At 36.5% G+C, this 144179-nt stretch overlaps 11 protein-coding genes and 1 long non-coding RNA gene across 16 annotated transcripts in view; 8 read left to right on the top strand and 4 right to left on the bottom strand.

The window, feature by feature from the left end:
* The window catches only part of LOC105052843 (protein CPR-5), a 3556-nt gene extending 2682 nt beyond the window's left edge, over window positions 1-874 (top strand). Inside the window, 1 exon segment of the mRNA XM_073244741.1 lies at window positions 67-874. Within this exon segment, the coding sequence (XP_073100842.1) occupies window positions 67-603 (537 nt within the window). The 3' untranslated portion in view covers window positions 604-874.
* A 6859-nt stretch (window positions 875-7733) lies between these two features.
* LOC105052841 (AT-hook motif nuclear-localized protein 10) lies at window positions 7734-17214 on the top strand. Of its 2 annotated transcripts, XM_073244558.1 has the most exons (7): window positions 7734-7852; window positions 7956-8052; window positions 8380-8893; window positions 9797-9849; window positions 15370-15501; window positions 15897-16058; window positions 16625-17214. In XM_073244558.1, exons 3-7 carry the CDS (start codon window positions 8464-8466, stop codon window positions 16841-16843), a joined length of 996 nt encoding a protein of 331 aa, XP_073100659.1. In that variant the 5' UTR covers window positions 7734-7852; window positions 7956-8052; window positions 8380-8463; the 3' UTR covers window positions 16844-17214. The 2 variants fall into 2 exon arrangements, with proteins under 2 accessions (XP_073100659.1, XP_010932097.2); XM_010933795.4 differs by lacking the exons at window positions 7734-7852; window positions 7956-8052 and adding an exon at window positions 8176-8266.
* A 6314-nt stretch (window positions 17215-23528) lies between these two features.
* LOC105052840 (pentatricopeptide repeat-containing protein At1g62350) lies at window positions 23529-28698 on the top strand. Of its 2 annotated transcripts, XM_010933791.4 has the most exons (3): window positions 23533-23920; window positions 26968-27377; window positions 27700-28698. In XM_010933791.4, coding segments are annotated over exons 1-3 (768 nt in total). In that variant the 5' UTR covers window positions 23533-23563; the 3' UTR covers window positions 27701-28698. The 2 variants fall into 2 exon arrangements, with proteins under 2 accessions (XP_073100480.1, XP_010932093.1); XM_073244379.1 differs by having other exon boundaries at window positions 23529-23920; window positions 26968-28698.
* A 1109-nt stretch (window positions 28699-29807) lies between these two features.
* On the bottom strand, window positions 29808-31755 carry LOC105052839 (heavy metal-associated isoprenylated plant protein 28). Its single transcript, XM_010933790.4, has 3 exons — window positions 31398-31755; window positions 30603-30675; window positions 29808-30474 (listed from the first exon to the last, which is right to left on the bottom strand). Exons 1-3 carry the CDS (start codon window positions 31401-31403, stop codon window positions 30287-30289), a joined length of 267 nt encoding a protein of 88 aa, XP_010932092.1. The 5' UTR covers window positions 31404-31755; the 3' UTR covers window positions 29808-30286.
* Window positions 31756-33094: 1339 nt separating this feature from the next.
* LOC105053279 (uncharacterized) lies at window positions 33095-39087 on the bottom strand. Its single transcript, XM_010934387.4, has 2 exons — window positions 38596-39087; window positions 33095-33580 (listed from the first exon to the last, which is right to left on the bottom strand). Exons 1-2 carry the CDS (start codon window positions 38934-38936, stop codon window positions 33295-33297), a joined length of 627 nt encoding a protein of 208 aa, XP_010932689.1. The 5' UTR covers window positions 38937-39087; the 3' UTR covers window positions 33095-33294.
* A 2133-nt stretch (window positions 39088-41220) lies between these two features.
* Window positions 41221-47805, top strand: LOC105052838 (uncharacterized). Its single transcript, XM_010933789.4, has 4 exons — window positions 41221-42165; window positions 44451-44588; window positions 45538-45777; window positions 47402-47805. Exons 1-4 carry the CDS (start codon window positions 41257-41259, stop codon window positions 47513-47515), a joined length of 1401 nt encoding a protein of 466 aa, XP_010932091.2. The 5' UTR covers window positions 41221-41256; the 3' UTR covers window positions 47516-47805.
* A 2585-nt stretch (window positions 47806-50390) lies between these two features.
* Window positions 50391-54013, top strand: LOC105052837 (uncharacterized). The gene is made up of 2 exons (XM_010933788.4): window positions 50391-50804; window positions 53619-54013. Exons 1-2 carry the CDS (start codon window positions 50625-50627, stop codon window positions 53790-53792), a joined length of 354 nt encoding a protein of 117 aa, XP_010932090.1. The 5' UTR covers window positions 50391-50624; the 3' UTR covers window positions 53793-54013.
* On the top strand, window positions 51579-53204 carry LOC140852104 (uncharacterized). Its single transcript, XR_012135024.1, has 2 exons — window positions 51579-52187; window positions 52277-53204. It is a non-coding gene; the product is annotated as an uncharacterized lncRNA (long non-coding RNA).
* A 6831-nt stretch (window positions 54014-60844) lies between the features above and the next one.
* Window positions 60845-67441, top strand: LOC105052836 (PRA1 family protein H). 3 transcript variants are annotated; one of them, XM_073244320.1, is made up of 4 exons: window positions 60845-61393; window positions 61489-61628; window positions 66827-66898; window positions 66974-67441. In XM_073244320.1, the coding sequence occupies exons 1-4, from the start codon at window positions 60945-60947 to the stop codon at window positions 67069-67071; spliced, it is 759 nt and encodes a 252-aa protein (XP_073100421.1). In that variant the 5' UTR covers window positions 60845-60944; the 3' UTR covers window positions 67072-67441. The 3 variants fall into 3 exon arrangements, with proteins under 3 accessions (XP_073100421.1, XP_073100423.1, XP_073100422.1); XM_073244322.1 differs by lacking the exon at window positions 66974-67441 and having other exon boundaries at window positions 66777-66898; XM_073244321.1 differs by lacking the exons at window positions 66827-66898; window positions 66974-67441 and adding an exon at window positions 64206-66770.
* Window positions 67442-70362: 2921 nt separating this feature from the next.
* On the bottom strand, window positions 70363-89069 carry LOC105052835 (serine/threonine protein phosphatase 2A 59 kDa regulatory subunit B' gamma isoform). The gene is given in 3 exon segments (XM_073244270.1): window positions 70363-71169; window positions 87421-87440; window positions 87443-89069. Coding segments are annotated over 3 exon segments (1602 nt in total). The 5' UTR covers window positions 88638-89069; the 3' UTR covers window positions 70363-70782.
* A 2437-nt stretch (window positions 89070-91506) lies between these two features.
* On the top strand, window positions 91507-98720 carry LOC105052834 (subtilisin-like protease SBT2.4). Its single transcript, XM_010933783.2, is given in 11 exon segments — window positions 91507-91631; window positions 91733-91877; window positions 91975-92197; window positions 92200-92374; window positions 92471-92566; window positions 92705-92721; window positions 92724-92773; window positions 93293-93575; window positions 94287-94633; window positions 95911-96451; window positions 97978-98720. Coding segments are annotated over 11 exon segments (2415 nt in total). The 3' UTR covers window positions 98391-98720.
* Window positions 98721-99097: 377 nt separating this feature from the next.
* On the bottom strand, window positions 99098-110904 carry LOC105053278 (homeobox protein knotted-1-like LET6). Its single transcript, XM_073244271.1, has 4 exons — window positions 110531-110904; window positions 110181-110460; window positions 99713-99957; window positions 99098-99544 (listed from the first exon to the last, which is right to left on the bottom strand). The coding sequence occupies exons 1-4, from the start codon at window positions 110810-110812 to the stop codon at window positions 99341-99343; spliced, it is 1011 nt and encodes a 336-aa protein (XP_073100372.1). The 5' UTR covers window positions 110813-110904; the 3' UTR covers window positions 99098-99340.
* Between the last annotated feature and the right edge of the window lie 33275 nt (window positions 110905-144179).

Consider the following 144179-nt stretch of genomic DNA (forward strand, 5'->3'; position numbering starts at 1 on the left):
TGCTGTCATTTCTGGAGATAAAGAGTTTTTGATATTTCTTTTCCCTTTTTTTTTTTTTCCTGTCAGGAGTCCAGATCTTGGTGGATCCCAAAACCAGTGGCATCTTTCAGTTCAGGCTGGCTTATGCTGAGATGTCACTTGGTAGCCCTAACCCGTATGTTGTTTGGCATATTGATGATTCTGTCAGTTGCATACCTGGTTTTTCAACGCTCTGCAATGGCTGGGTCAACTATGCCTGTGACATTTATTCTCCTGCTGTTAGGAGTTGTTTGTGGTTTTGCTGGAAAGTTTTGCGTCGACACATTGGGAGGGAATGGTTATTGCTGGCTTTTGTATTGGGAGGGTCTTTGTTTGCTTCATTTCTTTGCAAATGTGTTTCCATCTGCTCTTTACCGTATTCTTTATGGCCCTGTTTCTGTGTCTCGAGGAGCTAAGGTGGTCAGGCTTCCATACTGGATTAGGCGATACACATTCTACGGTAATCTGTTACTGGTTCTTCCCACATTATGCGGTTTGTTGCCTTTTGCTTCTATTCACGAGTGGAAGGATCACTTCTCTGAGAAGATCACCCTTTGGAGTCTAGGAAACAAGTACCAAGTCTGAACTATAGTAGAGATGGATTTATGGGCCTGAGAGAAGTAATTTTTCTGTCTAATTATTAACTGTCAGTTTACCAGGGTTTTGCAAGCTTTCAGCTAGATGGTGTTTGTTGGTGGTGAAAGCCGTTGGTGGAGATGGTCATTGCTCGGTTCCAATTTTATTTATGAGAATTATGTTGCTGGTGGTAAACTAAACCATACTTATGTTGTAATCTTAACGGATAATTGATGCTGGTATTTTTTTTTTATCTTGAGAAATTTAGCAGTTTTGTTCAGTATGGTATCTATTGATTGGCTCATTGTGGCTTGGGAGTTCTTTGACTGCAGATATTATGCAAGCATGTTGGACTTTGTTCTGGTTGTTGCCAGGAATAGGATTTACTTTAGTGAGGAGAATAAAGCCAGCATGTGGTAGGTGGTATATGTCTAGCTTCCATTTTATGTTCATCATGGGAAGTTTGATTATAGAAATGTCTCTTGATAGTTTTGAGCAAAATCGAGCATTATGGATGTAGTTATGCAATATGCTAAATTAGAGTATGATCATTATTCCTTTGAATTAGGACTATAGCAAGGATGTGGGCAAATATAAAATAAAACCTTGCTTTACTGTTTTTTCTAACGTATGTTAAATTGCTTCTTCATGTATGTAAGAATAAGAGCTATAAAAGAGTGACTCGTTTTGCTGGCGTTATTTTGGCAGAAACTTAAAGATCCAAGATGTTGGAAGGTATAGCAAATCAAGTTATGATTCTGCAATTGTATGTAACATGAATACCGAGGTAACATCAATGCACCAATCCTCTAGACTCTGCTAACATATTGGTCCACCGAAACCATCTCTGTTCATCAGGGATTCAGAAATCTCTGCTTCCACTTTTGCTATTACCATTCTGTACAGAGATCGACCTCTGATGGTGATGGCATCATGACATGTAAGAGGTGGCTCAAGGAGGATTTTTATTTTCTTAATAGGTTCTTAATAGGTCCCATATAGGTGGAATTTGTTTAATGCTTATTTTGGAGTCTTAGAAATAAATCTGCAAACATTAAGCTGTTGTCTTGGAGTTTATCCCTCTCTCTTTCTTGCACCCATTATCCCCGTCCCCAACCTCGGCTCCGTGGTTCATCTGCCATGGCCACCGTCCCATGATCCAGGGACTATGCAAAGGTAGAGGTTCTGTGCATGAGCGTTCCTCCAATTACTCATCATATTCATGGGACCGTGGTTTAACCTTAGAGAAAAGTGACTAGATGGGCGCTTGGATTACACGCATGTGATTGATTTTAGAGATTGGAAACAATCATACAATGTGCTCAAATCATATATCTAAGAAATTAGAGATGACAACATTTAGACTTTATTGCGTAGCTGACCTTTGGTCTTGATTTTTTTTTTTTTTTTCTAAAGTAAAATGGATAAATTAAACCAAATGAGTATATATATATATATCCATAAGAATCAACAAATAAAACAATTAACACGGAACAGAAGATATCTCCTAGAATTCTTTAACATTGATATTGTCAATTAGTTATATAAGGCGCCATCCAATCAACTTCACTGTTGGCTTCCTATTATATAAAAGAAATTTCAAATGAGAACAGTGCGTGAAACATTCGCTAGCAATCTAGAAGAAGATGAATTCTAGTTTCATCAAATAACGGATGAAGGAGCCATCTAATAACTATCTGAAAATCTCTTTCAAAATAAATATTGATTGCCCGTAATATTTAGCATAAAACGGTCCTCCCCATACTGCATACAATTCCACCATTGGAACGATTGTCATAAATCCTAACACCACCTGCAGCCACAAAAGCACCACTACACTTTTGATAATGAAGCCTACTCCATCAAAAGCATCTCTCCTATCAAAGTTGATCTTGAGCAAGGAGGTGGTGGCTTTGAAGCAAGAGACTTGCTAGAATGCAAAAATTATAGGAGAAGAGCCACAAATGCCCCTAATATCAAAGTACCCTTTGAAGAAGTATTATAAAGGAATTCATAAGCTTGTGCAGAAGCCTTCAGCAAAATCAATCGAGCACTCTATTTCAAGCCTTGAAATATATATTTGTTTCATGGTAGCCATATGTGATAAGTAATATCATAAATCAAAACTACGTTAGCATATCTCACATTACAAGATCTTTCTCTAATAAACTTAAAAAACTCATCCAAAGATAAAGAAAAAATGTTGATGAATGCTGAATTGGGGCCATTCTCCATACATGTGCTACCATATGACATTGGAGTATAACATGCTGAATAGACTCCTCTACATCAGAGCATAAATCACAATCATCTAGTATGTAAATTCCACATTGAAGCAAAATTTCTTAATATGGGAGATGATGCTAGGCAATTTTCCATATAAATAACACTACCTTGTGATGAACATGTAACTTCCAAACCTAGGCAGGCACTATGATTTGATTGAGGTGTAGATAAAAACAGTTTATAGAAGTTAGATATCTTGACAATCAAACGAGAAGACAGACCTCATCCCAATCTATCACCACAATTACCAATTGGAACTAGAATACATAATACTTTAGCTACTAATTCTTTTGAAAATAATTGTATAGTAAGTGGTTGATTCTATCTCTCTTCTTTAGAAATCATAACATCTTTAACTATAAGGCCTTGTAATACAGCAATAATAGGAGCATGCCATCTAGCTAAGGAAACAAATGATATCTATTGATGATGCAAAATATCAATAGATATATCATTATCAACACACCATCTAATATTAGAATAGACAATCGGAGCAAAAGAGCATATTTTTTTCCAAATTGGTGAAGTAGTCAGAGAGTGAATTGGATATGACATAAAAAACTAAGAACATATTTTGCCCTTATGAAAGAACTTCACCATCCATTACGCATTTGAAAGAAACCTTGTGACATGCTTAGCCATAAGTACCTCACTCCTAGCTATCAAAGGAGTATCGAAAACCACCACTCGAAAAGACTGACGCACATAGTTCCAAGAAATCAAATGCACCTTTCAAGAACTATTCGTTGAGCCCATAAGAAAATTTCAGTAGAACCCTTTTGGGAATAAGAGATGAGACATTAAATATGTGGAAGAGAAAATAGAATAGACTTGATAAGAATAACTCCATCCATCGTGGAAAGAGCCTCCATAGAAAGAATCTTCCACTTCCAACTCTCCAATCCAACCAAAAACCATTGAATCCAGTCTTTGCAATATGCAGAAATTGGTTTTTTACTGGAAATAGAGATTCCTAAATATATCCATGTGCCATCTAATTCTTTAATATCTAGGTGATATTAATACTTTATCATATAAGATTATTAACCTTTGGACTAAACTTTACCATTGATTTCTCAAAATTTATCCCCTGGTTCAAAACTTTATGGTAGTCATTAATAATGAAAACTAATACCATTGCATTAGACATAATAGCATAAATAAATAATATGCCATCATCGAAAAGGAGAAGGTGAGAAATAGTTATCCCCGTACTATCGGCTGTATACTAATAAAGAATTAATCTCTACTGTAGCCTTTAATATTCTCAACAAAGCATCTGCATATATAATAAATAAATATGGTGATAATGAAGAACCTTTTCTCACATCAATTGTAGATCGAAAAGAACCAGATGAAAATCCATGAATTAGAATAAGAAGAGACACTAGGGCTGAGCACAGATCAGATTCATTGGATTGAGAAAAAAATTTTATAGATCGAATCCAATTGGATTGAAAAAAATTCAATCCACTGCCGATCGTTTATCATATATAAACCGTTTGAAATTGAAGTGAATGGTTGCAGCGAATTCGGATGGTTTGTATCGTTTGAGCTTCATTGTTAACCCAATATTGATTTTAAGTCCAATATTGATCCACTTAAGTTTATTTTTTTTTGATCAATTTAATACAAAAAAACTAAACCTTATAAGTTATAAAATTTGAATTTATTTTTAAATCTGTACAAAATAAAATAGAAAAAAAGATTTATTATCTGAAAGCCACTACATCTGAAAGCTTTCACTTTAGAATTATTTCAAACTGAGGTGCTTCCATGAATAATTCAACATTAATATTTTTTTGAATCTAAATAGATGACGAAATATTTTTTAGGATGAAGTATTGAAATCTAAACAATACCGTCACAAAATAAAAATGAGTTTGTAAAATACTACATCAGTTTGGTTCGATTTTATATGGGTTAAAAGTGTAGAAATCGAATCTGACTGTAAATAATCGATTTTTTATAAATTTCAATCCGATTCCATCCAATTTATATCTTTCAATCAATCGAAATCATGTTTATTGAATTGGATTAGGTGGGTTTTTCAGTTTCATTATTTGCTTAACCCTAGGAGACAATACAACCCTAAATCCAATCAATTCATACATATGAGAAACTAAACTAAAAGGAACTCCCATTGAACTCTATTATATGCTCTTTCCACTATATCCAATTTAATTGGCATATAAGTACGTGTGATTGAAACTCTATACAAGTCATACACAATTTGTTGGGCCATATTATATTATCCAAGATACTTCGGCTTTTTATGAAAGCACTCTACTCCAAACTTATCATATGGTGTATGACATGCTTCAATCTCTCTATTAAACTGAGTCTTTCCTTTCCATTTCAAAACTGGAAAAGCCACTTGATCCAAAAGTGTAATATGCTACTATAAAGCATAAATTTTGATGGACCCTAACAGGTAACGAGGGTTTTTAAAACCTCTATCTATATTTTATTTACGTCAAAGCAGTCTATTGCACAAAGAAGTCCAAACCAAGTAGTTATTAGTTGGCATTTGGTGCTAAGGATGGAACAAGAGAAAATGCATTAGCATCAAGCAATTTGTCAACTAATTATGGAAACAATGCTCATCCTTCACCGTTGCTATCCATCGATCCATAGAAGTCAAATTTGAGTTGGCCCAATTGTATAGGTTTTAGGAGACTAGTATGGGTGTTTGTCAAAGAAACCTTTAGGTTGCAATTAGCTACAATTTTTTTTATGAAGATTTCCACCTCTCGAGGTGGGATTAATTCAGGAGATCATAATATATAAGTTCATTACTATGAAAGCATTCTTTTATAGAAAATCATCAATAGAAATAGCCACACAAGCTGCATAAATATATATGGATTGGTCTCTTTGTCCTCCACATGAATATGAGAAGGTAGAGAAGATAATTGTATTTTGTTATCAATTGCCCTTGTTTTCAATAAAAGATTCCTTTAAGACATGTTTGGATCTCTTGACTAACTCTCCTTTAATTATACCATACATGGGAGAGACTTATAAAACGTGAGCAGTTGAGACAACACAGAGAGAGGACTTTTATCCATTAAGAAAATTTCAAGTCATAGAGTCCACAGAAAATGGGATATTGGAAATCGATTCTTAAAGATAGTTCAATATCTTCAATTTTTGGAAGTTTATGATCAGCAAGGCTTTTTTTTTTTTTTTTTTTCTGTTAATTTCTCTCTCATGATTACCTTTCTCGCATAAATACAGTTTCATGGAGACTTATTATTGGATAGTGCATTTAGGGCTTTTTAGATCATAATGATAAGATCCCAGATATTTCTGAAAAAATGGAGAGAAAAAATATATGATGAACGATATGATTTAGAGAGATTTTTATCATCATTTAGATGTACTCTAAAATGACAATTACAATAGCAAAGATTATTATGCAAATAGTTTACTAAAACAAACTCTTCTTTCTTACTTGGCAAATTTTAAAACCATAGATATTGTTGGAAATATTCAAATTGATTCATTATATCCTTACATTAATATTTTGTACGAAAGTTGAAAAGTATTTTCAACATCCTTTAATTATTTAATATTGAAGGAAAGATTTTGGTGCAGTCTTAAATTTGAATAGGTATTTTGTGGATCAATTAGTGTTTTTCTTAATTGTCTTCCATTGTAATTTAGAAATCTAGTAATAAAACAAATGAAATAGAAAATAAAGGAATCAATAAATAAATATATAATAGCTTACCCCAAAAAATAAAAAAAATCATAATAGCATTATAATAGCTTACCCAAAAAAATAAAAAAAATCATAATAGCATTAAATGTTGTTTCACTGTATCTTAATTATTCACTATTTTTGATAAAAAAAATCTTGATGTGCTTGATTTCTACTTTTTTTTTTAATTTTTTTATTAGAACATTAAATCTTGAAAATATTTTAAAATATTAGAAAACAAAACATATGACGCCATTGCTTTATTTCATGATTTTTGGTATCCTTTGATGATAAATTTAATAAAATTTTCAATTATATTATACACACCTAAGGTTTATACCTTAAATAGTTTATCTCGAAGTTAAAAATATAAGCAATTAAATCACAAACATGATATATTTGAATACGAGGCTAAAAGTTAATTTCCGTCAGTAAATACTAGAAGAAGACTAAAAAATTATTCTGACTTATCATTCGAAAAAATCACCATCAAGTTGTGATTATTGTAGTATTAAATATTAATTTTTTATAAAAAAATATTATTGATCACTCATCGTTTTATATGGATAATTTTTTTTACTATGTGGAAAAATATATCCCTACAATCTGCGAATCATAATGATATATTCATCTTAGAGGAGCCAAATCAATAATTATGGTTCCATAGATTTTTCATGTGACTATAATCGGTGCCTTTAAATATTTTTTTTCTAAAAATAAAAAATTAATTCACATTTAAGTATGGTATATGAGATGTTATGAGAATCATGGTAATTAATTTTTGATATATCTCCTTTGCGGTGAACAATGTTAAGTCGTTTCAAAACTTAAATCCATGTTTATTCTTGATCATTCACAACCATCATTCCACGATCGGATGGCTCTAATTAAATACCCATTTCTTGATTATATAATAGAAAAGCAAAAATGTGCAAAAACAAAAATCATGAATTCTAAAAATAAAATTAAAGAATTGGGAGAAAGGTAAAAAAAAAAAAAAAGTTACTGTTACTCAGTCTAAATTTCAGTTTTTAGTGTAAATGAAAACGCATCTATATACATATACATGTATTTACGCACTTTTCTTTAACTTTTATATTATTGTACGTGAAGCAATTTTGGCCTGCTTTACCTGCCACTTTTATTTAAAATAATAATTCCAATGGCTCCCTCAGCAGGAGAGTTCGAGGGAATTAAAAGGGAGGAATCGTATGATCTTCCCCAATTTTCTAATCATTATCGAGGCTTTTCAGGCTCTCCGATTGGGTAAGGGTTTTCTTCCCGTCGCCGCTGCCTTTGACTTCGTTTGCCCAGATTCTTCTCATCCCTTTTTTCTCTGAAATATTCGCGGATTTACCGTGAAATTTCAGTGAAATTTCTTTAAAAAAGGAGGAATTTTCGGAAGGATCCGGCAACAGGAATTCATAATTTCTCTGAATTTTCCGCTGAATTTTAAGCAGGGCCAGGTATTTTTCCACTGTTTCTCCCCTTTTTTTCTCCTCCTAATTTCCGCTCGTTTTTCCATTGTTATTATGTCTGAAATTATATTTTACTGTGAAAACGAGGCACAAGGAACTAACTTTCGAGCCTAGGGTTTAGGGTTTTTCGAAATCATGCTGCTTCTTAGGGTTTTCGAGCTCCCTCCCTCCATTAGATTCTCGGAGTATAAAATTCGCTCCTGTGGGACATTTTCTCTCCCTTTGTTCTTTGTATGTTGGGAAATCTGCAGACTCTCAAGTCTTTGGTTGCATAAATTTCTAAATTTTGCTTTTCTTTTCTCGTTTCTCTTCCAGATAAGAGCAGAGGGTAATAATTCCCCAAATAATACTGTAAAATTTAATTTTTGGGCATATGGAGGGAGGTCTGAGCCAGGAGCCATGGCAGCTGGGGAATCATCCGATGCCAAAACCATCCAGAGAAACCCAGTCCAACCGCAGCCGCCGGTGTATAGCATGCGATTGGTGACCTCTTCTGATGGAACACCGATGTATAAATCAATAAGCGGTAACTCTCCTCCTTCATACGCTGGAGGAGGGGGCGGTGGCGGCGATGGGAACTCGGTAGCCAGTGGATCGCATGGCCTCGGTGGCAGCACTGGAGAGCCATTCAAACGAAAGCGTGGACGGCCGAGGAAGTATGGGTCCAATGGTACCGTCGTCGTTCCTCTCACCACCGTGTCCCCGACCACAAGTGCCTCGGCTGTTCCACTTTCTTCCTCTGCTGCTGCAACTGCTGCAGCAGGAGCCATGAAGAAAGCAAGGGGACGGCCGCCGGGTTCCAGCAAGAAGCGGCAAATGGTAGCTCTGGGTAATCTCAATCTCCTCTTTCTCTTGCTACTTCCTATCCGGTTTGTTACGTCTTATGTTTTTGTCAGCTTCCCACGTTTTGGAACTTATGATGTTGCTGGTTCTAAGCTATTGAAACAAGGGATTATATTTCTGTTCGGCTTTTGCTTGTTGTTGTCTGACAGAAAGATGGGGTTTGATGGGTAGTGAGGGTTTAGGAGGGAGTTAATCTGCCTTGGTGTCTTACAGAAAGATGGGAGCTTTATGGGTAGTGAGTGTGTTGGAGGGAGTTTAATCTGCCAAAATAGAAAAGAAAGACTGTTTTGTTCTGGTAGAAACTGAGTTTATTTGGTAGTTCTGACATGCTGGAAGTGAGATGTGCAGAAATTACTATTGTGTCCTAGATATTGTTCCTGTGCCCGTTGAAGTTTTGGAAATTTAGAAATGATTGATCCAACAAAGGCTTCATGGATGTGTTCCTTAGCACTTAAAGTCTGTACTTCTAATAATGCATGATTTGGAAAGTCATGTTTGTTGGTCACTATTTCTTAATGCCCAATATTTGAGATGGCTTGACTTTGGCTTTTATATTAATGCAGTCTTCTGCTATCAAAGTACTGTTGATTTTCGTTGAAATTGTTGAATTTATTTAGATACTGTATCTAATTCTTGAAAAATCAAAACTTGGACTTTTATTTAATTTGTTATTGCAAATACAAGTTACATTATGTCCATATTGGGTAGAGGTATTGACTATCAGTTTTTGAAGGTTGTTTCTTGTTTTCATGTTTGATTGTGCATACCTTATTTGTAGATTTTTGTTTTTGAATTTAATTATTGGTATTGTTGATGACTCATCTATAGTTTCCATTAAATTTGCTTTTTCATGTACAGTATTAATTATTGTGAAAAAAATATTTTGCAGGATCAGCTGGGATTGGTTTTACACCTCATATTATTGCAATCAAGACCGGAGAGGTACTGATTTTTTTTCTCATGCATAATGACTCTCTTTTAAATGTCTGTAATGCATTTCACTGCTGAAGTTCGTCACAATTGAATTGAGTTCCTTATATAAAACCAAAAAAATTCTGTCCTGAATCAAAATCGGGGATTGGCTTTATGAATATTTACACCTTTTCTTTTTTACTTCTGAACCTATGCCATCACAAATTTTTGTTCTCAAGGTTTAAACTTATCTGTCATCATAATATTAACTACAGGGGCCTTATCAACTTTGAAACAGGGTGTTGTTTATCTGGTTAGTAGTTGTGTAAAGTCATGCTAAATATAACTAGGAAGCTCCTGTGAATGTTTGAAATTTTAATATATTTTATGTATCCCGACCCTTTATCAAGTGTTTGTCTAGAAATAGTTCTAGGCTAACTTTTTATTTGGGATAAGAAAAGAGTGGAACAAGAATAGTTATTCCTATTTTTATTGGACTCAGATTTTTCAGATTACTTTAGGCTGAGAGTGTCTTTGTCCATTAAAGGAAAAAGGTAGGTATGCATAAATAAAGGCTTTGTGGTAGGAATAGCTAATGACGGCTTTTCTCTTGAATGGATATGCCTGGTATAAGCATGATGAACTGGAACAACTGTTCCCTCTTTACATTTGTTTCTTAGAAGCTGTTTTTATTCCAAGCCTTGTGCTTGCTTTATTGCTGATTTTTAAGGCTGCCTTAGTGTATTCATTACTTAATATAATCAAATTTTTCAAAAAATTTTTCCTTGGTGTACTTGATGCACCTTTGTAATGAGTTAGCATTCAACATGAACATTTTTGTAAATCTTAATTATCTTACCATATTGCAATGATACTTTAACATGGTTTTGTGGCAAGATACTTTAGAATGGGTGAGAGCACATTTTTTCAGTCACTTTTATTCCTCTTCTAAGTATAATATCTTGCATAGATGCTCCTCTATTTGACTTTTCAGCCCCTAAACTAATTTTCTTATTATTAGGTAGCAGAAATAGTATCATAGTTTCATCATGCTTTCGATGTTCAATGTGATTGTTATGATGTATAGACGGGTCTCATTTATTTGCAATTTGTGTCACTTACGGATTGGCCCAATCTAGCCTTTTCTTCTTATGATCTTCCTTGATCAAGTCATCTCCCTTGACCATCTCTCTAACAACAGTGGGCCTCACCCAAAAAGGCTATCTGAAAAGTGTTATTTGAGTTTTTTGGCCTATATAAGTACCCAAGATTTATCTAGTATATTGCCGATGTAGGACTAAACATGCCCACACAGGCCCTCACACAATCTCCCTATTTAAGCTCTAGCATCCTCGCTAGATATTCAAATCCATTTAAATTAAATTACAAAGACCAATAATCTAATCACAAACACCATATTCAGCCGATGATCAACCTAAACGGGCCATGTTGTAGTCTCCCTTGGTCCACATAGACCATGGGCTATGTCTACTCTAATACCATTTATAACAACAAACCACCCGAAAGTGTTAGTCAAAAAGTTTTTATTTTGGTTCCTTGGCCCCGTATGAGTACCTAAGATCTATCTAGTACCTAGCCAGTGTGGGACTAAACAGACACTTGCATGGGTTCTCACAATCTTTTCCTCTTCCACCAAATTCTCCATTGAACCCAACGTCCAAAACCCTTTAACTCCTTTTGCACACCCCCCACCTGAAAAGAAACTCCCTTTGTTCAGTCGGTCTTATGTAGGGAGCCTATCTCATTAATAGCTTTAGCTGTTTTTCTGGGACAGGTTGCAATTTCTTTATTAATAGTGGTCGGGTACCAATAGGACTCAAGCTATATCAACTTATGCTGATGATAAAAGCCAACTTATGTTAATACCTCACAATATGTAATATACAGTGGCTAATGTGCATGCCCCTTGTGCCACTAGCCTGGCATAGTCCAGCATAGACGAGCACTTAAACCTTTGTTTCCCTCTCACCAACTTGCCTTCTAGGTCTCATGGCAAGCACCTACTTTATCTAAGTTGCCTATGATGGGAAGCTAGTGCTTGATTTTAGAGGGCCGATGTCAAATTGATAGTCTATTGTAAATATTTTCTTAATCCTTTAGTGGAGTCTTCCCAACTTAGAGATATGCTGATTTTCAGTCATCGACCCATTTTGATGGGAAGAGATCTTGGTGGTGATGGTGAGTATACTTTTGTTATTTTTTTCTCAATTTTTTTTTCTATTTCTTAGGATCATTGGGTGATGTCTTGCTAACAAGATGTAATAATTGGTTTTCCCTATGCACTTTTGACAAGTAAATAATTTTCATTCAACTAATGTGAAGCATTTTTGGTGAACTGGTTTATGTGTGAAAATTAAATTTTATTTTTGATTTGATGTGAGAAATAGCAGCAGAAAGTAAGAGGATAAAGTTTTGATGCAGTCAAAGAACGAGAGGAAGAAAATTGTGGATGTTACCATGTTTAAACACTCCAAAAAAAGAGGAAATGTGAGAATTATGTTACTCGATGGCCCTTTAAAGGCCACTTGGCTGACCAGTTGAATCCCATTGCTTTCTACTTTCAATAAGGATTTTCTTCTTAGTTGCAAAATGAGATGCTATTAATTGTTATAATGTGAGGTTTATTACTTTATGTAAATAAAAAGAGAAGAAAAAAGTAAACTTTAAAATATTTTCCCAAACGAGCAGACCATTAAGCTTATTATTTTAAGCCCTCAGTGAATTAACCCTAAAATGAAATGAACAAAAGAAGCAATATGTGCAGTACTTCTTCAAAAATTTAGCACATTACTCTTATGAGACCCATATGGGTGAAAATAGATAAACATAAAGAAAAATAAACCCTTTGTACCCAAAAAAAAAAAAAAACCCTAAAGGGCTCTTGATAAAAATTCTTAAAACTTTTGCCTTATGTGAAGTTATAGTTAGATCAATAAACCTCCTCTGTGTGTCAACTCATGGCAAGATCCATTAATCCAAGTAATGATTGAAGAGCTGATCACTGTATCAGTAGGGTGCAATCATATAGTTGAACATTCACTTGTATTATTTTCATGATTAAATTTCTTTTAAAATCAAACTCTCAGGTTCTTGAGTTTCTCCAATTAGATCATCATCCACCAGAAATTGTTGCTTCTAAATTTGTAAGATGTTCCTTTTGTGGACCTCTAGAATTTCCAGTTCCTTTTCTCTGGTGAATCCTGAGGCATCTGTACTTTCAGATCACTAGAGGTCTCTCTATAGGATTAAAATCATCTATCATCTCTTCAATCTTTTAAGATCAGCAAGTGAAGGCACATTAGAACACTTTCTGCCACCCAATGATCTAAATAGGTGCTCTGGTGGAAGGTTTCCACACACATGCTCTCTCTCTTTTCAATGTAAATTCTTGTTCTGGTGCCAATGCCATCTCAAACTTGCATAATCTTTCATGCTGATGCCACTGTAATTCAGATCTGGTAATCCAATTTTCCTGAAGATCTAAACTGATGGTAGATCTGCTTTGAGAAAACATTAGAAAAAAGGAAAGCATAGGGTGTTAACTGAGCTCACAATCAAGAAGCTGAAGATAGTCACAGGAGATCCACATGTTTTAGGGTCGAAAAATTCTTACTCCTTTCTTCTTATCTGAATATTATAACAATAATTTTCTTTTATGAGCAATGCGACCAACCAATCCGTTCCAGAAATAATTAGTTGGTGAGTGTCGGCATGTTTATGCCTTGTGGACTGGTACACTATTGATGTACAGGAGAAAAAATGTGCCATCTCAAGCTGGACCATTGTTGATTCAATGTGGAACAAATTATTGGCAAGTTCAAGTAATTCTAGTCAGTTTGTATCAGGGGCCTTTTCTATCTGCATGCTTTTTGTATGGTTTCAAAAAAGGAGGGATAAAAAGAAACAATGGTGAAGAGGAAAATAAAATAAATTGGAGAATAGAGGAACAAAGGCAGCTGAACCCGAGGTCTGTATTTGATGTGCCTATATTTCATGTTTACTGGAAAAACAAAATATTGTGGCATTTTTTCCCAGAGAATGTTACATGGGGGGCGATCAAGGAATAGATAGGAACTGTTGGTTAACAATTTTGAACATGCATGAATCAAGTAGTGTCTGATTCATCCATCCCATTTTTAATTTTAGAATCTATTTTTCTGTTTTGCATCAAAACCACGCTTTCAAACTTGTACATATAAAAGTGTAAAGAAAAAGAATTGTGAAGGTTTTTAAATATATTACTTGTTCTAACAAACTTGTACCTAACCATGACATTTATATGCGCACGTGCCACTCCAATAGCTTACCAGCATGCAGCATGGGTATGTCCTGATGCTCGGCATCCTGTGGCTTGCATGTGTGCTTGCAAGTGCCAAGCACTGGCATGGCATATGGCATCACATACCAGTTTTCTAAATGCAATGCATATGATAGCTAAGAGGAGACATACTTGGTGGATGCATGTGATCCTGTCGACCACTGAAACGCTTGAGAGGAGGAAGAGAGGATCAGAAGGTGTTCATCTCCTTGATAAACTGTTATGTAATGGGGGTGGTGAATCACATTGGATAAATTTGCTGAGGAAAAGTTCCTTTTTTTTTCCCCAACTCATATAATGGTGAGTGAAATCCAAATGGCCAGTGAATAGGAGCCCAATCAATGGCCAAGATTCTTTCCTTCTAAGTGGACTGGAGGAGAATGCATCAGGTTGCTTAGGCACGGAGACACACCACAAGGATTTGCATTATATATGGTAGTTTTTTAATTATTAATATAAAAGAAATGTCTATTTTGACTATCATATGATGCCATAAAAATGGTCATAACATGTATATAGAATTTGTTATTTTATAGGACATTAATGTAATAAAGGTTCTCCAAAACTGTTAAGAAGGCCTCTATTTTTGAAACCATGGGTCTATCCTTTGGTTTGCCCAAAGAGATGTGATTAGTCAAATGACTGAATAAAACTGAGAGATCCATTCCCACAATCCCTTGGCACCACACCCTATAATCATTGGACCATCTCACAAAATATTCTCACCAACATATGTGCCACGTCTTCTTCCATTGAAGTCTATCATGGCGGGCATATTGAGTGTTGTGAGACATTGCCACCGAACTATGCATTTCCAGTTTATGCATCTCTCTCTCCCCCCAGGCCCGCCCCCCCCTCCGTGTATGTGCTTTTGTGCCAGCACCATAGATATAGTTTTTATCCCTCCCCTTTCAGTCTAAGAATCCTAAACAGACCCAATAAACTCACCTCTGAATGCTAGCGCACCATGTTGGGAGCCTGTGGTATATAGAGGTGGTTCTTTTGGGGAAGTTTATCTTTTCTTATAGGTTGTCTGTTCATTTAAGTTTTCCATACTTCTGTTCATTATACTTTGATCCATGAGTCAATAGCAAATAGATGGTATAAGGGTTACAGGTCTTGCAGGTTAAGTTCAATGTTGATTTTGAATTTTCACAGCTAAATCTGCAAAAAATAAATTGATATCAACTAATACATTTTTAATGTTTCAGGATATTGCATCAAAAATTATGGCATTTTCGCAGCAAGGACCACATGCTGTTTGCATTCTTTCAGCTAATGGTGCTGTTTCAAATGTGACTCTTCGTCAGGCAGCAACATCTGGGGGAACGGTAACTTATGAGGTTTGTAATTTTAGAAACTTGCAACTGATGATACATATTAATCTGCATGGTACAAGAGAGTTGTGTTTTTCAGAATTCAAGCTGTTTGTGTTTCCTTGACAAAAGTCTAATTATCTTTGTTTAGTTGATGTATTCCCACATATATTGAGCATACCAATTAAAAGCTGTGCATGTAACTGGATTATGAGTCCAGTAACTATCCTTCATTCGGGTGGAAATGCAGCAATTTGGTCTTTGTGCTGCTGGTGAATGATCTTTTTTTAGTAATTGTAGAATTGTGCGCTTCACTAATGAAGTATCATGGATACGAAATTTATGCTTTTGACCAGTTAACTTTTATTAGTTGTTGGTCACAATTCACTTCCAATCATTGATGCCTTGTGGTCAATATACAGGGTCGATTTGAAATCTTGTCACTCTCTGGCTCATTCATGCTGTCAGAGAATGGTGGGCAGCGTAGCCGAACAGGGGGACTGAGTGTGTCTCTGGCTGGTCCTGATGGTCGTGTCTTGGGCGGTGGAGTGGCTGGGCTTCTAACAGCGGCATCTCCTGTCCAGGTCATTCTCAGTTCATATTAGGGTTTCCAACATCTATCTTGGTTGGGGTTAATAAATTTACTCCACATAAGTTCAGAACTTATGTGTAATATGTTGGCTTGATCCAGTTAATGTTACAGAATGAGAAAATGTTCCTCAGAAAAATCTTTTATAGCACATTCTTCATATCTTTTCACAAGTTTAACCTTCATGTATTTCTAATTAGTTTTGTTTATTTCCAGAGCAAAAAATTGATCTCTTCTCTGGATTTAAATGAATTTCCTATCTCACCTAAATGATCAAAACAGTTTTAAAATCCCTGTCCATGTTCTCCCGCAGATCATTATTGCTAGTGCATGTAGCAAAATCTAATGTATATTTAGCATGTGCTTTAAATGTTAAATATAGTATAAAGCTGTATGAAAGGATTGCGTTTTAATGATTTACACAAGATGATGCTAAACAAAAAATGCTGTTTTATGTAAGGTGTTCTGACATGTTGATCAGATTTTGCATTCTGACAAACTTTATAAATAATGCCTTATACGCTCTTCCTTCAGCAAATTTCTTTTCTCAATGGTATGCAGGTGGTAGTGTGCAGTTTTATTGCCGATGGGCAGAAAGAGACAACTGAAGTGAACCCCTCAGAACCTGTATCTGCCCCTGGAAAGCTTGCTGGTCCTTTTGGGTTTTCACAGGGCATACTGGACGAGTCCTATGACGATCCTGGGAGCTCACTCAACCAGAACATTGGTGCTTGCGATAACAGCAACCAGCAGGGCTTGTCAAACATGCCATGGAAGTAACTGCAGTTTGCACCCTCTGTAACTTTGATGCTTAAGATTTGTCGAAACGACTTTTTCCTGTTGTCTTCTTTTCAATGTAACCTAATTTATACCCTTTGTAACCATAAATCAGAAATCCGAAGTCCTTTATCTCATCTTCTATAATGTATACTTACATATTGCTCAGCCGGGAACAGTTGCTGGTGACCTCCCTCACCCCCCTCAAATATAGATGCTACCAACTTTATTGCGCATCATGTAAAAGGATGGAGTACAGAGAAAATTGTAGCTCTTGTTTGGTCTATGTTCCGCACCCCACCTGAGATGTATCACTGGGGTGTTGTTTAGTTATATGTGACTGAAGATGTATATTATCTGACAGTTATTCATCATGCTTGGCAATGTTCTGCTTTATCTCATTGAGATCTGTTCGATAAGAGGTCTCTCTCTCACACAATATTAATTTTGGAAGTATAGGTGTTCAGCTTGCCCACAGTCCGGTAATTTTTTTCACTATCTGAATGGAATTGGTGGTCGTACCTCAGCATTGCCTTGCGAGAAAAGAACTTTTGAGAGAGAGAGACCTGCTATAATTATCCAAGTTCAAATCTCTAGAGATACACCATTCAAGAACTGAACCTGGAATCTCTGGTATCTAAACGAATGAGTGATCAAAGAAATTATAATGCCATGGTGAAAGAATTTGGATTATTTTGCTCACTAAGCGTTTATTAAAGATTCCTTTTGAAATATAAAGAAATTATAATGGTATGGTGAAAATATTGGGATTATTGTGATCACAAAGCATTTATTAAAGAATCCTTTGAGATATAACCAGTGAAAATAGGAGCGTAAGATCTTGGATGTCCGTGAATTTTGTGAAATTTTTTTATTAAGTTTGAACTACTGCCAGCACTTCGAGTAGTTCAAAACTTAAAATTAGAGTCTTTTTCAAGTGACACCTTAAAAATAATATCATCAACATGCCGACCTTGACTTGGTGTTGTAGGTTGACTGATCCCCATTGATTCGATTAGATGGAATATTATTTTTCTTCTTATTTATACTGTCAAGCCTTTATCTGAATTCAGAAATTATATGTTAGGATCGTGAACAAATACCTTTCTATGGTAATCACCATACTATACTTCAGTGACGATAAATTGGTATTAGTTGGTAACTACCTCATAGTTTTTTTTTTTTTTTTGGTAAACAGTGGTGCCAGTGGCTATATATTAATAAAATAGAAAGAGTACAAGTATGAGTGGCTAATTACATAAGAAGGTACGTAAAGGGTCAGAACGTCCTGCAATCAAAATATAAGCAGGAGCAATATAAAGAAGGAACAAAGAGGAAAGGACAGAAGCCCAATAAACAAAAGGAGCATCTGTATAGTTACAGAGATACAAGTTATGAAACAGCAAATACAGGAGTGATGTTAGTACTAGTTGTAACTGTTGATAACAGCAGTGAAGTATGTATGAAGTCAGTATTGCAATGCAGAACTTGTAGTCTTCTATGCTGAGTATAGGTATGAAGTAAGGCAAGCATCTGCTGTAGAGTATCAAATATTGAAGTCGTCCATGGAGAATATCAATAGAATAATTTCCTGGCTTCCATGGCTTAGACTGCATATATAAACTAAGAAAAATTCCTTTGATAAAGTTCAAATATGAGGTTGCAGTGTCCAAACCTCTGATTTCAGATAATATATTCCGCAAATAACAAGTATAGGCAGAAAGAGCTCTCGGATGAGCAACAGCAAGATAACCCTGTAGAATGCAGTGAACATAGGATACAAAAGCGGCCAAAAAGAGAGAGGAATTAAATGGACATGCAGACTTAATGGGTAATGAGATTATCATGAGGATGAAAAACTGCCTGTCATATTGTATGTCTTTGTAGTATATATAATAAGCTGAGTGAACTGTGAAGAAGGACCGAGAGATTAAAACTTTCAGGTTTATAATGAGAAGGAACCCATAACACTGTGAACAATATGCAGGAGCCATTAGACCATGAAGTAATAAATAAACTCCAATAGTAGTTTATAAGTATTATAACAGTAACCTTTTTGGAACAAGCTTGCACCACAACCTGTGTAAGAAGATTAGTACCAAATAAACAATGGAAGCCATGGTTAGAGGAATCTGAAACGCTTCTGGGTAAGAATCGAAACCATCTGCACAATTCATTTGGGTGCATTTCTCATGTTGGTGTATATTCCATTGCTTATTTTCAAAGCAACAGGATGGTGGCATCTCATTGGAATAACTAATGGGCTTATATTGGGTGCACTTCTCATGTTGGTATATATTCCATGGCTTGTTTTCAAAGCAACAGGATGGTGGCAACGTATTAAAATAACACATGGACTTGATGCTGGATGACCTTCTAATTCTATTACTCCGATAGCTAGCTGGATGAACCATGAGCTAGATTTGACTGTTAATAGCCAGTGGAGGAGGATTTTATATGTTCTTTGTTGATCTCTTACTATAAAATTTGAGAGTGAGGCCTTTCTGAATGGTAACTGCTGTGAGCTTGAGGAACTGACCATTAAGTTCCTTATATTATTTCCCTCATGTTGGCCATGAGTATGTTTGGTTCAGTCTGCATGACTGATTTCAACTAAATATATGAATCTGTGTATACACCTGGACAAAAGTTTTCCTTGACTAGATCTAAAGTGACAGAGCAGCATTAATCTTATAGTTAGATATATAAACACCAGAGAAAGGGAAATTTGATAGAGTGTTTGATTGGAAAGTCTTTTCTCCTGAAAATGTTGAGGGTCTTGCATCTAAGAAGAAGTGCTGATATTTCAATTTACATTATAGATATAAGATTTTTACACTAGGTAATTCATTTCTTAAACTACTATATTGTTGGTTATTCTGGTCACTGATCTATTGGCATTTGTTATTGTATCATTCACAAATATATGCATGTATGCACGACTGCACGCACACATGCATGTATTTATGTATGTGCATTTATTTGGTCTATGTTTACCAAAATCCATAACATCAGTTAATGACGTTAATTCTTTTGGCAGTTAATACATGATTCCGAGGGAAAAAAAAAATTAGCATGTTGATCATGACAGCCATATCGGGGGTTACAAACTTTAAAAATTGCAATTACCTCGTTCTTTTTTCACTCTTGAATTCCTTTTTCTTACGGGGTTCGGGGAAACAATATTGGTTTAACACAGGGGGCGGCTTAACACATAAAGAGGTCTAAAGCTAAATAATAAAATAATTTTTTTTATTAAAATTTATATAAATTTTTTATTAAAATTTTATTTTTTTAATTTTTAGATGTAAAATTTTTAATTAAATTTTTATAATCAAGTTCTTCTAATATTTTTTTTTTTCAATTGATAATATAACCAATCTATTCAATCTTTTTTGAGATATTGTTGATTTTAAGTAAGATTTCAAATTTAAAAAAAAAATCTACAAATGAGAAGCAAATGTTAGAACAATAAAAAATCTGATTGTTGAATGCAAATGTTAGAAAAATAAAAAAATCTGATTGTTGAATGCAAAGGTTAGAACAATAAATTTTAAATTAAATAAAAAAATTTGTAAAGGTTAAAACAATACTATCTGATTATTGAATGCTGATTGCAAATGAGATGAATAATCAACTGAAACTGATTACCTTATGTAGAAGTACAGAAATCAGAAAATATAAGTTGGAATCTTAGAATTTTTCTACTAAGGAGAAGAGCAAAGAAAATAGGAAATGAAGAATTGAGAAATGAATATTATAAATTAAAATAAAAAATTAATTTTATAAAAAAAATATAATCGTTAAAGCATTGATTAATTGAAAATTGATACACAACTAGAAAAGTGAGAGAATTAAGGAAGACAGGTGGCAGTATCTCGGTCTCTCGGAAAGCCCCCAAAAAAACCACGAGCCTCTTTATTTCTTTCAACGCCTACTGCTCAAAAAAAAAAAAGGAGCCCGCATGGAGACTCAGCCCTTCGCCCCTTCCTTGCCACTGGGTTAGAAGCCTGGAACCTCACCGGATGGTCGGAGATGCCCCGTCGCCCCTGAAGGCCTCTGTTGCCGCCGTCGTCCCTCAAGGCCTCCGCTGCCACCGTCACACATTGCCCTATCGCCCTTCAAGGCCTTCGTTGCCATTAGATGGATCAGCATCCTCTCCATCGATGGCACTGCCGTCTGCGCCTCCGACGGCCTCCTGGTCTCTTTTCGTCGTCTCACCTTCTTCGCAAGATCTTTCGACGATCAGGCGGCGGCAGCTACCAGATATTCCTCTAGCGGATCTTCAGTGGCCTTCGATGGACATTCCTCCAGCAGGAGCCTGAAGCAAAGGCTTTGATGGCCTTACCCTTCAGCCAGCTTTGGTTGTATATAAGAATATATGCAAAAACTCATCTAAAATATTTTTTTTGTATTTATATTTCATTGTCTATTCTGTTGACAAAGTTAATCTAGTTCTTCTAAGTGATGGGATAAATCCATGCAATTCTTTCAAATAGGATGTTTGAGTTTGGAATATTCATTTTTGATCCAAAAGGATCATCGAACTCAATATGGACTACTTTGACCACTATGGTAGAGCTGAAAAGGATCCAAGAACAAGATTTGCTACATCGAGAAATTAATTCGTAAACTAAATTTTCAAAGACCATAACTTGTCTGATTTCGATGATCTTTTTTTTTTTTTAATCAAATAATTTTTTAAGGTTTACTATATGATGCCCCCCGATAAGGGGGCGGCACCCTTAGCAATTAGGGTGAAATTATTTGACCAAGCATAGTGTCTAATTCAAGAAGAACCTACAAAGTGACAAAAGGTGAAGTTGATATAGAAGTTAAGATCTATCTCTTGAAGAGTTTTAGCTTTTTCTAAATTATTTTTACAAGATATATTTATTTTAGATAAAAAAGTCTCATTAGAACTAAAAAGAATCCTATCCAATTTATGTCTGGACGAATCTCCTTATTATAAATAAAAATTATGTACCTCATTTTTAATCAATGAAAAAAATAAAAGACAAAGAAAAAGAACTTGATCTCTACTTTTTGAAAATTCTCCTCTTCTTCTATCTTTTTCTTTGAGAGATCTAAGTGGAGCAGATTGAAGAAAATCTTCCTTCTCCTTAATTGGATCAAGTTGATATCAGAGCATCAATCCTTTACATCTGTGGGAGTGCATGTTCATAGTGTGAGTAATATAAGCAATTAAGAGAAGAGCTATCCATACTTCAAGTGCATTGAAGGACTAAGGTGAGTATGGCTACTAGTTCTTATTCGATGGATAATGAGATGAAGAGATATCTTACATGATTAAAAGAGAAGATTATCCAATCCACTAAGATTGTTTCTAGATTAGTGATACCTTCAGGGCGAGCATAAATACCAACAACTGTTGCAAAGCTATTTTCAATGTTGGAAAAAGAAGATCCTCTATCCAGCAAGGAGGATAAAAGACCTAGAGGTACAAAAATTTTATCTCTTCAGTCTTTTAAAGTTAAAGTTTGAATTGACATCCTTATATACAACAAGACTATTAATGTTAAAAAGCTAGATAACTTGCTCTAATAATCATAGATCTACTTTACTATCTATAGATTCTCTAGAAGATAGTTTTTGCCCGTCTCAAGCTTTCTAACTATTATTCTCATGTGATGGAATTAGTACATGAAAAACAATGATGTTTTTTAATTATGATCAAGGCTCAAATTTGAACTTGAGTATAGCTCCACTAATATTTAAGGCAAGTCAAACCGATCTCAAATATTATTATTATTATTTTTCTTAATTAAGTAAAGTTCGAGTTTGGATTAGGGATAGAAATGGGCTTGGGTTGAGCCGACTTTAGATTGATCTAAGAGCTAGACTTGAAAGAGTTGAGACCAGATTTGAGCTTAATGTAGAGCCTGTTTATTTTTCAGGCTAGATTCAAATATGTCATTGGTTTGATTCGGGCTTAGTTCGAACTTAAACAAGGTCTGAAATAGAGCTTGAATTTAGACTCATACCCATTTATCTTGTTATTTGGAGAGAACGATGAGGAAGTAAAGAAGAATTAAAATAGGTTTAACTAAAATTGATGTATCATGTATCATTTCCTTGTGCTATAAGAGAGAGTCTAATTTTTGGCTAGCCCATTCATACCTAATGCAAGTACGAAGTATTAAACTTCAAGAGCAATTCTTTGTGCACTGCACGTGGTGCAGAAAATCGCATATCGTGCGCAGTGATTCGCTCACGCTTAGTCCCAAAGACATCGGCAGGAATTTTTTTTTTTTTCCGATCTTATGCTAGAGTGAATCACCGTGCATGGTATGCGGTTTTGTGCACTGCGTGCAGTGAATAAAGAATTTCGCTAAACTCCAATTGTATTTGGGCCAGATCTATTTTTGACCTTAATGGATTATTCAGACCCGTCCAATTGGGCTGAAGTTGGACTCAAGTCTGAGCTTGAGATGGTTTTAGGTCTATAGCATCTAAAAATTTTCGAGCTTAAGCCCAATTTGAAGTTGTAAAAAATATCTAGCTAGATTTAAAAAGAGGCATGGCTCCGTCTAGTCCAGCTAATTCCTCACTGTAGTTTGGATATTAAGGGTCAGTTGATCTTGAGCCGAGCTTCGAGGTCAGACGTGGTGGCAATATTTCTCCTCACGTGCCGGGCACGTGCAGAATTCTAGTATGGATAGGTGCGGAGATCAACCGAGTCGAAGGCCGTTAGAGCGAGCCATGCACTCTTCTCTCCTTGGCGCCCCTTGTCTCTTGCGCCCCAACTCCAAAACTCAAGCCCTAGAAGATATCCATGGCCGGATTTGGATCTCGGAGTGGCCTCAGACGTGGAGATCGGGGATGACGAAGGTTATAACCATGAGAGACCGGAGCAAGAATCGGAAACCCACCCAGAGGGGGCGGTACCTCAGCATCGAGGCGATCCAGGCCGTCCAGGCCCTGAAGCGGGCCAAGATCAGCGGCGGCGATTCGCTGCATCGCGTGCTCGAATCGAAGGTCCGGCGTCTGATCAAGGCGGATATGGTTGCCGTTCTCCGGGAGCTCCAGAGCCAGGGCGAGGGTCTCCTCGCTCTCCAGGTCCATATTTCAACCTTTTTATCCTCAAATTCATTTTTTTCCTTTAGAGTTTCTTATGCTGTAGATAAATGATTTCGTTCTTGTGGAAGTTGATGTGACGAAATGACCATTGCGAAATTCTTTAAACAGTATTCATATGTGCACTTTTTTTCTTGTCATGTGAGAAGGAACCACCAAACAGGCATCTTGCCATGATTCTGTGAAACGCGAATAGACTAAATATGGATCCACCGGAAAGACCATGGCCTTGTTTGGGGCTAAGTTGCCTTCTTCCAAGAGGAGGATTCTATTTCTTTTGAACGCATATCATCATATCTGTGGATGTCTAACAGCAGTTTGATGTATTCCATTCTTAATTTGAGATTTTCCTCGTCTGGGTTATTGAAATGGCTAAAGAGCATGACGCATGAGGGTCAAATATGTCCATAAAGAATTAGCAGATAAACTAAGCAAACCGCTTCATGTGAGCCTCGTTTCTCTTCTGAAATCAATCTTAAATGAAACATAAACACGAATGAGCCTTAACCAAGTTGGGGTTCGATGTGTATATAAGATCTGTACCAAATGATCCATCAAATTTGAAGATGTTGTATGGACGTGTTTTGGCATTACATCAACCCTTTAAATAGATGTTTTGTACCTAAGACAATTTTGGTAAGAGTACTCCAGTGTGTTAGCTGGTAGAAGAACTTGTCATTTATTGTGCATTTTATGTTTATGCCACTTGATGGCAACTTTCTGAGGTTTCCACCTTGGATAGAGCGCAGATAGAAAAGATTCACTGAATATTATGTTTGACTAATTGATGTTATACCACCGAATGAGTTAGTCCATACCTCCACATGTTAGCAATTAAGTGTCCATGGATAAATGAAGTTGAACAGGACTTTACAGTTGAAAATAAGTGAAAAAAAAGAAGAAGAGGAATTTGAAGAGATCTAGGTAACTGCTGGTTCTCTAATCCCAGTCCTTCAGCGATAAGCTAAATAACCTTCCCATAAGTTTAGGTTGTCCCAAAAAATAAATTACGATTCCAGGGACCTTGCGGTGCACCTAGCTCTCCAACTCCTACCGGTCTCCTTTCCAAGTAGCTTTGGCATCCGAATAGGTTATAAGGGATTCAGTTACTAAGATGGGTATGTGCTGCATGTAGACATGAAGCTAAACTAGGTAAAGGAGCGGTCAAGCATCACAAACATCATTTTTCCTCGATGCTAGGATTGATTTCTTATTTACGTGTCTTTAACACAAATGACCTACCCATAATGCCAGAAACATATTCTAGGTAAAGGCAATAATTTCATGTCTGGTATGTACCATTGATGTAGATGTCATGACCTAAAGTTACATTTTCGAAACCTAATACATAACACAAATCCGTTTGTATAAATCTAGTTCAATCAATTAACAGATCATTGTTAACTAAGAATAATGTTCTAACACATTCATACTAATAATAATGTAAAGGCAATTGCTTTCAAACATTCATTTTGCAGCAGCCATCATTAGATCACTTTCTCGGTTTTGATAAATATACCCCCCTTTACAGTCATATCTCTTACCTATTCCTTCTTCCAATAAAGTCCCTTTCAGGCATTGCCTTTACAGTCATTCCCATCATTAATAACTATGTCCCTTCATTCACCATTTTACCCTCATCAGGGAGAGATAAATAATCATATGGATATTGATTGCCAATTGGAGTCTTATCATTGGTAAAGTAGCATTCAATAAAACAGAATTGAAACCTAATACCTAACATAAAGCCAGGTTGTACAAATCTAGCACAATCCTTTCAGAGAACCTTGTCAACTAAGAACTATGTTCTAACGTATTCATAAATATCGCAACACAAAGTGGAATGCTTCCAATCGTGCAACTTTGCTGCTGCTTTTATTAATTAATTTATCTGATGTGCCTTGAGAAGAAGTCATCTCTTACCTATCTTTTGTTCTAATGAAGTTGATCTTTTCCTCTCCCTTCTTCTCATGCATCCCCTTTACAGTCATTCCCATCTTTCATAAGTATATCCCTTCATTCACTGTTTTACCCTTATCAGGTTGAGAAGTAAATAGATATAGCAGCAAAAACTGTGGATGTTCGTACCAGCCCTCATGAAAATGATCAAATTTATCTGAAATTGGCTGGGAGATAATCATTATTCAATCTTTTCTCCTGTGCAGTTGCACATGCCCAATGCTATCAGATATGTAATGAGATGAATTGTATCCGTTAATTGCAGAGTTCAATATGGCCCATACTATCAGGTATGTGATGAAATGAATTATAGCAGTTAATTGCAGAGAGATTGCTAGAGCTTTGAAGCATTCTGCTTGAAATTGAAACTTGGCTCATCTGATTTTACTTTCTTAAAGAAGGAATAATCAAGTTCATACGTGACATGGCACAGCTCATCTTATGGTGGATATCTTAAATGCATTCTCCAATATTCATTTCAATGGCAAGTTATTATGCCAAAATTCATGACTTGTGAGTGTTACTTGATAAGAAAATATGGTTGTTATATTGATGCTATGTTTAAACTGTGACCTTGAATTCACTTGACCAGCGAGCTTTACTTGTATCATCTCTTATCAATAGGTAGTACACTAGGATGCTGTTATTTCCATATATGAAGACATGCTTATTGGCTCTCATTTTATGTTGAAAATTTAAGTACCAAGATGTACCCATCTGTACCTATTGTATCATGCCATATTTGTAAGATAGCGGTACTGGTATGCCTTTTGGCACTGCTTTGTGTGGACACATGGTGCATCAGCTCATTTTTTATGTGCTGGCACCAAGAGGCATACTGGTGCAGTATCATATTGCTTTGTAGTGTACCAATATTGTTTGAACTTCTTGGACTTCCTTTTCTTTTTTGATGTAAAATATGGGCTATGAGAATAATCATTGTAGACTTGATTTCATATCACATTGTTTCATTTTTTTGCTTTTTTCCAATAATTGTATGATAGGAAAGTTGTTTTTTTCAAGATGCAAGCAAAGTGGACTGAGATGTCTCTGAACACTCCTCCTAATAGGTCTTTGAAGAGGTTCGGAAGGAGCATTGGTATAAGCCTCAGTTATTGGTGTATGCTGACATGATCAAAGTGTTAGCAAGCAACGATTTACTTGAAAAGGTTGAACTGATTTGTTCATATCTGAAGAAAGAGCATTTGGAGGCTGATACCGAAGGTTTTAATTTGCTTTTAAAGACTCTGTTGGAGTTTGGCTTCACACATTCTGCTATGGACTGCTATCGCCTGATGAAGCTGTGGGACAGTGAGCCAGATGAGTCTACATTTAGGATATTGATAAATGGACTTGAATCCAAGGGAGAAATGGATCTTTCAATTGCTTTAAGACAAGAAGGAGAAATGTATTTTGGCAGGCCTCTGGAATTTTCAGAGAAAACAGAAGAGATGGCATCAACTGGTGTTGCTGAGTCTTAGTAAGTGCAGAAATTTTTGTTTGCCATCTAGAGTTGGCTTGTCTGTTTTAGTGCTGTGAATGCACTACCCTTACATTGTTGAAGATCCATATGCTGTTTATAGCAAGTTTATATGATAAAAGGGTCAGGTGTAAATCATGCTTATTCTTTAGTTGAAACCTCATCTTCAGGGCTATAACGTTTCAGTTTTGTCACAGTTTACAAGGCAATAGTTTCCCATGAGCAAGCAATTGGACAGCTTCTCTCTTCATGCATAACTGCATTATCCAGTAAGTATGTGGATGGATCTGATGGATTGTTTTGGATGTGTTTTTGGGTGTAGGATCTATGGAACTCTTTCTGAAGTTCCAAATTTTGCAAGTGTGGCAATAATTTTCGAACTGAGCCATCAAAAAGGAGGAAGGAAGACCTTGTGCCATTTCCATCATCACACAGTTTACTGGTCCTGTACAGATGTTGGTGCCTAGGGGAACAAGTACCCAGTGCCTCGACAGACATAGAACCAGCGAACTGAAGGCTGATCAAAATGGGTGTTCTATAGCAGTACTTTTTCACAAGGAAGAGGAAAATGTATATGTCATTTATCAATAAACCTAGTGGGTGGCACATGTTGAAGCAGCTCTTGGCAGAGCCCCAAAATTCTTAACACTTACGGATCCACAATCCAGGGAATGGAAAAGCTCCAGCATCGCTAGTGCCAATGGTATACTCTGCTCCCAGTAGTGTGGTTCTTCCATGAAAATGGCGACATGGGCTATCTAGTCTGCTGGCTGACTAGGAAACCAAGGATCTGAGCTGCAAGAGGCAGGGACTATTCATGTTATCAAGCCCTGCTTAAGCTACGTAATTACAGTATTTGAATCATCCTCAATCCAGAGTTTAGAAACCTGCTGCTTGGAGAATGGACATTCCCAACCAAGCTATGTCAAACTCTGACTCGAGCGACAGTTACCAGCCAGAGGAGACAACAGAAGCAGCACCTGCCTGGCATTCATTTAAATTAATTCTGGAAAAGCCTGGCTGAGGGGGTACCTGATGAACAATACAGGCTAACCAAAGGGAAGAACAACAAAGGTACCTAGAAATCAAGCATTTTTACGTAACTATACAATGTTATGCATGATAACCTTCATTCTCTTTCATGAAGGCTTACACCATCTATAACTTTAGACACTGAAGAAGATTATTATTCACCAATCACCGTGCAATCACTGCTGTTTCTTCAGAAATGATTGATGTATGTGCTGGAAAGTTAAACCAAGTTTCATCATAGTCCCCATCTTCAAGGTTCTTATTCCAATGCCAAGTAGGGTTTAAATGATTTACAATTGTGGGCTCACAGTAACATTTCATTGGATATATGCTGCTGTAAGAGATTGACTGCAAGCAAGATTGTTTTACGTCTACTGCAGTTTACATGCATCATCTAAAAGCAACTTCACTTTCAAAAAGGTTAGCCGTAGCTTATTGGATCAATTGTTTGAACTGATTAACTCCAGCAACATTATCCAGATTTTCAATAAAAAATACCAAAATTATGCAAATACTGTATGATGATTATTGAAAATATGAACTGTCCTCCGGGTGGTAAGAAGCCATACTGGTTAGTTGACTTCATGTGATACAAACTGTAAGATAAAAGGCCAAATTAGAAAAGAAAGCTTAAATATGATATTCAAACTGACTGGCTCTCTGTTGAAGACCATAAGCATAGGTCTGCTGATTCTTGATTTCTTTGAGAAACTAGAAGAGAAAATCACGCAATATGGATGAGAAAAGAATTAAAGGAGAAAGTGGACAGCGGCATTGTGGAGGAGATGGGAGTGGTGGTCAAGCGATCGAACCTCCTCTCCTCGGGAGGACCGACCCCACGAGCCCCAGCCCTTCCATCACCACCAAATTCTTTCCCTTGATCCCTCGTTCACGGTCAGATGCATGGAATCATAGTCTGCCTAATGTTTTTTTTTTTTAATTTTCATTTGTATTTGTTATGGTGGCTCCTGCTGCATACTAATTATCAAATATAAATGATGATTCAAGGCCTTATCTCACAATTAACTCCTGTAAATTGCAACAGTCCTATTATGCCATGCTTTTCGTAACTTTAACTGTGATTGAAGCTATATGATGGATTGTTTGTAAATCATACTTGAAGGTTTGCCTTCTGAGTAGATCTATTTAATAGACTTTTTCTCCTATGTCATGTAAGTTCTTGGTGTGATTGGAAGGATATTTTCTGATTTGGTGATCATGACTAAGATCATAGCCGATACTACATATTATGTACTCTCAGTTGAGAATACATTCCTAGCTGATTGCATATGTTAATGTATTGTTAGCCATGTGGAAAATACCATGAGACAATTAATAGACTTGCAGAAAAGCTAATAATGGAGTGGACCAGGAGAAGGAAGCATAGGCTCCAAAATGGCATTGCTTTATCAGAAGCTGACAACTGGCCAAGATAACACTCATTCCTGGCTCTCAAAATCTGATGTTGCACGACAAACATGCATTTCTTTTGTGACAATAGGCTCTTGCATGCTTTTTTAGTGTTTCTAAGGATTCTTCTTGTTATTAATTATACGGACTAATGAAATGATTAGAAGCTCTTGTTATTAAGCATGCATTGAGACTGCTTAGCAATAGTATTTTCATAAAAGAGACTGCTTACCAATAGTATATATATATCTTCTCTCTTCTCATATAAACACGGAGCTACAGTACATATGCTTTGGCACAAGAGAAAAAGCAAGGGAGAGAGTACTGAGGTGGCAAAACATTAAATTCTGCCTTCTCAGAGATCCTGTAACAGTGAACATGGGTAAATACGTGCTCACACTGAAAACACAAACAAACGAACAAACAAAACAAAGGTATTCATAGGGTATCAGGAGGTATTAGATTCTCTAGAAGAAGCTGAAGTTGTTGATCATTAGGCTTCCACTGGCATAGGCACTAAGTATCTCATTCTGTGGGGACCAGAACTCTGCTCTCAACCCCACTCTCCTCAGGGCTTTGAGGATTTTGTTCCTGTGTGCATATCCTGTGACCACAACCTTCTGAATGCTGGCCTCCACCTCAACCTTCTCTATTCCTGTGAGTCACCACACCGCCGCCACTTTAGCATTACGAAAGATCATTAAAGCTCAAAGTGTAGATGCAATTGTGAGTGAGCTTCAAGATTTCACACTACCCTAAGCAGGGAGGGAAAGTCATTCACACCTTTTACTTTGGACAGGCATTTCCTCAGTCTCTTCTCATGTAATGCTACCATCTCCACCTTGAGCTCAATAGTCTGTAGCACAAAAGCAATATAAACATGAAACACCAATAAGAGTATAGCTCTAGAATCATTGTAATCTAATGATTCTTCTCTCATCTTGTCTCAAGACTAAAGAGCAAGGAGCACAAATGATGCAGTCAAAAGTGAACAGATCTGTCATAGAACAAGTTGATCACATCTATTATTTTTAGACCCTGTCGAATGAATGCTAATGTAAAATGATGTTAGGAAATGTTAAGATCTTGCATAGAAGCAAGGAAAACTATACATTTTGTTTTCTTACTATAGTAATCTAAAATTTGATCTTGGAAGTAAATATTACCTAGACATTTCGTTAGCAAATCACGGCAAAACATATATACCTAACGAGACACCGCTTAAAAATTAAAAGCAAGCCCTTCTTAGGAAATGAGGTTTGTTCTCAAATGGGAGATTGGCATATGACTTGAAAGGAACAAAGCAATTCAGTGAGAAGTACTCATGATGAGAAGGAGATGAAGGGAAGAACAAAAAGATAATTTCCTTTCAGACTCATGTTACACCTTCAAATCTCAAGGCTGATCCCATTTTGAAACGCATTATCTAAATTCACTAACACAATAGTAGACACATTGCAAAGCAATATCTTTCTTGAGATTGTTTTGTATGAGTGATTCTTGCAAGATTTAGCCAATGCTTTAATGATGCTTTACCACGTTAGAAAACAACTCAAAGATGGAAGAGCTAAAGCATACCTCCATTTAAATCCTGAGAATGGAAGGCAAGGGGAGCAATGACAAAACGTTGGAGAGAAGCACCAGAAAACAAAGGCATGAAAGCAATGGAAATGAAGGGGATAAGCAGGGCAGTGTTTGCTTATATAGCAGATGGAGGTGAAGAGTCTCAATTTGTATGAATAAAAGAAGAGTTGGGATGCAGGAGGGGGCAAGGTGGGTCTGTAGATTCTGAGAGTTCAGTTGAGGAATGATCTTCTTTTGGTTGCTTTTCCCAAAGAAAGGCATGGTGATGGATAGAAACAAGCAAACGTTTGCATCGAGGTGGAGAGCTCAAGGATCAAGGCTAGTCCTGAGGAAAAGAAGGGAGGGGGGGCAATGGGTGATGATGGGTTGGTTGGGAGGGCGTTGACGGGTCCAACTTGGCTTTTGAGATCCTTGGATTGGGATACGAAGACAAGAAAACAGTTGAGGAATGTCCGGTGTTTGCAGGCAGAGTGGTAAAAAAGAAAGGAAAAGGGAAAGAGGATAAAGAAAAAGAGGAGATCCATGAGGGAGAAATGGACCATGATGCAAGTTTGGTATTTTGTCTCGAGGAGTATTGCTTAGGGTGTGTATAAAGGACTACTGAGACATGGAACTTTGAGATAATTTTATCAATATACATAGATGTTGCTGCAACCAATGCTGGTGGGGCCATGGAGGATGTGGCAGGTTGGTCTCCCTATGCCAACAACTTTTTCTTCAAATATTCTGGAAGGGGATTAGGGATATGTGAGGTGGATCAAAAATCTTGCATCATGATGATACCATGATCATAAGAGGTCAATTATTTTATCGATCTAAATCCAGCACCTCGAGGACCAAAAGTATGCCATTTATAACTATGGTAGCAGTAAGTATTTGGCTTCATATAATGAATATATATTTAAAATTTTTATGCTTTTAAAATCTGAATTTATCAAGGATCAAGATTCTTCGGCACCCAAACCTGAATTTGTTATCAATGAAGATCTCACGCTCAAAAGAACCATATTTTGTTATAAATTGATGAGATAGCTTAATTTTTATTTTAAGGTCCTAAGTTGTTGCAGAGGAAAATCTTAGACTTCTGTAGTCTACATTCCATATGAATTTTAAGGTCCATTTGGCATTGCTATCGTTTTCTGCTTTTATTTTAAAGAAGAAAATTGAACTGGACAGATATGAAACCCTTTTGTTCTAATAACAGGCACTCATACAAGCTTTGTTTTCATCAAAGCCCAAACCAAGAGCAGCCTTTCAAAAAGATCTGGAGCAAATTTGGTCCAATCCAGCTTAATAATCTGAAACTCAATTTCAAAGTTCAAATCTACCATTCACCAAGGTCTTAGAGAAGAAGTCTTGGTTCAGTCAACTTTGAGGATATAGGTTAAGTTGGGGCAAGGGTTGGCCAAGCCTGCTGGTTTGGAGAATTTACTTAGGCCAAGGTTTATGGACCTTTCATGGATTTTATTCAATGGCCAATCCAGGCTAGGGCTTTCAATTCTTGCAAGTTTTTGTGCAAGTCTTCCACCTGAGTCAGACATGACCCAGAAACTTAGAGCCTGCTCCCAATTGTCACTGATTTGCAGCCCAGTCGTTTTACAATAGTCATTAGTGGTAAAGAAATGACTTAGACCTGCATCCCATCACATAAAACATCAAAAACAAGAGCACTAACTTAAAATCCAGATCATTCACATTATAATTAATACTCTTTAATTTTCTAACTCTTTCAAAACTGGTTCATGCAAAAAAGCTACCTACCAATGTATACATTTATAAAAAAAGAAAGAAATCTGAATTTAGCAGGAAGATCTATGGGAATTTTTTTTTTAAAAAAAAAAAAAGAAAGAAAGAACCTGATGTCCATTTGGCTAAAGCTGGCTTAAGGAAATCAACTTAAGCCAGTGATATCGCTACTTGGTAAAAGGTCTTTCAATGCAATGAAGTTCATTAAGTTGGCAGGGCTGTTGCTATTGCCATGACTAATTTTCTTGAGGCCCTTTTCACTGATGCTGTCATCTTCTTCATCCTTGTCGCAGAACATCTTCGTGAAGTTATCCAAAGTGCCATTGCGATACACGAACAACCATTCTTCTTCCACTTCCATCTCGCAATCTCTCATGGGACGATAGGTTCTGTCGATCGCTCGGTCCTGTGCCTTAGTGAGAGACATGGTCCTGAAATCAGTATTATCAAACCATCACAGTTGAGGTTTAGAATAAAACAGCTTTAAGGCAGGAAAAGTAGTACTAGTGGAAATTTATGTCATCTACACAAAGAAAAAAATACAGCCTCCGATTGTCGCGAAAACAAGATACTTTGCAGGATTTATTAGCAAACTTTCTTTAAGGGAAACTTCAATTAATGGATAGTTGTGATATAATAATTTGTCAATTATTTTTTCTCAGAAAATAACTCATGAATTGTCTAAAACTCGATCACAAAGTACTAACTGGGTTTGGACGTGTAAAGTTCAGAAGTGTCATGTCTTTATTTGCCTAAATATATAATTTTGGCAAGTCATTGATCCTTGAATTCTTATTCATTTTTTTGGGTGGAATATTCAAGTTTGTAATCCTAATGTAAGCATTTATAAGTCATAAAGAAAATAAAACTTTATATTGAAAGTTTCGTGCTTTACATGAAAAATGTAGAAGAACTAGAAACCCGAAACAACATCTAATCGAGACCGTTTGAACTTATCCGCCAATAGGCAGATCTTTGTGTCCTGACTTGACCTAATTTGACCCACATCTTACTCTATTTTACGATCACTTGATTCGTGATTGGCCCAACCAAGGTTGCTTAACTAACTGTTGTGATTGTTAATGACCGAATTCGAAGATGAGCTGAATCATTGGTATTAAAAAAGCAACCTCATTATAAATTTTTTTTCCCCAAAGTTGTAACTCCATCGTATCCAAACAAAGATGTAATCTCATGACTCAAGTTAGATCAAAGTTTTACCCTATATCAAGAATTTCATCTAAGATCGAGGTTAAAAAACTCGATCCATACCCGACCTAAACTAGAAAACCCTGGACTCAAATCCCAGCCCAAAGTGGGTCGGTCGAGTTGAACTTTTAGCCAAACCTGTTTTTGCCCTCCTTAATAGTGCAATTCATCCTAATAGCCCTATAACAGGCCACAGTAACATCATAATGCCCCATAGTTTGAACACTGGACTGCTTCTAAACTGTTCACTGTGTGACAGATCCTGTCCAGTCCAATGTCATAATGGGAATTTCAAAAAAAAAAAAGAATTCTACTGAATCCTGTAACATGGTACGACACTCCAAATTCCTTTTGAACCAGACATTATCATATCAGGCTTGGTCCAGACTGAGTAATCTATAATGATGAGCCTGGGTTGCTGTCTGTGTATGGAAGGGGGTGTTTATCGCCCCCACAGCTTTGGCAAGCTTTCTGGGACGCTCATCTCGTCGAGGTTTGTAAGTACAGAGATCACTCTTTTTTGACCACCATGAAGGAATCCAGAAAGAGAGAAGAAAACGGCAATGGCGTGATTTAGTGATTACTTTGATCACCGCCTGATAAAAACAAAAAAAAAAAAAAAAGATGAAAAACGAAACGGAAAAGACGGAAAGCAGCAGCCACTTGAAAGTTGGAACAACCCTCTTCCCATAATTTATCCCTGAATGCCGAAAATAAACATATAAAATACAAATGACAACTTAAAAGATATGGATCCACTCATTTACATATTCTTGGCCATTGGCCTCCACAGCATGCCTTCTTAGAAAGGGCACATAATAAACCCTAAGAAACTGAAAAACTAGCTGGAAAAATGTATCCTAAAAAAGTTTTTTTCTTTTCTTTTTTTTTTCTTTTGCATGCATACACCCTTTTGGCATTTTGTCCTTCAAAAATTAAAATACATCAATGATCTGCTCTCTTTTACCCAAGCTTAACAGCTTTTGCATTTATGGGTCTACAACTTGGTTGCATTTGCAAATCGACATTGAGTTGATCATTGGCTAAGATATCAATCCTTCCTCCATAATTCTTCTGGGATCTATCTCGGTCTCCCCTTCCTAATTATTTCTATCTTAGACAATCTCGGCTCTTGTATTCTATTCCAAAGTTCTAATCCACTTGGACTGCCATACTTTCCCTCCAACAAATCCAAAGCAACGGCCACCAACCTTTCCTTTCTTCTCTAATGATGCCCATATCATTAGACTTTGATTACCCCCAACACAATAATAGCAGCAATAATAAAAAAATAATTTTCTCCTCCTTTTGCCGTAAAAGAAATGTGTAGGCAACTCAAGCAAGGAGAATGTGGATGCGAGGCTTTTTCTCCTTTCATGGAAACAACAACAAAATCTTTTCTATCATTTGGTCGTGTTGAGATCTTTCCTCTTATTTGTTAAAGTCAATACATTTCCTTCTTTGCAAGCTGATCAGAGATTTGATGAGAGAGGTTGATGTGGTGTTTAAGGATTAAGAGATATGAATTTGTTATCCTTCATTCAGTTGATGACCTGCAAACTGAATAGCAATCCAACCAAGCACTTCAAATAGTTGAACCATTTAGATTCACAAGTCCAGTAGGTTTTGTAGTTTTTTAAGTTTAGATTGACTCAACTAGTCCATGTTATATAAAATCCCCTTTTGTAATTCAAAAAAGAAAAAAAAAAAGAGCCTAGGATCAAGAATCCACAATATAATTACCGGATATACTTGTGGCATGTATCGATGTGTGAGCACCTAATATAGGGATATTATATAATCAATTCAACTAAGACTAAGAAACAATTGACAAAAGCCAATTTTGGATGAAAGTAGATAAATTGGAGTGAAGTTGATTACTCTCAAAAATTGGCAAAATCTAAAGCAAAAAACAATTCCAGGTTGGTCCTGGCTATAATTGATTTGTTTTGGCTGACCAAAACTTGAAACCTTGTTCAAAATAGGGCAATTAAGAACAATTTCAGGAACAACTCTAGAAATTTTTCAATAACTCAGGATGCAGTGTCACTGTGCCATTAAAAGAAAGAAATAATGCGTAATAGAAAAACAATGTGCATAAATAGTGTGTAATGCAAAAACACAAATACACGTACAGGAAAACTTAACCAGCATGTCATCTATTCGAGCTAAGACAAGAATTTATATCCATTTTGAAGAAGATACATCGTAGATGTTAGAATAAAAACAGAACACATGCACACAGATGAGAGCAAAGAGAGTCATGTTTCACTAATTGTTGGCTAGCTTCTAGATGATGATCCTAGAGGCAGGCACATTTTGGTTCCATCTAGTTTTGGATTCATCCAATCATTAACCTTATTTATTCCACCAACTTATCTTCTCTCCCCAGATAGGATGCGAGAAAATGGGATTTTACAAATCAACAACTAGTCAACATCTTCTTTTTTTTTTTCCTTTTTATTTTTTTAACCAAGCCTAGGTAAGCACATGGATACAAATTATTTTATGAATATGAATATGAATATAAATATGAATATTAATCGACCACTCAAATTTTCATTTATATTCGAAACAGATCCAAACAAACAGATATAATCCAACGCACGTCCAACTCTATACCCTGGATAAAGGTGTTGTCATGTGTTATCCCATTGATAACTCTCAAACAAGTCAATTTTGGAGGTGGAACCACCCATCCCCGATAATCTGATCCGAGTGGGGATAAATAAAGATAGGTAGGTCTCTAGGCTTGGCTACCTTAGAACTGGCTTATCATCCTATATGTTTTTACGAAATGACCAAAAAATTCTAAGATAACAAAAGATAACCACAAAATTAAGGGCTACATTGTCTTTTCATCCAAACGCATTCACTATGTTATGGGCTATACCATGCCATTGTTAGAATCATTGGATGAGCAATTTTATCCAAACAAAAGTAGGCACTTATCTTTCCTTATCCTAGCTTATGCGAGAACTAAATATACCTATGAAGATATCCATGACTTTTCCTCAATTTTCCCAAACCAAAACAAAACTTGGCCAGCCTATCTGGATAAAAGGTCCTTAGGTGAACCCCATAATTTTTTTTTTTTTTTTGGTAGGAAAACCCCATATATATTTAAAGGTGAAGAGGATGGTAGCAAAAGAAGAACAGCTAATGTATATTTTTTAAATCACTTTTATTTTTTTAAAAATAAAAAAAATTATTTATATTTTTTATATAATTCATTGTTTTCAAAAATACATAATGAACTTGATGGTAGTTACACCGGCAGCAATGTTGGTAATACTAGCATTGATAATAGGTATGATGGCGGTATAATGAAGGTAGGAATGATGGCATTAGTAGTATAGTAGAGGCAAAGAGATTATGGTGATAGTACTAATAATTGTGGTAGTAGTCATGGTATTGATGATATTGGTGCTAATAAGGATACCAATATTATGGTGGAGGCAATTATTATGACGACATTACGGTAGAAATAATATTAGTAATGATAACAGTAATGGTGATAGAGATGTTATTAAACGTGACAGAACCGATGGCATAAGCAATAATAGTGTTATGACGATGATTATGGTAACAAGGGTGGCAATGGTGGTGATAATGATAGCGGCGATAGCTGTAGTAGTAATTATAATGAAATCAGTATTAATGGTGAGAAAACTATGATATTTTTATTTAAAAATATTAAAAATAAGATTTTTTTTATTTTATATTTTTAAATTAAAAATAAAAAATAAAAGTGATGTCAAGTACATCCTAGGCTACCGTGTTCCAACTATTTCATTAGTCCCATTCAGCGGTGATTCTCACCGTCCTAACCGATACGAAATGTCGAGCGTTATTCCCACTCGCCGGTGATTCTCATGGTCCTTACTGATACGAAATTTCGAGGGAGTTCCGAACATGATGCACGCAAATAAACAATCACGTGACGGATCAACCGAGACCCAGCCGCAAGATTCGCCGAAATGAATCACGCGACCAATCGACAAGTTGTGTCAATCCTACCAAATTCCAATCATGACTGGGACCGATTTTTCGGCCTTGGATCGACGAGTATTCGAAACCGTGACGTTCTAGCGGAAATCCGAAAGGAACGGGCTTTGCTAGTATGTTCTACCAAATTGAGTGGCTCCTCCGTAAATCTCCCCCAAAGCCATGGGCAAAGGCAATATCAACAGCCATGTGAGAGTTAGAGAGAGAGAGAGAGAGAGAGAGGGACGACCTGACGTGAAAGAGGTCGGAGACGAGGTGGGCGCCGAGGTAGAACTCGAGGGCGAGGAAGAAGGCCTTGTACGCCATCAGATGCAGCCCGTCGATCCTCGGATACGGCAGCCGCGGCCGCGGCAGCATCTCCCACGTCGCCGCCCGGTACTTGTACTCCTTCCACGCCATCCCACCGCCCCCGGCCGCCGCCGCCTCATTCACCGGCAGCGGCACGAACCCGGACGTCAGCATGATGGGCTCCAGGTCATCGTGGGTCAGTATCGGCTGGAACGTCCGCGTGTGCCACAGCGTCAGCTTCTTCGCCACCTCCTCCATCGCCACCTTCACCTCCGCCGTCATCCTCCCCCGTCGCCCTATCGCCTCCTCTTCCCTAATCTTTCTCTTTTATTAGGATGATTTCGTCTTATACCGGGGTTTGGACGGGGATTAGATTTTAGATTTTCATTCCTTTCCTTTCTTTGTTGTCCTTTTTGTTTTGGTTTGTCTTTGTCCTGTTTGTTGCTGTTTAGGGAGGGGTTTGGGTGTTGGAAGGAAGGGAACGGGAGGGTGCCATTTCGGGAATTAAAAGTTAAAACTGGGTGGGGAGGGATGAAGATACGAAAATCCGCGGCTGGGGTTGAAATGGAAAAAGAAAAAGGGTGCTGCTTTTATTTTTTATTTAAAACAACTCTCCATTACTTTCCTCATTTAACATTTGGAATCAACCCTTGTTTGTTTTCGTATGGGAAACGGGAATCGGGACCGGCCAGAAAACCGATTTGATTTTTGTGTTATATATTTTAAATATGGAATGCCAAAAATTATGCTAAATTAAAAAGAGCATGCTGCTGCGAGAACTTTTTCAAATTTTAATTGTGGATTCAATTTGACAAAGCATCTAACTAATTAATTGAATTTTCCATGGCAAGTTCAAAACGTAAATTCATTTATTTATAATTCTTCTGTATAAATAGATAATATTTTTGCTTATTTAATATATTATTTATACAAATGTTATTCAACATTAAAAAGGAAAGATAAGCAAAGTTCTAAATAATTATTAAATCAACATAAAATGTGCATATCATAAACAATCCATGAAATAAGATCAACCTAGGAGATATATATATATATATACATACATGCAAACAAAGAGACACAATGGAGGAAAAAAAAAAAAAAAAAATATAACCTATTTGGAAATGGCTCCAATGCAAGAAGGGTTGAATTTAATGTACTAAATCAAAATTGGGAAATCAAAAGGTTATATCTCCTCAAATTTCAGAATAAACAATCACTAGCAAGTTTTCCTACCATTAAAAACTCAATCATACCCAGTAATAAGCTTTAATGACTTCCACCGTCGATATGGATATCTACATGGTCAGAAAAAGAACATTGCTATATATATATAGAGAGAGAGAGCCAAACTAGAATTAGATCGATTGAATTTGGACTCAAATCTGATCAAATCAAAACTCTATAATAAGGATCATATATCAATGATTTAAATCATTGAATATGATCTACTATTTCAAAATTACTTGCATACCAAAAATTATATGATTTGAAAATCTCTAGTCTATACATTAAGTAGCCAAAAATTAGATATTTTAAATAAAATTAAATTAGATATATTTTTTGATCACTTGATGCATAGATCAGGCTTCTTTAAATCATATGATTTTTGATGTGCAAGCAGTTTTGATATAATAAATTATACCAATAGCTTAGATCATCAATGCAAGATCTCCATTGTTCAGTTTTGATTTGATCGGATCTAAGCCCAAATCTGATCAACTTTATCCAAATCTACTTTTATATATATATATATATATATATATATATATATATATATATATATATATATATATATATATATCCAACCTGTAATTGATTCGATCCATCCCTAAACTGAATATGGATCCAATTGTTTGATGGTCAATGCATAGATTAAAATGTGGATTCAAACCCACTGGGTCCAGTTCTAAGTTTGATTGCCTAAGTCCAAACCAAACAAATGAACCAATAGATAGAGTTTGAATTGGGCCCAAGCCGAATTGACTTTAGATTGGGCTATGGGATAGGGATAGAATATTTTGAATTAGATTTGAGCTTAAATATAGAGCTCATATGTTTTTCGGGTAAGACTCAAGCATACCATTGGCCCGAGCTAACCCAAGCCCCAACTTGGGCCCAAAACGAAGCCCCAGCTTAGATACTTATTTGTAAATTGTTTAGAAAATAGAAATATCATTTCCTATTATATTGTCTATTTGCTTTTATAATAAGCATGTTTCTGATCATCAAATGGTTGCTAATGCGAAACTATAGTATTTCATTAAAAAAATGTGAAGCTATAGCACGAAAACATCGAAACCGTAAGCTTAGATTGCGTCTGAACCAGCTTCATTTTTAGTCCAAATGGGTAATTTGGGCTGCAGACCGATTGGATTTGGGTCAGACTCGGGCTTGAGCTCTGATCGGGTGTGGACCGGATTTTTTCTAAAAGTTTCCGGCCTAAACCCAGACTGAAGCCCAAAACACTCAGGCCACGATTGAATGGCGAAGCGGCCCAGCCCGGCGCGGCTCGTTGCCACCCCATTTTAGATAAATGACACTGCGTTTGCAACTTCCCATCCAACTCGACCTGCCAATCATCTGCTGGTCTCCAGTGTCGATGGGGGGAAGAAACGGGCTCTCCTCTCCTTGTCTACCCCGCCTCCCCTTCCTTCTGTTCCTCCTCCTCTTATCGGTGGCGGTGCTTACGGTGGCGGCATCGGAAAACGAAAATAAAGGCTCCTCCCTCTCCGCCTCCGAGGCGGAGGCGGCGGTTTCCCGATTCCGGGAGTACCTCCGGATCAACACCTCCCAACCGGACCCCGACTACGACGCCGCCGTCCGCTTCCTCCGCGCCCAGGCCGACGACCTTGGCCTTGAGTCCGACGTCCTCGAGTTTGTCTCCGGCAAGCCCCTCCTTCTCCTCCGATGGGTCGGCCGTATCCCCTCCCTCCCCGCCCTCCTCCTCAACTCCCACACTGATGTCGTCCCCACCGAGCCCCTCAAGTGGGCTCATCCCCCCTTCTCCGCTGCCCTCGACCCCGCCACCGGCAACCTCTACGCCCGAGGATCCCAGGACATGAAGTGCGTCGGCCTTCAGTACCTCGAGGCCATCCGTCGGCTCCGTGCCGCCGGCTTTGCCCCTGACCGCACCATCTACCTCTCCTTCGTCCCCGACGAGGAGATCGGAGGGAACGACGGCGCCGGGAGGTTGGCCGCGTCGGAGAAGTTTCAAGAAATGAAGGTCGGAGTAGAGCTTGACGAGGGACTGGCGTCGCCGGGGGAGGAATACAGGGTATTCTACGGGGAGAGGAGCCCATGGTGGCTGGTGATCAAGGCACGGGGGGCGCCGGGGCACGGGGCGAAGCTTTATGACGGGAGTGCGATGGAGAATTTGATGAAGAGTGTGGAGGCAGTAAGGCGGTTCAGGGCGGCGCAGTTTGATTTGGTGAAGGCCGGGATGAAGGCCGAGGGGGAGGTGGTGTCGGTGAATCTGGTCTACCTTAAGGCTGGGACGCCATCACCCACTGTAAGTTTCTTATAGATATGTGATCTTTAGCTAGCTGCTAGCTGTGATGTATGTAGATACGTTCTATTACTACTTGTTCTCAAGACAAAATGGATTGACTGGGTATTTGTTTCTGATATTATGGTCGTGAAGTTCGCTGAGTCATAGAACATGTGGTGAATTGCTCATGATACGTAGGTTTTTAGCAGTTCTGTACTGTGTTTGTGCAATTGAATATAAAAGACAACTTAAGAGAATATTGAATTTACTCGATTGATTCATGGTAGGCAGTTGGGGTTCAACACACACACACACACACACACACACACACACAGAGAGAGAGAGAGAGAGAGAGAGAGAGAGAGATTATCTTATGATCGGGCAGGTTGAGACTTCTTTGATTCTCTTATAGACAGATTGGTTTCAGAGCTGCGCTTATATTTGTACTCTTGAGCTTCTTGCCTCATTTTGATACTCTTATCATAATAAATGGGTCTTCATTTGTCCTTTATTTCTTGTTTGTTATTGAAGTGTTGAAAGAAAAAAAGAAAATTGGCATAATAAAGGTCTATGAGTAGATGCATGCTTTACAATATCTTGATGAAGGTCAACATAATCCTTTCTAGACCTAATTTTGAGGAGATAGAATATGTTTCTTTTGCAATCAATTCTGATCAAATTGTGATAAGGCATAGTTTTCATGGCAATAAGTGTGGGGATGAGATGGTAGATCCTTGAGATGCAGGAATTTGATTTATGAAGACTCAAGCTCCTACTTCATAATCTGGAAGGAAATTTAGCTTTCGATAGCGATGACTAATATATGTTTAAGAGTTTGAAAAGTTCTAATTTGACACCTTTTAGCAAGTAGTGGTGTTCGACATTATTTTATTTCTTGTACTTATGGGTGTTAATTCTTCCTATCATTCACTGCCATTTTTTGGGATGCAGAATTCTTCATGTGAATATGTCCCATGGCTTCAGATCATGTGATTGGGATAGTCTGGAGTCAATTATCAAAATGGAATCTTGAGGATCTTAGTTTGATATCATAGGTTTTGCTGGCATGTTACTATTTTTGTTCCTGGTAGACAAGGATATTAGAGGTGGTAAAATGGTATTGTTTCTTTCATTAAATGGGCGATTCTTGGTTAAGTTTCTAACATACTTTTCTCATCATCACTTCCTACAATTTTGCCAACATCTAGTATTTCATTAGGTCATCCAAGTCTTTGGATCCAATTAATTTCTTCAACTTGTTATTGATGCACCAAATGTTTAGAATAACCATGATGTAGATGAGAAGAGTGGGGAGACCAGTCAAATGAAAGCAAATCTTCTTCCTAAAGAAATAAATTCACATTTCCAAATAGCATCATCTATTAGAATACTAAAGAGTGCTATTCATATAATGCCTGCTAATCTCTAATTACCAAAGTTTTACCTCTACACATTGTAGGAGATATCTCAAAATTAGAACCCATATATCTTGCCTTGTTGTGGACTTGCTAATCGAAGCTTGTCACATTCACCTTGACAGCTTTTGCATTTTATATGATACTTAAAATCTACAAACCATTCTAAGCACTCCAGGAGTACCTGAAAACAAATAATTCAACTAACTCCCTCCCCCCCCCCCTCCCCTTTTGAATAAGGAAAAGATTGTGTTATGCAAACTGGAGGTGGTTCGTGGCTCCAGCCCTTTCATTGCTCTCGGATTCTCAAGTTATTATCTCTTAGAGGCATTGGTAGAGCACCTCAAAACAATGTGTAATCTAGTTGATTAGCAGCGAACACAGGATCACCTATTTTTCAACCTTTAAAACTATGAAATGAACCTTGGGATCTATTGATGAAGACTGAGTTAATAATCAATGTATGTAACTAAATAACAACCCCATCCGCTTGCAAGACTCTTTCTTCAAATGAATTAAGTCATCCCTATATCACATTATCATATTCTTGCTGCAAAGCCATTGTCTTAAAGCAGGTCATGACATCATGTCAATGGTTCCACAATTTTTTTTTTTTTTTTTGATTTTGACTCTCAACTTTGTGGCCATGCTTCTTGCAAGTATGATTTGTGGAAACCTTATAAAGCATAATGACTTTATTGACTATAAGCATGAAATTTATTTCTCATTCTACAACATCCAAATAAGAAAAGTAGGCACAGTGATTTTTTGTTCAGTACTCACGAACATTATTATCTTATTGAAGGCCTTGAGGAGGTTGTGAAGATGAATTTGAGCTTTTTCAGTGACAGGCTTTGTCTCACAACCGTGTCTAAAAATTTCTTTTTTCAGGGTTTTGTCATGAATCTGCAGCCTTCTGAAGCAGAGGTAGGCCTTGACATCCGAGTCCCTCCTAATGCTAATACTGAAGCACTGGAGAGACGTATTGCTGAAGAATGGGCACCTTCATCACGTAATTTGACATTTGAGGTAAGGAGTACTTACTCTTCATATTTAAATAGTGTTTATGATGCGTAACTGTCTATAAACTTAACTCATAATAGATGCAATTCCTTACTTTTATTTGAACCTCTCTTCCGTCAAGAGTTAGATGGATCATCCTTGTCATGGACAGCAAGCTGAGATCTCTGGATTCCTCTTAAATTAGGCTGTTAGATAATTTTCTGAAGGATTGACATCCTACGCCACATAAATAAACTTTGAAGAAACCTAGTTAGTGGAGCACTTAAGTAATTTCCTTTTGGTTTATTACCACTAGTTGGCTATCTGATCCAGGGCAATCATTGGAAGAATGGCATTTAAGCAGAGTATATTTGGTTCACTCTGTTGCTACTTTTGACATTTGATAAGTAATACTCATAGAGAAGATACAGGGCTTTAATTTGATTTCATCATTCAAGCTACAATGAAATTTTCATAATTATGAATGTATCCGGATTCTATTTCGTGGATTCTTTTGTTGAAATCTAAAGGAAATTGAAGTTTAACAGAAGATATGAATTGCTTTATGCAGGAATGTATATATGTATATGTGTATACATATATATGTATGTATGTATAGACACGTATGCATGCATTGGAATTCTATTTAGTGGATTCTTTTGTTCAAATTTTGTTGCTCTAAAGGAAATTGGACTTGAGCACCCACACACATGCGCGCACGCATGCACACCCTTTTAGAATTGTGGATTGAGTGCTGGTGGCCCAACTCTAAGTCCTGCCCACACTACTTTTAGAATTTATTACCTCAATAAATTGGGTGGGTCCGGATAGCCCTTCATATTGTCTTGGAAAAGAAAGTCATCTGAAAATCATCATTGGCAAAAAAAAAAAAAAAATCTTGCTTATTGTGCTATCTCATTTTGGTGGTTTTGAAATGGTGTGACTTTATAGTTCTTAATATGTCATGCTTGGGCAGTTTAAGCACAAGGTTTCTGTGCATGACATGTTTGGAAAGCCAGCCATTACGCCTGCTGACAATTCCAACCCATGGTGGATGCTGTTGGAAGAAGCTGTGAAAAAAGCTAATGGCAAACTCGGTAAGCCAGAAATCTTCCCAGCCTCAACCGATGCTCGATTTTTCAGAGAACGAGGGATACCTGCCTTTGGCTTTTCACCAATGGCAAATACTCCTATATTGCTTCACGACCATAATGAGGTTTGTCCTTCTGCCCCTGTTATCAATTTATCCACGTTCCTCTTTCATGATGTGGTGTTTTTCTACAAGAATGTTAGCCTTGTTGTATGGGGAATGAGACTGGAATAGCAAGAGAAATGTAAGTATCAAATGCTTAGCATAAATTCCATTAAAATGGTCAAGAATGTTCCAATCTTAACTTGAACTGGAAAAAAATATTTAATAACAGAAATCATAACAACTCTAAGGCCCATTAATTTTATTTGTATATTATGTGGAAGATATGTATTTTACATAAATGATGCATGCGTGCAAGCTCATTTATATAATGCAACTATTCATTTTCCATCTGCATTTTTTGCTTATTGTGAGAAAAAAGTTTCTTTTTTTTGCTTGAACTTTCAATAATAACACCAATTTTTACGTTTATAGATCCATTAAATTGCAATTTTGTGCACAGGCAAATAAGGGCCGGTTTGGTTGTATTGCTAGGACCCTGTTTTACTTTTATTTTTATTTTGCTTTTGTTTCAAGTATTCCTAAATCACATACATGTTTGGCAGTCACACATTCACTACATTTTGAAAAACAAATAATAGAGCTCTTTCGTGTTTTATTTCTGTTTTCAATTGTCTAGACTTTAAGAAATTTCTACTACTTGAAATTTCTAATAATTTGGAAATTGTTATCATTTGAAACAGAGTGCAACAAAAAGGTTGCAGACATTTTTTTTTTGGATACTGATGCTGTTTTTCTGGTTTCACAAACTAAAAGAAAGAAAACTAGTGCAAGCACACCCGAGCAGACCCATAAACTATAGCAGATATACCCATATTTCTGGAATGTAGAGATTCTGTAAGTCAGTTTCAAGTAGTAGATTTTTTGGTGTCCATGGCAAATGCTGTGCATTTGATTGATTAGGAGCCACTAAATGCCATTGCAATTGTTGTTTCACTTGTACATGGTAAATACCATGCAAGTCATTGATTTGGAGCATATGGCTAATGCCATTTTATTTGAAGATTGACTCAACCATGTCTATGATAAGTTGATGACTTTGATGCAAGTGCATCAGTTTTTGAACTGAAGTTAAATTAATATTTTTGAATAACCTTCACGAGTACAAGTTTTCAGGCATTATTATTAAGAAAAAAAGGACTGGCCTGGCTGTCGTGCTGCTTAGCCTTGAAAAACAGGCTGCTCATTTTAAAATAGTCAATATTGAAAATTATAAAATAACCAGGGGTTTTTTGAACAGCCTTTGCAAGTACAATCTTTTAGGCATTATCATTAAGAAAAGGGGCTAGCTTGGTTGTCATGCTGCTTAGCCTTGAAAAGCAGGATACTCAATCTTAAGAATTTAAACAACAGGTTAAAATTAGTCAGTATTGAAAATTATAAAGAAATGTTGGGTTTCACCACCATTCAATACTTGGATTGAGAATGAAACTAATGCTTTTCAATATTTCCCCCTTTTTTTTATTTTTTTTGATATCTTAGCTGAAAATAAATATCTACTAAGAGGGCCAGTTTGTCTAGGCCTGCTACTCCAACGTTTATTAGCTATTCTAGATTTTCTTTAATCATATTTGAGTCTTAGATGCCACTATGAACATCTGATATATGATCTACAAACATTTTGCAGTTCTTGAACAAGCATGAGTATCTGAAAGGAATAGAGATATATGAGTCGATCATCAAAGCATTTGCTTCTTACAAGGGTGACGCCAAGGATGAAGAATCAAGGGCAGAGCTGTAAGCATGGAGGCTTTTCCTGTTTCTCATTGTGCAGGTGATTCAAGTGCAAGAGAATAGCATGCTGAAGGGATGACATCGAGGTCAGTGTGGTACCTAAGCATCAGGAAAAAGAAACAATGGGACTTATATTTGGTGTTAACTTCCATTAAAGATTGTGTACATCTTATGTATCGTTCAATATAGATTGAGACCCTGTATATTCAACTCCAAAGTATGTTTCAGCACCATTGCTACAGTTTTCCAGTTTTTTGTGAAATAAGTCAAGCATGTGGATGCCGTAACTGTAACCAACTAGACTAGTCCCGTATGAGGCTGATGATTCCATCTGCACCCTTTATTTCCAGAAAAGCTAGAGCTTTCAGTTTCATCTTTTCTAAATAATTCTTTTGAAATTATATCCAGGGCCATCTAGGGTCCTTTGGAGTGCCTGTCTTTATTATAACCTTCTACAGATCCTTGTAGCAAGGTGATACCATTTTAATAGGCCGCTTAGAAGATTATTTTGGTGCAATACTTAACGATATGCTCATTTCTGATCATATTCCAATATCACCATCTCTCAACCACAAAGCTATTGTCATCACTATCATTGTGCTAACATATTCTTGGACCTTCTAAGAGGATTCTACATTTCATGCAGCGGGGTCTTCATTGATCTGAAATCAAACTTACCAGGAGCTCTTCTTAATGTCATCCTGCTTCATAAATGATTGAGTTACCAGTTGAGCATCATATTACATCAATATATCCTGCATGGTTCACATAATGCTCAGTCACATTCATAGGATTGTATCTGTTTGCTTAAAAGAAATTGTTTGTATCTGTGAATGGTCAGACAGCATACACCATCTGAACCATTCCTTAAGTACATGATGCCATGCTTGTCAGGATTTTGAGATAAAGATACCTGTTTATCAAAGGATAACAAATAACTCATGGATCTCTCTCTCTCTCTCTCTGTTGAGAGAAATATTAGAATATGTATAATTTTCAACTTGCATGGTGAACTTCTCCTAAGGCCATGGAGTATCGCCCTTATTCTCCATCGACCTAAAAGAGTACCATCCTTCTTCAACACGTGCTGCATGACCGTTGACCATGAGAAAAGAGAACTCCCACGATGGTTTTCATGGATTCTTGATCCTTGATCTTCACGAGATCAAATAAAGCATCCTCTGAAACATAGCATCCGCCTTCTCTGAGGCCCCACACTTGCAATACATGTCAAGTGGAGCGTTGTAGAGAATCTATTTCTTCTCAAACTTGAGCACATGCACGCGAACTTGCTTCCCGTCTCGTCTCCAACAGCACCAATTCCAGTGATACGGGCCAAAACAACCAAATCCTGAGCGACCATCTCATTAAAAGCTCGTACTCATCTCTCCAAACTTGCCAACGAGGCAACTCTCTCATTGAAAAGTCCATACTCGTTCACCAAATCTCCAACTTGGGTAGATATCAATGAAAGAACTCCCAACAAAGACATCCAACTATAACTCTACTCTAGAGACAAGACGGGTCTGTAACATCCATTGCTAATTTCTTGTGGCTAAAAAATGGTGCGAAATAAAAATAAATTTTAAATTTATATTTTTATGCTGTACACGTCTATATATATTCTGTACGTATGTACACTGGCATACATATATTTTTGTAGCGATATCTTGGAGAACCGTGGCCATCACATTGTTTAAATAGATATTGTTGTATGCTAACAAATTTTGCAATATGATCCAAGTTTAATACTATTTTTTTTTTGTAAAAAAAAAATGCGGCTCTTTCTGTATGGGAAACAAAGTGCTTCAGAATCAAATGCTCGCCAAAATAATTCCCTCTTCACAAACCAGATTTTTCCGTGCCACACATGAAGGTAAGGCCTGCCAGATTGGAATCATTCAAATTCCACGCTTGAACTAGGATCCAAAACAAGGAAGTCCAAGCACAACTTGATGGTTGTGACCTACTTGCTACTGAATATTTACAATAAAACAGCAGGTGAGTGTGACGTTAAAGGTTGTGTCACATTCGAATTCTGATGTTATATGTGAAGGTCCAAAAAATTTCCCTTTATTTTGCTTTGAGTTTGAACTCCTTCCTCCGTCCTAGAATTGGTTTATCATGATCAGAAATATTCATTAAATGATTCAAATCATTAAATCAGCTCAAATCAAATCATTTTTATCAGATGTCTATTTGAAAATAAAAATGATCTGATTTATTTTATAATTTTATATAAAATAATTTAACAGTCTAGTCTAATTTTTAAAAATATTAGATCAGATCAATCCATAAATATAATATATATGTATATATATACTAATATATAAATTTTAGAATAGAATTTATTTTTGATTGGCTGTATATGTAATCTCTCGGTTTTAAAAACTGAAGTTGATCCAAAAACTATCACGATGATTTCAATTTTTATTTAGCTCAAATATTTTTTTATCAAAATTTTTCATCTTTCGATCATAATATATAAATCATAAATCAAACTAGGTTAAACCATAATTTACTAATCTAAGTGACAAAAAGATCTGATTTTATTTATAAAATTGATAAATTATTATTTATTGATTTGATTTAAAAATATTTTTAAATCAGATCAAATTAGATCGTCTACATCCCTCCTTGTGATATGGTCCAAAAATGTGAAGTGAAGGAGGAACCTACATCTAATCTCTAGAACTAATGACGCAATTTAAAACTGTATTTTATGGAGGAAAAAGAAAAGATTTTATTTTCAACGGAACCAAAAAGATTTTGAAGCATCTCCTCAAGTCTCCTGTACATGACAGAGTTTGAGATTCGTGCACTGCATCGTGTATTCCTGTCTCAAAGTTTGATACCATCTACCGTCATGATTCGCGAACTTTCTGGCAAATTCCCTCCCATTATCGTAGGATCCACTTCCCGGCTTTCCCTCCCTTCCCCTATCTCATCCTCCATCATCCCTTCCGCCCTTCGCCTCTCCCACAGTTCAAAACCCTAGCTGGAAAACATGGCTTTTTCTGTCGATCATCGCCGGAGAACCCAGAAATCCGGTGAATTCTAGACCCTTAGGAGGAGGAGAAATCTTGGGGCTTGGCGGTGACTCGTGGAAGGGAGGTATGTCGCTAAGGATCAAGGCGGTGGTGGACAAGTTCGTGAAGGAGTTGACGGAGGCTCTACAGGCAGACATCCAGGATCGAATCATGAAGGAGAGGGAGATGCAGAGCTACATCGAGGAGAGAGAGCGGGAGGTCGCCGAGCGCGAGGCCGCGTGGAAGGCCGAGCTCTCTCGCCGTGAGGTAATTTTCTTTTTACAAAAAAAAAAAAAAAAAGGATTTTTATGTCGAGGAGATCAGGAGTCGTTTATTTACTTCTTCTCTTCTCTTGTTTTGATACGAATGCTATTCTAGTTATGCTGGTGCCAGAAGTAAATTATAATTGGAATTGAAAAGATTGAATCTTTTTTCGCTTTGGGTGGTGATTCGGGTTTGCCGGGGTGAAAATATTAATGTTTTTTTTTTGTTTAGTTATCAACAGTTTCTAGTGGTATGGACCAAAATATAAACTTCATACTTGGAGCTGAGAAAAATAGAGATAAATAGGAAAAAAGATAGAAAAGGCATCGACAAATGTGGGATATACGGGAAATAGAACAGAGCTTCTTTTGCTGATTTTATTTTGTGTGCAAGTGTTTGTGTTTTTTAGAGTTGTTTCACCAATGTTTTCTGTTTTGATGATGCTAAATATATGAATACGTGAACATTATTCGTTATCTAATGATTATCACTAAGTAGTTGAAATTTGGTTATCTAGGTATATGCTAACACTAGCTTTAACTATCAGGTCCCAATGAACAACATCCATCCCATGCGTATGGTTATGTTTTCAGACGGTTGTGTTTGAAAATGTGTTTTGGACAAAATTGTCTGGACTTTTTGTCTAAAACATGTCTATCCAGGAATGACATGTGGTTTGAGTTCAAGTTGAATAACCATTATGCTCAGGCTCTTGAAAGAGACTTGAACAGTTCAAACATTTGCAATAGCCTTTCTCGGACAAAGTTGTTGGTGAGTTCATCTTGAGCTCTTGCATTGATGTTGTTTTTACCAATAGTGGTTCTTTGCTATCTCTTATTACTTACATCATTAATTAAGATTTGAAGAGCCAACAAATGCAAGTTGCCAATTTCAAGGTTATCTTTTTCTCACATTTGCTTCACAGATTAACTGATGGTGCATGATATTGCACCATACTTCCAAACTAGGACCGAAACCGTTCAAGCATTATAATTTCCTTTTTAAAAGGAAAAGAGAACTTTTTTTGCCTTATTGATCATTGAGATTATCATTTCCAATGCCATTCCCCTTTCTACGATAACCTTTGCACGCTTGTTTCCATGAAAATATTGTATTGGGAGTAATATATAACAAGATCTTTCTTATCATTAAGATCTTATTTTGTCAAGATAATTATCTATATTCTCTTTGATTTTTTTTTTTTTTTTTTGTAGTTCTTTATGCCTTCACTTCATTGTATGAGTTTAACAGACTTTCTGCAGTGAATGCCGATTCTCTATGGTTTGCTAATATTATGAACTTAGGAAGCTTCACAAGGTTGTCAATTTTTCCCCTTTTCTTTTCCACCTTTACTTCATCAGGTTATCAGAAGATTATGAACGTTAGGTAAATCATACTTTTTTTTGGAAGTACATTGTAAGCAATTACAGCATGCTTGACCCCAATTTGTGACAGCTTTTGTTGCCAATATACAGTTTCAATGCAAAGGAGCCAAATGATAAGATACTCTTCAGTGTTGCTTTGCTGATAATTAGGTTCTAGAGGACTGGCATCTCATAAAATGGTATAAGCGTGGAGTTTGGTATGTCAGTAAGTCAGTTATCATGGGGCAAAGTTACTCCTGTGTAAACAGAAAATTGTTGTGATAGAAGTTCGTGATAGGAAGTCATGAATCTATATTTGCAGATTGATCAAAAGGAATTCCTTTTTGTCAATCCAATTCAGACCATCAATTTTGGGTATAGTAAAAAGGCAATGATAAGAGCAAACTTTCCTGCTTGCATACCTTACTGCGTAACTCTTGTTGGACTTTGGGCTTTAATGATTCTCTATAAGGTGCCTTTATAGATCTGAAAAACCTTGGTGAATGACCATGCTCAAAGATCAACTCATACAGTGTAGAAGGTTGATAAATTTGCATTTTGGCTGTCCAAAGTAAATGTTCATGTTTCTTTGTGCAAATTGTCTGAAAACTTAATACAACTTGGCATTGTATGGCACTCATTTTTGTTTCTTTACAGACCTTGACAGACACGATGCTCATATAATGAAACAAGAGTTATGATGGTGATGATGATGTAATTAGATTTGTATTATCTCAATTTTCATCAAGGCTATATAGCATATAGTGCTTGTTGTAGTTGCTATTATCATTTGTACTTATTCAATATAGGCAGATCCAAATTTCAGTTTTAAAGACCATTTGGGTGCCCTTGGGTTTGAAACCAAGTAAGATTCGCCAATTGTCTGGCTGGTATTGAGTGATGATTTGTTTGGTCAAAACATTTCAAATACATTTTTAGAAAATTTAGCTGTGGACATCAGGATTGATTTTAATTGGAAACATGTCAAAACAAAAAACAACTGTGTCATTCCATTATTCATTTTCCATCATCAAAAGACTGAAACACCATGAAGAACATTTGATGTTAAGAAAACTTTCAAACGTTGGTTAAGTTTATCAATGAACTTTCCTATAGTTTTATGTATTATATGTTGCATTGTCTCAATTTGACAAAACAAGAATATCTTCTCCACAAACTCCCCCAAAGAGCTGACCATGGATATCTGAGCATTCTATGTGATCAATAGAGTTAATAAGCTAAATTTTCTCTGAATTTATATTAGAACTAATGAATTTTATTGGTGATCAGGAAACTGATGATTTAATAGGAGCCATTGTCCATGTTAGATGCATGTCTAGCTTATACATTTGTAGTAGCTTTAAATTCTGTTGCCTTTTAGGATAAGGAGATGATTCTACCTCCATTTACCATAATAACATTTAGCATGATAAAAATACTTGGTTCCTTGCAGGCAGAAATTGCCCGTCAAGAGGCCAGGCTGAAGATGGAGAGGGAAAATCTTGAGAAGGAAAAGAGTGTTCTCATGGGAACTGCATCAAATCAGGACAACCAAGATGGTGCTCTTGAAATCACTGTCAGTGGTGAGAAGTACAGGTGCCTTCGATTCTCCAAGGCAAAAAAATGATATTATGAGACAAATGAAGAGAATAGAGCCTAGTTTGAGGGACCAGGTTTAGAAATACCAAGGATTGAATTAGTATTGTACAAGAATCTTGGAGATTAACAATTGATATTGAAGTAGCATTTATATTCGATTTTTTGTAAAGAAAATTAGCCTAATATGTTATGGATATTCTTGTTTTCTAAAGTTTGCCTTTTGTGAGAACCACATGAGGCTTCTGCTTATGTCACCAAAGCTCCTTTTTTTTTAAATTTCTTTATCGCGAAGGACTAGCTTGATAAAAGCTAAAGAGATATATGAAGTTGGTGAATCAGGCTTTGCTATATGAAGAAAGTTGACATGGCTACCATTTTTTAGAATGGGCTTCTATACAAGTCCTACGAAGTGAGGTTTCCTAGGGTGCAATTTTATCTTCACCATTTAACTTTGTTGTTCCCCCATGGAAACACAAACTTTTTCTGAAACTGATCATATCCTTATTGTTGCCTGGATGGTGTGGGAGAGATGTTCTATTAGTTGTATGAGAAAGGCATTATTGGAGTTATTACATTGAACAATTTTTTTTTTTTCTGGAAGAAATACATTGAACAAATGTTAATAGTCTGAGTTTCAATGTGAAGTGGTACCTCATGATCATCATGTAAGCATCACTTGCCTCTGGCATCACAACATTACCGCTACATCCCCATCAGTGTGTCAAAGCTACCGCATCGGCAGTTCCTTTTGCTTCCAAATTAAATTTTCCAAGATGTCAGCTAAACAAAATGGAACAACATCTTTCTGACTTTTCTAAAGTTTAGCAAGGAGATTGTTCAGAAAGACTAAATTAACCATCTAAACTAACTTATCAAATCAATTCCATCATAGAGGTGTCGAACAGTGTATCCAGACATTTAACTGCAGACTGAATTTATGACCTCCGTTTTAGGTGGCTCTAGTTGGTAATGATACCTGGAAGGCATTTTGGTCCTAAACTGTAAAATCAAAATCAGCACAGCTAACAAGAACGCTGTTATACTGTGCATATATAACCCTTTAACAGTAATTGCTACATAAAGCTAATGATTCAGGAGTTGACAAGAGGGAAAATGATTTATTTGCCTACTAGATTAACCCTACTAGGGTGTAGTGGGGGCAGGGCTGATGCATTCTCTGTCATATTGCAAGGTTTTTTTTGCTATGCTCTTTCTATGGCAACACTGCTTCTTTGATCAACTTGTTCCAGTCTTAGCAGCACACTTGACAGGTAAAATGGTCATATAAAGTTATGAACTATACTATCATCTAGAAATCAATGTTTATTAGAAATTCACATCATACTCCATTTGAGCATGTAGGTTTCTTGACACTGAGGGTGGAATTGCACCAACATGTAACTACAGCAGTTGCTCTTCAAACTGACATTTTAACTTCCATTGCTAATTATATTGGAACAGCTATCAAGCAAAGAGTTTGGTTCTATCCAGATGCACCTCTTTCTGGTTCAAAGCTTAAATTTTCTGATTACGAATTATCTCTTTGATAAAAAATTCATGATGGACTTGATAGTTGGAAATGAAAAATCTCTCTCAAGCTGGATGGGCTACTTTCCGACAATCGGTTCTCTAATCCACTCCAATTTATACAATGGCTAGTTCAGACTTACCTTACGGTGTTGGACGAATTGGAAATTGAATACAAAGCTTTCTTTTGGGGCTACTAGGAAATTGCATCTAATTGCGTGAGACAAGATTTATAATACTAGAGTTCTTGAGAAATTGGCCTTTATTCCTTTTTAAGTTAGAAGTAACTGCATTAATTGGCGCAAAGCAACTGGTTATTTGATCCAGCATTCATACTCTTTATTGGGCCAAAGTTACTTCTGCTAAATATAAATTTCAGAGAAGATAGGGAGGATAAATATAAATTTCAGAGAAGATAGGGAGGACTATGTACCACTGAGAAGTTCTTCCATTTGGAAATTTATTTGCCAAGGAGCAACGTATAGACAAGATGACTTCAAATGGAGGTTTGGTTCACGAACATAGATTGACTTATTCAAGCATCCCCGGATATCTACAATTCCTCTTTAATCACTGCCTATTATTCTAAATATGAATAATTACAAGGACTACCTGATATGTTACGGCTGGTAGAGTTTGGGATTTTCATTAGGTTTCCTATGCCAAAAGGAAATTGGAAGGACACTCTTTGCTGGGGAAGGTAAGGTGACAGAGTGTGAAGGAAATTTTAACTATTTTCTGGTGGAATTCTTCAAGAGATCACTGATAGTCACATTAATAATTTCAGTTGGATCTATAATACAGCAGTTGTTGTGGGTCGGGCATCGAAAAGTCGAGCCTCGAAAGTTCCATATCGACCACAGTCGAGAGTATCTACCGCTTAAGAGTGCGGACCCTTTCTTGCCCACGTGAGGCGTCTTTTGTGGGGCAAAATCGTGAGGGACGACGTTCTAGTGATCCCTGTAGTGGGCATGCGCCGTTTCAGAGCGGACAATACATCACGTGCGGTGGAGAGAGGAAAGTTCGTATACTCTGGACATGTAGTCTCAACAGCAGTTATCCCTCAAGAAAAAATTTTCTGATCTCGTCCTTTTGGAGTATTCCTTGCAAGATCATCTTTGATGTCAATAGGAGAAGTTTCAACCAGAAAATCTTTACTTTGATATTTGTTGAGATTGTGAAGAGAATATTGATCATGTTCTAATATTTTGTCATTTTACGTAAGATGTATAGAATAGCATGAAGCCCAACCTAAACCTTGATCTTAGCTCTGTGGAACATGCTATAGCATATGTTGCATGTTCAGATTGCTCTGAAGAGATCAAGGCGGTGCTTAAGTATACAGGGTGGTTACTTTGGATTAGTAGAAATAAAAGAATTTTTCAAGGAAAGCTATACAATGCACAAATGGTCACCGATAAGCTGAAATCGTCACTCGAGTTTCCCACTGTTAAACTCAAAGATTACAAACAAGGAACTGAGAGGTTCTAGTCCGGGTGACCACTCGATCATTACTGAAGTTTGTTGGCTTTCCCCACCCCCTATAGTTTCAAAAGTGAACTTTGATAAAGCAACGAAAGTCTAAAGGTACGTTTGATTATATTTTTTTATTTTTGATTTTTAAAAAATATTTTTTATTTTTTTAAATTTTTGCTATTGAATAAAAGTAAAAAATATGTTTGGTAACTATATTACTATAAAGCAAAAAGTAATGTTTGGAGACAACAGATGAAGAGCTCGACGAGAGAAAAAGATTCAGAAATGAAGAGAGAAGCAGGTGAAGAGCTCGAGGAGGGAGAAAGATTCGGACTCTTTACTTTTTGGTTTGGCATTTTAAATGTGTGAAAACAAAAACAAGCAGAAAAGTAAATTTTAAAAGCAAAAAATTTTTGCTTTGTATATAAAGTAATTATTTTAATTTTTTTGAATTTTACTTTTTGCTTTTCATGATGTTATGAAATATTACTTTTTGATTTTTATTTTTTAAAAATTAAAAAATAAAAAAATATTTTTTTAGTGGCTAATATAACTTGAAAATGCTTGTCTCTTTATGACTACTTTCGGTATCAATAATTACCTCTTCCCCTCTTGTATTCCATCTACAAATATCTCAAGATAAGTAGAAGAGAAGTCACTATCCTAAGTTTCACAATAAATTCAAGAGCTCGACAACTAATATAACACACTTGCAAGATTAAAATTTCTCTTACGAAAAGAGTCTACTACCTACATGTATTTGCGCATCTATGTCTACAAAGATACAAATTTAATAGTGACCCAGCTTAAAATATATTACATTCGTGATCAAAATTCACTTGGTTTGAATGTTTCCAACCACATTAAGTTATTTATTTATTCTAGTACCAAAAATCTGTTCACGTGGTATCACTGGATGCATAGATAACAAGGCTGTCATGCATACAGATACTAATAGTAGATAATTAGAATATTGTACATTGCGAGGAAAATGAGTTTCGGTGTTGATCCATGCATCCTAGGACCTGCAACCATTTTATCCACTTGAGAATCGAGTCCCCTACTGGAAATACTTGAAGCTCTACAAATCAAAAATGTATAAATATGGAGATGGAGTTTTGGGCCATGCATCGGGGTGTGGGCCAGCATGTTCTACAAAAAAAAAAAAAAAAAACTCGGATGGCATCATCCCATAGCACTTAAAATCTTGATTACCTCAATGGACACGTTTGGATCCAAAAATCCATGCCAGATACGCATTCAAGTTGGAAAAACTTGCATGCATACGGAGTTCGACGATCACGGTTTTTAAAGATTGATGGAGAATTGAACTCTTCTAATAATGAGTTTGATCTTTTATTTTTATATTAAAAATATTTTTTTTTAATAATTAGCCAAAGATGCAGATAAAAAAATAACTTTCAAAAATATTATTTTTTTATATTATTATATTAAATAAAAAATTTAAATTATATATATATATAAAAGATCTTAACAATATATTCTTATATTTATTTTTAAAATTTAAACAAAGATTAATAAAAATATAAATATATATTCTCATATTTTTTTTTCTTTTTTTTTCTCTCTTGCTGAGTTAGATACCTAAATATGCATCTGAATCTGATTTTCATATATATTTGTATCCATGCAAAGCTTACTAAAGGTGTAAAGTTTCAGCAAATGGAGCAATTGATTTTTCAAAAAAGTAATTCAAAATTTATAAGGGTAAATTTCTTTTATGAGTCCATGAAACGCAAATTGAAAGGTTGTGCAATCTATATAGTCAAGAACTCAAAATATTTTACCCAAATCTCAAAAAACCATTGTTGAATCATTCTTCTCGAGTCTGGAGGACCTTCAAATTATACCATCTTCACTTAGCATATTTATTATGGCATCTTTGACCATTACACTGCAATGATTAACAAGCAAAAATCAAATCTCCAGTTGTCTTATCTTCAATTAGCCATTAGTGCAAAAATATTCTTATTAAATTCGCTATTTCTAACTTTTGAAGCTACGTTCCCAACATACCCAACTCTTTGAGCAATTCCCAACCTAAACTCTTCCGAAGAGAATGCAAAACAGCAAACTAGCATAAAGAACAATCCAATGTTTATATAAAAAGAAGGAAAAATGGGCAGAATTGGTTAAAGGGACATATCAAAAGGACAGAATCAATCCAAAAAATCAGGTCCAAAATTGATCAAAGGGACAGATTTTCTGTGTGCAAAACTTTCATCCACTGAGTAATCATGGAGTTCGACATGCATAGGGGAACAAAAGTTCTACAATTTTTATAATATTCATTTTCCCATAAAAAGTCATAGATAAGCTTTTCACTTGTGTTTCGGAAGTACCCACACATTAAATAGCATCATAAAAAAGCTACCCGGAAAATAGCATAAAAAGTTAAGTACGAATCTAGAAACTAATTCAAAACAATTAGACAAGTAATATGGTGAAGAAAATGGTAAATCATAAAAAAAAAAATTACGACAGACTTCGAGTTGGATTTCTCTATGATGTCATTTACTACGGAACTAGAAAAATAGGAACACAATATGCTATATCATAGGTCAGATCAATGTGATACTGATACTGATGTTAGCTGCAATTGTAAATTCTGAGGTTTGAATGATATAAATCAAAATCTGCTGTGGTGATGTCGCCTGAAACAATATATTAAAATGTAAAACACATTTTAACACAAGTAATAGGAGCACATGACAACAAAAAGGTATCCTATCAAATACCAAGTAGAAGAAGATAAATTATCAGAGCTAATAACTTTAAGAAGAAAACATGTTAGATTCTTCACTAACCTGGCAACTTTCTGTTTGATTGTTTCTAAATTGATTGTTTCCACTTTTATATTATATGTAAAGTTTTTCCCACCCAAGATACAAATTTATCTTCATAACCTCACTAAAAATATTCATTTGACACTTTGAATACCAAACAAATTACTTATGAAATCACTAGATCATGATCCACCAAACTTAGTTATCTTATATCACTGGAAATCAAGTCATTATAGGATCAGATTGCTAATAATTTTAGATTACTAAAGTGATTTTATTTGGATCACTACGGACTCATTTGGTTGATGAAAAGTGGACGAAGAAAGAGATAGTTTTTGGAGAGTGGAAGGAGCCTCTTATTTGGTTGGAGTTTTAAGAAAAGAAAAAGTAGAAAAAATTCTTTCCATGGAAAGTCACTTCCTATATTTTATAAAAAGTAAAAATCTATGGAAGAGGTGGATTTTGACACTTGCAATGGATGGAAAGTGATGATAATTTTTTCTTGATCGAAATATCCTTTTAAGATATACTACTAAAATTTTTTGCACAATATCATGGATAGTTAAGATGAAATATTGAATAATGATAATATAATATTATATTAATATTTTAATATTTATACAAATATAATAATTTTATGAATATGAATATAATTTTTATTTATGTATTTATATTATATTATATTATATATTATATTTATTAAGATATCAACAAATTTATTATATTAAAATATTAATATTATATTAACATAACGTAGTATATATTAATATTATGTTAATACAATAAATTATTATGATCTAATGTTATATTATAATATATTAATATTATTTTTATATTAATATAAATATAATATTATTATTTATATAAAATTTAGAAGTAAAATATATGATTTTATATCTATTAAGAGTATAATAAATATTCTACACAGAAAAATGGACACTCAATCAAATATAAATTTTTTTAATAAATTAGTTTTTCATAATCTATCAAATATATCAAAATTTTATTTATAGAAAATAATTTTTCAGCAAGTAACTTCTTCAAACGTTAGTTCTCGAAAAAAAAAATTTTGTGAACCAAATAAATCTCACATATCATCTTTACGGTAAATAAATGGCTTTAAAAATAAAATATATAAAGTGTGTTTTTTAGTCAAGCTCTTAAATTATCATGGATACACTATTCAAGCAAGAAGGATATGAGGAAGAAAATTGAGCGTTTATATTCTACCCCCTAGGACGGAATGCCAGCCTAGCACGCCGTGGTAATGGCAGCCGTTGTTCATCAAATACTGATCATTTTTTTCTGATAAAAAAAATACTGAGCATTTCACGGGTTAAAACATATCAACGTGTCGGCGCGCGCCGCCGATGGCGTTCTTCTCGAACCCTCTGTCTCTGAGCGTCCCAGAGCCCGCCTTCGAGACGTGGCTTCGCGATACCGGCTACCTCGAAATCCTCGACGAGCGCACCGCCGCCGCCTCCCTCGACCCTTCCCCTTCCTCCTCCTCCGATCTTCTCCGCTCCCGAATCACCGCCCCCGGCGGCGCCGCCACCACCGCCACCTCCACTGCCGCCTCCTGGACCAGCACCTTCTTCCGAACCCTCTTCTCCCTCCTCACGCTCAACGCCTTCGCGAAGCTAACCCCCGATGATTTCTCCGGCCGGACCCCCTCCTGGACCCTCGAGTTCATCGGCGGCGCCGAGTCCTACTCGTGGCCCGCCGGGCCCTCCCAGGCCCGGATGAGAGTCCAGGAGAACGTTCGACGATATGCCCGGAACTACGCCTTCCTCTCCCTTCTCTTCTTTGCCTGCTCCCTGTTGTTCCCTTCTTCCCTTTTCTTGAAATTTCGATCGATTTGCTGTTTTTTCTATCATCTTCTTGGGTTGTGTAATCGTTTCTTGTTTTTGACAGGTACCGGATGCCGATTTCGCTCCTCGGTTCGCTAGCAAGTTTGGGTCTTTGGGAGCTGGTGAGGTTTTGCAGTGATAGGTGGGAGCTGGAGACGCGGTACCCGAGTTTGAGGCAGGGATTAGTTCGGATCGCACAGTTTGGTAAGCTACCTTGAATTAGAATTCCCCTTGTTTTTTGGGATGAATAGAATGATTTATCGGAAAGATTTGTTTGGTTGCTTGGCCATGTGCGGATTTAATGTCCAGTCACGAAATTGCTTTTGACTATTGCGACCGGTTTTTTAACATGGATCTATTTATCATAAGAATGATTTTCTTGAACAAGAATGGTTTTAAATTTGGATGATGAAGGTTTCAGGGGTACTGGTGCTACCCTAGGTTGGGTAAACATGTTTGAGTTGAAAAGGATTGGGTGATCTAAAATTGAGGATTTGCCAACAACTTCCATTTTTTTTTGACACATATTTAAACTGGAAAACCAGTATGGTAGAGATGAAAGAGAGAAATATAGGACTTAGGGTTAATTGGGTGAAAGAATGCTGGGCTTTTATGTCAACTTGCATTGGTTATTGATACCTAATTGGTTTTTGTATTTGTCAGAAAAGAAGAAAGAAAGAAGGTTTAGGGAGTGGATATAAGAATGAAGTGTTCCTGTCCAAAGAAGAGAATGAAGTGTTATTGACCTTTGAACCCATGTTTTGTTCAACAAGGGCCTCATTGGTTATATGAATCAAAGAACAAACTCATCCTAGTCCTAGCCTAAATTATGATTGCACCTTATATTGTTGTTGTCTTAGCATTCCTTATGCTGACCATCGCCTTTTTTGGGCACTTTTCTTCACTCTTTCTTCCTTTCAATTGTCTGCTAGGAACCTCTTTGAGACTGTTGATTGTATGCATATGAAAGTTCTCATTTATAATGTGGGTGTGTATTTGTCATAAATCTATGCATGCCTAATAACGCAAGCTTCAATCATTGTAAATCCCTGTCCAATTGTTCCTTGCCTGTTGGCATGTACCATGCCAAGCCTAGATCAAGATGATGAATAGGACTATTCTGGTTATCGAGAGAACTACTCGATATGGTTTGATATTGAATCGTGCTAGTTCCATACTGTCTGACATTACCGCGTACCACTTGGTATCATTTGTTTTCACTAATCTGAGGATTTTGGAGCTACCTGTATATTAGGATAAGACTATGTCTCAGCAGGTTTTCTACCACCAAAATCCAACCTTGTTAACATAAATATCATTTAAATGAATATCCATTTACTTAAGATATTTTATGTAAATAAGGAGCTTCAATAATAATACTTTAAATTTTAAATCCCCTCAATATAAGAAGGTCAACTTCCCAACTCTTGTTAACTTATAGATTTTTGAAGTTGGGTCAAAATGGTGACATTTGAAAGTTAACTTTTTGAATAGCAAAAATCTTATTAGTTTTATTATATTAAAAAAATTCTCAAGACCTAGAAGTCTGGTGAGAAAAATGCTACATCTTGCCTCCAAAAGTTTTCATCTAATGTGATGTTAATCATCAAACAACTCTTCCAACAAACATCCATGCCTATTTCTTTTCAAATCTCTGTCTTCATTAGTTTTCTCATCTAAAATTTTGTAAATGATCTGTCTATTGTTGTCAAGAATTGTCATTAGATAATGCTAATGCATTTTTAGGATGTTATATAATCTTACATAACACACTACTCTGAGGTTTTGTCTTGCAGCATTTGAAGCATCCCCTAACCCCTTCACCGCCTCCCACCCCCCCACGCGCCCCCCCCCCCCCCCCCACAAAAAAAAAAACATCCCATCCCGATGCTTGAGATGGAGACATCCCAATCTTAATCAACTTGGTTCGGCCAGGTTTTCCATAGACCACAATGATTGGGGGGTGGGGGTGTAACTTCCAGTGTCCTCCTTTAGCCATTGCTACTCCCCAGCCCTCGTCCCTCCCCCCACCCAATGCAGGGCCATCACGTTCCCTTGCTTAGCCCGGAGGCAAGTTTTGCTATGTTTTGTCATCATTCCTCCTCTTCTGATGCTACAAGCAGGAAGCCTTGTTCCACAAAGCAAGGGTGGAGAAACCCTAACTCCTCGTGTTCTACCTTCTCCTTCTCTAACACTATCCTATGCTGTTCTGTTGTGTTTTGGCATCCTAGTGCCTGTATCATTGCCTGTTTCATGTCTGAACAATTTGGTAATGCTGGTACCGTCCTGTTGCAATAGTATTTAAACTCTTGTGCTGCATAATTTTCAACACGCATATGTGGCTTATTCTGGATTGTATGTCACCATGTATGTTTAAATTGTTTTTTTCAAGTTATGAAACAATTCTTAATAACACTAGAAAGAAGTTTAAGTTATCCTAATTATTAAAGAAATCTCATGCTAGTGCATGCCAAATGGTGCTAGTGTAATTGGCACCATGCCTACAATGTGCCAGCTTGTGATTGTCAATATTGCATGTCATGCAGCAGTTGCCTAGCTAATACCCTGCTGGATGAGCATGGCATATCATTCCTGATCCTTAATAAAAACATTATTGCAAACCCTTCTTGAACATGAGCTCAAATAGTTCAATGGCGCCTCGTCCACTTTCCCATAATGGTATAAATCTCCACAGTTTTTTTTTGTCGTACATTTATGCCCTTCTTTGATCTTGCTGCTACTGCAACGAAATAATTTGCAGTCCCAATTGTTTGTTATCAGATTCCTTCAGCCTCCCTATTCCTCATGCATCACTTCTGGTGACTACGGTGTAATCTAGACATATTGCGAGAATGATGTGGCTAATGGGGTTATACCTCATGCACATAGAATGGTCTATTTGACATTGACGAAGTCCATATATATTCGATCAAAACTTGAAGAAGTTGTTAAACCAGGCTCCAGGTGACTATAATCTGAGAAAGTTTCTTTCTCAATGTGCATATTTTGTGTTCCTCCTCTTCAAAGCAAACCCAGTTTCTATTACATATAGCTGTTTGTTTAAATAGGTACTATGTAAATGTGTATTTTAAAGTCCATGTGATACAGCAGCTGATTGACATGTTGAGCCAAAAATGTTATCAGGCTGAACAGAATGAAGTTGCTATTGGTTAAGAAAGGGTCTGTAAGTGCTTACTCTGTATACTTGGGCATATCTTTTAGCCACCAGGTGTGCTTTATATCTTTGAATGCAACCATCAGCTTGATGCTTGACAGCATGTATCCATCTTGGTAATCAAGCTTGTGCTCATCAAATTGGTATGATGTGTTTACTGTCTCGTCCCATGCCAACAGCTGGCATGCATCAACCATTAAGATACACAAATGTGTTAATGCATTTGCATTTTGCATGACAAAGTGCATTCCTATATCTATTTGTTTGTTTGTTTTTCAATACAGACCAATTCCATCTTCATTATGGATAAGTTAAACAATTGATTGTAGCTTTTATCTCTACTTGGAAATTTAATATCACAAATCATCTTTGGTATCTATGCGCATGTTGTTTATGAAGTACATCACATAGTTTCAAGTAAAGCATGATACAATTTTGTTTGCAAATAAATAAAATATTATCTAAAATTCATAATAAAAATACAAGTGGAATGTAATCATGTTCACATATTAACAATGCATTGTAGGTGTTTTACATTGCTGGAACTCCTCAAAGCTCATCATGGTTGTACTATGAGGCTTCTATGCAATGATTTGCTTGATTTCTAACTATTGGTCTTCTTTGACCATTATTTTTTCCAATCATATGTCAGGCTTTCAAAGGCTAAAAGAAGAATCATTGGGGAGAAGAACTTTTTCAACGATCTAGGGGAATAGTTCTGAATTTCTATTGATTCAAGATTGAAAATGGTTGTTTTGGTTTGTAGTGGGGCATTTTTGGGTGTGGGTACAGGGGGTCGGGGGTGCCACAAGGGGTTAGCAAATCCTTGAACTTGGATATCAAAAATGGGGGAGAAGATGAATTCTAAATTTTATATCATCAGCTATGTCAATGAACATTAAAGTTGGCTCGGTATTCTGGTTTTATTAAATAGTTGGCCACTGATGGTGGGACTTCAACTCCATGGTGACATTCAAACAAAATGGATACACTTGTATAGCAAGCATCTTTTGCTATAGTAGGAGGGATTGAAGTTGCTGGGCTGTTTTCAGTAGTTACTGATTACTTTATAATCTGAAATTCATAATCAAACTCTTAACATTCTTTTTATCCTCGTATCTGTTGTGGTTGATTTGGATCTGTCTTTAGCTTTAGACTTTTGTTAAACTTTGTTTGAATTCATTTTGGATTTAATCACACAAATAGCACTCAAGGGATGACAGATCTAAGCATTCATTTTAGCTACATTCTATATGATACTGCAAGGATTTGAGACACATCTTTCATGTCTTAAATATACCGAATAGTTTTAGACTTAAATTCATGAAATTTAGTTTATTTTTGGATTAGATTATTACATGCCAAGCATTGAAGTGATGTTACTCAAGATTTAGGCATTCATTTCAGCTGCATTATTTATGACATTGCAGTGACTCGATGGAACATCCCTTTCTCATGAGTTAGATGCATCAAACAGGCATATTTAGACCAAATTATTATGGCATGAACTTTTATGACAAGGTTTGCTAATTTTTATGTTCATTAGCCATAAATTATATAAACGGTAGGGAGCAATTGAGTTAGACCAATATTTTAAATCGAGCCAAGGTTTCCCAAAATTCAAATTATAATCCTACAGTATTTGAAGATTCACTGTTATTTTTAACACAAGATTTATTATCATCTTCCACTAGTTTGTGTACTGGACAGTCTTCAATAAATTTCTTTTAGCTCATGTTGGAATATTTGTTCACCATGTTATTATCATACTTATTAAAGTTGTTTTTAGCTCCAGAATTTTTTTTTTTTTTTTCATTTCATTTCTTTTGACTGCATCAAGCTTAATGTTTTTCTTCCAATGTATTCAATGCGTACATATCAAGGAGGCAAAGTGAATGTGCAACAGCCTACATTGCTTGTACTTGGAGTTCCCATTTTATTATTGTTACGCTTGCTTAATAATGTAATGCTTGTGCAATGGAACTCTTTTAAAGTTGTTACATCACCTTAGGTGTCTTATAAAATCTAGAGTGCTTGTTTGATTTTCCTGTAATTCCATTCTTTTATGCAACTTGCTAAACGGAAGTGTCAGATGTTTATAGTTCTGTTTAATGATTATTATGTAATATCGTTTGGTCCATATCCAGGCTTTTAAAAAATGCCTTCTGTTTTTCCAGACATGCACACACCTGCAGATAATTTTTTCCTAATCGATGCTTTCTAACAGCTACTGCAGTGGTACTTTATCTGTGCAATCTTCAGTTAGCTGTCATTTGGGCCATCAGTGTCAGTTATGCAGGTGACTACCTTATTTTACTCCTTTCATCATTTGATCCCCTTCCTAACTCATAATGTAATGCTGTTCCTTTGCTAGTGATGATAATGCATGCTTCTCTGCGGAAGTTAACTCCTTTCAAGCAATCAGTTGGAGCAAGTCGCCATAAAAGATTTCAGCAGAAAAGGCACAATTAGCTGCCAAGTAATTGTCATCATAGCTTATAGAAGCAGGTCCATGCAGTGCTGTCAGTCATCAAAGATTGAGAGTTCTCAAGATATGGAACACTGGAACTGGAAACTTATGTCCAACTCTGGCCAAATTGGTGTTTTTTTGTCAGAGCCTGCTGCTCAATGAATCTTCATGGCTCACAACATTGAAGGATGAATTTGTATGATGTTTCCCAAAGATTGCAATCTTCTTCTTTGTTTGTAAATGGTGCTCTTGTTGCATAACTGAAAGAATAGTGATGTGACCTCCATTTGACAAATCTGTGACAGAACTAGTGTCTAAAGTAATATGCACAGTAAGATAAAACAATAATCTATGGTGCATATCTATTCAGTCTGTTCATGTGTGTGGAATTAATTGAACCTCAATGGGCTATCAACACTGCTGTGCCCTAAAGACTCTGATGACGTTAAAGGGAGATATTGGGTTGACTCATTTTAAAATGAATGAAGTTATGGGGCCTCATTCCATGCAAGTTTACTTCTTGGTGCACGTTTCTGGGAGAAATTATACCTTAAGAGTACATGCTACCAAGAGGAGCCCTAGAGGATTTTTCTCAAAACTGAGCTGATTTTGTTGACTTGAAAACGTGTCTAGGTTTCTAGTTTGTCTTGAAGACCAAGATTCAATAAGAGCAGTCCAGCTGGGCTAGCAGCCTAATCAGTTAGCAACTATAATATAGCAGACCTGTTATTATCTGTTGATTTTTTTCAATAAAAAAATTCCAATATTCAAGCTAGTGCAAGAAATAATTTTGGGGATGATGATGCAATAATAGCGATACTATTTTTTGTTGTAACAAATTATTAATGACCAATAATGTTTTATTTAGAGAACCCAGTCCATGGGTGACGGCCTATTGTACGGAAATACCTGGAGGGGGGATGGGAGACGGTGTAAATTGGATAAATTAAATTAAATGAGTGTAAATACATCAAATCAACAAACAGAATCCTTAATAATGAATTAGAAAAATGTGCCATAAAACTCTATAATATCCAATTCAGATGATTGGCCATATAACATGCCATGCAATCAACTATACTATTAACATATATATATATATATATTATCACGTGAGATTGTGAGTCGAAGGTCATGGCAACCACCGCATACTCATAAGAAATTTTTTTCATAAACATGCAAAGCATCTCATCATGATATCATATATTAAATAAATTTTAAATTTTAATGAACAAATCTTAGTTCAAATAACAAATCAAAACTCAGTGTCAAAAGAAAAAATAATTATCTGACAAAATCAACACTTCAAATAAAAATCTTGCATCAATTCTGAAAAAATCCTAAATCAAATAAGCTAACTCCATCTCTAATCACTCTCCCAACCGAAATTTCACATGCTAATTTTTTGGATCTGTAAAGGAAAAATATAAAACTCATCATGAACTAAATAGTCCAGTAAGCAGTGTATACCTTTAACTGAATAAATCAGACAATAATACTGTACATATCGATTTACTGATAATAACATAATTAATATATAAATTCATAAATTCATAATTTAATTCATCACACTATAAATCATATATAAAATTTTAATTCATCATAATTACAAATTATACTTATCATCTTAAATTCATCAAATCTCTTAAGTTTCTCTTATCAACCATGAACTATGACCACATTTTTCCTATGGCTGGATTATAATACCGTGTATCTTTTTGCGGTAGGCTGCAAATTATCTGACAGCAAAGTCTTTCGGAACCACTAGTCTTGCTGGCGGTTTATCACTGGTCTCGCTGACGACATGTCGCTGATCTCGCTAGCGACATAAGTCCTCAGGACAAATTATTTACCAACGTATATGCCCCCATTGATGGGGTCCTTTACATAGCCAGATTGTCAATTCATATCATCTTCCAATTCATATATTATTTCAAAAATAATATGAATAAGTGATATTCGAGTCAATCAATCATATCATTCTTTATGATCATACATCATCATAATAATTTTCAACAAATATCTTCAATCATAAATAATTTTCAACAATTATTTTCAACCACAATTAATTTTAATAAATATTTTCAATCACAAACATACCATAAATTAATATAATTTAAATTTATAATTTATCAGATAAATTTAATAAAAATAAAACACTACTTATCTCTAAAGAAAATTCAAAATAAGGATCATAAAATCTTGAAAATTTTTTCTAAACCTGATACGTCAAATATCATATTTTTGATCAAAATTTTATCAAATAATATATATATATATATATGAGACATCAAAAGAGAGCAATAATTGCCAACAACCCAAAAGAAGGGTAGTGTAATTTTAGCAAGCAATGATTATAAACTATTAGCTGCACTATAAGCTTTCCATATTTGTTTGCCTTCAACATCACCCACGGGGACAATCAAGTTATCAGGTTTTGAAACTCCTTCGAAGACTATTTATTGGCGGCTGTTATCGATTGTCCCAGTGGGTCACCAGGATACGAGCGATGTTGAAGGTAAGAAAATATGGAAAGATCCATGACCTTCCAAGATGGCAGGCATTATTTGATGACAGAACAATATTTGAGAGCCAATATCAAGATCAGCCAATATAAATCTAGACTGAAATATTATGAGCCACTATTGTTCCAGCATTCCAAAACATTGAAAGATTTTCCCAATATTTTGTTGGTGGATGCCATAACCATAAAAAGTGGGATCCCGGTGAAGATGAAAACCTTTCATTGATCTAAGAGAACAGGGGGGAAAAAGCGAAAAATTTACCCTACAGGATTATTTTCATAGTCATCGCCACTCCGATCAGAAGTACATTCATAAGCTACGGGATGGGCCACTGCTGATTAGAGGCGACAAGAATGCCGTGATTTCCTGGGCTCTCAGAATAGCATAATAGAAACTAGCACATATTGCAAACTAAGCACAGACCATATGACAAAGTCGTGCAGTCCTGAAAATTCTGGTACTCGGTATAGTAATACAACTTCAGAAATCCCCGTCGACATCTTTTGACCATGGTGCATCATGCCCTGCTATCATACCTAGTGCGAAAGACCAAAGAAGATCCTCCTTTAATGATTGATCCCACCGGTACCTGTTATCATCATGTAAGAGCACTAAGAACAGCAGTATTCATGCACGAGACGAGAAATCCTCTAAACGTTAAGAAATATCCACTTCTACCTCCTTATTCAAAGAATTTTGACATCATTTTCCATACGTACAAGAGGATGAAAACAGCATATTCATCTAGGAGATCCAAAAAAAAAGTCAGAAACAAATAAGCTGCCATCCCCCAATCCAGGGAGGAACGAAGAAGCCCATCTTGCATTAAAATTGTAGAGAACCCAAACAATGACTTACCTACAAGATGAACAAATATCAACCCAACAGTTGATGCAAAATAATACAGAAGAAAACTACTAAATGAACTCAAGCATATGTTGCTAAGAACAAATAAAATATTATGCGGCATACGCGAAATTCTCTCTATAACATTTTCTAATTATACACACACTTACATTTTTCATGGCCTAAAAAGATGGTAATAAACAAAATGACTCCAACCCAAGAAGCCTCAAAATGCCATTTTCTTCATATCATGATTGTCTGCCAATATAGGAAACCAGCAGAATCTGCCTACCAAGGGGCAGCACTGCCCTGTACTGAGCCGTACGAGTAAAACAAGCATCATCAAGTCCCAATTGCAGCCCGTGGGCTTGAAGAAGCCATGCTAAGGGAAGAGACGATTCGAGAAACAAGCACGGGTTCATTACTGACAGCTTTGGATGCTGCAACATCTTCCAAGCGCTTCCAGGTTAATTCTCTCTTCTGTTGCAACTCCTTTTCCTTTGCTTCATCTTCTTGGAATCTTATTAGACATTCCTCAAAAAGCTCTTGGTCAGCATCTAAAAAGAGCTTCCTCACATTCAGTGTCAGGCTCTGGACAGCCTGGTTCCAGTGCTCCCTGGTGTTCCTCTCCAGAGCTGGGAATATAATTGGTAGAATAACCTTCCGGTTTGGGGTGATCAAGTTTCTGACATGATCGTTATTCCAAAGAAACAAAGCTCGCTCTGCTACCTGAACAATCCCAACATCAATTCAGTGTCAGTTTAAGAGAACAAAAACTTCTTATCTTATATATGGTTAGTATCAAACAATAAAGTGAAACTTCAAAAGAACAATAAATTCACAGAGAACATGCACCTGATATAATCATTCCTAAAGTTAGATCATTTCTTCAAGTGGGAGGGAGGCCCACCCGCACTTTAATTACCTAGATAAAATTCTTGGGAATGCACAATTAAACCTAGAACATCTAGTCCCTAACCAGAGGGATGTGACCATTAGGGCAAACCTCCATTCACTTACAGTTAGGTTTCTTTTTTTTTTTTTTTTTTTTGACCATACATTTCTTACCCCCATATAGCTGGTGAGGTGCCGGTGCACGTCGCAAGCTGGTAATATGAAACATCACGCTAAGAAAATTAAAAAATATTAAAAGAATGTGTTAAAAAGGCACTGTGCTAACCATGCCAGGTGCTCATACTGGCCCAGAAGGGTACATGCCAGTCGACATAGTAGACTTTCAGAACCATGATTTAAGGCCACTTCCCAAGCTTCATGAGAGAGAGCAATTACTGCAATACTTTACAGGAAACGGTATCCAACATATTATCTACATCTCTTTTCTGCCATTTGTGCAAACAAAATGCTGGAATGACAAAGTGCATACAACACAAGTGAACAGCTTGATGGATAAATAGCCAACTGCAACTGAAACTTCTTTGCCAGGCAAGTCATGGAAGAGAGAAATGAAAGTCTACAACTGGATCAAGACACAGCATAAAAGAAGCCTCATTGATGAGGGACAAAATTACTTCTGAGAAAAGCAGCAGGCAAATACAGTCACTATATACACACTTGTGCATTATAAAGCAACCAAAAGCAAAAGGAAATGAGAAATTAAACCAATAAAAAAATATAATAAATTTTGCCTTCCATGCAAGTATTCATTGAAGAGATTACACTAGGTATCATCTGCTATTAAAAAGCAACTTCCATGAAAAACAATTGGATCAATGTATAGGGATTTTCCCAATATTCTAAGCACATACATACATATATATATATATATCCGTGCGTGCGTGTGTGATACACACACACACACACACACATATATACATATATATATATATATACATACATATACATACATATATATACATACATACATACATATATAAATATATATCCGTGCGTGCGTGTGTGATACACACACACACACACATACACACATACACACATACATACATACATACACACATACATACATATATATATATATACGTGCGTGTGTGCACACGTGCACATGTGTGCGTGTGTGCACACGTGTGTGCACACGTGCACATGTGTGCGTGTGTGCACACGTGTGCTGCGCGTGCGCACACGTGCGCACACACGCGCATGCGCACACGTGCGCACACACGCGCATGCGCACACGTGCGCACACACGCGCATGCGCATGTGTGTACGATTAAGTTGAACCATACACCAAATCCTAATTCCTTGGCAGATGATTTTACAATTCAAAAATCAATAATGAACATCAAATTGAATTTGACAGAATATGCAGATTATTTGGCACAAAATACAAAATGTGACTGATCCACGAACGCTAATGCTGATGCCATGCAAACACAAAGAATTAGATATATGGTAAATAATATGTAGATATAGTTTAAATAGATATACCCAGTGTTAATTTTAGAAGAAACAATTAATAACACTCACAAAGGAAATTCTGATACACCATTAGTTTCCTGTATAAGCCAACAAGTAACATCCTGCAATCCATCAAACATCTTCAAATTGTTTTTCTCTAAGAATGCCTCTCAAAATTTGTTTGAAACAATATTAATCTCTAAAAATGATTGCCTACAAATTAGCCGTATATGGCAGGCATGGATATATTTTCCATAAATGGGGATTATTTTGCGCTGGAACATTAAAGAACCATCATCATCCCTCTATTCAACTCATCCTCCATGTGTATCATCAATCACACTATTCCTGCAAACCACCACTTACCACGTCTAGTGGTTTTCAAAGTAGGTTTTGGTGGAATTCCCACAGTATCAGGAGTATGTGCACAACAATTTTTATTATAATGAGTAAATATAGTATTAATGCGTAAACATGCTTACACATTCCCATGCAGTTTTGTCATCTGTTTTGAGCCTGTTTTGTATCATTAGTATCTAATATATTATACAAAGCTAGCAGCTATGACAAATTACCCAAAAAACAAGGTTTTAAGCTTCAGCAACCAACTTGTTTCAGCTAACACCAAACCAAAAGCAATTCCCAGTTTCAGGCTCAGTCAGTTTTGGCAGTTTTATTTAGTCTTGGCTAAAACAAGCTGGTTTTAGTCCAATTTTGGCCAAACTGTCCAAAATTTATTGGTGTTCTTTAAATTTTATTTTCATGTTTACTATCATATTGGGAATGGTTCTTTATTTCTGTAAGTACAAAGGCTATATAACATAGATCTTAAGCAAAAGTTTTTCAATTTTTCTGGAACTAAAAGAGGGGATGGATGATAAATATAATCCTTGACAGGCCAAGGCCTCTAAAGAGACCCTTATCTCAGTATTCTATAAGAAGCAAAATGGATAACTAAATACAAAACATAATGACACTCTTTTGTTATAAACATAACATTGTATGGTTACACATTTAACATAACAGCCACCTAAACTAAAAAAATGAAGAAAAAAATAACTCAAATTTAATATATTTATGTCTGCAATTAATAAACATGAAGAAAGAGATTCAAATGCATGAAGCACTGAAAAACATCAGAATTGATAAAAACAACAATACATCAAATAACCGAAGTTCAAGAAGCAAATAAAGCATATGTCCATATCACAAATTACAAGTATGCTTTATTAGTTTTGTTTATATGCCATATGAACTTGGCCTAAACCCTATGTAACAGACTATTTTGTTGTGTAATTACTATTCTGGACTTTATTTTTCCATTTTCAAATTATTTCTTTTCCCAAACTCAAATCTGCAATACAAAACTACTGAAACCACTGAAAAAAACCAAACTGATCATTAGACCTTGCTTAAAACCTGCTTGGTATACATGTTGCAATCAACACAGATATTGAGGATTATTTATAATCTTAGATTTCTGTAGATTAATTTAAAGTTTAAACAATGTTGTGTGTTTAAATATGCCTTACATTAGCATAAAACAATTTAAACAGACTCATGTCCTTCCATAAGATTTTATTGTGCCACATCATTTTATAGACTCATGTCCTTCCATGAGATTGAATTTCCATTGTTGACACAATACAATATGATGTGTACCATATCAGCCTCTGATCAACATAAATTCAGAAGAGATACTTAAATTCTTGAGATCAAACAACAATGCTCAAAAAGGCCAATATGACAAGCAAATTAAATCTCAACTATTATTGATGGGAAGGAAGCATGCACGAAATTTGAGAATCACATGCTGTGTTGAGCTTCTAGTAAATTATACTACAAGGAGATGGATCTACATCAATCATTAGGGTATGTGGTTCTATTACGCCAAAAGAGCAAGGTTTTAAGTTTCAAATGAGACCAAACTAAAATTAGTTCCCACTTTCAGATTTTTGTCAGTTTCAGCAATAAAAGTCAATTTTATTCAAAAACTAGCCAGTTTTGGTAGTTTCCCTAGTTTCAGCCACAACTAGCCATAGATGCTTTTTTCTGAATTTATTTATTTTTTTAGTGTTTAAAATCATATTAGGGTTATCCCTTTATCTGTTTAAGTACATAGGCTATCAAGTATCAATTTTAAACTACTTTCTTTCTTTGAGTTAAAAGAGTAGATAACAAATGTAACCCTTGATGGTTTAAGGCCTTTGGAAAACCCTTGTCGATTTCAATGTATTATATGATCAATAATGGACACAATGGAGCTAAAGTTAATTTGACAAGCTACACAAATGAAAATGCTAGGTGTCCAATGCATGGTAGATTAAATGTAATTATAAGCTACCTTGGAAGAAAAGCAAGTAAACCAATAGCCAATGCAAATTCAAGCTTGGTTCAAGCAATTGACAAGTCTAGAATGAGTAAGCATGCCTTGAAAGGAATTTCGATGTTTTTATTTTGTTTGAGTTAGCAAAGAGTCACGATGGTTTATGTTCAGGACAAGAGCTAGAGACCATTTTTAGGCCTAATATCTCAACTATTATAATCAAGAATTTAAGCACTAACATGTATTAGCCAGTACCAAATCATATCAATAAAGTATATCATACCACTACACTCCATTCTAGTATCATTACCAACATGTGTTGTACTAAGGTTCGTCGTCTTGATATTGGGCCCCGTACTAGTGCCAACCTGTTAATATGATAGTATAAGGCCGGTTCGGCATACTGAGTATCAGTACACTCTCCGTACTGCATAACAATACCGAATCAATACCAATATAGTATGTCCTATATCGTTTGATTTGATACGGTATGGCAAACCTTATTGTGCACTCATTTTTGTTATGCTTGTAGTAAGACGCATCCTGTATATCGGTATGGCACCACATTTACAGTATTAATAAAGTAATAGCCCAAGCACCAAAATTAGTACGTCCAACTTTGATTATTATGCAAATGCTCAAAAGCATGACTCCATCCTAACTTCACTTTTAATTTTATTCCCAAAATATCTGATCTTAATGAATGAACTTCATATTTTGTTTCCCAAAATGCAACTAATGGGCCTCAATGTCCTGGAACATTCCCTACTTCCAATCTCTCAAGTGCATCATGTGTACTCGGCCCTAGCATAGTTGAAGTGAAACCCAAATTTTCTGATTTTCTATTTGGATCACAACAATCAAACTTTCCTTGGAGTTTAATATTACAACAAGATTGTATGTTTAAGCCAATAGACGAAGTTTCCATCAAGCATACGATATAGCCAAGTTACTTCTATTCGTGTTGAGCATCCCCACTTTAGTTCTTTCTTCATATTACTTCTCTATTTGCATGTTCATTGGGCATCGTGTGTTTGTGAATATTGGACCACATTAACAACAAAAAGATGTTATATGGCCAAAAACAGACTGGATACAGTCAAATATTGGCATATCCACATCCGTTTCCATATTCATTCACCAAATACGAAATCAATATGGTAATAAATGTGTATCGGTACTTGTTCGAAATGAACATGGATACAAATTGGATATTAATCACATCCATATTTGTTTATTGTAGCCATATTTGTTAAACAAATACGGATATAAATTAGATATTATTTCAAATTAATATTTGAACTCGGTCACCCAAACTGATCTACCGACGCTATCTAGGTCACTGGTTTCCTATGTAACAATGAGTTGACCAATCAACCTAAAAAGTGAACGCCCTCTTGTGTTTTGTACACTCTCTTGAGAAACCAGCCACCATCTTCTTTCCCTTGTCCATTAAACACCAATCTATCTTCCTTGTCCTCTCTCCCTTTCCCTCTTGGCACTCCACCTAAAACCAGAAGGAGAGATCACCATACCCTACCAGATCTAGGTTGCAACACCTCCAAGGCCATGAGATTCGGCCACCCCATCCCCAGGGTTATGAGATCCGACTACCTTGTCTTCGTTCTTGCTAGATTTGACAACCTCATCAGCATTGCTATCAGATCCAACCATTGTTGCTTCCATTCCCATTAGATCCAATAGTCTCTACTTCGTTCCTGTGAGAATTAGCATCTTGTCATGAGATCTAACCAGCCCCCTCTTGCACGATCCGACTGTCCTACCTTAAAACAGCCACGAGACACACCAGAACATAGTAACCTGCATGGGCCAAGGCATGGACTTGCAATGTCGCAGTTTTTTTTTTTCCTTTTCCTTTTTCTTACAGTCAAGCCAAACAGGATAGAACCTAGGTTCACCACATAGTTTGAGTGATTTAACCCTTCAAGTCATCCGATCAAAAGAGGTTTTTTGATATCCTAAGTGCAAGTCCAACCTAACCTACAAAGGTTGGCCAATGACAAGTCAGATAGGTTGAACCGACCAACTTAACTGAGCTTCTAAATACTTGTTCAGATACAAAATGATCTTTTAAACAAAGTTTGATGATAACTAGTATTGAAGATCATTACATCAAAGATGACAAATAATGAAGCAATTCCAATTATTTATCTGACTATGATTCCAGAACAAAATAGATGTGGAAGAATTAATTAGATTATTAAAATCTAGACATATAAATGGTTTTAGCAATATGCATCCGATGTATAGGATCCAAAATGAGAGAAAAAACTTAGAAACTGTACCCATATTCGACAAAAATTTCCTTTGTATCCAAAAAATCAAGGCAACCAAGCCCCAAAAAACTCCTTCCTTTTTTCTTTTCATTTCAATATTCCCTTTTTTCATCATGAACTATCCATTACTTCACCAACTTGTAAACGCAACTGATGTCCAGCACCAGCATCATAAGGAGAAGAGCTGAGAGGAGAAAAGCGTTCTCTCTTTATGCTTCGATCAGTGGAAAAGAGCCTGAAAGTGAAAACATTTAACTTGGTTGAATCTTGCATTCAGGTCCAAACTAATGAGAAAGCATATGTTTTCCTTCTGCTTGATAGGATTTCAAATCTAAGAGCACTTGTTATCAGGGTGCAAATGAATCGAGCTGCTCGTGAGCTACTCGAGCTCAACTTCATTCGACCATTATCAAGCTCGAGTAGCTCGAATAAATTTTCAAGTCAAGTTCGAATAGCAAGATACTTAGCTCAAAAACTCATCAATTTATTCAAATTTATATATAAAATATATCTATTAATATATATATTATTAGTAGGCTAGGACTCAAACTCGAGCTTAAGTATGGCTTGGTTGATATTCAAGTCGATCTCGAGCCTTGTCATTTTTTTCATCGAGCCGAGCTCAAACTTAGAATATTAAGACTCAATCGAGTTTGAGTTGAGTTGAGTTTCGAGCCCAAGTATTTTGAGTTGAGTCAAGCTCAAGCTTCTAGCTACTCAACTCGGCTCGACTCGATTACACCCCTAACTTGCGAGGATTTGACGGTCACACAAGGGCCAAAGATGAGGATGATCTTTTGCATGAATGATAGGGATGGTTTTTTGCATGAAAGACCTATCTTGAACCCAATAGAAAATCTTAGCCAATACTTTCCATTCATCATTTTATTTTAAATAAACTTTTAATTAACAATTCCTAATTGATACATTTTGTTAATTTTGGATTTAGCATATTAGTTGAGATCTTGATAATCCATCTGAATATACCAACAAAATCTCAAAGAAACCTCGGATCTTTCCAAATTTTCCCACATTCTATCTCAGGGGATAAACCAAGATCTCAATTCATCTTGGTGTTGGACACCCACCAAAATGGCCAATATCTCAACCTTTAAAATCTTGACCGTTGAAAATTTTACTACTAGGTGAATGAGGGGAAGTATAATAAAGAACACAATAATGAACCGAGCTTTCTGGCCTTTATCCATGAGCGGTATGAGAAGGTAGGCTTCAGTTAGGTCCCGAAAAAACCTAAACCAAAAATATTAGCATGTCAGCTACCAAGGAGGAAAGCCAGCCATTTATGGGCTCATTCACCATTGAATCTCCTTTAGCATGCATATTCTTCAAGTTGGGAAGGGAGGCCTATATTCTCGATTGACCACACCAGCCTTAATAGCACCAGCATTATATTAAATTTACAAACTAACTTTGCAAGTTGATGGTATTAAGTTTAGTTGCTGGGAGTATGGGCTCTTTTAGGGGCCTGATAATAGTAGTTAGGTAAGTAAAACTGAATAATAGGGTTTTACACTGAACCAATTGGATGACCAAAAAAAATAGTTACAAAATATACTTCAGCATGATGCAAAAAGGAGTTTCTCTATGAGCATGGACTTTCGAAATAATTGTCAAAAAAAAAAAAAAAAAAAAAAAGAGTAAGAGAGAAGCAATAAATGAAGGCTTTCTGGGAGCGAGCTTGTTGACAAGAACTGCTAATCCAATCTCCTTAGAATAGAGCCGGTTCTCCATAATCCCGTTCTTTTCCAAGGACTGTATCATCTTCATTGTTTATGGATCTAATCTGATTTAAATTTTCCACAGCTTGGTTAGATTATTGATTAGTTTTACTACATTTAAGCTAAGAGACATGCTAAACCTATGCATGCATGCTGGCGAATAATGCCAATATGAGATGGCACATATCCAAAGAGAATTCAATGATCCCTTTCAAGGATTGGTTGGACAAGAAATCCAAACTTCCAAGAAAACTAAGATATGTGCATCTATGCATCATTAACACAAGGATTAGTCCAATAGAAGGTTTCAAATCTCATGATATGTCCCCATACATTCCATGCACTGTTAAAATACAAGATGCCATGCTCCTTCATGTACTCACAACTTATCAAAGTGGATGTACTCTATATGTCGATACAAGTTGATATGATGTGGGTTATGCGGTCAACACAACATGCTTGAGTTTGAAACCTTGGTCCAACATCACTTTTTGAACTAAATGTGCTTCCTGTCCTGATAGTACATATCTACCTTGCCATTTTTGCCTCCATGATAACTAATAGCATTAAAAATCCTTGTGCTTCTAGTCATTTGCCATATTCAAACAACAGTCCAATGTTGTCATATGCATCTTGAAACTCTATATACCACTATAAAGATTTCTTCAACATACGTCAATCATGTTCAAAGCAAAAACTCACTATTTAATGCATCCATCAAGGAGAACATAATGAAAGCCAATGCGGCTTATATAGCCAAAATTGACAAATTAAACCTGACCTTTAATAACAGATGCATCCTCTAGCTTTGCCACACACACACATAAAAAAGGCACAACTCTTTGCTTCAACAAATCAATGTTTTAACTTAATGATATCTCGCCTACTACAGCTATAGTTTTGCCATGTGGTTACATTGAGACCTCCTACAACTGTAATTTTCCATTTGCTATTTAAAAAGGGCAAATAGATGAACATTCTCGAATACAACAAGCATGGTTGGCTTTTTTTTTTTTTTTTTTTTTTTTTTGCGGTAGGTAAGAGATGGTTGGCTTTCATGTGGGCTCCTTTGCAGTGATATTCTTGCTGATAGTTTATCATGTCCACCATGCTCCATCACCACCTTCATTTAAAGTTTGCCCAATCCTCCAGTTACTACTAGTCCAAATGACAATTATTGTCAAAAATATAGCTTTTTTAGCTAATCCACATTTAATAATTTCCAGCTTGGGCCAAAGAACCATGGCTCAACCTCCATCCACAAAGCCATTCTCTTTGAGAAGGAGAGCTATCAAAAATCAATACATTTGTGTAACTTCAGCCAATTCACATATTACTGCCAAAAATTAATATTTTTGTTGCTTCTTTAGTCAACATAAAAAAAAAATAAAAAAAAAACACACAAACAAAGCACTTGACAGGTTGCATATAATCAACCTTTATATGGATGAAACTTCCATTTAGGGTGCTGCATTGCTTCAAAATCTCTCCATATTTATATGAGAGATTTGATTCTCCATATTACACCTGAATCTGATTCTATACCCACTACCAATTATTTGTAATTAACCTCCGGAAACATATCCATATATCATCATGACCCAAGGTTTGCTGTGCCAGTACCGAAGGTTGGAATGGTCAATCAACGGCATGGTTTCGTACCCCTTCATGCTGGCCAGTATTGACACAACAAAGAGGGCAAGGGAGAGGGAGAACGGGAGAGAGGAGAGGGAGTGGGAGAGGGAGAGGGAGGGAGGCCACCAGAGTCTACGAAGGGCTAGAAGAGAAGCTCCACCCTCTGAACAACCACATAGAGGACAAGGGGTCCATCGCACAACACACCACCCCCCCCCCCAAAAAAATAAACTTTTTTTTTTAATTTTGCAATGTTCTAGTGAAGTTGGTAACAGGCGGAGCTTCTCCTAGAGCCCTCAGCGGATGTCGGCGGCCTCCATGACCCTCTAGCAGCCTCTGATGTCCCTCCCTTCGCCCCCCTCTCACCCTCTTCCCCTTCCTCTTTTTCCTTCTTAGTCATCTCCTTGGTGGTTCTTGTTTTGAATGCCGGAACCATCCTAGCCACCAGCATGACTCGGTATGCCTCGAACCAAGCTATTCAGAATAGTTCCACATTCCTTGCCTCTACCTAAAGATACCCCATATGAGTTGATTAAAAAATCATGGTTACACTCTTCTCCACCAGCATTCACCCTATTCCTTAAAGATTTTCTTCATAATAAATGGACTAGTACATCCACTGTACACTTGAACCAACAATAAATGCAGTGAAATCTTCTTCAATCCCACTTATTTGACAAGGCTGGGGGATGCATGGATGGGGTTAACCAAGAATAGTTAATGATAAAGTAGTACAAGGGACAACCTTGAGGAACAAAGGGTACCTCTCATGGCCAACCTTTATTTATTCATGTTCAAAGGATAAGCACACACAACAAAACCAGCATGTAGACCAAAGGACAAGCCTTGTGCCAAGTGCTGGTTATACAAAGGCAAAGCCATTCATTTGGAAATGAATGTGCAAAACTTCAGACTACATATGAGAGACATTCATTTCATTAAACAAAAAAAGAGGAAATCATGAGTTATCCCACAACTTGTCTTTAGTGTATGAAAATATTGAATTATATCTTCCATTAGAACCTAGTGGCACAGGATACATCATTTTTTGGTAAAATACTAGTATGAAAAATGAAAAATACAGTTTTTAACATTTGAAGAGTGAGAGATCATTTTTTGTTGTTTGCAGAAGAGACTAGATTCAAAGAAACCCTACATGGTAAGTGCATCATCATTGCCATCATCATTGTCGCCATCATTACCACCAACATTGTCATTCCAGCCTTTTCTAGTATATAATAATATATTATGAAGTTCTATACATCAAGAATAAGATGGACACATTCAATCCAAATGAAAATTTTATGAAATTTGAGGAAATAATTAAATGGCAGGCGATAAAAGAAATAATATATTTTTCTGATACTATAATAAGAGATCATGCGCATACCGATTGCAGGCCTGCAAAACCTAAGGTTAATGAATAGAAAATGATGTAATCATAGACTATGAAAAGAATTGATAACTATCTGTACAAGCATACATATTAACACTTTAAGGACCATTGATTGGAGTGTTGTAAGTGTAAAATATGCCAGTGTTATGGGAGAAAAGCTATGGAAAAACAATATAAATTCACAAGTTCCCTAAATTGGGATTTGTTTCAAGCTTACAGTATTGGTTGTAAAATTTTTGGTTGTAGTACCAACCAAGGTTTTAAGTCCCGATGAGATAAGGGGCATCTCAGTCATCCCATTCCATTCCTGTGAGAAACGAGACCAGAATAGGGTTGGGACTCCGAAATCCATTCATTTAGAAACAAAAGAAGAAAAAAGAAAGAAGGAAATGAAAGAAAGATAAAGAAAAGTAAAAGTAAAAGAAAAGAAGAAGAAAAAGGAAACAAAGAAAGGAAGGGAGAAGAAAAAGAATGAAAGAAAAAAGAAGGAAGAAAGGAAAGAAAGAAAGAAGTGAATGAAGAAATAAGAACAAGAAAGAAGAAGAAAAAGAAAAGAAAGGAAGGAAAAAGAGAGGAAAGAAGGAAGAAAGGAAAGAACGAAAAAAAGAAAGGAAAGGAAAGAAAATAAGAAGGGGAGACAGACGGAGAGTACCTATGGGACTCATGACCGACATTGCTGTCGGGACAAGACAGGACATGGGGTGTCCCACTCCATAGAGAAATCCCCCATTCCAAGGGATTTAAAACCTTGGTGCTGACAATAGTATGAGTTTTTAGGCAATGAAAATAAGATACATACATTTAAATGAAAATATCACAACGATAAAACTTGTGCATAATCAGTTGATGTGATGACACAAGTTCAAACGACAATGCCATTTTCATTCCACAGAGAAGTAATGGAAGCCCATTACATGAAAGACCAACCATATAGAAAATAAGATATTAACTTCCACAAATGTGTATTTTTGTCCACTGGTGCACTTTTTCTGTTTGATACATCTTATGTAATGCTATATTCTTAGATAACACACAACCAAAGAATTTTTATGCTTCATTTAATTCAAGGAGCTATTGTGATAAATAAACAAGCAGATTGATGCATAGTCTGTTGGAGGTTTTATCTTCAACAATTGATTTCGTTAATACACATACTGGAGTGAGCCAATTTGGGGAGACAAATAGCAGTATATTATTCGAACTTTAAATGACACTATCATATAGCACTATTTGCCTTAGTAAAACAAGAGTATGCTTGTCCTATGAATAGACTTGAGGATTCACTACACATTCTAGAACCCAGGGCAAAGAATGACACAACATTGGCAAGATCAATTGGAAAAAAAGCTTCGCACTAGGTCTATGCTAGACTTGTTCATTGGTGGAACAGCCCACCCAGCTTGATCAAGCCTAAAGACTTTCGAACGGGCCTAGACCTCCATTTTGAGCCTGGCAGGCTGCATCAGGTCTAAAATATAAGCCCGCTCGTTAAACAAGCCAAATTTGTGTTTAGATAGGGAAGCCCGACCCAAAGCACGGCTTGGCCCGGATTTATATAAAAGATTACTCATATAGCCCAACCCATATACCTACGTAGGCCACCCATCCCATCTCCCTTGTCCTATGCCATCTTCACTTCTTACTTCCCCTCTCTAGCTGCCATTATGGTCGATCCCTCTTCATCTTCTCTAATCTCTCTCTATCTCCTCCGATCGACTCTTTGGCGTCAACCTTTGTCGGACCTCTATCCCGTTTTCACTGTCTCTGACATGAGCTGTCCGAGCACTGTTAGAGGCTAGGTTCAGGTTCCTGTATTAAAGGTCATGAGTTCAAGCTAGGTTCAGGTGATTAGAGGTCATGAGTTCTACCACTCAAGCTCAAATCCCCATCAATGCTGCTCCCTCTACTATGCCCCTCCCAAATCCTCCCTCCTCCCCTCGACCACAACCATCGCCGATGATTTGAAGCAACAACCATTCGCCCTTCCTCACAACCACCCCTTTGCCTTGTCCTTCATCGAGGAGGCCACCGCTGCAAATACCACCTCCACATCAAGCCTCCTCTACACCCTCCGTCGTGACTTGAATGCTCCCCACCCCCCACTCGTCACAAACACCCCCGCCTTCCCAACTCAACCTCCATTCTCGTCAGCCCCCACCTTAATCTCCACAACTGTGACCACTCCCTTATCTGATCTAGCAACATTGACTCTGCCTCCGCCACCACAGCACGCTGTCTTCTCCACCATCAGCCCTCATCTTCACCTATAGCACCGTCATGCCTAGAATGCTTCGTGTTTGCCACCTCAATGACATCTAGGAAGCCTGAAGTCTAAGTAAGCACCGAGCTCGGGCCAGGTTTGAACTTAGCTAGTTTTAATTATATCTAGGGCTGAGCTCGACCCAAAGCCAGCTCGGCCAACCCATTGAACATGTTTATTATGTGCTATGAAAACTATAATGTTTATTGCATCCTATAAACTCAAACTCCTTAGAATTATCTATATCAGCTTTGAATCATCAAGAATAAAATTTCATGATAATTTATCCAATTAGATAGTTAGCATCTAAATTAATAATTGATTAAACAACTCAATACATCTATACCTTATGAAATGATATTATATTTTACATAATATAGATATTAATGTCTAGGAATGAAGACACAAAAAAATCTTAAATTTAGTAAAAATAGATCCTAAGGTTATTGATTCCTCCATAATGGTGGTGCTTGATTGATGTGCAATGGCAGTGATGTGTAGGTGAACGCAAGGAATGCTGAACTGATCCGAATCGAACAATTTAGCTTGTATCAAATTGAATCGATGCTGACTTGGGGCAGTTTAGCTGTATAGGTTGATTCGGTTATAAATCGCCCCGATATTTTTTCATTGAGATATTATACCAATTTGAGAGCCTTTAAGGGCTCTCTCCAACTCTCCACTCTCACCATCTCGCGATCCCTCCTCCACGTCCTACTTGCCATGAGCGATTGATCCCTCATTTAGGGTCTCATCTCAATATCAATCTACACACCATTGCTCTCTAATTAGGAACTCATCAACGATATCACCACCTGTGCATCCACCCCTCTCCCCAATGGCACCGGACCATCCTCTCTCTCTCTCTTAGGTGAGCAAAGGCCTCCCCCCTCCCCCCTCTCCTCTCCTTCCTCTCCCTCCTCTCCCTTTCCCTCATCTAGGGTTTCGCCTTGACGTTGATCTATACTAGATTACTCCCCAACCTCGTCCTCATCAACAATATCACTGCCATCACCTTCACCTTACTTCCCAACAGCATCGGCCCATCCTCTATTGCTGTTAGGTGAGTCGAGGTCTCTCCCTCCCCCTCCCTCCCTCCCTCTCTTTCTCTTGCTCTTTCCTCTCTCTCCCCTATTTTCACACACTCAGGCAAGGCATGATACTAACTTATATCCTACCGTACTGCTAGTCAACTAATATGGTCAAGGTTCGCTATCTCAATATCGGACCCCGTATCATACCATCGTATTACAATATTGATATGCGATATGAGACAAGATGATGAGATATTCCAAGTGTCAGTATGCCTACATACTGATTCGGTATTGGTATGGTATTATATGCTCGATATGGTACAGTACAATACGATGCCAACCGGTATGACAAACCTTGGTATGAGCAACGATACCAGTTTAGCAAACTTTGGGTGAATGTGATAAAACTAAGTAGGCCAGTCTTGAGGTCAAACAAACCAAAAAGCTAGCAATAATTCCAATAATTAGTAAAACATTAAAAAATGTTCAAGACAATCTGCATGTGCAGGATAAGCGATAATGAAAGTTCAGCATAAAGTGATTCCAACATAGGTCAAAGGGTTGGCCAAAAGAATGATGTGCAAGAAATCAGTGAACATTATTTCAAGACAAGTCGAGTTTTGGAGCACTTCACTTTGAGAATAGAAACCAATGACGAAGTAGAATCCAAATAACATGCTAGCTTAAGCTTATTTATTTAGTATCTTTGTTAGTTTCTATTTTCACAGGTGGCACTATAGAAAGCCATTGAATCTCCTAGTTAAACAATGAAAATCCAATATTATTCACCTATTTTCTCACTTAAATGCAACCTTAGATTGATGAAATGGGAAAAGAAAAAAATGATGTCACAGATTAACACACACAGCACATCAATGACAAAAATAAGATCCTTAAGCAAAATTGATTAAGATAAAAAGCAAGAACTGAGTTTAGAAACAAAAGAAGACACAAAGTTAGCAGTACATAAGTTGTAAATATTCTAGCAATCTCTCTACTAACCCCTTGTTTGACAATACCAACCTTAGGCAATTTATAATATGGGCCTTAGATTCAACTAGAAGACTCAACTCAAGGCTAAAACATTATTTGCTAAATGCTTATACAAAAAGCACAGAGAACCAAAATAAATTCTTCAATAATTTATGGTTGCAACTTTCTACTAACTTGTGACCATTAAAACATTAAGATTTTACAAATGAATGTGAGATATCACTAGATCTCAAAAAGTGCTCCTGATGAGTCTAAGATCACTGAGATATAGCGATGGACGAAAAAGCTAAGCCTATGGAAAGCTTGCTAATTTCTTAAAGATTGCAACTAATTTTGATTGCTCGCTTAGAAGGATCTCCAAATCTATGCTATATCAAATAAGATGTTAAAATTTGATTTTTGTAAGGATTGGAACCTATGGATAAAATTCTGGAACTCTTCAAAGTCCATGAAAAAGAAAAGAAATTCTCCTTAAAGTTGGCTGTTAGTACCATTTTGTCTTCATTCATTGTAAGCTCGATCATCAATAATTGAAATTCCTATTCCATTTCCACATTCATCATTGAACTTTCCTTGCTTTCCACCCCATGCTTCTGGACAGATCCAAACGTTCACTTACAATGACCTCATTTGACTTCTCCAGAACTGAAGCTAACTTTGTATTCATAACTTATCCTGAGCTTCCTATGCCATAATCATTTTTGATGTCTTCTGTTAACCATACCATGCATATACCTTTTAACCTTTCTCTATAGTGAACACTTTACATAAAAGAATCATCCATAATCTCTCATGTACAGGATATCTCCACCAAAATTGAAAACTTATGCTATGATACATGAATAAATCTTCTATCAACCAGAGAAAAAAACACAAGAAAAGCAGAAGAGCATATGAAACCAAGCGAATATCTCAGGAATTGACTACCTGAAAGTGCGAGCTATTTAGCAACGGCCAATCTGCCGGAACAAGGGCACCATACACCTCTGGAACTCTGCAACCTGAGTGGCTTCCAGAACCTCCTCCAGCTCCCCAAGAAACATGACTTCCTTGGAGCTATTGGTGATTGGCCAGTACTTCAGGAGCCCCCTGATGACAGTATCTGCCAGCTTAAAGTCCTTCTCCACGAACTGGGTGATGCAGTACGAGAGCTGCTGGTGGTACAGAGCCACACACTTGGGCTTATGAAGCGGGATGAGAGCGCGAACGAGGAAGAGCTTATGCTCCTCCTTGAGCGGCAGAGCGAACCCGTTAATTATGCTTCCCAGTATCTCCAGCAGCTCGGCGATCCCATTGTGCTTTTCGGTCTCGAAGATGAAACGGTAGAAGATGTTGTTGATGGCTTTGCGGATGAAGGGGCGGTGAACCATGAACTTGCCGTACACGCGGTGGAGAATCGTCTTGAGGTACTCCCGCTCCCGCTGATCCTCGGAGTCGAAGAGGTCGAGCAGGCGCAGCACGAAGGAATGGTCGATGTAGCGCTTGGCGAGCTTGGCGTCAGTCTCCGACGAGGCCACGAACCGCAGCAGGAACTCGTAGACGACCTGGAGGTGCGGCCAGGCGGGCTCCATGGCGGGCTCCTCCTCCTCGGCGTCGAACCCCTCGGGGAGCCCCCGGAAGGTGGAGTCCGACATGGACGAGGGCAAGGTGCGGAAAAGGTTGGCGGCCACCATCCGCGTCGCCTCCTGCATCGCCGCCTCGGGGAACTTGGTGGTCGCCGTCGCGACATAGTCGACGAGCTCCAGCAGCGTCTGCCGCTTCACCTCCTTCTCCCGGAGGTTCTTGGTGGGGTCAGTGAAGTCGAACACCACGCAGCACATGACCATCTTCTTCAAGAACAAACTCGGTTTCTCCGAGCTGGGGACGTCGCGGAAGATGGGCAGCGGCTCGTAGACCAGCGTCTGCACAGCGGCGGCGCTGCCATGGCCGTTGCTGCCGGCGGGCTGCGATGATGACTTCTTTCCGTAGGCGGATTTGCCGGCGGCAGCGGAGGTAGAATTCGGGGTTCGGCCGGACGAGGAGGCGGCGCGGGGGAGGCCGGCAGTGGGGCCCGGGGAGGCGATAAGGCCGTCGGGGGAGTCGGCGGCGGCGGAGGATTTGGAGGAGGGCTTGCGGGGCAGCTTGCCAAGAATCTGCTTGATCATATTTACAGGGAGGCAACCCTAAGCAAACCAAAAACCCTAAAACCCTCCCAATCTTGCATCAGATCCCCCTATATCCGCATACCATGGCACAAGAACAAATTAAATTGGAGCTGGTTAGACGGATTGGAAGGAGATTGGGAAAGGCTTGGAGGGGCGATAAGCAAGAAGGAGCTCTCACTATTTTTTTTTTTTTTCTTTTTCTTGCACTGCTTTAAAGGATGTTGTTTTCGTTATGGGTAATAATTAGAGGAAAATAAATGAATGATTATTAGAAGACAGAAATGGATAGAAGGGAATGGAGGAGGTGTTGGGTTAGGGGGTGTCCGTGGAGAAGAAAGAAGCGATGGGAAGCGGGGAGGGAGTGAGAGAGAGAGCGTGCTGGCGCAATTCTGGAAGTCGGACAACGCCGGCAGGGTGCGTACTGCGTGTGCCGCAAAGCGGGGCTGACACGTGCTGCTGGCACGCGTGACATATGTGAGGTCCTGCTCAAAAAATCAGCACCTCGTCGCTGTAAATACGGGACTTACGGAGGGGCGGGATGGGAAGGTTAGCTCCCCCTTCGGACGATGTTCCACGTGTGAGTGATGGGATTTGTTGTTAGCTTGTATTTGGCACTTGTCAGGAATTGAGGCCCGTCAAACTAGTTGCCAACCGTGAGGAAGAAGAGGGTAATTCGGAAATATAGCAAAAGTGGAGTCCTTTGAAAAATGGGCTATCATCCGAAATGCTTGTAGTTACTGCATTTATAGCTACATTTTCAGTTTTGTTTCACTGTATTTGTAATTATTGTAAATAGAATTTGATGTACAATGAGCTGGAAGCTCCAAATACAACAAAAGAGCTATCCGCAGCAGAGCAAAGCTAAACCAAAAAAAAAAAAACGCGAAGTTAGTACAAGAAGCAAGACAACAGTGAAAAGTAATTAAAAAAAAAGTGCTATGATACATAAAAGTGTGATGAACCGGACAGAACCTAATAACAAACAGCCGGAGGAGCTTGAGTACCATCAGTTTCTGGATCATACTGATGAAGGAAAAACTGTAAAATGCCAGGAACTAAGATCTTAGTTGGTTGGCATCCATCTCTCTACTCTATGTATCCGTTATTCAAATGTATGTGATGGTTCTAACAAAAAAAAAGTTATATGATGGAGAAAAATAGCAATTTTTTGAAAAAATTATGAAGCACACATCATATTACAAATATCATGTTATCTATAAATTAATGTTTGAGCTTATATGTTTTCTAATTCAATTATAGTTTGGACAGCCTTTTGGTCAATTTATGCTCGGGCTCCCACTTTTATTATTGGTTGCTTAATAATTTGCTCCTTAAAATAAGATTTAAACCTGGTTAATTTTTTCTTGATTACTGAACAAGTTTGATTTTGCCTTTATATTAAAGCAAGCCCATTCTACTCAGCTCAATCATATATTAGAGTATTTACATAATATATTTATATTTTATATAATTTATACTAGCTATAAATAAAGTAAGCAAGAAAAGTTAAATATTTAGCTATATTAAAGTATTTGGGCAAATCAAATGCACTCCTCGTGACAGCTCAAAGTAACTCTATTTATATGAAAAAAAGAAATAGAGATGCGTTTGGCATGATCCCTCCAATAGTATTTGATATAAAAAATAGAATATAGCTCCCTCCTCCCCCCTCCCGCTCCCCTTCCAAAAAAACAATGAAAAATTTCAAATCTAAATAAGAGTATAACCATAATTAATAAATGACCAATCAAGAGAAAGATCATTGCCCCGAGTGAAACTAAGTTTGCTTATAGAGCTCAATATTAAAATATTTGACATTGATTTTTATTTTTGCATCAATACGGTCTTAGCTATCCCACAAAAAAATATTGAAATATAGATTTTTAAAAATTAGTCGATGTACGTAAAATACATGCCACATCAATTTTTATATTAATTAAACTATCTCATATGGTACACCATTTAGTCCGGCATCTAAAAATGCGAAGTTCCACTTATCTCTCCAATCATATATAAAGCAGTATTATCGGAAAAAGGTTGAGTGTAACCCTCGTTGTGCATCCTTCCATTCAATTGAAATCCCTGCTTTACATTAAAAATAAAAACATAGCCGTCTCATCAAAACTTTATATGGTAGCTAGCAAAAATAAAGAAAAACTTTAGCCCATCGAAAGTTTCCCTCCGTTTGGAAAAAACTCCTACAGCTTGATTTGTGGAGGCTAGTAGTGCTCCACCTCACAAGGAATCATAATATAAAAAAATACATGGGCACACAAGAAACCTGCGATATGTTACTTTGACTCTCGCACGGCATGGCCTGAGGGGTTAGATCTCGCCTAGGTAGCAGGCCCCACTGGAACTAGAACTAACCATGTCAGCTTATAAACCAGAATAAAGAAGACAGTAAAGCCCCTAAAACGCATACAGTTAGACTTTAGCTTAACTCGACATTCATTAAAAAATTAAATCAAAGAAGACAAGAAGAAAGAGAATCGGACAATACCAATTAAAAAAGGCCGTTCAGGTTTTTCTCGCGTGTATGCATCCCACCTGCACCTCAAAATCCATGAACTGCCAACGAAAAGCTAACAGGTACTTTGTAACAAAAAAAAGCTAACAGTTACAGCAAGTGGTAGTGACGTTCTCGCGACCCCTAAATCAGACCAACCACGTGATTCCAGAGTCCCTTTGCACGGTTCAAGGCTTAACGCTCGTAATTTTAGCCTGCCTTCTTGCTATTTAGCACCCTTCTCCCACTCCCTGCTGATATTGTTCTGCCACGATGAGGGGATCATGCCCAAAACTCTCTTTCTCATGTATCCAATCTCTTTTCCTATCTTCTCTGCTTCTTCTTGTTGTTCCATTAAGGATGGCTAAACCAATTAGCTTGGATGAAGAACGAGCCATCTATCTAGTCCTAGTGGATGGCGAACCAGTGGCGTTTCGACCAGGAGCAACACTACCTAGACAACACGCTCGGTTCCAACCTGAATGGTAGCAAGCATAAAAATAAAAAATTCGTTCACATATAAAACATTTTACTACTAAATTTGGTTTCAATGTCTGACTCGGTGCATATCGGTTGTTGGACTCAGTGAGTCATGCAAGACGCACGCGACGCGTTTGGTCAAGTCCCATGACCGGCTTCTCCAGAGCAACTTAGAAGCTGGATCTTACACCAAACTCTACAGCTTCCACCACATTGTCAATGGCTTTGCTGTACACACCACTTCATCTCAAGTGAAGCCAATAAACCACCAATTTGCTTTTATTGCTAACTCGTTAAATGGTGCAAGTACGTAGGATATAAAATTTCATGAACATGTTTGATATCCAGGCAAAGAGACTTGAATTGGCTCCTGGGGTGCTGCGGATAGAGAAAGATAGGGGCGCAAAGCTAATGACCACCTACACACCTCACTTACTTGGCCTACCGGAAGGAATATGGACCCGAGAAGGGGGTGAGAAGCATGCAGGAGAAGGAATAACGATCGGAGTCATCGACACGGGCATCGATCCCACACACCCAAGTTTTGCTTACAACCCTTTGAACCCATATGAAGGTCCCGGAGCACACAGTTCTCCGATGGTGCGTGTCAACTGGGTCCCCAGTTTCCGGTGGGTTCGTGCAATGGTAAGATAGTGTCAGCAAGGTACTTCTCTGCTGGTGCTGCAGCAGCTCTTCCCCTAAATGCTTCGAAAGACTTGTCTCCCTTTGATCAGGTTGGACATGGAAGGTACGTAAGTGATAATGCACTTGATACAAGGCAAAGTTTTCTATTAACGTTCAGACCAATAAACTAAAGGTGAGGGCTAATTAAGTTTGTGTTCAGTCATGTAGCTTCAATTGCTGCTGGCAACTGGGGAGTTCCAGTGGTGGTGAATGGCTTCATGTACGGGTCTGCAAGTGGAATGGCCCCACGAGCAAGGCAAGATTAGCAGTAATTTTGTTTAACTTTTCTATTCAATTTGGATAAAAGAGCTATAATTGTAGGTTCTTATAGAAGGGTAGAAGTTGTATGCTTGGAAGCAGTCTGTGTTAATGAGATATCAGTGTTTGTAAACAGACTGGCCATTTATAAGGCCTATATCCTGAAGGAGGAACTATTGCTGACTTGGTTTCTGCAATAGATCAAGTAAGCATCCTCATACATATGTACTCTGTTATTATTTCATTAAACTCTATTATAATTTTAATTAATTACAGTACGCTCTAGATTGTCAAAGAACCATGTCTGCGATCTCATTGCATGTTATGCTTGATTTTATGAGCTATTATTGAATGTTATCCTATCCTGACGCAGTTGATGGCAAGCTGTTCTTGAGATACAACAACTTCTTGTAAAACCTTTCTTTTATGAAATTTTGAATGTAAATAGTTTATTAGGCCTTTGCTTAATATATTGTACACTACTACATGTATATGCTATTATGATTTATGTCGATTACAGTACTACATGCTATTAGTACGTACATGTGCGTGCTACCATATATTTATATAGTACGCTACCACATTTATATGCTATTATGATTATTTATCTATTATGATTTATATACACTACCACGTTTGTATGCTATTATGATTTATCTCAATTACATACATTCCCTGTTAATTCTATTTAGTGACTAAATGTTTCTTTTAATGACATTTACAGGCAGCTCAAGATAGGGTAGATGTGATGGTTCTGTCTGTTGGGCCAAATGAACCACCGGAGGTTACACCAACTTTCATGAGCGTATTTGACATCTCTTTGTTATTTGCAAGGAGGACTGGCCAGTTTGTGGTACAAGCAGCCGGGAATAAAGGCCCTGGAGAAGCTACCGTCGTGTCCTTTAGTCCTTGGACAATGGGAGTGGCTGCCAGCACCACAGGCAGAAGTTACACCCCTACCCTTACCATGGGTGACGGTCACCAACTCCATGGTGTTGGCTTATCAGGCATGCTTTCCTGCAAACAATTATGATTTCATTAAACTATCTCTCTCTCTCTCTCTCAACCCCTTCGATGATAACATTTAGGTCCCCAGTACCCCATGCATAGATAATAATTATGGTCTCATTAAGTGTTCTTTTATTTTCCTGAGAGAATAGTCTCATTTAAGTTTGTCCATGTACTAAGGTATGAGCTATAGGCTAAACAAATCACTGGCTTAATGTAAGTTCTTTGATTTGCGGTATCAAATTTCTAGAAGCAATTTACTTCCTAAAGACTTTCAGGTAACATTAGCCTTTTGTTCACCATGTGGATGACTTTAAAAGTAACGTTCCATGTCAAATTTTCTCTACTCTTATTGATGCAAAATTTGTTGATACTAATTTTGATCAATCAATCTCTCATGTCGATAGAAGCTCTCAAAATGCTTTGCTATGATCAAGCTAACCTAATAATTTGGTGATGGACTCTGAGTGAGCTAAACTTATATACCATCAAGTTTCATTTTATTTTTTGGAGAAGTCCATCCATATTGCCAGACCCTTAACTGTTAGTGATAGAAATTCAGAAGGAAGACATGATACTTCTCCAAATCCGAAAGTTTTGTTCTTTTTCCAACAATACCAGTTTGCACAGCATCCTCCTTTATGCTTTAGCCCTGTTTTAAGCTTGCACAAATATGACAACAATATTGTATATCTTTGTTCTAATCATAGCACCAACTCCTGGAGATGGGCTCGTCCAGTTTAGGCTGGTGTCGGCCAGGGATGCTGCATTAGCGAACGGTAGCCACCCCCCTGCAACAAATCTACCATATGTGGAGGATTGCCAGCATCCAGAGGCACTGCAACCAGAGGTAGTGCTCGGCAGCATAGTCATATGCTCGTTCTCAGAATCCTTTCTAAATGGAACCTCGACTGTCACTGCCATCCTTGACAATGCAAAGGCCCTTGGATTTATTGGCTTCATCCTTGTCGCTAATCCTCATTATGGAGATTTCATTGCAGAGCCACTTCCATTTCCCATTCCAGGCATTATGATCCCCCGAGTAGCTGATGCGCAGGTTGGTCCATTTGTTTCCGCTTAATTGAACCCAGGAAGCATTGGGATGTCTACTACGTAATTAATCATTTGTTTTGTCATGGCAAGTTGAATATTGTGACTGTATACTATCAAATCAACATGTTTGGTTGTAACTGAATTGGATAAATTAAAAGTTCTAATATCATGAAACTGAATAATTTTGAAAGCTTAAAATTTTTCAAAAATAATGATTTTTATTTTTTTTAAAAAAATATTTTTTCCAAGTCTAAAGTTGAGATTTCTTAAGGAGATGCTTAGTGTTCAAGGAAGTACTTTTTTAACATGATAAAAAAATCTAAAATAATAAAGAGCAGCAGTCGCACATATGAGATTAGAATAACTCGATTTAAATTAGAACGATTCAATATTGGAAAGTATTTTTGACCAGTAGCTCATCTAATCAAGGAGTACTGGCCGGTTATAACTTTCAATCCAATCCATCCAGTGAAATTGAATTAAATAGCTCAAGAAGAAAGAAGAAAGATGTCAAAAGCAAAACCCAGTAAAATATTTTCTTGTTTCTTTTCCTTTTTCAGTTTTTTCTCATTCTTCCTTTATCTTTAACAAACAATAACCCCCATAAAGATTTGTATTTAAAATTTTAAACTTTTAAATTTAGATAATAGTGTAAAATTATTTTTTTAATTGTTAACTATTTTTTTTTAAGTCAATCTTTGCAACAATTCAAATATTATAGGAGTCCATTCTTTTATGAATAAATATTATTAAAAAATTGATCAACTTTTTCATTGATCAATTTATCTATATTCTCATATTTTTCAAGATAAATAACTTACTTTCTATAGATAATATTTATTTATAAAATAAAAAAAATTATTATCCATTTAGAAGATAGCTAAATTATTTTTCTAACAACTAATAAATAGATACTTAATTTTATTTTAAAATATCACATTCTCATTTTTAATGTCTTCATCATTCAATATCCAATAACTCAATTTATTTTTTTTCAAATCTAAAAAATATAAAAAATATTATAAAAAATATAGATAAATTTTAGTAACTTATTTAGAAAAATAGTAATGTAAAAGAATATGGATAACAGATTTTGAAATTATTTTTTAATGTATAAAAAATATAAATAGATTATTTTTTTATCTAAATATTATCTAAAAAATATTTATTTAAAAAAATATAGATTTTTAGGTAAATAATTTATCATAAAAGATGGATCCTGAAAGATAACAGCATGTTCTAAAAACTAAAAGTTGGAAGCAAAACTGAATGGCTGCACAGATCCTTTGGGAGTACTACGAGAAGCACACTTACAGGGACTCCGGAGGAGCAGTCATCAGCTACGGTGGTAGCGCAGCAATCAGAGAAGGCAGAATCGCTGCGTTCCCCGATCCAGCACCTATCGTTGCAAGGTTCTCATCAAGAGGGCCCGACATCATCGACAGCAACATGAATCCGGCCGACGTACTGAAGCCTGACATCCTCGCTCCAGGACAACAAATATGGGCCGCTTGGAGCCCTACCAGTGCACTCGATCCCATACTCTCCGGCAACCATTTCGCGCTGCTGTCAGGGACGAGTATGGCGACGCCTCACGTCGCCGGCGTGGGGGCGCTGATCAAGCAAGCCCACCCAACGTGGACGCCGTCTATGATTGCCTCGGCCATATCCACCACCGCTAGGAAACACGATGACCGTGGGCAGCCTATCATGTCTCAAGGTTCCGAGCTATACTTTTTGTATCCCTCCACTCCGTTCGACCATGGCGCTGGTTTTGTCAATCCTTCAGCTGCACTGGATCCGGGCCTCGTCTTCTCATCAGGTAACTGTGCTACCAGCTATTAGATTCTATCATCATGGAAAGGTTTTAAAATCAGAGTCATTACTAAATTTTTTTTTAAAAAAATAATGGCACAAGTATAAAGTTTTAATGCCTGTCATGAAGGTTTAGTCATAGCAACATTTTTTTATGCACTTCTGGCATGCTATGTAGCGTAAAAGTATTGTGTGCTTCATGCTACGCGGTATAAATTGCCATCCCCCTCATGACATATTGCAAGGCATTGTTCTACAGAAACTTTTATGATCATTACCAACTGTTTCGTTGCAAAATAATAAATGTTGTTCCATTCTTTCACTTTCTATATTTGAAAGAATTTTTTTTTGTAATTTCAAATGTCATTTTAATTCTTAAAAAAATATAATTGAGGTGCTATTTTTCATGTTTGAATACAAAATCTGCTAAAAAGGTTACAAGAGTCTAACGTATAGGAGACCTCGATATATATTTTCAAACACAACTTGGTTCGAATATGTTAGCCATTAGGTTTTGAACCCGATTATATATTTTAATCTCTTTTTTATGAAGTTTTATATCATATGGGATGGAAGATATTTTGATCGCCCCATCCTATTTTATGAGAAAATAAGATTAAAAGAGGTTCGAAATGCTAAATTTATCCATGCAGAGAGAAAAGATAAAAAAAAAAAAGATGAAGAAAAGAAAAAAAATAAGATTATGAAAAGAAAGTAGGAGAAAAAGGAAAAAAAAAGGAAGGGAGAAAAAAAAAAAAAAGAATGAAAGAAAGAATAACAGAAAAAAAAAAAAAAAAAAAAAAGAAAGATGGAGAATTTTTATCGGGATGCATAACTAGAACTATTGCTCGGATAGGACGAGACGTGGGGTATCCGATCTATGGAAAAATCGAGACATTCCATCCATAAGATTTAAAACTTTATTTTTTATATTATATTATATATTATTCTTTCTTTCTTGCATCTCAAAAATCTAATATGATTATTCAAAAATTTAAGCTACTCAATTTGATCACAATCATATAAATTAAACCTTCCTTCTTAAACTATTTACCTTGAGAACTAAACATTCCGTTTGACCAACTAGTAGATTTAAATCTCATTGACCGGCGACAAAATATCTTATATTCATGAGCAGATATAATTCCATCGTTACAATACGATGGTCAACACCATGCCGTTTTGCACGAGGATGAAAAGAGGAAAAAACTCACGGAACAGCAAGAAAACTATAGGAACTTCCTAACTCCAATATTTTACTATAGTTTCTCATAATTATTCGCTATTATGTTATTATGAAGTCTTTTAGGTAGAATTGGATTGATATATAGAAATCTAATTAATACCATCTGGTTTAATGGGTATTAGTATATTCACAAGTAATCTAGTCCAAGGCTAAACCAGCATTAGATTTGTTGCTTTTATTAATCACAATAGAAAACCACGTTCAGGGTATATAAACATTATCATAATCTTCAGTGTTTGAGGACTAAATGCGTACTCAAAATGATCTGGATTTTCTGCTTGTCATAGGCTTTGAGGATTATATCAGCTTCCTATGCTCGTTGCCCAACCTCGATCCTACTGCAGTGCGATCTGCCACCGGAACACCATGCAATGAAACATTTGATTCTCCAACAGATCTCAACCTTCCATCAATTACTATATCAGCTTTACGAGGGTTTCAGCTAGTCCGGCGCAGCATCAAGAATGTGGCAAACAGGACGGAGACATACTTGTGTTCCATTCAACCACCTGAAGGGGTCCAGGTTAGCGTGCAGCCATCTTGGTTCAATATAATACCAGAAGGAACACAATATTTGGAGATAAAGTTCAACGTTACTCAAGTATCAGACTCATTCAGATTTGGTGAGATTGTTCTCACTGGTGCTCTAGATCACATAGTGAGGCTGCCATTAGCAGTTTTGCCCGTGTCAATGCAATGAGCAAAAAGAAAAAACAACCAACCATCTTGTTTGCTCCAACAAGAAACAGCCATCTTGTTATTGTTGTCGTTTAATAATAAACAGCACCTCCAAGAACACCAAAATCTAACGTACACTTGGATGTACCACCGATCAATCCTGAACTCATATGTTATGATCAACTTCTACCGTTTCCACCACCTTATCACCATTTTGTCAGGGCTTGCAAACGGAACGCAATTGTTTACTAGAAGCGATCATCATTTTGTGCATACGCGATGGGCCGCTCTGTAGTTGAATGGCCCCAAAGATTTTCCAGAGAGGTGTAATTTGAGCTTTCGTGGAATACATTTTGGCTCTAGCTAATTAACATGTTTCACGTTCATCTTGTTGTGCTATTCTATCATGCTCTATTCCTAAGATTAGTTTTTCTTCTGTTGGATTCTTTCTCTTATAAACAATTTTGTTTGATCCTTTTATTCTCCTTGCCACAAAAGCTCCAGATCAGAATATTGCATCAGTCAACGACTAATACCTGGAATCTACTTAAATTATTACTGTAAAAGAATATTAAAATATGACAGTCCACCGGAACCACGGAAGGCATGCAAAACATACGATGCATGCAGGACCCCATGTTCTTAGACATCATCTGCGTCAGAACAGCACCCATATACGTTAGACAACACCTTGAAACACCATGGAACCCGCAAAGAATTAGACCAGCAAGCATCAGACCATATGAAGAAACCATACATTATTGCTACAGAAATCAGAAGAGACCCCGAAAGACACCTGGGGCATAAGAAAACATAGCGGTTCTCCAGAAGAGCATCTTCCTGACTTAGTACAATTGCACAATATGGGGTTCCTTAATTTCTCAGCTCAGAAAACGTTGCGATAGAGTAAAATAGGGTGCAAACAAGTACAGATCCCAGCTAGCTATCTTAGATCACACATTCAGAGTCCGGTTAAAGAAGAGCTGGGGCACAGTCCAGGGGAAAGGAGTTGCCAAGACTATTGTCCATGAAGTAATGGGGATGCGCTGCATCCATCACCACGAACTGCATCTCCTCCGATGGCTTCCAGTGGCGCTTCCTTTGATTGATGAACCAGTTGTTTATTTGCTTCTGGTCCAGTCCCGTCGATTGTGCCAGTGCCAGCTTCTGTGACTCCTGGGAAACCGGAACAGAAACCAAACCACCACCCCATAGTCAGCCAACCTAGCCAATGTTCATATATATATATATATATATCTTGATTACATAATTGTTGCTCAGATGATCACTAGCATGGCATATATGATCATTGGAGTTGATACTGGTTATATTTGGGTAACATACCGAAGGATACGGCCACTTGTAGTGCCTGTTCCACCAGTCAAGAAGCTGTTGCCGGGCCTCTTTGGGTAGCTTCCCTTTCTTCCTCTTCTTTAAAAATTCCTGCTTAAGGCTGCCGAGATAGCCGCTGTATTTCCTAAGGAGTTGACCTTTGAGCTCCCTGTCCTCAGCTTGAGGATCCACATAATTCTCACATGCATCAAACTCTTCGTCGGATGATCCGTTCCTTTCTAACTGCTCCCCATACACTTGTGATGCAGAGTCCCAAAATCAGATCAAAATGAAAGGAAATGGACAATATGTTATTTAAAAACTAGCAAAAGCAGAACATAACTACAAGGGAAATTCTACTGTGTCAGAAGCAAATTCGTCACTAGAACAGCTTAGTGGCAGGAAACGGTTTCCTTCCCATATCCCCTTCATCATTGTTTTATCTAAAAAAAATTATTTTTATTTATTTGTCCGTTCACATTTTTGAAACATGACTGCGATTTTATATTAGTATCATGGATTCAAAATTTGACATAACTGGTCTAGGGCGGTTGTTGAGCATCCGTGGCATGCATACCTACATTTGGAGTATAACTTTTGGAGATTATACAGATAAAGATAGTTGAAAATCAATAACCACAATAAACATCAGAAATTCTTAAATTTCAGCAAAATATGTTAGATATAAATCATATGATCAACAAGCCACGCAAGACGTGCAAACACTGAAGTATGATTTGCTGAATGAGAGGTAAAACTTTCAAATATTTGAAAAAATATACTTTACATTCTGGAATAGAAATTACAAGGTGACTGCAACAGAGGCTTGACAACACTAAGAAGCATAATGTTCCAATTGTCACAGATTATAGCAAGATAAACATGCACAAAAACTGGAGCAGAAAATTGGTTAAATTTTCGCAATGTCAATAGCCCAAACAAATGCTTTATGGAAGAAGCAGCATAAGAATTTTAATTTTTTTCTCAGAAATTGAGGTCCTCATAACCTATAGTTTATAAAGGTACCATGTGCAAAAGAATCTCCTATGATGAAAATGCTGAAATCTAGTTAATAGGAGTTAAACAAGAGTCGGTGCACATGTATTGCATTGATGGAATTGACATGACAAAATGCCAAAATAAAACAAATCCTACTCTCACCACCACCAGTTTGAATCCAAACCTTCCTGCAAGCAGTTCCTTTTGGTTATATGTTCATGCATAGCCAATTGGACAAAATATATAAAGCTACAAGCCAAACATAAGTAGATGCACGAAAAACAAAATAAAATATTTCCTGAGAAAACAAGAAAATCTACATTTCTTGAACAACCAGTTCGTATATTCAAACACATACTGGAGTACTTCTACATAATTCACAAAAAACCACTGGAAAGCACATAACGTGTTGTTACTGCAAGTGACAGCCTACATATTGACCATCTAATCAGAAAGCAAATAAATTTTATTGCTGCATTAACTTTAGAATTTAGAAAATGCTAACAACTATATTGTAATATCTAGTGTTTGGCCTTAGAAAATAATCAATAGCTAATTGTAAAACATAAGCTAGATCACAGACCATACTCAGGTGCTAATTGTTGGCACTTAATTAAAACCTAATGATAAATTACGGTGTGCATACAATTAACCACTGATGAGCATTAATCTCAAGGTGTTCTTTGGTTTGTTTCCCTCCTTCAAACTAATCAACATTGGTTGGAGCACCCTCTCCTCGGCAGAGAGGTTGCAAGTTCAACTTAGGATGATGGCACGCTTCCACCATGTTTCTTGAAAAAGAACAATATTAGCATGTTGGAGTTGATGCATCAGTGACTTGGAAAGCCATCTATTTATGTAATGGATTCTGAAGACAGGTACGGGCCATACAAAGAAGTGTCAAAGCAATGTGTAAGAAACAGTGAAATTGAGAATTAGAAACAGGTGGAAAAGTGTAGGCAAAACACTTGATTTAGTCATTGAGTCTAATATATGGGCTTCCATTATTTGGTACCAGAGTAGATCAATCCCCACAGCTTTATGATCTCTGGAAGGTCTTGACAGCAAAGTAAATAATCTGAGAAGGCAAGTGCTTGCAGCAACTTATAAAGCATCTTACACACTTTAGTCTTGGAGTCATGATTATGGGCATCCAAATTTGAGGGTGATGACATCAGATCCTTTTTTTAATCATCACATGCCATGTGAAGATCTATGTGGAGAGGTGAACAACCAAAGAGTTTGTGGTTATCGGTCCTGAGATGTCAATCTGAAGGATGAAATTCCAGTCGAATGAGTACATCGACTGGATCAACACTATGGAGTATGCATTCTATTATAAGGAGGTGGCAGATCACTGCAAGGTGAAGATTGTTGACATCAAGTTGAAGCATGCCTCAGCTTGGTGCAAGCAACTAAAGTTCAAGTAAGAGTCAAAAAGCAACCCACAATCACTTCCTTGAAGATGAGGGAGCTTCATAAGAAATTTTTGCACAAGGACTACCTTCAAGATGCTTTGACGAAAATATATGCAGTACATGAAGAAGCTCGCACCACTGAGAGTACTCGAAAGAATTTGATATGCTTAGCATGCATGGTGATGCAGTCGATCCCGAAGAACAAAAATTCACCCATTATTTTGGGTGGCATAAAGAAATAGGCTGCTAATATTGTCCAACACCAACCTTATCAGCTTTATGATGACATCTGCAAACTAGTGCACAAGATGGAGCATCGATTAAGTAAGAAGAAAGTTTGGAAGGTCAGTTAAAGCTCAAAATGATGGAACCTCTCAAGAGTGCTAATCATGAAGGCGAAAACATTAGCATCACCAACCCAACCCTCTAAATCCAACAGATCAGTAACATCATCAAGTAAGCCAATTGAATGCTTCAAATGTCATGCTTTTGGACTTCAAAGGGCTAACAAATGATCCATTAACCTTGTAAAGCCATTGGAAAAGATCTATGAAAGGAGGAAGGACTAGCTTATATACCTTTCAACAATTGTGTTGACATACAGGAGAATGAGGTCACTTGCAATGATCATGATGCACCTCTCATGTGGTGAATCATGAGTACCATTTGTATTCAAGAACAAGATCTGAGATTACAGAACATGCAAGTGAACTTTAAAGAAGGAATAAATGAGTATGACCTGATAGCTGCCATTTTCTATTTCTTCATTGATGAACACTTTGATGGGCCTAATAAAAATGAAGGTTTTATAAAGCAAGACCAAGCACGTCGAATAGTGGAGACTGGAGAGTCCGCTCCATAATAAAAGATCAAACACTCTATCACTTGTACCAAAACTACCATGGTATGATTGGTGCATTTCTTTCATGTCAGATATTCCACGATCTCAATAAAATATGGGTTATATGCTGGATATGGTTGACATATCCCTAGTGCAAGGTGGCACAAAGTTGAAGAGAATCATAAGTTGCCCCACAAAGTCGCAAACAAACTGAAACACATTGAGAAAGTGCCTATTAAATCAAGCTACCAATAGACATGGGAGCTTTAACATTGGTCACATTCAAAATTTTGCCTTTGCACGACTGTCATGGCAAACATGAATGGGAACATGCAGATTTGAACTTGAGTCTCCCAATAGAGGAAGATTTATTGTGCACAAATCTAGAAGGAATGCAATCCCTTGCCAAGCTCTCAATAGAGAGTCCCCCCATGGCCACTTTTATTTGAGGTCAAGTCCCCTCCAACTAAGGGAAATGATGATGGACAAAATCCAGAAGGATTGCGATCCCTTGTCAAGCTCAGGGTTAAGAGTTCTATCATGACCATCTTTCACTTTGAGTCGGACAAGCTTCCATAATTCCACCTAGTTCAATATTGAGGTTGCAAATGGGTCAGGTCAACTAGTGATCCTACCTGAACCTAATTCGATTAAACTTGGTCCAATCAGTTCTTAGAAGACTCGTGGGTGGGTTTGGGGCCAACAATTGGTCCCATTTTGAAAACTAGGTCAAGTATGGGTTCTGTAATTTGTAACTCAACTAACCATACACATGATCCATATCTCATCTGGGTTTAATTTGTGTCAACCAAAAAATATACACAACCTAACCCCAACACAATTCAACCTGACCTGAAAACCTAACACCACCATTTCCTTCTTCCCGAACATCTATCCTAGTTCATCCAATGAACCTCACCTAAACTAATCCCTCTCTGCTCATCCCAACATACCTATCTCTTCTCAACCACTTAATTATATTAGACATTAGTTGTATATTAATTATTCATTCTTCAAAATAGCTATCCCGAAAGTTGCATATCAAAAATGTTCATTTTCTTGGATCAATTAGAAGTTTTAGAATGAAAGTTCATGTTTATGTTGGCGTTCACCTTTAGTTTTATTCAACAATATAGTGATTTTATATTTGATTACCAATTATATTTTTGTTCAGAAAATGGCAACCAACAAGAATGACCCAGAATACAGACCCAATTTGATCCAAATGGCCCACCACGTCTAAGGTTTCTTTCATGGGCACCACATGAGCCCACTTGGCATGATCAGCTAATGGATTAGGTTTGGATCCAAAATCAAAACTCAAAAATGTGATTGAATCTAGACGGGGTCAAGCCTGCTTTAGATGGTTGGACCAACCCAACTCATTGCAAACCTACTCAAAACTTTCTTATACCAGTAGACACAATAAACATGTGACTAATAGCTCTAAAAGGTTGTTTTAGTCTGTTCAACAAAGGCTTTGATTATTAGAAAACAATTCAAAGGCTCTTAGGATAAAGATGGTATTGTCTTGTATCTTTTCTTTTCTGTAAAAGCCACTCCATAGAGAATGTTGAGATGGCTGGTATTTGGGTTCATTTTCTTTAGTTAAGAGGAAGGGTGGATCCCCTTAGTTATTTAATTTGGTTATTTCTAGTATTCTTTTCATCTCTCTGCTTTCTAGTTATTTTACAAAGAACATCTTAACAACCAGAAAACTTGGTGGGCATAAAAGGTGTTGGGATATGCCGACCGGTCCCTCTCACGCCGACTCACCATCGGGCCCGCCTGACCGGCACCCGACTCTACCGACCGCACCGACAGACGACTGCCGACGCCGCCCGACCGAATATATGTCGGTCGGGCAGACCTCTCCGTTCTCGACTGGCTGAACTGTGGAGCCCGATATCCGACTCCCGCAATGCCCCGACTATCCGTCGGAGGGTCCTGGGCTTTCACCCGACATTCCTCAACCAGACGCCAGCGTACAGTCGGTCGGTTCCCCCGAATGTCGTACGACTGCTGTGGGCCACCACCCTGACAAAGGCTGCGGAGTAGCCGCCCTGGGACATTGTCCCACCTGAGGCATGGGTCACCCTGGTGATTTGATAGCCCCACGGCGACTCTGACAGTCTCCGGCGATTTGACAACTCTCCCATTGTCTGCGCCATAAATGACGGCATCATGCCGCGCTCTACTATAAAACGGGAGGGCAACAATGCTGAAGGAGGTTCTTTTCGAAACCCCTGAACTCTTCCTCTCTAGCTCTCGCTCTCCACTCCTCCGCTGAGCTCCTTGATTCTTTTCTACTGTTGCCTAGTCTCCTCTCTGACTTGACCTCGGAGGTCCCGCGGAGCCACCTCCGGTCAGTGCGGACTTCTTTTGCAGGCGCTCGCTCCCGGCAACCAGGCGACGAGGGGATTGGCCGCAACAAAAGGAACGTCGATCAAAGAGATTTTGTTTAAAGCATAGCACTTATTGCCATGCACAACTAACAATATATATCGAAATGAAGGATATTGCAGCAGGGTCATGGTGCTTGAGTTTGAATTCGGTTGGATTTGGACTCTTAGCCAATCAAAGGTGCTAGGACTTAACTGCAGCAATTATGCAAGAGCCCATGCGAGCATGTGCTTAGTCCCAATTGATTTTGCATTGGAGAGATCTTAGATACTTATACAGGGCTAAGGAACCTAAATAATACCCATCAGCAAGTCATTTGAGGTGATATCTTGGATTATTATATAATAGAGAACATAGAATCAGCAATTTTTATGCTAATTATTTTAACTGCTTACATTAGACTGGGTTTAAGAAGCAACATCTAATAATTTGTTAAATCCAAAAAAAAAACCTTCAAAAGTAACCACAAGCTGAAATGCAAATCTAATAGATTCATTATTTTTGATGGCATGCTTAATCTTGATTCTAGCAGATAATTTAAACTACCAATTTTTTTGTTCTATAAGAATTACCAATGAATTAATTCTGAATATTTAAGAACAAAAATTTTTCACATTTCATACCGTTGTTCAAGTGTTTTTGATCAATTTTAATGCCATGGGCTCAACTTATATACTGGTCACATAAATGTTGCAGTCACAAAATTAATTATATTCCCATAATACTGGTCTCCAACGATGATAGTACAGGTGTTTATAATGATGAATACTTATGTAAGTATTTGATATTTGACAGCCCATTCTCAGCACTTATGCATGTACCTAAAATGCTTAATTGGATTTCACATAAACTTATAACATAAGATGACGCAGAGGTCAGGTCATCTAAAGAAGATACATATGCAAACACATGCATGTGTGGAAATGTACCTGCCCAAAAAATATGCTAAGGGCCTCGTTATTTTCTGGTAACTAGAAGTGGTGTCTGTTGAAATCGTGCAACTCGGCCTTTCTGATGCCCGTTAATTACATATAAAACTTGCAGGCCCATGTAACTGCAATTTCACCAAAGGGCTATGTTGCAGTCATTGAATTGTAGGCCTAATCTTTGTATTTAATGTAATCTATAAGTTTAGTCTTGAAATGTAGTAGCATTCTAATAGTTATATTCAATGTAGTAGTTTCATGGAGTCTGTTTTACAAAGGCATGGAGTCAGAGTCAAACCCAGGTGACTTGCTTGACCCCTTGTAAATGGTTCTGAGTTCACTTCTAGAGAGAGAACAATCTGGAAGGTGACTTAATCATTATATATACACACAGAGAGATCATTTTTCACATTGAAGTGTGTAAATGGGTCCATGAAGAGTTATTTGGAGTCTTCTTCCACCTCTATCATCCTCCATTCTTCTCCATTCTTAGATCTAGAGAGAGAGCTTGCATGCCCATCATATTTCCACGATTGAACAGCAGTCACTGGCTATATGGCCACATAGGCAGTGGGACAACTTAGTACAATTGGCTGAAGATTTGGAAGGAGAGTCGAACCTCATTTCTGTTCACTACTGTTATAAAACAAGTTTGTTAATGTTCGAACCAGGATTTTTGTATGTTCTGCAAGTAAGACCACAATCAACCAAAGAAACATGTAAAAGAAAAAACATTAATTAAACCCATATATATATATATATATATAAAAAAAAAAAAAATATATATATATATATATATATGAGGCCCTAAATTATGTAGCAAACACATGCTATTTCTTAACATGGTTCACGATGAAAAGTTTTGCAATTTTCTAAAGAGATCAATTATTTTGTGGACTTTATTTATTTATGACTTTAAGATTAGAGAAGATTTTATATATGGTTTGGAGTTTGGTTCCTATACCTGAACTAACAACGGAAATAATGAAGGCTGATCTAACTGCATAGAAAGACAACAGAAATCCTGGTTATTTTGATGATCAATAAGTTAAAGTTACCTACTGCATCATCCTTAAAAACCAACACATGGAACAATGGTTAACACAAAACAACAGACAAGCCGTGCTTCAAATTTATTGAAGACGATTGTGGTGGTGTCTACAGCACACATAGCATTGATGAGATTTTCTTAATTAAATTTGTTAGAAATCTTCTCGACCTATTTTAATATTCTCAGTATTGATCTTATTAGGAAGCTAAGGATGACCAAGGCAAGAGGAACGAAAGTCAAAAAAATAAAATAAAATAAATAAAATGGAAGAGAAACAGGTTCAGACGGAATGATCCCTCCATCATAGATAAGCATGGATTTTCCAAAGAATAACCACAAATTAACAAATAGACAAAAACAATCATGTATGATGTTATCAAAGAATAATCATACATTAACAAATATACAAACACTCATGCATAAAAAACTTTTTGTTTCATAAACAATGTTTAAAGCAAGCATAGAATACCATGCCTATGCGATCATGTCTACAAGAAAAGAACAAGATACTGATCTTGTAGTAATTTTTTTTACAAACCTCATTCAGCAGAAACACCATCTGTTTTTTATTTTCCCTGAAAAATTGAACTGTTCTCGTAATATAGCAGATGCCTCTACATGCACGTCATGAAGGCAAAGATTCTACAATGCTATTGCACAACTTAATTTTAGCCATGCTACCTAGACCTTCACATCTAGCACTCGAATTTGTTGGCTAATGTGAGGTTTTATTCCTTTAGAGATTGGTCATAGTGCAGGTACTAAAGTAACTTTACAAAATGACATTTTTCTAAAATCCATCAGCTAATTGCAATGCTTACCTGAGAAGAAGGCATAGGTAAAAACTTTATTAGATAGTCTTTTAATATATATCTTCATTCATACGATATATGTGTATATATATATTACTAAAAATTGCTTTCTATATATCCTGGTATATTCCTTTTCTCCCTCTTGCCAAGTCAAAAACTTGTCATGTATCCGAACACAATTCTCATATCCATGTCCATGCAACATCGAATTTAAGGATACGCTTTTAAGACACAAGTATCAGATGAAAAATCCTGTGAATATATATACACCAGCACTTAAAGCATCAAAGCATATCAGCTTCTATATCTTCTCATCAACTTTGTTAAATGTGGCTCTTGAATATGGGTTGCTACCCCCAACACACCTTTTCTTTAAAAAAAAAAAAAAAATGAAGGCCCAGCTCCTTGAGTACTTAGTTATTAAATCTCTTCACAATATTAATGAAGTGCTACTGCAATCATCTAGCTTCCATCCCCAACCAATGCACAAATATGAAAAAGCTAACACTACACTGTGCCTTAAAATTTATTTCGAAGAAGTATCTTGAACAATAAAAACTAGTTCTTGGGTTGAGTGGATTTCCTTTCCACAAAAAGATAGAGCAACAACTGTCTTGGAAGACAAAAAACTGAATTCATGTGTTGGATGAATCTCTAAACAAAAACAGTAACTATCTTGAAAGAGAATAATGATGTCGTGTATCATGTTGATCTCTAGAAGAAAAGAAAAAAAGGAAATAGCTTCACTTTGCAGTACCATGAAAGTGAATCAATCAAGAAGGACTATATTAGCCTAAACCTCTTGCTTAGCCAAGTCAATATGCTACAAATATATGATAAAAAGGTTAGCCATAAACTGAAGCAGAGATTACACAAAGGGAAAGTTAAGCAGTAAGAAAGTTAATTGGATTTGACATCAAAATAATTTGTAATACATGGATATAAAGGATTGTAGGCTACTTTGATATAGCCCTATCTCCATGTCCCAAACAAACTTAAGATCAATTTGGTAATAAGAAGCAGCATTGTATGAAAATCTTGATGTCATATGAAGAATGATAGCACAAAGGAGATATTCGAGGAGGGGTAGCAATGATGGTTCAAGTTATCATGTAAATGATTATTATCTTTCCTTTGTGCACAATATATAGTGAGAAATAATATATATATTCTCCATCTAAGCAAAAGGTTTCACAAGAGTCACATGCGAAGATACCCTCATGCACAACTATAAGGGCCAACAGACTTCTCTTTGGCCAGCATAGCATCTTCGCTATCTAGATGCAAGCTAGATGATAAAATCACTAAACTTTAACCTTGCAGCAAGACACCCGGAGAAGTGAAAAAAGAAAAAGAAAAGCATCTCTTTCCTTCAGCACGCTTCGCTGTTAATCACTCCCTCTAGATTGCAGGAAGGAAAAATGACCCCCCCCACCCCACAACAAAAAAAAAAAAAAAAATCTTGAAATGATGCTAAGAGAACTTAAACTTCCAAGACAAAATGAAACCCTCGCAGCAAAGCAGTCACTTTCTATTGCTATCAACCTTGAGAATACTTGGCCGGCAAGTGAAGACAACACATCGACGAGAAAAACTGCGCCAAGCCATGATCATCTAGGCCCCTAGGAGGGGAATGTTGAGGTTAAAAGCCAGCAATCTGTTATTCCACGAGCTAACAGACAAACTATTTCAAAACGGTGCCAATCCCACAGATTAAACCAAACCAACTCCCAGATTTCTTGGACCACATTCAGTTGAACGGAAGATTATAATAATAATTTAAAAACAAGACATGAAGACGCCAATTAATTAGTCCAAGTGTCAACCACCAGCAACTTCTGAGAAGCCGTAAGATTTTGGGACAACTCCCAGTACCTGAGAAGATTATAAAAAAGAAGCACACGTTCTCATGCATCTCTCTATATTAATGTTATCTGTCTCTCAAGCACAGAAGAGTGGAGATAGATCAAACAACACATGTATAAAGAAGACAGAGAGAGAGAGAGAGAGAGAGAGAGAGAGACAAATACCTTGAGGAGGAGGGGGAGGAGAGAGGGAGAGGGACTTAAACTGGGCATCAATACGAGAGAGAAAGAGCATCGCTTCCTTGAAGGGCTTGGAGAGCTCATGCTCGTACTTGGTCAGCATCTCACAGTAGGCCTCCATGAACTGGTCCAGCGCCGGATCCTCCCCACCACCACCACCACTCCCTCCATCCCCGGCCGCCGCCGACGACGAAGCCTGCCCCATCATCAGCGACGATGCGCACGCCTCCTCCAGCCTCGCCACCACCTCCGGCGGCGCCCCCACCTGCCGATATCGTACACGACGCTTAGTTTGCGTCCATTTTTCTTGTTAACACATGTATGTTCGTGCATACCTTGTGGCAGTTAACGTAGGCGGAGAGGAGGCGCGGGTACTGAGGATGAGCCATGATCTTGGCCTTGATGACGCTGTTGTCGTAGTCCTCGCCGCCGCCGTTGCTCGGCGGGGGAGGGAGGAAGACAGCGTTATCAGACATGTGTGGAGTCGGCGGCAGAATGGAACGGGAGGCCATCAGAGGCATGATCATGAGCGGCGACAGGCCGCCGCTGCCCTCGCCGAAGCCACCCATCAGGCACGAGCCATCTTGGCCCCCGCCACTCCCGCTCCGGCCTTCCATCTCTCTCACTTACTATTATATGCCTTGCTTCTCTCTCTATATGTGGGATACGGAGAGAGAGGAGAGATAGAGAGAGAGAGGGGGGGGGGGGGGGGAGGAACAAGGGGGGAAATAGAGAATAAATAGGGAGTTCACATATTATGCTTTTATGATGATGATGATAATTATTTCTTCCTTTGTCTTGTAACCAAATGGGTGCCGTGGCTTTTTAAGTTCTAGGTTTGGGGTATTGCCTTTTTCTCTCCACTCCCGGGTTTTCTGCTGGTTGACACTGTGGCTATTTCTGCTGCTACTGTTTACCAAGCAACCTGTTTTACAGGGAAAATCCTATGTTGCAGTCATCAATTATCAATGGGCCTCTTTCTCTGTTCGCCAAGCCGTTTTACAGGGAAAATCCTATTGCTGCAGTCGTCAATTATTAAAGGCCCTCTTTTCTCTGCATCCTTCCCCTCTCTGCATGTGCTAGCATTTTGGGAGGGCAAAGGTCAGTAGATCAATATCTAACAAGTGGGAGGAGGTGAGACCAAGAAACGGAGAGCGGCGGCAACTCCTCCTGCATCTTTCCTTCCCAACGTAACCAAAACAAAACGAAAGGGAGACCAAGAGACTAAATGCGATAAAAAAACTAGTTCCCGCCTCCTCGTTCGTTGCACTGCCACTGGGACTAGGATTAGGGTGCGAGAGAGAAGTGGGGGAAGAGAGGGAAAGTTGAGCTTTCGGTGGGTGCAAATGTAATAGGGGGATGAGTAAAGTGAGGCTAATAATGGATAAATAAATAAATAAATATTCGTATTAAAAATAAAAATAAATATTCACCACACGATCATCCCCGAGGTGGGAGAATATGTGAGCCATGAATGCGACGGATTGCACCTCTCAGTGCGCCCTACACCCTCTTTCTTCCTCATAGGTGGTGAGGTGGTGGGCCTTTGATAGATTCCCCTGCAAGGCCAGTTCACCGTCTCGCTTTCTCTCTCACACCCTCTCCTCGATTTTATCAGCGCAACGCCACTCCCAGGGCTACGCTTCCAGCAAATCCTCTCTCTCCTATTATTGCACTGCGGTGGAAATGTCATACATGACCATTGTGGTGGTGAATTTTGTTTAAATATAATTTTTAAAATAAATTTCAAAGTGCAGAAAGAATTCTACTTGTATTACAGCCAGAAAAGCTGGCAAAGCTATGGTGGGGACAGTGCGAATGTCTCTATCTGTCCCTATACCCCTCTCTCTCTCTCTCTCTCTCTCCCTCCTCTCTCACGGAGAATGAGATATAACTGCGGAGAGCTCCTCCTTCCGCAGCTAACAGCGAAAGGGAGAGCCTTAAAAAATAGAGAGGGGCCTTGGTCACGTCGTATCGCCATAACCATTCGGTTCCATGTTGGGCCATTTGAGTGGATTCTTTTTGTTGATATCTATAACAGTGCTTGCTCCAAGGATCAAAGCACATGGGATTTTCGGTATGGGAGATGCGTAGGGAGTTGGGTGGGTTCTTTTTCTTGATGTATATATCATTATTTGCTGCAAAGATAGAAGCAAATGGGATTTTCGTGTGGGAAACGGGTAGGGTTTGTGGCCGCCGCTCCAGTCAAATTTGATGTGCATTGTGTTTTTATTTTCCAAGAGTTTAAACCTTTAACCAAATAATTAGTAAATTTTTTGAGCATATAATGATTATTCATCAACCCTCAATTTGGAAAATAGAAGTTTTCAAAAACTTTATTTGAAGATGTGAATATCAACCAAGTCAGCTACAAACTCTTGACCACATAATTAGCTAACAGGACGGTGATCGATGAAGTTACTCAGTGTTGGATGATAGTGCCCTAGCTTTTTTTTTTTTTTATTTTTTAGTGCCCAAGGGTTATCACAACAACTATTAAATATGAAATTGTTAAGATTGTGAATTACAATCATCTCAGGCTCCGCACCAGAAGATGAGATTCTTCAAAAGAAAAAAGAAGAAGTCTACCACCTATCGGATCACCAAACAATAACTACCATAGATCTCGTTGTGAGATGGTAGTCTTGTAATGTAACAAGTTCGTCGAGCAGACTTGAGGCAAGCGTGCATTATGGAAATCATCCGATCTCATTTTACATATATTCTTGCGATGCATAATTTAGTAATGAGATAATTATATTAATTTAGAGGTTGCTTGGTTGCTCACAAATAATTTAGTAGGCAACTAATGAGATGAAAATAGAGTGTTGCAACTGTTTGATTTCATGCAACTTATTTACAAGGTTTTCGTACAAAGTGGATCGTGAGAAATTTTACAATTCGAATTCATCAGTGCAGTGACACATCAGAATCACAGTTGGGACATCGCGTCTTCTCCGGTGCTCGGGCCCTTCCACCTCTCCACTCCAAGACTTCTCTTCCACTTTGTTTTCTCGAACAATTCGCCAACTCCTGTGAAAAGAAGGTACTTTTGTTATCCCTTTCTCCTCCCTTCCAAAATTAGATCAAGATCGAATCCAACTCAACTTTTGGCCGTACCGCTACCTTCTTACTTGATCTCTTCCTCTTCCACTGCAGTGCACCTTCCATCTCTCCTACCGGCTCCTTCATCCTCCTCCTCCACCACCACTACCCTCTCCTCTTTTCACATCGAATCACCTCTCTTCTCTTCTTCGTCCATCGTCCAGGTTTATTTCCCCTGCCCATAAACATGTATACATCTAACACGAATGCTACCACGACCTGAGCTTGACCTGTAGGCTTGTAGCTGAGCGTGGGTCTAAACACGTACCCATGTAATAGTTATCCGCCTATCTGACCAGATTATACATTATGTTAGTGTGTCGATTTGATTTTTATGCACATCGACTGACTTGAACTCGGACCAAATGGTTTACTGGTGTATACTGTATAATGTATAGGTTTTATCCCTCTTATGTATTTTATAAAACTTAATGATTATATCCTGAGGGACTAAGATATTAGTGAGTAGAGTTAAGGATAGAAAAGTAATTAAGCTTTTCAAATGAAAATTAATACTTTTCAAATGATAATTCATACATACTCACTCCAGATTCGGAGCTGGTCCTAATCCATGCCAATCCAAACCGAAACTTGTCCAAATCCAACTAGAACCCGATCCCTTCCCGAACAGGTCTTTACCCAATACTACTAATCGAAAGTTGAAACACAACTAATTCTAGGACAGATAGGTTTGCATGATAATGTATGCTTAAACTGTTGGTCATACGAAACAAGTCCAGTGACTGGCAGGATTTTTCTTTTCTTTTTTTTTTTTTTTTTTGGGTTGTGGCGGGGGGGGTGGGGCGTAGGTGGGTAAAGATGGCCGCAGGCATCTCGATTAACAAAAAAAAAAAATACAGGTTTCTTCCCAAAGAAAGGACAAGTACAAAAATATTTTCTATTCATGAAAAAGAACGAGCAACAAAGTAATACATAAAGCAATACTTTATAAAGAAACATAACATTCCATCAATCAAAATAAAAACACATCCAAAAATATTTATATGAACCTGCACAGCATCCATCATGAATAAAATCCGAGTAACAATGCGTTGACTTCATGTTTGTTGATAATCCAAATATGTATATTTCCATCAAACTTAGTCATTGTAAGTTTTTAGAACAGTGATAATAATAATGACCTCCTATTGTCGTGGTCCTGAGTAATTTATATGAGTAGATAATATGTGATAGAGCAAGAAGGCATAAACCAAAATATGGAGAAAACTCAATCCGAGATTTACCATTTATCCTGGCTATTAAAGAAAATCGAAAATGCACCACCTTAAACATAGGAAAGTTGGAGCATAATTTATAAAAGAAGCTCGCTTGGCAGTTGGAAAACATATTTGCAATCAGTCTTTTGAAGCAGGATAGAGATTGAAATGCAGATGTATAACTATCAAAATATTCCTCCACAGCATTGAAAATACAATCCTATAATACCACAACCTGCAAACAAAAATAAAGAAGGTTAGTGTTACCTCAAAAAAAATAAAGAAGGACAGTGATAAACTTTCTTTTTTCTTGTTGTTCTTTTTTTTTCTTCTTTTTTTTCGTTTCTATTTTGTATTTTTTGTTTTTATTTTGTCTTTCTCCTTTTTTTCCTCCACATTTCCCAACCTTCCCTCCTATGGCCATGCCGTAAAGAACAGCATGTCAAAAGAGTCAGTGCTCCCATAATGTCCACTGTTTCACAAAATATAGAATCCTTGCATGAAAGTAGCTGAAAATCTAAGCCATAGCAGCAACATAGATCAATTGAGCATAGGTACAATTCCATCGAAACATTCAAACATATAGAAACAACCATCATATTGAAAAAAAGTAGTTGGTCAGCAACAGTGAAGATATAATAATAAATAATTAACATCTGACTTAATATTCAACAACATCTTGAAAATTGATTTGATACTGACCATGCATGATTCATAAAACATGAACTTCCAAAAAAATAATCTATCTGTTTGCCCAGAATTTCTTAAAAGTTGAAATTAATTCTTGCAGTTAGCCTAGCTTCTGGGGCTTGATAAATTAAGAAAAAGAGGTGCCTTAAGACCATTAAAGTATTTGAAGATCTTCCTTGCCTCACAGCATTAAAATTAGCACAGCTTGACATTTTAGAGAAATCGTTCAACCTCCTCCGCCGATTGATGCAGGTCCAAATCCACGAAGTAAAGGTGTTGAGAGCCTGAAAATTTAACTTACTAATCTCCATCTTGCTCTTATAATTTTTTCTTCTCCCATAATTTTTTTCACTTTTTTTCTCTTTGATTCCAGCTTTTTTATACCTTTACATTGAAGCACCACATTATGCATCTTACTGAACTTTTTATTTACAGCACACCAATACTTTTTTCCTCTATACCATAACTTTTGATCTAACAACAACTAGGTTGGAGGATAATGAAATATAGGCCAAAGGAAAAGGGCACAGCTAGTCCAAGTTGCCCAAAAAGCTCAGAATAAAGTATAGGAACATGAAAGAAGAAGGTCAACCAAAAATTCAGTAATTCTATGAATCCCATTCAAGGAGAAAAACAAAGAGTAGTAATGCCATTTAGAAATACCTCCTTATAATGTGATAGTCTGAAAGAATTCTGAGTCCCCTGCCACCATATAAACCTTTGCGAATCCTATTTATACAATATTGAAAACATTTATCAGAAAAATTAGTAAGAAGCAGGGATGTATATATAAATTAAAAGGTAGTAGATGAAATAATTTCTGAGCAAATCGAAACAACAACATTTGCACATCAAGCGGCGCAATATTAAGAAGACACTATAAACCACATGGCAAACCAAAAGATGCTGGCAATATGTATACACCTCCTTTCCCTTAAGGAATCCTCCTGTACAGAATGCCATATGCATCAGTCTGTAACAGATATTGACAATGAATATCCACTTCAACCTGAGATGTCCATACAAATTTTTCTTGCAAGACTTTATTAGCCATAAAATCAGCCACTTGATTAGCTTCTCTATGAGTATGCATGAGTTTATAAAAAACTCTAGCAATTTTTGATTGATATATATCCTTTTCATGTGGAATGTGAACTAGATTTTGCATTCTGTGGCTAGTTAACCACGATACAACAGTCGCCGAATCTCCTTCTAACTAAATTTTAGAGGCATAAAATTCAGATATCGCTATCTTTATCCCGTACCATGCAGCCTGCAACTCTACCAAAGGAATAGACACACAGAAAAAAAAACTTACCTCCAGCCCACAACATGACCCTCTCATGATTGCGAATGACAAATCCTATCGTCACATTTTCTGCAATTATAGATGTATCAAAGTTAATTTTTATGACCCCTTCGAGAAGGAATATCTAAGACACTAAACAGGGTGGAGAAAAGAATGGATCCTCTTGTAATTGGCTAATCCAATATTGACATGGGGCCTGTGAAATTCGAGTAGATGCATCGCCAGTGACCATACAAAAAGTCCGAAGTCAACATAAAAGATGTAATAGAGTCATGTAAGAATTATTGAAGATCCATTCATTCCGAGCCCACCAGAGCAACTAAGCTGCATATGCCAGGAGTAATTTCTGTTCATTCCCTACCAAGACATTTGAAAAAATATCAATCCATGCCGGCAAGGAATTAAAATAAAAATTTACTTGGTACATATAGCTTAGTTACTGCCAAAATATCTGTGCAAAGCTATAATAAAAAATAACATGCACATTACTGATCTGAGCATAAGTCACAGTGCTGATTATCTGTAGTAATTATATTACAATGTGCGAGAAAAATTTTACATGTTAGTCTCTCCCAAGCTAGTTTTCATAAAAAGATTTTAATTATGTGAGGTACTTTCATAGACTAAATCCATCCGTAATTTATCTGCACAGCTTGAGTATCATTAGTTGTAGATAAAATCCTGATATCTTGTAAGCATACTTGTAGCCACTTTGATGAGGCGCAGACCAATTGATCTAGCTAAACACCATGAGACAAAGGGGTTCTATAAATGAGATTAACAAGCTCAGCTGAAAAATATTGAGAAAGATACTGAACATCCCAACATCTATCATAATTAATAAATTGGTGCATATACATATTAATATCAAGATTGTTCATATTTATATAAGTTGACCAAAACATAATAGGGATAGGTGAAATTCAAGGATCTTTGTAAATAATTATCGATTCACCTGATCCAATAAGTCATTGAAACTGAAACTTTATATGAGTCCCAATCTTTGAGATTTTCTCCCAAATAGTAGTTCTTCTTTCGCACTTATAATCATACCAGGATCCATGGAATTTATATTCGGCCTTAACAAGTTGAGCCCAAGAGAGGAAAGCTAAAGGACCACCTGCGCCGCTAACTTGCATAAATAAGAGAACTTATGTTAAGTTAACGATTGAAACCCGAGCCCCTCATTGGTTTTAGGCACACAAATCTTATCCTACATAATAGAATAAAAAGCACGCCTATCTGATGGATGACCCTACAAAAAAGATCTAATTTTTCTCTCAAGTTTACGCAAAATAAACATAAGAACATGCATCAAGGAGAAAGCATAAAGAACAGGCTGAATCAACGTGATCTGACCTGCTAGAGATAAAATCTATCATTTCCAAGCAGCCAACTTATTAGAAGTTTTTGTAAGAATAAATTGATAATCAGATGTGTAAGAGTACATATATACCTAAAAAAGGTGCCCCTAAATATTGCCATTTTCTTCTCTGTTCTGAAATATGAAGGAGCTCCTTTATCTAATGTTGAACTTCGCACTCAGTACCTGGAGTAAACATAATATGAGATTTAGTAATATTTATGGATTGGCCTGAGTAAGTAATATAAGTATTTAAAATAGCTAATAAAAAAATCGCATCTCTTAATGTAGCACGGGCCACCAATAAACAATCATCTTGTCACGTCCTGAACCCAATAGCCGATTCGGATACGTGATGGCCGCACACTCTTTAGAGCAAGTCCTAAAAAATATGTAAGGCCAAATTAAATCATTACAAGCTTAACATCCATAATAATTAATTTCAATAATAATTCGTAAAATCTTGTATAATTATAATTTATATTCTTTCAATCCTCTGATCAGATACTATGACACTCTATCTATCCATCTGCTCACCCATAAGTCCAAGCCATAGCCAATCATAAACATCCTGTAACTCTGAGAAGAAAAAGAAAAAAAATGAAGGGATGTGAGCTTCACAGCCTAATAAGAATTTTCATATCACACTGATATAATAATATAATTTAAAAATAAGAATAAACTATAAAACATAAAATTTTATATTCAATATCTAGAATACTGCAATATCTATAAATTATCTGTCTTGTCAAAAGAAATGCAGCATCATATGTTAACAGGTGAAATACTTTTGCTCAACAATTATTTTATGTATTATATTTCATTTCTCTTTTCATAATCACATGATTTTTAATCTTTTTTTTTTACTCTAGACTAACCAAGTCTATACCTCAGTCATCATTCGAATCAATTTTCACTTAAAAACCTTTCAAGGCTATCCCAAGATGAGCTCCTGACCAGCTATCCCATGTACGAAAGCCCATGAGAGGCTGTCCCAGGCATAAGCTCTTGGTGGACTGTCTCAGGTATGAGCTCCTGATCGACTGATCCACCTATAAGCCAGTGGAGACTGTCCCAGGCATAAGCTCCTAATGGACTGTCTCAAGCATAAGCTCCTGACCGACTGTTCCACATAACAAGGTTAGTCCACACCATATATCTCTTTCTTTTTATTTAATCATTATGTGTGATTTCATCAAACTAATTTTGACTTGCATTATGATCAATTTAGATATGTCATATCCATATAATCATGCCATCAATCTCTGATACATATATATTGACATAACATACTCATGCTCAAAATCATATAAGCAAATAATGGTGTCTCAGATATAGCAAATTCATCGATCTCAAATCCAACGATGCAAAATCAATAATGCAAGATCAATGATAAAATAGCATATATAATAGTGATCATGTACAGAGATTCTTATCTTTATCGGTGACTGATCCAAATACAGAAATCAATATTCTTCTTTAATTTATAAATTTTTCTAACAAGATATTCTACTCGATATCTTATGCAGACAATTGTATCTTTTTATGATCTTGATCAAATATAAAAATCATATATAAAAAAATTATCCGATAATCGATCCTAATAACACAAATCTAGGACCTCTCTTAGGATTAATCAAAATTAGGATTTGTCTATGTATCAGGATCCTTCACTGATCCACAAGACTTTTAGAGAGAGAAAATCCATGAAGAGAGAGAAAATTTTAGAGAGAGAAAGTAGAGATAAAAATTGAAGAGAAAATCTACGTATCCTTCAGATGAGGCAATCATGGTCGAGATCATCAGAGGTCCTATCAGGGTGACTCAATATGGATTAATTATGATTAATGTTATAAATTTTGAATAAGAATCGGACTGAGATCCAACCTACTGCATGAATTTTGAAGCAATCTCAAGTCATTATATTTTCATCTCAAATTTATCCTAGGATCCGTGATACAATCAAAGAGAGAGAGAAAGATCCTAGAGAGATAAAATCCGTAAAGAGAGAAAAAAAGGTCTAGAGAGAGAAAATAGAGAGAGAATCTAGAGAGAGAAAATGGATAGAAAAAATAGAGAGAGGAGAGAGGAGAGAGAGAAAATTCTCTCTTTTTTTTCTATTTTTTTCTCTTTCTCTTTTTTTTTCTTTTTTTTTCTCTTTTTTTTCTTTTCTTTTTCTTTTTTTTCCTTCTTCCCACGATCCTCTATTGGGTCGAAACAGGGGAAGACCGACGAGGTCCACCCCATTGACCCGAGCTCTGACGAGGTGGGTGGCGTCCGATCGACGGCAACAGAGCAAGACCGACCGACAGCGAGGTTCAGTTGGCAAATTTTTTTTTTTAATTTCTTGAAAAACAGGGGATCCGTCTCCTTTCTTCATGATTTTCGACCATTGGCCGGTTGCCGGTGGCCAAGTACTCAAAGGAAGAGAGAGAGATGAGGGTCCGATCTCGGGGATGAGATACCGCAACCGGTGGCGCCGATGGCGGAAAAAGAGAGGAAAGAGCCCAACCGAAACAGAGCAAAACAGGATTTACCCTTTTATGAATTTTCTGACGATCCCGAAGGCCGACGAGGGTGCACGCAGCCATGGAAAGGAGGAGAAGGAAGAAAGGAAGGAGGAGAAGGGCTTACCTCAAGCTTCAGTAGCATCGTCGGCTCCAATTTTCGATGAGCACGAGTACGAAAGGTCACGGCTTCAATAGAAGAAATCAAGGAGAAAGGAGAGGGAGGAAGGCCGGTGAAGGGTCTTAAAGAGGGGGAGGACCTATTTATAGAGAGCCCTAGGACCTCCGGCAGTCTTAGGACTCCCGTTCCAAATGGGACTCGATTTTCCCTCTATTTTTTTTTATGGGTTTCTCAGGTTTTTAGGCCTGGTCCAAGGCCCAAATGGGCCAGGTGTTACACATTTGCAAAAAAAAAAAGAAAAATTTCAAGTCCTCTTCAAATTTTTAAACCACGTAGTAGATGCATCTGAGCCTGTATAAAGAAATTTGGAAAAAATTTCAGCATATATATTGAACAAATATGGAGACAATATGCAACCTTATCTAAGACCTCTAGCTAGTAGCACGAAAGGGAGTAATCTCAGCTCTATTAACAAGCAGGATGAATTGAGGATTACAGATGCAATCTTGGATCTATGATGTAAATTGAGAAGGAAAGCTCCTTTGAGTGAGAATTTGAAACAAAAAAGGCCAACGCACCATATCATATGTTGTTTTCATATCCAATTTAATCAACATAAGAGACTTAGAGTGAGGAGTGAAAGTGGGAGAGTGCATAATTTCTTGAGCAATCAGTAGATTTTAGATGATATTACGATTTGACACAAACGCATCCTGTTCCTTAGATATGAGATATGGCAAAAATTTTTAAGCCGGTCAACTAGAATCTTCGTAATAATCTTATACACAGTGGTACATAAATTAATGAAATGATAATCACTCAGAACCTGAAGATTATATTAGTTTTTTTTGGGGATCAAAATAATAAAAATTTTGGTCCAAGATTCAGGCAAGTTTCCAAAAGAAAAGAAAAAACACACCGCTTCTAAAATATCAAATTGAATAATCGACCAAAAATATTGAAAGAAATAGGTAGGAAAACAATCAAGGCCCAGGGCCTTGTCAGGATGTAAATTCATAACAATATTTTCAATTTCATCCACTGTGATAGGTTGGATTTAATCATAACTTTGAGTAGAAGAAAACACAGAAAAGGTAATTGGTAAATCCAGATGAGGCACTCCATCATCAGCCATCCATCGATTTTGAAAATGATGTATCAACATATTTTGAATAGTCGAAGGATCATTTATGATATTACCATAAGGAGAATATAAGATATGAACCTAATTTCATCTTCTACGCAAAATTGTAGAACAATGAAAGTATCTGGTATTATAATCGCCCTCTTTAAGCCAAATAATACAGGATTTTTGATGCCACATTAGCTTAATATGATGCAAAATCAGATTATAGTCCCGAGGATAAGATAGGAGAAGCGAATGAAGATTTGAAGATAGACTCCCCCATTGAGATTCTTTAATTTGTATATCATAAATTAGGTTGTATAATTGTCTGGCTCTAGAGTTTTGATTACCAATAAAATATTTTCAAGAGTTTAAAGCACGATGAACCTTTTTTAAATGTAATGTGATCTTATCAGTTGAAAGATAACTATCAAAACTATTCCAAGCTTAATGGACAACTTCCGCAATTTTAGGATAAGTTAGCCAAAATTTTTCAAAACGAAAAGGATGAGATTCACTGTTAATTTTATCAGTAATAAAAAAAAAAAGAAGAATGATCTGAAGCAAATCAAGCTAAACAGATTACAGAAGACTTTGGATACTGATTTAACTAGATACTAGAAGCAAAGGCTCGATCTATGCATTTCCAAACCCACATAGAAATTAGATGATTATTACATCAAGTGAAAGAACGATCAGAAAAATCGAGATTGATAAGATCAATAGATCGAAAAAAAGTATGAAACTCTCAAACATCCCTATTGACAGTAAAATTCCCCCCTCCTTTTTTGTCAGAAGTATTTAGAATATAATTAAAATCTCCAACAAGAAGCAAAGAGACCTGCAGCATCAAAATATCCGAACCTGAGACCAAATAAAATGCCTTTGAAACACAGACGTGCTAGCATAAACAACTCCTGAAAATATTACAATGTGCTAGAAAAATTTTGTATGGTAGTTTGTCCCAAGCTAGTTTTCATAGAAAGATTTTAATTCTGTGAGGTACTTTCATAGACTAAATCCATCTGTAATTTATCTACACAGCTTGAGTATCATTAGCAATGGATAAAATCTTTATATCTTGTAAGGATACTTGCAGCTACTTTGATGAGATGCAGACCAATTGATCCAGCTAAACACCATGAGACAAAGGGGTTCTACAAATGAGATTAATAAGTTCAGCTGAAAAATATTGAGAAAGATACTGAACATCCCAACATCTATCATAATTAATAAATTGGTGTACATGCGTATTAATATCAAGATTGCTCATATTTATATAAGTTGGCCAAAACATAATAGGGATAGGTGAAATCCAAGGATCTTTGTAAATATTTATCAATTCACCTGATCCAATAAGCCATTGAAACTGAAACTTTATATGAGTCCCAACCTCTAAGATTTTCTATCAAAAAGTAAAAGTTCTTCTTCCACACTTATAATCATACTAGGATCCATGGAATTTGTATTAGGCCTTAATAAGTTGAGCCCAAAGGGAGGAAGGCTAAAGGACCACCTGCATAGCTAACTTGCATAAACAAACGAACTTACGTTGAGTTAACGATTGAAACCCAATCCCCTCATTGATTTTAGGCATACAAACATTATCCCATGCAATAGAATAAAAAGCACGCCTATCTGATGGGTTCCCACAAAAAAAAAATCTAATCTCCCTCTCAAGTTTATGCAAAATAGACACAGGAACATGCATCAAGAAGAGAACATAAAGAACAGACTGAATCTACGTGATCCGACCCGCTAGAGATAAAATCCGTCATTTTCAAGCAGCCAACTTATTAGAAGTTTTTATAAGAACAAATTGATAATCAGATGTGTAAGAAAACATACCTAATAAAAGTGCCCCTCAATATTGCCAATTCCTTCTCTGCTCTGAAATATGAAGCAGCTCATTTATCTGATGTCAAACTTCAAGCTCAGTACTTGGAGTAAACATGGTATGGGATTTAGTAATATTTATGGATTGGCCTGAGAGAGTAGTATAGATATTTAAAATAGCTAAGAAAGAAATCGCATCTCTTAATGTTGTACAGGCCATCAATAAACAATTATCTGCATAAAAAATATGAGAAATTTCAAGTTCTCTTCAAATTTTTAAACCACGTAGTAGATGCATCTGAGTTGTAGTATGAAGAAATTTGAAAAAAAATTCAGCACATATATTGAATGAATATGGAGATAATATGCAGCCTTATCTAACACCTCTAGCTAGAAGCACGAAAGGAAGTAGTCTCAGCTCCATTAACAAGCAGGATGAATGGAGGATTACAGGTGCAACCTTGGATCTATGATGTAAATTGAGAAGGAAAGCCCCTTTGAGTGAGAATTTGAAACAAAAAAAGCCAATGCACCTTATCGTATGCTTTCTCCATATCCAATTTAATCAACATAAGAGACTTAGAGTGAGGAGTGAAAGTGGGAGAGTGCATAATTTTTTGAGTAATCAACAGATTTTGGATGATATTATGATTTGACACAAATGCATCATGTTCCTTAGATATGAGATCTGACAAAATAGTTTTAAGCCTGTCAGTCAGAACCTTCGTAATAATCTTATACATAGTATTACATAAATTAATGAGATGATAATCACTTGAAACTTGAGGATTAGTCTTTTTTGAGATTAAAATAATAAAAATTTTGATCCAAGATTCGACAGGTTTCCAAAAGAAAAGAAAAAAGACATCGCTTTCAAAATATCAGATTTAATAATCGATCAAAAATATTTAAAGAAATAGGTAGGAAAATAATCAAGGCCCAGGGCCTTGTCAGGATGCAAATTCATAACAATATTTTCCATTTCATCCACTGTGATAGGTTGTATTTAATCAAATCTTTGAGTAGAAGATAACACAGAAAAGGTGATTGGTAAATCCAACTGGGGCACTCCATCATCAGCCATCCATCGATTTTGAAAATGATGTATCAAGATATTTTGACTAGTCGAAGGATCATTTATGATATCATCCTAAGGAGAATATAAGATATAAACTCGATTTCATCTTCTATGCAAAATTGTGAAACAATGAAAGTATGTGGTATTAGAATCTCCCTCTTTAAGCCAAATAATATGGGATTTTTGATGCCACATTAGCTTAATATGATGCAAAATCAGATTATAGTCGTGAGGATAAGATAGGAGAAGCAAATGAAGATTTGAAGGTAGACTCCCCCATTAAGATTCTTTAATTTGTAGATCATAAATTAGGTTATATAATTGCCTAGCTCTAGAGTGTAGATTATCAATAGAATATTTCCAAAAGTTTAAAGTATGATGAACCTTTTTTAAACGTAATGCGATCTTATTAGTAGAAAGATAACTATCAAAACCATTCCAAGCTTAATGGACAAATTTCGTAACTTTAGTATAGATTAGCCAAAATTTTTTAAAATGAAAAGGATGAGGTTCACTATTAATTTTATCAGTAATAAAAAGAAGAATGGAGAATGATCTGAGGCAAATCAAGCTAAATAGCTTACATAAGACTTCGGATACTGATTTAACTAGATACTAGAAGTAAAAGCTCGATCTATACGTATCCAAACCCTCGCAGAAATCAGATGATTATTACATCAAGTGAAAGAACGACCAAAAAAATTGAGATCAATAAGATCAGTAGATCAAAAAAAATATGGAATTCTCTAACATCCCTATTGACAGTAAAATTGTTTCCCTCTTTTTTGTCAGAAGTATTTAGAAATAATTAAAGTCTCCAACAAGAAGCAAAGGGATCTGCAGCACCAAAATATCCAAAATCAGAGACCAAATAAAATATCTTTGAAACACAGAAGTGATAGCATAAACAACTCCTGAAAATATTACAATGTGGGAGAAAACTTTGCATGGTAGTCTGTCCCAAGCTAGTTTTCATAGAAAGATTTTAATTCTGTGAAGTACTTTCATAAACTAAATCCATCCGCAATTTATCTGTATAGCTTGAGTATCATTAGCAGTGGATAAAATTCTCATATCTTGTAAGGATATTTCCAGCCACTTTGATGAGGTGCAGACCAATTGATCCAGCTAAACACCATGAGACAAAGGGGTTCTACAAATGAGATTAACAAGCTCAGCTGAAAAATATTAAGAAAGATAATGAACATTGCAACATCTATCATAATTAATAAATTGGTGCACATGCCTATTAATATCAAGATTGTTCATGTTTATATAAGTTGGCCAAAATATAATAGGGATAGGTGAAATCCAAAGATCTTTGTAAACAATTATCGATTCACCTGATCTAACAAACTATTGAAACTGAAACTTTATATGAGTCTCAACCTCCGAGATTTTCCACCAAATAGTAAAAGTTCTTCTTCCGTACTTATAATCATACCAGGACCTATGAAATTTGTATTTGGTCTTAACAAGTTGAGCCCAAAGGGAGGAAGGCTAAAGGACCACTTGCGCGGCTAACTTGCATAAACAAAAGAACTTACGTTGAGTTAACGATTGAAACCCAAGCCTCTCTTTGGTTTTAGGCATACAAATCTTATCTCATGTAATAGAATAGAAAGCATGCCTATCTGATGGGTGACCCCACAAAAAATTCTTCTCAAGTTTACGTAAAATAGACATAGGAACATGCATAAAAATGAGAGCATAAAGTACAGACTGAATCAACGTAATCCGACCCGCTAGAGATAAAATCTGTCATTTTCAAGCAGCCAACTTATTAGAAATTTTTGTAAGAATAAATTGATAATCAGATATGCAAGAATACATACCTAATAAAGGTGCCCCTAAATATTGTCAATTCCTTCTTTGTTCTGAAATATGAAGCAGCTCCTTTATCTGATGTCAAACTTCATGCTCAATACCTAGAGTAAACATAATATGAAATTTAGTAATATTTATAAATTGGCCTGAGTAAGTAATATAGGCATTTAAAATAGCTAATAAAAAAATCGTATCTCTTAATGTAGCACGAACCACCAATAAACAATCATCTGCATAAAAGATATGAGAAATTTCAGGCCCTCTTCAAATTTTTCAACTACGTAGTAGATGCATCTGAGTTGCAGTATGAAAAAATTTAGAAAAAACTTCAACACATATATTGAATACATATGGAGACAATATACAACCTTATCTAAGACCTCTAGCTAGAAGCACGAAAGAGAATAGTCTCAGCTCCATTAACAAGCAAGTTGAATTAAGGATTACAGATACAACTTTGGATCTATGATGTAAATTGAGAGGGGAAGCCCCTTTGAGTGAGAATTTGAAACAAAAAAGGCCAATGCACCTTGTCATATACTTTTTCCATATCCAATTTAATCAACATAAGAGACTTAGAGCGAGGAGTGAAAGTAAGAGAGTGCATAATTTCTTGAGCAACCAGTAGATTTTAGATGATATTATGATTTGACACAAACGCATCCTGTTCTTTAGATATGAGATCTGACAAAATAGTTTTAAGCCTGTCAACTAAAACCTTTGTAATAATCTTATACATAGTGTTACATAAATTAATGGAATGATAATCACTCGAAATTGGAGGATTATATTAGTTTTTTTTGGGATCAAAATAATAAAAATTTTGGTCCAAGATTCAGATAGGTTTTCAGAAGAAAAGAAAAAAGACACCATTTTTAAAATATCAAATTTAATAATTGACCAAAAATATTGAAAAAAATAGGCAGAAAAACAATCAGGGCCTGGGGCTTTGTCAGGATGCAAATTCATAACAATATTTTCAATTTCATCCACTGTGATAGGTTGGATTTAATCAGATCTTTGAGTAGAAGATAACATATGAAAGGTGATTGATAAATCCAGCTGGGGCACTCCATCATCAGCCATCCATCGATTTTGAAAATGATGTATCAACATATTTTGAATAGTCGATGGATCATTTATGATATCACCCTAAGGGGAATACAAGATATGAACCCGATTTCATCTTCTATGTAAAATTGTAGAATAATAAAAGTATTTGGTATTAGAATCTATCTCTTTAAGCTAGATAATATGGGATTTTTGGTGCCACATTAACTCAATATGATGCAAAATCAGATTATAGTCCCAAGGATAAAATAGGAGAAGTGAATAAAGATTTGAAGGTAGACTCTTCCATTGAGATTCTTTAATTTGTAGATCATAAATTAGGTTATATAATTGTCTGGCTTTAGAGTTTAGATTATCAATAAAATATTTTCAAGAGTTTAAAGCACGATGAACCTTTTTTAAATGTAATGTAATCATATCAGTAGAAAGATAACTATCAAAACCATTCTAAGCTTGATGGACAACTTCTATAATTTTAGAAAAGATTAGCCAAATTTTTTTTAAATGAAAAGGATGAGGTTCACTAATAATTTTATTAGTAATAAAAAGAAGAAGGGAGATGATTTGAGGCAAATCGAGCTAAATGGATTCAGAAGACTTCGGATACTTATTTAACCAGATACTAGAAGCAAAGGCTCGATCTATATGTTTCCAAACTCTCACAAAAATCAGATGATTATTACACCAAGTGAAAGAACAATCAAAAAAATCAAAATCGATAAGACCAATAGATCGAAGAAAAGTACGAAACTCTCAAACATCCCTATTGACAGTAAAATTCCTCCCTTCTTTTTTGTTAGAAGTATTTAGAATACAATTAAAGTCCCCAACAAGCAGCAAAGGGGCATGCAGCATCAAAATATTCTGAACCTGAGATCAAATAAAATACCTTTGAAACACAGAGGTGCTAGCATAAATAACTCCTGAAAATATTACAATGTGCCAGAAAAATTTTGTATGGTAGTCTGTCTCAAGCTAGTTTCTATAGAAAAATTTTAATTCTATGAGGTACTTTCATAGACTAAATCCATCCGTAATTTATCTGTACAACTTGAGTATCATTAGCAATGGATAAAATCTTCATATCTTATAAGGATACTTGCAGCCACTTTAATGAGGTGTAGAACAATTGATCCAGCTAAACACCATTAAGACAAGGGTTCTACAAATGAGATTAACAAGTTCAACTAAAAAATATTGAAAAAGATACTGAACATCCCAACATTTGTCATAATTAATAAATTGGTGCACATGCATATTAATATCAAGATTGTTCATATTTATATAAGTTGGCCAAAACATAATAGGGATAGGTGAAATCCAAAGATCTTTATAAACATTTATCGATTCACCTGATCCAACCAGTCATTGAAACTGAAACTTTATATGAGTCCCAACCTTTGAGATTTTTCATCAAAAAGTCAAAGTTTTTTTTCCGCACTTATAATCATATCGGATCCATAAAATTTGTATTAGGCCTTAACAAGTTGAGCCCAAAGGGAGGAAGGCTAAAGGACCACCTGCACGGCTAACTTGCATGAACAAACGAACTTACGTTGAGTTAACGATTGAAACCCGAGCTCCTCATTAGTTTTAGACATACAAACCTTATCCCATGCAATAGAATAGAAAGCATGCCTATCTGACGGATGATCCCACAAAAAAGATCTAATCTCCCTCTCAAGTTTATGCAAAATAGACATAGGAACATGTATCAAGGAGAGAACATAAAGAACAGACTGAATCAACGTGATCCAATCGGTTAGAGATAAAACCCACCATTTTCAAGCAGCCAACTTATTAGAAGTTTTTATAAGAATAAATTGATAATCAGATGTGCAAGAGTATATACCTAATAAAGGTGCCCCTCAATATTATCAATTCTTTCTCTGTTCTGAAATATGAAGCAACTCCTTTATCTGATGTCGAACTTCATGCTCAGTATCTAGAGTAAACATGATATGGGATTTAGTAATATTTATGGATTGACCTGGGCAAATAGTATAGGCATTTAAAATAGCTAATAAAAAAATTGCATCTCTTAATGTAGTACAGGCCACCAATAAACAATCATCTGCACAAAAGATATGAGAAATTTCAAGTCCTCTTCAAATTTAATTTAAACCACATAGTAGATGCATCTAAGTTGTAGTATGAAGAAATTTGAAAAAAATTTCAGCACATATATTGAATAAATATGGAGACAATATGCAACTTTATCTAAGACCTCTAGCTAGAAGCCCAAAAGGAAGTAGTCTCAGCTCCATTAACAAGCAGGATGAATTGAGGATTATAGATGCAACCTTGGATCTATGATATAAATTGAGAGGAGAAGCCCCTTTGAGTGAGAATTTGAAATAAAAAAGGCCAATGCACCTTGTCGTATGCCTTTTCCATATCCAATTTACTCAACATAAGAGACTTAGAGTGAAAAGTGAAAGCGAGAGAGTGCATAATTTCTTGAGCAATCAGCAGATTTTGGGTGATATTACGATTTGACATAAACGTATCTTGTTTCTTAGATATGAGATCTGGCAAAATAGTTTTAAGCCTATCAATCAGAACCTTTGTAATAATCTTATACATAGTATTACATAAATTAATGAGATGATAATCACTCGAAATCTGAGGATTAGTCTTTTTTGAGATTAAAATAATAAAAGTTTTGGTCCAACATTTAGACAAATTTTCAGAAGAAGAGAAAAAAGATACTACTTTCAAAATATCAGATTTAATAATCGATCAAAAATATTAAAAAAATAGGTAGAAAAATAATCAAGGCCTGGGGTCTTATCAGGATACAAATTCATAACAATATTTTCAGTTTCATCCATTGTGATAGGATGGATTTAATCAGATATTTGAGTTAAAAATAACACAGGAAAGGTGATTGGTAAATCCAGTTGGGGCACTCCATCATCAGCCATCCATCGATTTTGAAAATAATGTATCAACATATTTTGAATAGTCGAAGGATCATTTATGATATCATCCTAAGAAGAATGTAAGATATGAATCCGATTTCATCTTCTATGCAAAATTGTAGAATAGTGAAAGTATTTGGTATTAGAATCTCCCTCTTTAAGTCAGATAATATGAGATTTCTGATGCCACGTATTAACTCAATATGATGCAAAATCAGATTATAGTCTCAAGGATAAGATAGGAGAAGCGAATAAAGATTTGAAGATAGACTCCCCCATTAAGATTCTTTAATTTGTAGATTATAAATTAGGTTATATAATTGTCTGGCTCTAGAGTTTAGATTACCAATAGAATATTTTCAAGAGTTTAAAGTATGATGAACTTTTTTTAAACTAACATGATTTTATCAGTAGAAAGATAACTATCAAAACCATTCCAAGCTTGATGGACAACTTCCTCAATTTTAGGATAGGTTAACCAAAATTTTTCAAAATGAAAAGGATGAGGTTCACTGTTAATTTTATCAGTAATATAAAGAAGAAGGGAGAATGATCTGAGGCAAATCGAGCTAAATAGATTACATAAGACTTCGGATACTGATTTAATCAGATACTAGAAGCAAAGGCTCGATCTATACATATCCAAACCCTCACAGAAATCAAATGATTATTACGCCAAGTGAAAGAACGACCAAAAAAATCGAGATCGATGAGACCAGTAGATTAAAAAAAAGTATGAAATTCTCTAACATCCCTATTGATAGTAAAATTTTTTCCTCCTTTTTGGTCAGAAGTATTTAGAATACAATTAAAGTCTCCAACAAGAAGCAAAAGGACCTGCAATACCAAAATATCCCGAACTTGAGACCAAATAAAATGCCTTTGAAACACAGAGGTGCTAGCATAAACAACTCCTAAAAATATTACAATGTGCGAGAAAAACTTTGCATGGTAGTCTGTCCCAAGCTAGTTTTTATAGAAAGATTTTAATTCTATGGGGTACTTTCATAGACTAAATCCATCCACAATTTATCTGCATAGTTTAAGTATCATTAGCAGTGGATAAAATCCTCATATCTTGTAAGGATACTTGCAGCCACTTTGATGAGATGCAGACCAATTAATCCAGCTAAATACCATGAGACAAAGGAGTTTTACAAATGAGATTAACAAGCTCAGCTGAAAATATTGAGAAAGATACTAAACATCGCAACATCAATAATAATTAATAAATTGATGCACATGCATATTAATATCAAGATTGTTCATATTTATATAAGTTGGCCAAAACATAATAGGGATAGATGAAATCCAAGGATCTTTGTAAATATTTATCGATTCATCTGATCTAACAAGCCATTGAAACTGAAACTTTATATGAGTCCAAACCTCTGAGATTTTTTATCAAATAGTAAAAGTTCTTCTTCCGTTCTTATAATCATACCATGATCCATGGAATTTATATTTGCCCTTAACAAATTGAGCCCAAAGGAAGGAAGGCTAAAGGATCACCTGCGCGACTAACTTGCATAAACAAAAGAACTTACGTTGAGTTAACGATTGAAACCCGAGCCCCTCATTGGTTTTAGGCATACAAACCTTATCCCACGCAATAGAATAGAAAGCATGCCTATCTAATGGGTGACCCTACAAAAAAGATCTAATCTCCCTCTCAAGTTTATGCAAAATAGACATAAAAATATGCATCAAGGAGAGAGCATAAAGGACAGACTGAATCAATGTAATCCAACCCACTAAAGATAAAACCCATCATTTTCAAACAGCCAACTTATTAAAAGTTTTTGTAAAATCAAATTGATAATCAGATGTGCAAGAGTACATATCTAATAATGGTGCTCCTAAATATTGCCAATTCTTTCTCTGTTCTGAAATATGAAGCAGCTCCTTTATTTGATGTCGAACTTCATGCTCAATACCTGGAGTAAACATAATATGAGATTTAGTAATATTTATGGATTGGCTTGAGCAAGTAATATAGGTATTTAAAATAGCTAATAAAGAAATCGCATCTCCTAATATAGCATGGGCCACCAATAAACAATTATCTGTATAAAAGATATGAAATATTTCAAGTCCTCTTCAAATTTTTAAACCACATAGTAGATGCATCTGAGTTACAGTATGAAGAAATTTGAAAAAAACTTCAGCACATATATTGAATAAATATGGAGACAATATGCAACCTTATCTAAGACCTCTAGCTAGAAGCACGAAAGGGAGTAGTCTCAGCTCCATTAACAAGCAGGATGAATTGAGGATTATAGATACAACCTTAAATCTATGATGTAAATTGAGAGGGGAAGCCCCTTTGAGTGAGAATTTGAAACAAAAAAGGCCAATACACCTTATCGTATACATTTTTCATATCCAATTTAATCAACATAAGAGACTTAGAATGAGAAGTGAAAGTAGGAGAGTATATAATTTTTTGAGCAATCAGTAGATTTTGGATGATATTATGATTTGACACACGCATCCTGTTCCTTAGATATGAAATCTGGTAAAATAATTTTAAACCTGTCAACTAGAACCTTTGTAATAATCTTATACATAGTGTTACATAAATTAATGAGATGATAATCACTTAGAACCTGAGGATTAGTTTTTTTTGAGATTAAAATAATAAAAATTTTGGTCCAAATTCTGACAAATTTCTAAAAGAAAAGAAAAAAGATATGGCTTTCAAAATATCAGATTTAATAATCGATCAAAAATATTGAAAGAAGTAGGCAGGAAAACAATCAGGACCCGAGGCCTTGTTAGAATGCAAATTCATAACAATATTTTCAATTTCATCCACTGTGATAAATTGGATTTAATCAGATCTTTAAGTAGAAGATAACACAGGAAAGGTGATTGGTAAATCTAGCTAGGGCACTCCATCATCAGCCATCCGTTGATTTTGAAAATGATGTATCGACATATTTTGAATAGTCGAAGGATCATTTATGATATCACCCCAAGGAGAATATAAGATATGAATCCGATTTCATCTTCTACGCAAATTGTGGAACAATGAAAGTATTTGGTATTAGAATCCTCCTCTTTAAGCCGATAATATGGGATTTTGATGCCACATTAGCTCAATACGATCCAAAATTAGATTATAGTCCCGAAGATAAGATAGGAGAAGTGAATGAAGATTTGAAGGTAGACTCTCCCATTGAGATTCTTTAATTTATAAATCATAAATTAGATTATATAATTGCCTGGCTCTAGAGCTTAGATTACCAATAGAATATTTTCAAGAGTTTAAAGTACGATGAATCTTTTTTAAACATAACATAATCTTATCAGTAGAAAGATAACTATCAAAACTATTCTAAGCTTAATCGACAACTTCCACAATTTTAGGATAGGTTAGCCAAAAGTTTTCAAAATGAAAAGGATGAGGTTCACTGTTAATTTTATCAGTAATAAAAAGAAAAAGAGAGAATAATCTAAGGCAAATCAAGCTAAATGGATTACAAAAGACTTTGAATACTGTTTAATCGAATACTAGAAGCAAAGGCTCGATCTATACATTTCCAAACTCTCACAGAAACTAGATGATTATTACACCAAATGAAAGAATGACCTGAAAAATTGAGATCGATAAGACTAGTAGATCGAATAAAAGTACGAAATTCTCTAACATCCCTTTGGACAGTAAAATTCCTCCCCTCTTTTTTGTCAAAATATTTAGAATACAATTAAAGGCTCCAACAAAAAATAAAGGACCTGCAGCACCAAAATATTCCGAACTTGAGACCAAATAAAATGCCTTTGAAACATAGAGGTGCTAGCATAAATAACTCCTGAAATCCAAGACGAGACATTGTTCAAAGAAATAACACCAAAAGTGACTTGTCTGTCAATATGGTAGAAATCTATGGAACCTAATTCTTTTTTCCAAATAATGACAATACCGTCGGATAATCTATTCGCAGATATCATGTAAATATCCCAAGCTTGTCCAAAAATGTGCGAATATAATTAACCACAATCTCATCGAGATGAGTTTCTAAAAAACATATTATATCTGTATTATATTATCTTAAAAGTAATTTTATATAATTAGCAAAAAAAGATTTTGCCGCATCCCAATAATTCTAAACTATCATCTTCGTGAGGATATTTCATGGCGCTGATCCCTCATCCTAAAATCAGTCTCATTATTGCCTTTTGGTATAGCCCCGTTCTCTTGAATTACAGGAACATTAACCAGAAAAGTAGAATCAGCCTCATTAGTGACTGACAGATTTTGCTCAAAAAATATATGATTGGATCCACAATGGGTCTGGGTTTGGACAAGGAGGTATCCAGACTAAACCTAACTCAACAGTACACCTGTGTTTGCCTCTGTACTCTGCAATCACACCAATTTCAAGATAACCGCATCTCTCAACAATAATAAATACTTTTGCAATATTTTGCTGCATGGAAAAAAAAAAAAAGAAAGTAACTTTATAAATCGTAAGTAGAATTGCAATATTTTTTGTGCAAATACAAATTCTTTTATAACCAAATAAATCTGTCTACGGTCAAACATTCCATCAATCAATGCAAGTTAAATGCGGTTCAGGAAGTTTCATATGCTCATTCGTGGCACAAAATCGATAGTAAGAGATGGTTAACTTGGCTGGATGGTAGTCATATTGTACGTAGTTTACTTGCATACTTTAAAAACTACCAGAATGTATAAATTTTTATTTTTAAATACTTTTTAATATAGGCTTATCTTCAACATGTAATCCCCTAGTATCTCAACTTGATATAAAATGAAATATTAAATGGCATTTTTTTATATATTATTTAGTTATTATAAAATGTTTTAAATATTGAATATTCAAATCAATATCTTAGAAGAGAAGTGAATCTTAAATTTACTATAATAGTCCAGAAGTAATCAATAAATCATATTATTTAAGATATATCAAAAATTTGATCCGTCCACAATTCAGGTATCATCATGCAATGTTAGATTGTAGGCAGGATCTTGCAGACTATCCTTCCAGTGACTAGCAATAACAGTGGTACAACATGCTTTTCACTTTGAAGTTTGAACCTTAATAACTCAGTACTCCCCAATCTTTCATTCACAGTTAACCTATAAACATTCTACAGGGCATTCTCTCTCTTTAATTAGCAGTAGTTCTTTGGAGGCTATTTTCTTCCCTCCTTGCCTGCAACCAACCCAAAAGGGGAGGATCTTAATTACCCCACTAAATGGAGGCATTGAAGAAGCAAGGCGAGCCATGCTAGCACGCGCACTATTCTTCTTAAGAATAGTTTATGGATACCGTAACCGAGGCAAAGGAGTGCTGCATTTTAGTAGCGTATGAGGTGTCGAGGAGGCTTGTGAATATTATTAAAAAAAAGGGTTCATAGAGAAATCGGATTGACTTTCTGGCAGACGAGGTCATAGCACCGAAACATCAGAGCATATTTTCAAGACTTTGATAATCGGTCTTTCGGATTCAACCTAAAACACAAGGTCGGAGAATAAAGAAAAGTCTCAACAAAAATAAACTCTCGGCCTGTAGTTTGTCGCCTCTCAACACTCAACCTGTAATAACCCAGAATTAAAATTAAAAAAAAAAAAAAAAAAAAAAAAACAGAGGAGGAGGAAGACTCCTAACCGGAGTCTTCTTCCTCTCCGTTTATGACGAAATCGAACCGATAGAATCTGATCAGAGGTAGAAAATCTTCCCTATAAAACCCTCCTTCCCTCCCTTATGTCTCTGCAATTGATTTTGGAGAGATTTTTAAGAAATTGAGAGATTTTTCCAAGAGGATCCGCGGGTTCTTAGATGGAAAAAAAGGGTTCGCCGGAGCTCTTCTCAACCGCCGGAGCAAGGTAAGCCCCTCCCCTTCTTCCTCTCCCTCTTCCCTTTCTCCCCTGGCCCAAAGCCTCGCCGCCGGCCACCGTCTTTACCGAATATCAGTCGCAAAAGAATCTCCTGTTTCTGAATCTTCCTTTGATTTTTGCCGGCCGAACCTTGCTGCCGGCCGTCCATTGCCCACCGCTGCCTCCACCTGTTGCCGGATCTCCGGCCAAGCCGCCGGAGGCCGAGCCACCGAGGGGGGGACCTCACGGTCTTCCCCTGTTTCAGCCAACGGAGGCCGCGGGAAGAAAAGAAAGGAAGAAGAAGGAAGAAGAAGAAGAGAGAAAAATTTTCTCTCTCCACTCTCTACTTTCTCTCTCCCGTTTCTCTCTCTAGATTCTCTCTCTATTTTCTCTCTCTAGATTTTTCTCTCTTTTTGTGGATTTTATCTCTTTAAAATCTTTCTACTCTCTCTCTGATTGCATCACAGACCTTAGGATATATTTGAATTAAAAATATGATGAATTGAGATTGCTCCGAAATTCGTACAGTAGATCTGATCCCAGTTCGATCCTATTCGAAATTTGTAACATTTGATTCATATTGAGTCACCCTGATAGGACTTCGGATGGTCTCGACCATGATTGCCTCATCTGAAGGATACGAAAATTTCTCTCTCCACTTTCTCTCTCTACTTTCTCTCTCTAGAATTTTCTCTCTCTTCATGAAATTTCTCTCTCTAAAAGTCTTATGGATCAGTGGAGGATCTAGATGCTTAGATAAATCCTAATTTTGATTAATCCTAAGAGAGGTCCTCGATTTGTGTATTAGGATCAATTATCGGTAATTTTTTCCATATATGTGATTTTTATATTGATCATGGTTATGAAGAGATGATTGTCTGCATATGATATCGAGTGAAATATCTTGTTAGAGAAATTCATAAATCAAAGAAGAACATCGATTTCTGTGTTTGGATCAGTCACCGGTAAAGGTAAGAATCCCTGTACATGATCACTATTATATATATGCTATTTTACTGTTGGTCTTGCATTATTGGTTTTGCGTTATCGGATTTGAGATCGATGAATTTATTATATCTGAGATACTGTTATTTGATTTTGAGCATGAGTATGTTATGTCAATATATATGTATCAGAGATTGATGGCATGATTATATAGATATGACATATCTGAGTTGATCATAATGCAAGACAGAATTGATTTGATGAAATCAACATAAAATGATTAAATAAAAAGAAAGAGATATATGGTATGGACTAGTCTTGTCATGTGGAACAGCCCGCCAGGAGCTTATGCCTGGGATAGCCCCCACTGGCTTACAGGTGGATCAGCCGGCCAGGAGCTCATGCCTGGGACAGTCCGCCAGGAGCTTATGCCTGGGACAGCCTTTCACGGGCTTTCGTACGTGGGACAGCCGGCCAGGAGCTCATCCTGGGACAGTCTTGAAAGACTTTTTAAATGGATTCGATGCGGATGATGACTGAGGTATAGAATTGGATAGTCCAGAACCAGAAAGAAAATGTTAAAAATCATGTGATTATGAAAGAAGAAATGAAAGATAAGACATGAAATAATTGTTGAACAAAAGTGTTTTACCTGTTAACATATGATGATGCATCTATTTTGACAAGACAGAAAATTTATGAATGTTTGCATTATTCTTGACATTGAATATGAGATTTTATATTTTATTGCTTATCCTTATTTTCAGACTATATTACTATATCAGTGTGATATGAGAATTCTTACTGGGCTGTAAAGCTCACACCCCTTCATCTTTCTTTTTCTTCTCAGAGTTACAGGATGACTTAGATTGGCTATGGCTTGGATTTACGGATGAGCAGAAGGATAAATAGAGTGTCATAGTATCTGATCAGAGAATTGAAGAAATTTAAATTATAATTATGCAAGGTTTTATGAATTATATTTGAAATTAATTGTTATGGATGTTAAGGTTGTAATATTTATTTTGGCCTTGCATATTCTTTAGGGCTTGCTCTAAGGAGTGTGCGGCCATCACGTATCCGATCCGGGTGTTGGGTTCGGGACGTGACGGAATGGTATCAGAGCTTAGGTTATGATCATTGGAAATTACGATATAAATGATTAGGATGTGATAGAATAATATCAAAGCTTAGGTTTAAGATCACTAGAGATTATGAAGAGATATTAAAACTTTATGTAAGATCAGTAGGATGTGACAGAGTAGCATTTGAGCTTAAAGCTTAGGTTACGTTTATTCGGAGACAATGATACAAGTAATTAGGATATGACAGAACAGTACTAGAGCCCAAGTTTAAGGTCACTAAGGATTGTCATATAAGTGATATCAAAACTTTGGGATTATAATTATTAAAGTATGATTGATAATATCAGAGTTTAAGATTTTGATCATTAAAGGTATGATAGAATGATATTAGAGTTTAGGTTATGATCACTAGAAAATATGATTTAAGTGGTATTTAAGTTTAAGGTTATAATTATTCAGAATTGTAATTCTAGTGATATCTGAACTTAGGTTATAATCATGAGGAATATGATAGATATAAAAGAGAAGATTCAATATTTAGATTTCGAATCAATAGATATTAAGATGAAATTTATGTATAAGTGGCATATGATATCTATAATAGAATTGACGAGTTATATCTTAAATTTCAATTAGTAAGGTTGACCTAAGTATGAAAAGAGTTGACCTTGGATTGAAGTGAGAGGTATTGATAAGTTATGTTGAGTATACTAGATGATTTTGGAATATAAAAACTTATATGATTAAAAGATCATGAATTTTTTAATTCCAATGATAATTGTCTGAACATTATGAATTTTGGACTTATCAAAGAATGTTAATTAGGGTATGGTCTAAGAAGAAATTTCATCATATGAGAGAAAAATATTTTTGAACACTGAACTTATAAGAGGTCATATATGAAACTCAATCTTAGATAAAAAATATACTTGAATTTTATCATGAGAATATGAGATACACATTTTGGTAAAATCTTTGGTTACTCAAAATATTATATTCTGAATATGATTCTTTGATCTTTCAAGTTGCATTGAATTTCAAGTCAAAAGTTTACTTTTCTAAGTAGATCAAAAGTATTTTATTATTGTTAAATTAAAGAAGAAAATTTATTTTATCAGAGTATGATATACAAGTTATGATGAAATCTTTAACAATTTATATTTTCATCTTTGGATTAGATTCTTTAATTGTTGAAGATAGTGGAGTATATTAATTATTCAAGTCAGAGTTCGGATTTCTGAATTGAACTAAGACATCTTGTTAGTGTTAAATTTTGAATGACTTATACAAGGGATAAGATTTTGTATGGATTTATCGATTAATATTAAGGGTTGTGATGAAGAGAGCTCTATAAGAAATAATCAAGTTGATTCTACTTAAGGATGTTGGCTTGAGTTCTTTTAGTTGTCAAGTTAGAATTAATTCTCTTAAAAAGGAAGATTGATTTAGAAATTATCTAAATGATTGTAAGGTAAATCTAAGATTAACTCCAATTAATTCTAGACATGTTGGATTCTTGAAAAGTGATGAAACTTATACAATGATTTCAAATATAGGAAGTAGATCAAGATTTAATTTTTATATGCTATGCCCAAAGGTAGTAAAGATGAAGAAACTTAAAATTTTGTCCTAAGTCTTATATGAAATTTGAAGGTTGGATCTATCCTGGATTGACCTAACATATAAGGATATTTTTATCTTTGATATAATTATATAATTTGATAAATTAAGATCAGAGTGCGCAGCAAAAACATAGTGGGTTAAATTGATTAGAAATATTAATTCTTTGATTCCGAAGATATTATGGAATACATTAGTTGTAAATAAAGAATGATTTTAATCTGATCATAGTCGGATAATTTTTGTTAGTAGGTTGCTTCATTATAGATAATGCCAAGAAAGTTTAGATATCTCAAGTTTATTAATAGCTTGATAGTTCTGATATTAGTTCAAACTTAGAATGTCCTGATATAGATCTCATATTTTTTTATCTAATATTGTTACTTGGACTGATATAGAAGATTGAGGTTTTCTTAAGATGAGAGTCTACATATAAAATTTGTTGGAAGGTCAAGAGAAGAAAGAAATCGATGATTGTGAAGAGTGACCGATGTTTGACCTTTATTTATTTTCTATCAAGGATAGTCTGAGATAATTATGAATTTCGAGTGAAATGTATTAGACAAATAACGGTGGTATATTAATACAAGTCCAAAATGTTACAGTTCTTCAAAAAGTTGAGCAATCAATAAGAAGGGATGAGTTTAAATTTCAAATAATTTTGTTATAACAAGATCATAAGAAATAAATAATATATATATGACATTATTGTAAGTTTGAGAATGACATGAAGAATGTATACTTTGAAATAGGTATCTCGAACGACATAACTTAATTTCGAGGACGAAATTATTTTAAGAAGGGGAGAATGTAATAACCCAGAATTAAAAAAAAAAAAATAGAGGAGGAAGACTCCTAACCGGAGTCTTCTTCCTCTCCGTTTATGACGAAATCGGACCGATAGAGTCCGATCAGAGGTAGAAAATCTCCCCTATAAAACCCTCCTTCCCTCCCTTATGTCTCTGCAATTGGTTTTGGAGAGATTTTTAAGAAATTGAGGGATTTTTCCAAGAGGATCCGCGGGTTCTTAGATGGGAAAAAGGGGTTCGCCGGAGCTCTTCTCAACCGCCAGAGCAAGGTAAGCCCCTCCCCTTCTTCCTCTCCCTCTTCCCTTTCTCCCCTGGCCTAAAGCCTCGCCGCCGGCCACCGTCTTTGCCGAAAATCAGTCGCAAAAGAATCCCCTATTTCTGAATCTTCCTTTGATTTTTGCCGGCCGAACCTTTCCGCCGGCCGTCCATTGCCCACCGCCGCCTCCACCTGTTGCCGGATCTCTGGCCAAGCCGCTGGAGCCCGAGCCACCGAGGGGGGGACCTCACGGTCTTCCCCTGTTTCAGCCAAGGGAGGCCGCGGGAAGAAAAGAAAGGAAGAAGAAGAAGAAAAGAAGAAGGAAGAAGAAGAAGAGAGAAAAATTTTCTCTCTCCTCTCTCTACCTTCTCTCTCCAATTTCTCTCTCTAGATTCTCTCTCTATTTTCTCTCTCTAGATTTTTCTCTCTTTTTGTGGATTTTATCTCTCTAGAATCTTTCTACTCTCTCTCTCTGATTGCATCACAGACCCTAGGATATATTTGAATTAAAAATATGATGAATTGAGATTGCTCCGAAATTCGTATAGTAGATCTGATCCCAGTTTGATCCTATTCGAAATTTGTAACACTTGATTCATATTGAGTCACCCTGATAGGACCTCGGATGGTCTCGACCATGATTGCCTCATCTGAAGGATACGAAAATTTCTCTCTCCACTTTCTCTCTCTACTTTCTCTCTCTAGAATTTTCTCTCTCTTCATGGAATTTCTCTCTCTAAAAGTCTTATGGATCAGTGGAGGATCTAGATGCTTAGATAAATCCTAATTTTGATTAATTCTAAGAGAGGTCCTCGATTTGTATATTAGGATCAATTATCGATAATTTTCTCCATATATGTGATTTTTATATTGATCAGGGTTATGAAGAGATGATTGTCTGCATATGATATCGAGTGGAATATCTTGTTAGAGAAATTCATAAATCAAAGAAGAACATCGATTTCTGTGTTTGGATCAGTCACCGGTAAAGGTAAGAATCTCTATACATGATCACTATTATATATATGCTATTTTACTGTTGGTCTTGCATTATTGGTTTTGCGTTATCGGATTTGAGATCGATGAATTTATTATATCTGAGATACTGTTATTTGATTTTGAGCATGAGTATGTTATGTCAATATATATGTATCAGAGATTGATGGCATGATTATATAGATATGACATATCTGAGTTGATCATAATGCAAGACAGAATTGATTTGATGAAATCAACACAAAATGATTAAATGAAAAGAAAGAGATATATGGTATGGACTAGTCTTGTCATGTGGAACAGCCCACCAGGAGCTTTGCCTGGAACAGCCCCCACTGGCTTACAGGTGGATCAGCCGGCCAGGAGCTCATGCCTGGGACAGTCCGCCAGGAGCTTATGCCTGGGACAGCCTCTCACGGGCTTTCGTACGTGGGACAGCCGGCCAGGAGCTCATCCTGGGACAGTCTTGAAAGACTTTTTAAATAGATTCGATCCGGATGATGACTGAGGTATAGAATTGGATAGTCCAGAACCAGAAAGAAAATGTTAAAAATCATGTGATTATGAAAGAAGAAATGAAAGATAAGACATGAAATAATTGTTGAACAAAAGTGTTTTACCTGTTAACATATGATGATGCATCTATTTTGACAAGACAGAAAATTTATGAATATTTGCATTATTCTGGACATTGAACATGAGATTTTATATTTTATTGATTATCCTTATTTTCAGACTATATTACTATATCAGTGTGATATGGGAATTCTTACTGGGCTGTAAAGCTCACACCCCTTCATCTTTCTTTTTCTTCTCAGAGTTACAGGATGACTTAGATTGGCTATGGCTTGAATTTACGGGCGAGCAGAAGGATAAATAGAGTGTCATAGTATCTGATCAGAGAATTGAAGAAATTTAAATTATAATTATGCAATGTTTTATTAATTATATTTGAAATTAATTGTTATGGATGTTAAGGTTGTAATATTTATTTTGGCCTTGCATATTCTTTAGGGCTTGCTCTAAGGAGTGTGCGGCCATCACGTATCCGACCCGAGTGTTGAGTTCGAGGCGTGACACAACCATATATCGGCAAAGTCACCCCTTCAATGTAAATGTTTCAATTAGCCTTTTGTTAGTTCCTATTTGAACTAATGCCATCCTTCCATCCATATCTGTCTACCTAGTACCTTCTGCCAGTATAAACCAGCATGTGATCGATCACGTACCTATATTAATATGATTTTCTTCCAAAATCACCTATATTGGCGAGAAAACTTAAGATAATAAGGTATTGGGTGCCGGTTGCTCGGATCATGTAAGAGAAATTTTTTGTGCACCACAGGCGGTGCAGCACCGCATGCACCATCCGCGATGATTGGTTCTCACGCGGGGTCAAAAAAAAAATTTTTTTTTTTACACATCGCATTCTGACTCCATGCATGAATCAATCATCGCGAGCAATGCATGTAGTTCTGCACCATCCGTGGTGCATAAAGAATTTTCCATCATGTAATTGCTGCATGATCTTCCTACCTATTTAATTGGGCTTATGTTGAACAAAAGACACACCGATGTAGACTAAGGTTAGGGAGATAGGAAGAGAAGAAGAGATAATATGGAAGCAAGCTAGAGCTTTGATGTCTCCTTTGGCATTCCTTTCAACAACACTTGTTTCCAGCACCATGACAAAAGATCACCTTTATAGACATCTTGGACAGCTGCAAGCCGCGGGCGGCACTTCTGAGAGTGCTCTATGTTTGAGGTATATTAATCCTCTCTCTATTTACTGAAGCCCTAGTTTTTTGATCAACCGTTTCTTGCTATAGGCCAGCAAAAGCTATCACTTCTTTTCATGGCACAATCCTTCAACCCTTGCACATGAAAAGAAGTCATGAACAAGCTCATCTATAAAAAATAAAGAGCTCGAGAGTGGGAGCTCATACGATGCAAGGCAAAAGGGAAGTGCATTACCTGGTATTTGGTGGCATCATTGATGCTTGCAGGGGGTCATAGCATTGAGCTGGGATAGGAATGCCAAAGTTAAGGATCCTTTTTGGTTGGGGTGTGTCAAATTATGAGCTAATTTGGTGATTCAAAAAAATTAGATCTGAAAAAAATGATTGCAAAGAAAAATATTTTTTACTATATTTAGTTAGTAAAAAAATTACTTCGAAAAATGATATTAGAAAAAGATCAGTACGTTTGATAGAAGATAATCCTTTATATAGGAATATGATAAAATTTA

Source organism: Elaeis guineensis, chromosome 10 (assembly GCF_000442705.2).
Source record: "Elaeis guineensis isolate ETL-2024a chromosome 10, EG11, whole genome shotgun sequence".
NCBI classification, from domain to species: domain Eukaryota; kingdom Viridiplantae; phylum Streptophyta; class Magnoliopsida; order Arecales; family Arecaceae; genus Elaeis; species Elaeis guineensis.

Coding starts and splice junctions, on each gene's coding strand:
- LOC105052839 (XM_010933790.4), bottom strand. Junction 30,475..30,602: donor ATGCCTGTCCAAAGTAAAAG/GTGTGAATGACT, acceptor GGTGACTCACAG/GAATAGAGAAGGTTGAGGTG.
- LOC105052836 (XM_073244320.1), top strand. CDS start 60,945: ATGGCGTTCTTCTCGAACCCTCTGTCTCTGAGCGTCCCAGAGCCCGCC. Junction 61,394..61,488: donor CTCTTCTTTGCCTGCTCCCT/GTTGTTCCCTTC, acceptor TGTTTTTGACAG/GTACCGGATGCCGATTTCGC. Junction 61,629..66,826: donor AGTTCGGATCGCACAGTTTG/GTAAGCTACCTT, acceptor GCTTTCTAACAG/CTACTGCAGTGGTACTTTAT.
- LOC105053278 (XM_073244271.1), bottom strand. CDS start 110,812: ATGGAAGGCCGGAGCGGGAGTGGCGGGGGCCAAGATGGCTCGTGCCTG. Junction 110,461..110,530: donor CCTACGTTAACTGCCACAAG/GTATGCACGAAC, acceptor CGATATCGGCAG/GTGGGGGCGCCGCCGGAGGT. Junction 99,545..99,712: donor ACAAGTGGCCGTATCCTTCG/GTATGTTACCCA, acceptor CCGGTTTCCCAG/GAGTCACAGAAGCTGGCACT.
- LOC105052837 (XM_010933788.4), top strand. CDS start 50,625: ATGTCGCTAAGGATCAAGGCGGTGGTGGACAAGTTCGTGAAGGAGTTG. Junction 50,805..53,618: donor CCGAGCTCTCTCGCCGTGAG/GTAATTTTCTTT, acceptor GGTTCCTTGCAG/GCAGAAATTGCCCGTCAAGA.
- LOC105052838 (XM_010933789.4), top strand. CDS start 41,257: ATGGGGGGAAGAAACGGGCTCTCCTCTCCTTGTCTACCCCGCCTCCCC. Junction 42,166..44,450: donor CTGGGACGCCATCACCCACT/GTAAGTTTCTTA, acceptor TTCTTTTTTCAG/GGTTTTGTCATGAATCTGCA. Junction 45,778..47,401: donor TGCTTCACGACCATAATGAG/GTTTGTCCTTCT, acceptor AACATTTTGCAG/TTCTTGAACAAGCATGAGTA.
- LOC105052841 (XM_073244558.1), top strand. CDS start 8,464: ATGGCAGCTGGGGAATCATCCGATGCCAAAACCATCCAGAGAAACCCA. Junction 15,502..15,896: donor GGGGAACGGTAACTTATGAG/GTTTGTAATTTT, acceptor GTCAATATACAG/GGTCGATTTGAAATCTTGTC. Junction 16,059..16,624: donor CAGCGGCATCTCCTGTCCAG/GTCATTCTCAGT, acceptor AATGGTATGCAG/GTGGTAGTGTGCAGTTTTAT.
- LOC105052840 (XM_073244379.1), top strand. CDS start 23,564: ATGCACTCTTCTCTCCTTGGCGCCCCTTGTCTCTTGCGCCCCAACTCC. Junction 23,921..26,967: donor AGGGTCTCCTCGCTCTCCAG/GTCCATATTTCA, acceptor TCCTCCTAATAG/GTCTTTGAAGAGGTTCGGAA.
- LOC105053279 (XM_010934387.4), bottom strand. CDS start 38,936: ATGACGGCGGAGGTGAAGGTGGCGATGGAGGAGGTGGCGAAGAAGCTG. Junction 33,581..38,595: donor TCCGACCTCTTTCACGTCAG/GTCGTCCCTCTC, acceptor TACTGATTTCAG/GACCATGTCTCTCACTAAGG.